Genomic DNA, 144,179 nt, shown 5'->3' with positions numbered 1-144,179 from the left:
AACAGTTTTGGGTTTTTGTATTAGAAACAGACAACATGTCCTACAGATGACAGAGCTCTGTTTATTTCCCCTCTCATCTCCCTCTAGGGAACAGAGAAAGAATGAAACGCTAACCTGTCCTAAAGAGACTGATCCACCTGGAGCAATCCTGCAGCGTCTGCCATTTAAAGTTAAAGCCAGCTCCTGTGTCACTTCTCCCTGGGGGAGTCAGGTCGGCGGCCTAATTGTGTTTACCCGACCTTCGTGCAACCTTGCTGCCTCCTAACGACACCATCGCCAGCAGACATCAAGAGACTACTGGAGCTTCATTTGACAAGGAAAAGAGGGATGGGCTGGAGGATAGAGTCATTCACTGAGCACTCCGGTGGCAGATAAGAAAAAGCCATTTTATTTTGTCTTCCCACATCCCACTGACTTGCTCAGACTATATTCACATTCAAGTATGGAGTGACCTTTATGAGAGAATATGGGGAAAAGAAAAGAATGACACCCCTGGACCTAAAGTGACTCCTGCAGAAAAGATCTTTAGTCGGACACCCAGTGTTGTGTGACCTACAGTTTTATACTGAACCCCATGCATAAGGAGGAAACCTTCAGTAGTTTTCTTTGTCACACAAGTCTTCACAGAGAACCCTGGAAATGTTGGAAATGTCACATACTGTTAAGAGCTGCTGTGGTTAAAGCTCAGAAGGAGCCTTGTAGTGAAATGGCACTGAGCCCCTGACAGTGATGTAAGTGATAATGGAGAATTGCAAGGTCATTAAAATCTCTTTTCTCTGAAATGACTTCCTCATTAATCTACTTAAAAAGCAGTTTCCCCAACATCAACAAGATACAGAGGAGTCCAACTCTAGTCTATGGTATGATGCCACTGGTCTGATTTTAATGAAACTGCTCAGTATGTAGGAACTTCATGGCGGAATAATTTGATTAGAAAGACAAAGTGATTGTTACTGCTTGGTTTTTAATGGCAAAGACCAAGCTAGTTTTGGTTGCCGTTGTGAAACCTAACACTGCATTGGCATAATTTACAGCTTATTAACAGAAGGCACCATAAGTGACTGGTCAAGAATACAAATGCCCATTGAGACACTCTGCTTTTTTCAATGAGACCAGAGTATAGAGGAAGTATTATGTTAAAAACATGTTATCAGCTATAACAATCTTTTCACCAAGTGAATAACATTAATCAAAATTCATTAAAACTATAATTATCATAAGCCTTCATGAGGTAAGCGTAAACTCATTGAGGTTGATTTTCTCACCCTGGCAGGAAAACCGTCCTTGGATTAAACCGTGAACTTTTTTCGATTTTGTACAATCGATTGCGTGCCTGTTCTTCACACTGCAAAGTGGATTTGGGGTCGAAGATGAGGAAGGGTAGTCAGTGAAGAGAAAGCTCTGTTCGTTTCTACACTTGTAAATGAGGCGTGTTCAGCTGCTCACACACAGAGGCGGTGAGAAGGTGCCAAGAGCCAGCATCAATCCATCTGCTGAGTTCAGCCCTTTGCAGTACAGCCAAATCATACAGTTACAGATAATGCTCTGCACACACTGTAGAATCCAATTATATGCATTTGCTAATCTAAATTTTGACGCTATGGCCTGGCAAGTAATTTGTTTTTAATGGCAGAAATATTCATACATTTCAAACATGGTGCAGCTGGACATCAGCTCATCCTACAGGGTCATTGGATTTAAATGCAGAATAATGTGGTGCAGCCACGGGCACACAGCTACAGACATTTTATGAGCTCTGCACTTTTCAACAAGTCCTAATACTCTGTTAAATATACTGTGTCTTTAAATCAGACACTTCTCTCACTGCCAGTGTCTTATGTTAATTTTGGAAATGTGTTACGTGGTATTAGGTATCTGACTGCATCCTGACAGTAACACAAACTAATAACATAATAATGATGATACATAATGTGTGGATGTTGTTGCTGTGCAATGTTTGAATGGAAAGTAGAGGAGAGGATTTTGTACAAGCTTGACACAAAGGGAGGCTACAAGTATGTTACAGACATAAATCTTATATTTTCACAAGGTAAACAAAGGTTTGTAAAATAACAACACAAACCCCCAAACTTATAATGAACAAAGAAACCTGGCAGACCTCGGAAGCTGTTAGAAAAGTGTCAAATCTTGGGAGATCAGCTGGTCGTCTACCACAAAAACATATTACTGTAAATCTCAAGACTACACAGCGTTGACAAGAAATCACCCTGGCAATAGTGAAATGAGACTGAGATGTGTACAATACTTGTACATACAGTTAAGTCTTTATGATTGTTCTGCATGAAAAAAATGGTGTGGTGGTAAAAAATATTAATAATGTTGAAGAAAAAAATCTTATCTAAGCAACTTGATTTGACATCCAGGAGAAGATGATGGCTCTCTTCCCTCCGAACAAAATTGCATCCTCTTGCACTTTGGGTGCAAGTTTCAGCTGTCAATTTAACAATCTCAACATTTCCTTTAGACTGTGCACAGACCTTGCTTGCACCATCATCCAGCTGGGAATGAGGAAAAATAAAACAGTGATATGTGTGTATATATATATATATATATATATATATATATATATATATATATATATATATATATATATCATAGACTCAGTTCAATCTACCTATTGAATACTTGTACATGAACTTAAAGGATAGGTTCTACCCATTGACACAGGCAGTCCAATGAAAGTTAACAAGTTAAGATTTTGACAGCCAAGCCAGTAAGCACTGACCTCATTAGTTGTTGTATGTGAGAGAGGTTGTAAAGTAAAGACTCGTCATTACTCGATTCCATCTAGCAATCTCTAAGCAATCACTTTTCACAACATCCCTCCTGCAACCCTCTCTACTTCTTACTGGCTGGTAAAATTTACTGCCAGGACATTTATTATTTACAAAGCAGTTTACACACACTCCTGCATTATTCACAATGCAGTGTCTGAATCTGATGTTTTCCCATAATGACACTTCCCACTCTCAAGTATATACATGTTGTCCATGTCTTACATCTTAGCTTGTTTTAGTGCAACTTTGTAGCCTTAATGTATCCCACACAACTCTTTTTGAATGCAAATATTTGCTGTTTTTTCCGTTTTTTTTTTTTTAAACTCACCTATCATCATAAACCAAATAATTTTGGTTCAGATTTTTGGTCAAACAGTGAAGCAATTTGAATCCTGGGCTTTGTGAAAGTGTGACAAGAATTAAAATTTTATGCAAGACAACAAAAATCTGTCAGTTGATTGATAAGATAATTAGCAGATTAAACAATAATGAAAATGACAATATTGTTAAAGCAACATAATGTAACTTTCCTGAGCACCAGCGCCCTTAACAATGAAATCCGTCGACTACGATGGTTTTGAATTTTTTATATTTTGAAAGTTTTCTCACTGGATATGTATTTTATCTGTAAATTAACTCAGTATATTAACCAAAAATATTAACAAGGATTTCAGCAACCAAACATCCAGTGACCGCACATTACCCACTGTTACTGTATGATGTAACTGTACTTCTAAAGGATTTTCATACAACATGCCACAGTTAATAAGGACACACTAAGCTTAGTATAATCATTACATCATCCTCTATTCATGCTTAATGCCCAGGACCAACATACATAGATTTTTTTCCTTGTTCAAATGAATGCTCAGCATCTTTATCGATCTCTGCTTTTAAATAGCCTACCCAACTCTCCTGAAAGGCCCTGAGCCTTCAACAGAAATTTATATCTCTATTACCACTGCGTCACCCAGCCGTCAAAGGGCAGAAGATTAATTGAGAAAAAGAGAAAACATAACGTGCGCCATGAGAGTGTCAACAGGCAGGAAAATTAATAGGAGCTCATATCTCCAACGAGTCACTAGAATGGAGTTGACAGAAACATAGGCCACATAGGGCATTGACGAAAATGACTTACTTCCATTCTTTACACATTTAGGCCCTGAAGAAACTAGTAAGGTTTGTAACCTCTGTGCTCCAGTAAACACTTCAATGTAGTTAAAACTTTGTGATCAATCCGGGGTGGGGAGGGGGGGGACAAAAAATATATTTTTGCAACAGAAACTTCTGATCAAAGAAGCAAGATAAATGCTCGCGTGAAGTATTTAACGGTCAGTGAATTCTTCAGGGAAATCTGTTTGAACCTCAGTGCAGAATGCAATACTCTGCCTACAAGAGGTTCACTCACTTTACATTCACTTTTCATTTGCTGCAAGCGCAATGACATAATGCCTTTGCCAGCAGCAAATCAAAAGGACACCAGACTTTAGATGGCTTAACTTGGAGACAATCTGGTGAAAGTATGGAAAGAAGGGGATCTGCCTAAAGCCACTGAGCAAGCTATCAATAGCCAATTACTGTTAGTATGATTAATCAAGGAGAAATTACTCCCATTAACCCCTGGAGTGGAGCAGACTAGAGGAGCTGCTTGAGGGTCAGCGGCTCTCATTAGCAGAATTCAGGGGATCTATATGTCCTGCCTCATGTAATTCATTGCCTTTACTGAAGAAGAAGGAGGAACAGAAGAGACAGAGGGCAAGAGAGATGGTGAGTAGTCTGGGACAGCAGGAGACACAGAGGGCTGACGAGGCAGAGGGGGAATGAGGGAGACCAAATTAATTCTAAGCGTGATTTTACTTGGAGGTTTAACATTCGATTGCAGCTCAATGCAAACCTGAAAACATTCAGCACAAGATTTAATTAAACCCAAAGGGTAGCAGCAGCTTCTGTCAACAGGAACCATATTAAAGCCTGGACCAGACGATAAACCGTATTTCCCATCTTAAGATGGTTGAAACTGTTTACACTTTGACCAAAACCTAATGAAAGCCCAATCCCACGCAAGACTTGGGCATCAAACACTGAGCCCTAAAAGTGAGCTTATTTCACTTTCGCACTTTCAAAGACACAACACTGGAGCAAATAGATGTGCCATTTTCTTTTCTCTCTAAGCAAAAGCACAAAAAAACAACATCTAACATGTGATGCACGGGTAAGCAGAGAGATGCGTCGCCCCACCCGCTGACTCTCATATCCGAAATTAAAATCATCGATACAGAAATGTCACATTAGGTGATCTGTTTTAGGCGAGAACTGAATAACCAGGGACTCAAAGCGTACACTTAAAAGTCAAGGGGAAAATGTTAATTCATGCAGTATTATGAGTTCAGTCCAACCATGTCAGGAAATGCTTACAAACTAAAGCATTATATGATGAATGACGAGCAAAAGGCCTAAATCTTTTGAAGTCACGCATCCATATTCACCATTCATCTTTGCTGTCTGCAGCTCTGATGGGACTTTGAAGTACAGCTTGGAGAAAGAAAGGTTAAACTACATCTCAGCCGATGTTAGCACGCAGATCTACGCTGTGAAATGATGAACAATCACAAGTGGGTCTATGTCTTTTGAATTGCATTTAGCTGACAAATGATTTTGTCCATTCATCTAAAAAGGAGTCTACATTGTGATTACTTACAAGATAAAAATGAAGAAGATCCCCCGTAGGAAATCCAGCGTGTCAGGATAATGTAGTCAGAGACATTTATTTTGATTGACAGGTACATCATTAAAATTCTGGGCACTCAAGAACACAGATGATCCTCCAGTGTGTATGTACGTGCAACTATGTGTGTTTTAAGTTAAGTGACTGTGCAGAGAATGCAGTAATGTGTTGCTGACACTTCTCAGAGCTGCGGTCTGCATGAGAAAGAGCTGTGATGAAGTGAATCACTGAGGTAGCCAAGCTGACTCACATGTAATTAAAGCTACATGGAACATAAGGAGGAGGGGTTGGGATGAGGAAAAGGGAACAAAAATGTCACATACTGGATCTGAAAAAAGGCTTCTTCTAAATCATGCAGAGAAGCTTCATATGATACAGAGAGCAGGCAAAAAGGAAGAGACCAAGTTAGATGAGCTTTCACTTCTCCGGAGGCCTGAGGGTGTGAGCTGCTGCTGCTGCTGCTTCTCCACAAGCAGAAGAACTTCAAACAACACCGCCCATGTTTTCTCAGCGCTGGGGGAAGGAGAGTTATCAGCCTGACTCAACGCACAAGACTGATTGGTACAGTAACTCTGTACAGCTCAGCACTCAGACTCACCGCATTTACATCCACACAATATTCTGAATGATAGCTCAAATGGTTAAGGTTTTAATCTGGATAAGCTACTTATTTTGCACTGTATATTGTCTGATTTATTTGTGTCCAATTATTCACAAATACAGAGGTCCTCCTGCAGCCACAGGTGATGTTCCTGCAGAAATCTGACAGTTTCCAATCAACACCAATCGTCACCACATAATGAAGCCTGTGAACAGTATCAGTGTGTCCAGCAGATAGGTGCTATTATCAAATACACTGCATATATTTGCATACTATATGTTAACATACAGGATTATATAGTATCCCACTTACACAACTATTGTATATTAACAGTAGCTTCAGTGGCGTGCGCTGTTAAAAAAACATCATGGTATGTGTACAGCAGTCAAAGCAAGAAAGCATCAGCCAGTTATTAAGGCTACAATATATATTCTGTACAGTTTATACATGTGTGTTATAATTATAATTGTAATGAAAATGAGCATGTACTGATTTTGGTACTGATTAAAAAAACAAACCAAAAAACAAACAACAACAAAAAAAAAAAAATAAACTATTACTTTAAACTATGTACAAAACAGACCAAACCTCTGGAGGTTTGTACTGTATAATGTTTCGGTTCAAGCAGTCAAGTGATTTACACAGGTGTGGTGAAACGTACGAGGAAATCTGACAACCAGTCTGTGGGAAATTCATTACAGTGATGTACCATTACTACTATTACTACCTACTCAACAAAAAACAGTAAAATACAGTACTAACACCTGCTGCCAGAAATGCTTATAATGCAAATAAAAATGTAGCTGAACCTGAAGTAAAATAAAAAAATGAGCCTATAAAAGTAACAAAAACCAGAGTTTAAATCTTTCATCAAAGAAACTAAACTTAAAATAGCAATGAAAACATTTAAAACCACAGTGTATACACTGTGGTCTAGCCTGAAAGGTAGCGTTGTAAAACTCATCTGGAAGTCATCATGAAAATGCCGTTCTGTGTCATAGTGAGAGTGAAGGCCTCAGAGCAGAAGACTTTGGCCAGGATTTAAAACGATGCTCTTTTCTGGTATAATAGCACTGTGAGGCTCGGCGCAATTGAGACAAATGGAGTCATTCTCACTTTGATAATCCTCCATAATTCACCTCCCAACCTCTGTGCTGGAATCTGAGGATGAGCACATTAGAGGGTTGGTATTCAAAGTATATCAAACTTTGAGGGAGGGTGATTGGGTATAAGGAGGAGGAGAAGGGAGGACGTGTGCATGTGTGCGCGTGTGCGTGGGTGCTGATTAGCTGTCTGTCACGTCATGTCTCTGGGCCACCTTCATTGCTATTCAAGGCCATGCCTGGCATAGGGAATATGATTTTTTCTCCCTTCTCTGCCTTCCCAGCAGGCATGTGAACGCCCTTACAGTGTGTTTACATCCTGCCTTGAATCCATCAGGCAGCAGCTGCTTGTCAGAGAAGTACTTGCTCTCCTCATATTACCTGCCTGGAGCAGAACTACTGACAGTCAGCAGTTCTTCAGGGGACATCATCATTTGAATTTCAGCAATTTAGCATGCAAGTTTGGTAAACTTGGAATTATGCCTACATTTTTGTAATGAGTGAGTGTAAAAAAGGTCATAATTGTGGACACTTAATCAAAAGTATCATTGGGTAAATAGGCATATCCAATTTCTGCCACATCTTTTACTCCCCCTGAGAAAGAAAAGTTCCTCAGTGTAACCTTGCTTGCTACTAAAAGATGGAAATTATGTTGGAAAGGCTGCATGGATAATAGATAATGTGGAGCTAGATAATAAAATCACATCTCTACTGAAAATCAGACATGAAATCTACACCTATCAGCCACAACATTAAAACTAGCTATTAGGTGTGTAATGATTCTGAAACTGAGACCAAAACCATGACACAAGCATCCACAACTTTGTATTGCACTACAGGAAAACAGAATCAGGTTGTGATGTCTAAACAAGCAGGAAGACAAACTATGGTTCAGCCTTATCTAAATCACTCACACTGGCATTTACTCATTTGCCAGACACTTTTATCCAATGTGGCTTAGTAGTGAGGCAACTTGGGGTTCAGTGTCAAAAACAAAACAAGACGATGAATAATTATATGTTTTTTAGCATTATTGATAATGTCATGAATGTTGCTATCTAGCAGAGCAATAGATGCTTGAGTATATCACAAAATCCCTAATTTAACTGTTATAAAGGCTTGTCAAGTTTTAATGTCAGCTGCCGATTGTGACTCTTCCCCCCTTTATCCTGTATTAGGTAGATACAAAAATACATAACAAAAATAGAACAAGAAATATAACAGAAGAGAATCTAATAGGACATTATTGACCACCAAGGTGGAAGGTTGTCTTGCTCACCAAGAAGCAAATTCATATCCAACATATTAGTACAAAATAAGGAATTGACAGCCTTTATAAATGACTTGTCGTTTCCTAGACATTACAATTTATTTCTGGGAATGAGGTCATTAAATGATATTGCATGCTGTATATTTGATCTGTGTGCTCTATACACAGCTATGACACAGAAACAATTACAGAGCACATGACTTAACTCTCATTTTCCACAGGAAAAGTATCAGGCTAACACTGCAGGGGCCAACATAAATATTAACCTTCCCTCACTTCTCTCTAGAAAAATCATTGTGGCACATGTATAATTCATCATGATGAGTTGTTTCAAAGTCATTGTGAATCAAACATTGTGCCCTGACACAAAGAACAGAAAAAGGAAGATTAATGGCTCTGATTTATGACAAACGTGTGGATTTATAAAAGCCTGAAGGAGGCAGAGGCTTCATATTCATAACAGCCATGTGTGTAAATGTTGGGAGCTGGGATCAAAAAGACCTGAAAGTCTTAAATCAGATCTGTTCACACTACAACTGCAACTGCTTACTAGCAGTAGCATTTTGTATTTTGAATAATGAATGACTCTGTTGACATGTCTAAGACTGATGCTAAAAGCAATAGTTTTCCACCTCAACAGCTTGGTTGTTAAGTTAATCACATTTAGAAAATCAGTCAATGACAAGAATGAGTGTTGTAAGGCCAAAGAACAGCTCTAAGAACTAACTACTGAAATACATTTCTTTTTCATTTCAAAAATGGCATCTGACTTTCTGGACAGCTTGCTTTATTTCTTTGTTATTGTCATGTCATTTCCCAAAAGAAACTATTTCAGTAGTCCACAGAAAGGGTGTGTTTGATGACAGTTTTGAGACTTTAGGGATTGAAAAAATGTCTGAACTCACAAAGGACGTATTCCAACACGCTGTCTGAGACAAACAAAGCAATGTTCTGCTTCTGTGGAAGAGTCACTGTGAGTCGAGAGAAGTGAATATTTGCTCATTAGACTCAGTGCTCCTCACACCTCTCTGCTGTGTACCACTTCCTCCTGACATCTGCCTTCTGACACACACTCCACCTCAGAGAAACCAACTCCAAAATCTATGCTCCCTGTTTTCTAATTAGTATTTTTTGGAGGAACATTCACTGACACTATTGCAGTAGGAATTATTTTAATTACACACCTAGAAACCTTGCGATGCATCTTGATTAAAATTTCCAGGCTGCTGTCCAGTATCTTTACAAATCAAGACACTATAATTACTGTATGAAACTAGACTATGCACTAATATACAATGAACCAGCTCATTGGTCTACTGTATATTCAGAGAACAAAGGTGTACAAAAGTGCACAAATTAAAAAATAAAAAAAGGTCATTTTATAGCTTATGTTGGACTAAATCAAATGTAACAGGACTATGATTATGTATGGTAAAGTATTGACTGACCAGCTATTTTTCTATAAGGTTTTCATATACACCTTATTCTGCCCTTAGAAGATACACCTTGCATTCATGGAAAATTCATGTAACTTCAAATTTTGTTTTGTTTGTGTTCCGCTTTGCCACTGAGTTGAAAATAATGATAAACACCTCTGCACTACACTATCAGTTAGAGTCTCAATCAGATGTCAGTGTCCCTTTACCCTTTTAGCAGATAAGCATGTTGGAGGATCTTAACATATACTATCTGAAAAATGGAAATACGGTGCATGATCACTAAGCTAGAATTATTGTCTATGGTTGTATGTCTCCACCAACCAGTGCAGTTAATGAGACTAAGAATTCTTGAATTACATTTTGTGTGGTCACAATGATCCTTGACTTTCAACCACCAAATTCTAATCAGTTCATCCTTGAGTCCATGCTAATGTTTGTGTGAGATCTAATGGGGACTTCTTTACATATGAAGTTGACAAGAACATGAGGTCTCTGTGACTTTGACCTTTGCCCTTTGACCACCGAAACCTAATTTGTTCATCACTGAGTCCATGTCAATGTTTGTATCAAATACGAAATAATTCCCTCAAGGTGTAACTGAGATATCATGTCCATGAGAGAGTCTATGGACAATCACAAAAGCTACGGCTGGTGCTTGGTCCACCAGAGAGTCAGACAACATTAACAGGAAATTCATTTTCCATTAATATCAGGAGTGTAATAACACCTCTTATCAAAGTGGGCGTTCAGTAAAAAAAAGCACACGATGATTACAGTGCAAACAGCTCTAAAATAATCTCACTCGTGCTGTTTTGTCAAAAAGGTGTATGACCCCTCATCACTCATTTCTGCCTACAGTCATGTCTCCTACAGGTAAACTAACAAACTCAGCAACAAGCTCATTAGTCTTTGCTCAGTTTGCCTTGCTTTACAAAGTTTCATCCATATCAAAGTCAGACACGTTAATCCACTGTGGATCTGCTGAACCAACTTTGGATTGACCACTTATAAAGAGCAATGACAGGGATGCAAAAGGAAATTCTGATTCAGCCAATAGTTTCCATTAAAAAGCCTATAGGTATGAGAAATGTCTGACCATCTCCATGCAGTTAGTGCTGCTCATCCTCTAGCTGCCACAAACACTGATTGTAGAGATCATTTCCATGCATTTATTGTTCTTTATTGGAACATTAACTTGAACAGTATGAGGAAAACATAAACAGCTGAGGCTGTGCAGAGACTCTGGACTATGAGTCAGGGGGTTGATAGATCATAGTTTTTATTTCCAGTATGTTTGGCAAATTGTCGTATCTTAAAAAAAAAAAAAAAAAAAAAAGAATTATTTTTTGGAGCCACATTCATTGTGGTTTTGTGATGTTGTTGTAGGAGAGGATTTAGCTAAGCAAAAATGAAGGGAGGGAGCCAAAAAGGTGGCATAAACCAATGACGACACTTCACAGGTTGTGAAAATCTAGGAATGTCTATGTCTGAGCCCAGTTATTCAAAAAGCAAAACTGCTGCTGCACTGGATTGTGTTCGAGTGAAGCTACTATCAGCACTTCTGCAGTGCCTCGTCTGTGATGGATTCCTCCCAGTGTGAGTGTAAAATGATGGGCTTTGGTTGTCATGGACTCATACCAAAATATAATGTGCTGTACATATTTACACAGAGGTATAGATTTCTGAAGAAACTCTGCCATCAAGTACCTCTGTACATGAAATATCTTGACATTCTGTCTTATCTTCTACATTAATTTTTAGAGTTTTGGAAACAACCACAAACCCGTCGCACTCCTCTTCTGCATCTGACAACCCTTTTCAATCCTCCTCCCTCGAGTGCTACATCCTCCTCATGAGCACAGACATAAACTAATAATCCAAATCTTCTAACCTCCAGTCAGTAATCAACAAGATACTGCTGAGAGGGTACTAACTACTGCGGTGGTGAACCTCACACACAGAAACACAGGTCCACACAGAACAAACCAGACCTGCAGTGCTCAAACAAACTGCACGTGTGTGCTTTTAAAAATGCAATTTAATGTCTAGTTTAAGCAGTAAACAGGGTTTAATACATCAGGATTTGTCAACACTGGATAAACTTTGAGCTTCATGTGTAAGTTATGAGCATCGATTTGCATTTCATGCTTACTGAGGAGGAACATATGAGCCTGTATTCAGGAGATTATTCTTTAAACTGCTAAGTGCTAAGACGAATACTGAAGAGGTTCAGGTAGTGTTAATTCAGCCACAGAAAGTTCAGAGTCTTGTAGTTTTGATATGATGGAATAATTGGCATGAATAACTGAACAACTGAACACTGTACAAGCTGAGTCAGGCCAAAGGACGAAGGTGGTCATGAATTATACAGTAGCATAAAAAAGCAGGTTTCAATTAATTTTTGTCACAGAATTTAAGCAACAGCACAAGATTACACAATCAGGTCTTATATAATTTTGTACTGTATAATCATTAAGGGGTCCACATGACACTGAGGAACCTTACAGTCCTCACATTGCCTTTGTCCTCACAATTATTTTACAGCCACAATTTGCACAGGTACTGATATTTTTGACATTTTTCATGATGCAGACATTTCAGTTTGTTTGCCTCAGGAGGTTCTGCTGCCAAGTCTGCTACTGCTGCTACTCCAAGAGTATTCTTCAAGTATTGTGTTTAATGCTGTGTCAATGGCAAGCTTTCTCCAAAGGCATCATTAAAGTCTAATCTAATCTAATCTAATCAAATGTTAAGCGCCATACCCATAGGATGTAGAAATGTAGCCTGAAATTTTTAGATCGTTTACCTTGAATATGGCATCAGTGGAAAGTAGTACTACTGTAAAGTTAGCTGGGCCTTAAGCTTTACATGTTAAAACTTTAGTTAACATTCTCTATTAAACCATGATAACACAACAACAACTTCACTGACTGTCACTGACAACATTTAGCTGTATATGCCAGTAGAATGCCAAATTGTTTTTTATTTCATCAAGATGGAGATAACTCATTTGTTTTTAAGATGCTCTTCAGAACTGAACTGTTAGATGAGCTGAAACTGAATATTTTGTTAGTGTCAGGTCTGGGAACCATGAAGGTCTGTAACAAATTTTATATCGATATTTCTCACCAAAAACTACTTACATGGCTCATAACAAATTCTGAAAAATAAGCATTAGTTTATCTGGCTTGATTACTAAAAAAATAAATAAATAAACAAAACTGTTGTAGCGCAGTGTTTCATAGCATAGTGATGTTCTCTGAGTAAGTATCCGGTATTGATTTGGAACAGTGTGTTCTAGACAACCTCCCCAAAATATCTTCGTTTTGGACACAATCTCTGCCATACAAATGATCAACTTTACAGAAACTCTAAAACACACAGGAGAGAAAACAGTAGTATGATGATGTTGTATTTTAGTGCCTGAAAGAGAGAATAACAAAGCCCAAATGTTGGCTCTGTGTATCCTGAATAATATAAAAATAACAGAAGTACCAACATCACCATCAACCCATTTCAGCTCACTCTGAACTCAAGTTCAATCATGTGATGAATGACAGAGATGGAACACAGTGTGTTTTGCAAGTTATGACTTATGACTTCTGACAAGTAATGGTTTATGAGTTTTCACGAGTTCCCGAATTATGACTGAGCACTTGTATGATCTGCATGTCCTCCAGTCACATTTGGAGCTGCTGTGTACCTCGCTGTGCTCGGGTCACTTGGCATAAATTACCATTTCAGTGACGAGACACAATACGGCTCGGGATTAATTAGCACAACGTTAGGGACATTGACCTGTAATTAAGAGCACAGAGGAGCCTTGATAGTTCAAAATATATATTCCACACACCTTCAGTATTTTTCATGTGATGTGTGTAAAACCTAAGCAATGTTAAGCCATCCTGAGAAAATGTCCAAAACGAGGGAAATAAAAAAAAATTGAATAATTAAATGTTCTCTAATGTAATTATAAAATAAGTAATTTATTCTATATAATAGATGTGTATTGAAGAAATTAAAATAAATATTATAAATGTCTTTATCAAAGACCAGTAGCGTGTTTATTATTTATGAAGCTGTCTTTCTGCTAATTATGTTGCTGATGATTAGCAAAACACAGAAAAATAAAAATGTTTGCAGTTATGAGCTCATAATTATCCAGACGGGATAATTAGATACATTAACAAACTGTTCAAAAGCAGATATGAGTGAGTAGGAAGGTGAGTGTGTGACAGCGGGTGAATCATTATCCCATCACTCCAGCTGGTGAGGATGTGACACTTTGCCTGACATTAGTGGAATGAGAAAATCTCTCAGCCAGGACAGGAACTGAGCTGCTCTCGTGGTTAAAAAAGTCAGACGCAGAACATAATATGAGGGTCATGACGAGTTAGCCGGGCTGTGCTTGTGTCACGCTCATGCAGAGTGAAGCTATGACGGAGACAAATTCTGACAACCTTGGCCGGGGAAAATAAATTCTTAATTGTGAAATCCTGCACAATGCCAGATGGAGGAAATGCTGTCAAATGCTACGATAACTGGATTTTAATAAGGGTAGCACAAAACCCCTCCAGCTACATGCTTTCAGCGTTGCACAGTTGTTGTGTGCTTGTCATGATTCATGTTTACAGGAAAGGTTGGGTATTCAAACTGACTCAGATTTTGCTGTAAAGGGGATTGATCAGCCATAAAGCTGCAGAGGTTCGTGGTTTTCAAAAATGCCCGCAAGCATTTGTTCTTACTCCTTAGTGTCTGTTTGGCTTTCTTTGATGAATGCACATGTTACTACAGTTCTGAAATGAAAGACAAATAACAGTTTCTGTTTTCTGTGAATATTCTAATAACTCTACAATGCTCTGCAGCCAGCTGAGTCAATCACGATGAGTTTAATGGGGTTTTTATTCTTTAAAGACAGACCATTAAAATGAGGCGTGTTGAATGAATGTACTGTAGTAAAGCTGAAAAAAGATTTAAAGATGAAGTTAAACTGATATTGACTCTACCTTTATAAAAAAGTTCTGCATTTTCAGTATTATTGAGCACAGTGCAGTACAGTGCAGCGGAGTCTCCTTAGTTCAAGATGTTATTTACATACTGTATATGCTAACTGAATACATCTTTAAAAAAAACATTTATTTTTCCTGCAGTGGAAAATATACAATGCTGCTATAAAAGCCCAATGATGCCCAAAGCATCCAGATGAAAAATACTTACTTACTTAAATGTTGCTTGAACAAACTTGACAATCATAAAATAAAAATACAGATATTATACTTGATGATGATGACATCTGAACAGTAACAGTAGTTTCATTATTGTGAATCTTATGTTATTGTGTGATTTAAAATGTGTTGTTGAGATAACTTTTGAAATGAGTGGCTTTGATCAAAGATTCCAAAGAACCACAATTGTTGGTTAAGTTGCATTAATAAAACAAACAAACCAAAAAATCTAGTTGATAGACACACAACCTGACTTATATTCTATTATCACCTGGTTGTTATGGCTAACAGCAATTCATTTAGCAAATATTTGCCTATTTGCACATCCAGCAGACATAGAAATCACAGATGCAGATGCTTTACTTTCTTCATCAGCTTTTTTGCTAAAAAAAAAGTTAATTCTGCTGTTACAGATGTTAGACTAAGTTAGACCACACAGCGAATGTGCCATCAGACCAAAACCAAAATGAGCTAAAGGAGGTTAAAACACTCAGGTGATTACTTACTATGAATTTATCTCTATAACCTCTTTCATATTAGACACAGTCAGGACATTTTGTGTCTGAATAGACAGAAAGGAAAAGTCATTTTATAAGCATGAAAGATTTGTTAACTGACAATCCAGTGTAGTTCCTGAATTTTGATGAGTGGGACATAATGAGCCATCGGTATGAGTTGTCCTACTTGATGGTTTATTCAGTGTTTGCTGAACTGTTGGGTGAGCTTCGGAGCAGACAGTGGTATTCTTCCTCGTGTGTACTTGCATCGGCAAGTAAGTAATTTCCATTCCTTTATTGTTAACAAAAGTTAAGATACATTTATTATTAGTAACTTTGCATAAACTGGTTTATGACACTTTTATGAAAATGACTGCTGAGCCAGTTTTAATATGTGGACAGGAGAATTGTGTAGGGCCCCCCCTACCAGGATATAAAGCCAAAATGCTGTACCAATTCCACCACACACTTAAAAACACTTGAAAACTTTCACTTCACAACACAGATTCAAGCAGGATGACTGAGCACAAAATGAATACATTGAAACAGTCTGAGTCATACGCCACAGTCCATTAACAACCTAAACTGAGCACAAAACCGTAATACCTCAAGCAACTAATCATCTATGAGGCGTGTGGAGAAATAATCATGATAAATCAAGGTTCGCAGCACATTTTTTTTTTCCCTCTGAATATGCTCCACACATCTGATGAGGTGTTTGCTGCCGATTCCTGCTTCTAGGCATTAATTCATCAGGCAAGAAATGTGGCTTTCTAAGTGTAGAAGTAACAAACCTCAACCCAGCCAACCTACAACTATCAGCCTTACTCTTCTGCACAAGCCAAGGTCAGTGCAGCAGCCAAATGGGGCTGGCAGCACGTTTTCCCAGCCTCCACTCATACCTCCAAAGAGTCATGTCCTCACGGTGTAAACCACAAGCTCCTGCCCCCGAGAAAAAGCTCAGGTCAGGCCGATGATTACATCAAAAGGACGGGCTTGCCAAGTGTTACTATCAGTGCCAAATGTTCCGTTCTTTCCCTCACACCTGCTCGATTTCTCATCATTCCCGTTCATGCTCTCTCACTCTTTCTATTGTCCGCACATTCATCACTCTCTTGTCTCACTCGTTCAAAGTCAGTCCATTTCACTCGCACGCTGACATTTTCTCACTTGTATATTTCTTATGCTACCGATTCCTCTGTCACTCTGAGGGTCCTCAGATTCTCAAGCCGGCACGGCTGTCCAAAGGCACATCTGTCAGGGTCATGTCTTACCATCATCAGTCATAGTATCACTCAGGGGACATCAGATGCTGTATATTAAGCCTTTGTTATAGACTGTCCTTCAAAAAGGGCACGGAAACTGTGTGAGTACGGAAACTGAGTTAAATAAAGTAGAAAGTATTTCCTTTGACATGATGTATGGACTACATTAGTGCGGAGAAGTAGAGAAGACTCTCTTGGCTTGTCAAACTTTGACTGAACACTTTAGTCCAAACCCTAGATGATTTCAACTTTTGAGAACATATATTCTTATTTTCTTCTAGACATAAAATCCTCTAATCACCTAAAATGATTGTACAAGACCATAGCTCATCAATGACACAAGCAACTTTTAATGAAGAAAGTGGAGAAAATGAAGCACATCGTTCTCAAAATATAATTAAATTATTCACCCATTTGTGTTTTGATATTTTCTTTATTCTAGGTTTTAAATAGACATTCCTTCTCAGCTAAAAGCATCTTTTTCCTGGTCACCATATAATCATAATAATGAATAATGCCATTTAACCAATCAATCACACATTGTTTTTGGTGTGTGTGTGTGTATGTGGTCCCTACGCTTGTCACATCTGATGCAGACCACAGTATTTAAGTACAGCAGACCAAGGACCGGGCCTTGATTTCCAGGGAAAAAAAAAACAAAAAAAAACAACTGAAGGCTAAAGGATGAAAACGATTATCATGACTCTTTTCTGGCTCTACTTTGCAGTAATTATCTTTCAGCTGAGACATACTGCATCCGTTTCTACACGTCAAGTTCAATTCATGACTCATGACTCGGCAAAGTTATGAAACAGATGTGTTGAAGAGAATAAAAGCTTTTACCTGCCAGAAGATAGTATCTATTGTGCTGCCCAGGAAGCCTTCCCTCGTTTCAGATGACAGGAGTTTGGGTCCGAGGATCGTCATGAACTCGTCAAAGTCAACCTGTCCATCACCTGAGACAATAAAGGACAGATTATTGATAGCTGATGATGGACTGACACTAATACAGACCAAACCCACCCTAAACATCGGCAGTAGTGATATTATATTGATTATAGATATAGATTATATTGATATAAAACCTCCTGAAAGACAACCATTTTTTTTTTGTTTCTGGATCTGAGTGTTAGTTCAGCTCTCTTCTCTTGCTGTTAATCTCAATCTAACTATCTAATATGGTGAAAATCATTCAGACAGCAAAAACACAATCTCAGTGGCATCCCTTCACTGGTTTGGAATGAGAAGCAAGGCAGAGTGAATGACAAATGATGTTCCTGTCCTGAACAACTACAGCTGATGTGCCCCTGAGCAGAGCACTCAGCAGCTAAACGCCTGCAGCTGAATGTGAGTGTCTTGCGTGAAAGTGAAGCCGGGTGTCAAGGCAAAACAAGGACACAGCAGTGAACTTTTCCCGGGTTAAACAAGTGTAAAGCACAGATATAACTGGAGCCTTTGGCGCTGCAAAAGATTTCTGCACTTTTCTACAATCTGTTTGGAGAAGTTCAGTTATTACATTCAGTGTTTGGGCTTAAAGGGAAATATGGATGCTGTTTATGTCTCTGTTGTTATAATTTAAGGCCAGCATGCTTCAAACCACACAGCTCAATACACCATTTACTGCTGAGACAAGAGATAGTCAAAAACAGTGAGCTCTGACTAGCTCCACAGTAGTGGATGTGGAGCAGATCAAAGTTTACAGGTTACTGTATCACTCACAACACAGAGTTCCTGCAGCGCACATTGATTCCAACAGCACTGATCTGGGAGCCTGCTGGTAGTTGTTGAAGCTACTACCAAAACAAAACATCAAAACTCTGCAGACAGCAACAATTCAAGCTGACAGATCATGGATTCATATTATTGTGGGCTGAATATCCTTGAATCATGTTCTCTTTTACTCTTTGGGTGAAAAGCTGACTGACAGACAACTCAGTCACTTTGATATACCTGAATTCAGAGTTATGATAACTAAAACCTAAAAGCAAGAGGAAGTCAATAATTGCCTTTGTTGTTGTTGCCTTTCAATGTTTCAAAACCTACTTTGTTCACTCTTTTCTTTCTGTCGACTCGTGTTGTCCCTGTTGTAAACTCACCCCCCCACCGTTCATCTTCCCCACCTGCTCCTCCTGTATCTGCAGATGAGGCTGGGACCTTGTCAGCGGAAAGCTACCGATGCAGGACGACTCAATCTGCCCCCTACCTACAGTACCTCTGCTCCTGCTCTGACTGTGGCAGCCGCTCGCTGGCATTGTAACATTTGATGCCACTGATTCCAGTGTTAAGACACAGGGATGTGAGGACGGGACGAAGGACAGAGAGCAGAGATAAAGGTGGACCTGGGTGAGCAGGTTCAAGGTAAGACAGGGTGAATTACAGTGGCTGAGTATATAATGAGACGTGGCTACAAACAAAATCACAATCACAAAAAAACAAACCTATTGCAACTTCTTATTCTTATAATGAAAAATTTGTTATCGTTATTAGTCCCTACGTGTGGACAATTATAAAATCACAATGACATAAAATATGACTTGTCTTGTTTCATAATTCTCTGTATGAAATATTATATTCTGTATTTTTCATGCAATGCACAGTATTGGTGGCAGTGACTACAGCTTCCTGGCATTTTTTGAGTGGAAATAAATAGAAGATAAATGAATGAATGCATGATTAAAATACCTGTCTGTGCCAATCCTACCATATTTCCTGCTTTATAGATAATTGAAAGAACCTCCACACACAACATGATAATGACTTCAAAATACATGACAGCTTCAATTTACAAGATTTTATGTCAAACTCTCACTATAAAGCCTGACTGCATTAATAGTCCACTTGCTAAAAAAAAACAAAAAAAAACTGCTATCTACATATTTTTGACTTCCAATCAAAATTGTGTGGTGTATAAATTATTACATGAATACCACGTGTTTACAATTTTATGCTGTATTGCTTCATATCATAGATGTCAAATGTGTGAAATGCATCATTTCAAACTTCTGTGCATTAATGCTCCCAAGACGGGACAAATACTAACACCTGTGGAACTGTGTTGTTGTTTGTTTGGCTGTTTTAATGGCACCTGAAACTGTTCACAGTAACTACTGTAACATTATACCTAGTGTGCTGACTGGTTTGACAACATAGTATTCAGAACACACCTACTGACATTGTTTACACTTTATTTACTATTGATGTTCCAAAAATAAAACTTCTTAATTTTCCATTGTTGCTTCAAGCTGCACCAGAAGTACATGCCTAAAAGTTCTAGCAATGAAAACCCGTTTCCTTTGCTTAATACATAATAGTTGCATACCAGCTCTTATTTTGATGTATCTACAGTTTATGACAGCTCAACATTATGTACAAAGTCATTGAGTGACTTTCTGTGCCTGTCATAGACCAAGCTTCCTGTGTTATGTCACAACCGAGCGTCCTGTTTCAGCTGGAAGCAGAACAATTAATTATTGAGGAAAGATGCAAAATCATGCCTTTTTAAGAAAAAAAAACAAGTCAGATTAAAGACAACAGGGAGTAAAAACTAAATGCTGGTCTCAGTTGGTATTTACTGAATAAATGCCTACACAGATCCAAATTTAAGAGATGAGAGTGAAAGTTAGAGAGAGACGTGGCATCAAGGTCATTAACACCAGATGAAAAAGTAGAGCATGTGTGATCTATGCTGAAAAACAAAGGCTGAGGCAGTGCTGTGATCTGGAACAAAGACGAGCATTCACACCTCTCCACGAAGGGCATACAGCGCTCAATAACAATCACATGGATTGGCCTGACAGCAGAGACGGGCGGGGCAGATAACCCATCAGTATCTTCTGGAGATCAGCTAGACTTGGCCGCTGGGCTCAGAATCGATGGCCGTGAACGAGGATCCAGTCCTCACAGCTGCCCACTTGGCCGAGATACAATCACTGTCGCCCATTCTCATTCATCCGCTAATGCCCCCGCCCACCCCCGCCACCAATGCGGTGTCCCTTTGATCACTGGCTCTTTATCATTGTGTCCACACACATGCATATGAGGAGATAATTTCACAAACTGCTTTGTGAATAACAAAAAAGGCCAGATTTTGAACACTACATATTTATACTGTAATTAACTGTCACATTGTTCTCTAACAAATTTCTTCAAACCAGTGTGTGTTGGAACTGGTTATAGCTCCCTGCCTTGTTATGTGGACATAAGTGAATAAACAGAATGAGCGTATGAAGGAATGAATGAATGAATTAGGGCTACATCTAACACTTATCCCCAATTTACTTGATTTAACTGATTAATCACCTGATCTATTGTGAGAAAATGGTGAAAGTTAGCATAAATTCTTATTGTGCTACAGTCCAGTTATGTATTTAAGCATCACTGTATTCAATTAGACTTATATTTGATTATAGCATCTTTCAAGCGATTCTACAGGCATGATTTTTCATTTTATTTTTGAGTCTATGCAGCTTCAGCCTGATCTTCACGGTGTCTCCCAGGTCAGACCTGGGTTTAGGAGGGTTACAGAGCGCATCATTGGTGGGTGCCAAAGTCATACATATGAGCTTTAAGGATTCCAGGGTTATACTGTAGCTTATAGCAGCCAAAGCCTGTATGTGTGAGCGAGAGAACACTTTCTTTGCCTCCTGCTTGGCAACTGCAGCTGTTTATATCCAACAGTTAACTGATATACACCATGTTAGTTTTGTTACTGTTTATTCCCAGTCATGTAAATCAGACGGATTCTTGAAAACATCTCTACACATGAAGTCAGTGTATGGGCCTTTCTCTTCATTTGTTTTTTTTCTAAACCTGTTAGATCATATCTGAGTGAGCTGTCTTTACTGAAAAGAAATTTGGCAAATTAACAAACACAAACAAACAGCCCCTGCTCGGCAGCCAGCCGGTGCTCAGATTTAATAACTCCTAAATAAACAAAACCTCCAGTATTTTGTTAATGACATCAATCAACACAAACAAATTGACGCGGGTCCTTTAATGGAAAAGAGGTTTTCCAAACAACTCTGACAAACTCAGATTCAATACACAGAAAGAATGACAAGAGGCGAGCGAATAAATAAATAAACAGCATTACACTTCACAGACTTCCTGAAACAAAAGCTGCCATGACCTTCACCAGCTCCGAAAACAGCCTCGTCTGCGTCTTCAAGCTGCAGCAGACAATGCAACAAGACCCGGCCCTGAGGCACAAAAGCAGCTACGGGCCTCCTGAGATTCTGAAGCGGATGAGTCAGAAGAGGAATAAAGACAGTAACTTCTTAAACTTTAATATTCAGCCTTGAACATTTACAGTATTTCTCTCCACAGTGAAACTGAAAAGCACTTATCAAAGGGCTGTGATAGCAGCATGAAGAATTTGAATATTTTCCCAGTGATCTGACATTTGCATATTGCATTTTCCCCATCCCCGCCTTATACAATCTTAAGAGTCTAGCTTTTATAAAATGTCAATCACAGTTAGTGCAGACAGCTTGGCTGTCGGCAGGAAGAGGGATTTCTGGGATTGCTTGTGTTTGTGTTTTCTTGCTGCAGAGAGTATTCTCTCTGAGGACAAAAGGTTAAAAGGTCACGGGTGAAGATGGTGCTGCACAAACAAAGCTCAGCTGATTCAGATCTCACTGCTTTGATAACAGGAACCATAGGCACTCGATGTACTGTTATACTACAGTATTGTGATACATCCCCTCACAGATTCAGCTGCTGCAGCACATACAATGACAATGTTTAATATAGTTCTAGCTGGACAACCAATATAAAAATAGGTTGTTCATGAGTTTCACTTTGGTGTTTTGTACTCAAACTCAAAGCACTGCAACTTAAGAAAGCATCTTCATCAATTTGACCCATACGCAACCAAATAGACAGACGCGCTGACAGATGGATGTGTTTCCAAGGGACTCAGAAAAGTGATGAACAAATACCTGACTTCAGTAACCGGGTTCATCAGTTTTTCTACTGTGCTGCTACTTGCAGCACAGTCCTGTATTTCGTTGTGTGTCCTTGAAGGATCTTTGCCAATTTGGTTGTGTTGTGTTGTCAAATTACTAAAGATAGCTAGCAAGTGGTTGAGACTGGAATCAGCACACGCTCAAGCATACATGAATAAATGTTTTATGCATGATACAGAGGAATATGAGATCTGTGCATCTGAATAGGCGGGGGTGCGTAGAAAAACACTGGTGTTTACTGTAAATCTTTGCAAATCTGCCTGTTGATGAGACCACATACCTCTAAGTATTTCCATTTTAATAGTAAATAAAGTGGGTTTTTTATGCCTTTACACATGAAGGGAGGAACCCAATCTGCGTCACTCAGTACAGTTTTATATCTGCGTGTGTGTGTGTGTGTGTGTGACTCACCATCCATGTCTAGTCTCTGCATGATGATGGCTAGCTCCACCTCACTGGGCATGTAACCCAGAGAGCGCATGGCCATGCCCAGCTCCTGTTTGGAAATGAACCCGTTTCCGTCACGATCCAGCACCTTAAACGCCTCCCGGATCTCTGCCAAGACAAACAGGAAATCGACTCAGCATGTATAAACAATAACCGCCCCCTCCTGCTTCCAAGTTGCACAAACATAAACACTCATCCCTGCTCATTTACAGCGCCATGTGTATTAGTCTGCCAAACGACCTCGTTATTATTTCTTCATGCTACCCTCTGTATTTTTTGGGATTTCGCTCTTTGGCAGTGATACACTCCTCACAACTTTGAATTCATTTAGCATTTAATGAGGTCTGTTGGCTTTTCACCCCTACCCCATGGTCCATCATTATTTACACACTTCTCTCTACCTCCCCTCTCTCTCTCTCTCTCTCTCTTCCTTTTTGACCCAGCTTTGGGCTGAGCGTTATGCAATTGGTCTCGCACCACTGCCTCAAGTTAACAAGATCAATTCCACCCATCGATTCATTTTCTCCACCTGCTGTCACGGCCGCTGTCACCTCTAATCTTTTTAATGCTTTCACATTCTCCACTATAACCTTTCAAATGGGTTCCTTTATTCTGTTTGTCTTTCATATTTTACAGAACATTTTAATTCTGTCAGTTAGAGCATCATCCAAAGAAACATTTACAGAGTTGACAAATAAGAGGTTGGGTGTCGTTAAACTTGTGACCGTACTTGGGAGGATACTGGACTTTTGCTTCAATCGCTAAAGGTATTAACAGTGAACAAAATCACTCCCATTGATGCTGCTCCATATATAACCTTTCCTGCCCAGCACAGTTAGCAGGCATCAAGAAATCGTGTTGCATCATGACTGTATACTTGCTTTAGTCATCACAGGGGAAAATCATAAGAGGTTCTGGTAGAGGGATAATACATCTCATAAAACAGATCTGTTTTATCTAAAGGGAAAAGTGGCAGGTCCCACTCAAAATCTTCTTTGGTTGGTCACTATATTACTATTATCACAGGCAATGAAGAAGCCAAAAAAAATAACAAAACAAGTCAAGACAATCATATTTATAGAGCCCATAGTCAAAATTTGAAAAAAGTAAGGATTGGAAAATAAATCTGAAACACCATTTTGAGACAGAAACATATTTTTTCATGAACCCTCAGATTTATCTTGGGATCTCTGAGTCTAATCCACACTGCCGTTATACCTCTACTTGATGAAATTACTCTGTCTTTGGCAGCAGTGTGGGCTGAATTGGACAGAACCCCTCTGTGGTCTTCCATATTTTCACTTTTCTAGTGACCAATACGCATGCGAAATAATGTAAATGCATAAAAGCTAAACTACACAGACATAAAAAAAAAACACTTTAGAGCCCCACAAAAAATACCAATTTGCTGACCGACAGAAACTAATGTTCAGTTTCTGTCGCAACTCATGGCAATGTTGATTCAACTCAGTGGTCATTTTTGAGGATGTACAGTAGTCTATAGTGCTACTAATAAACAACCCTAGAAACACATAGTTGCAAACAGAGGTTGTTGGGTTTTTTTTTTTTTTGTTTTTTTGCAGTTTTCCAGTGTTTGTCATGATGGTTTTTGAGCCTATGCACTGCTCACAACATCACACAGTTTGACAATATTGATGACCCATGCAGCAGCTATTTGTGAACAGAAAAGTATGAATGAGAATTATAAAAGGCAGAAACTTCTACAATATTAATTTAGATATTAGTTCCTAAAAGGTTTAAGTGGGTTTTTCAGGCAGGATAAGTCAGTGAGAGAAAAATCTAAAAATCTAAAATCACGATGCCAACAAATGAAAACTGAGGAAAAAGTGGTCACAGATAAAGACTTAAAAATATATATATACGACATTTACTTGACACTATAGGGCCTTAAAATGACCCTCAGGTTATATTAATGTTACATTCTCAGCAAAATATTTACTATATTATGACAATTTTATGGCACTAACCATGTAAATTAACTTTTGTGCTGAGAAAAGCCTAATTATTTGATTAGCACATTAGCAGTGATCTAAATCAATGTCTTGGGTTTGTTGTTTTAAGTGTATGGTGCGTACATGTTGAGCCGCTGAAGCTACATGTTACTCAACTGACTCACTCTCACAGCAGAGACAAGAATGCCTCACTTGTACACAGTTGAGTCAGCAGCTGGTTCACTAGCTGCTCAATGTGTGATCGAGTCGCCGGTAAGAGGAGTCAGCAGGCATCAGTGTGCTCTAATAAATGCATATTTCATAAGTGTGCCTACAGACAGGAGAGAGGGTGTGTGGCAAGAGAAAGGAGAGACTGACAGGCATCTGGTGTTTTTAAATAGAGGTGGAATGTCACTTCTCTGAAGAACACTATGACTGCATGACATGCATGAGCACACAGTTGAGCACTGAATAATTCGAGACAGGAATTTGGAAGAGATGGTTTAACTCTATCCTTCCCCTAGAACCACCGAGGGATATACAGTATTGAGGAGACATCTCTCTGCATGCTTTAAATCCAAGAGCAACAAAAAATGCCACATCCTGATTCAAAATTCTGTACTTAAATGCAACATTTTCTTTGACATTTGCTGTGAATATTTTGCAGTCCTCTCATAAGAATACTAAAACAATACACAATAAGACAAGACAGCACAAACAGCAGCATTAAGGTATAAAGAACAAAAATATCCATCTTTCATGAGTGGAAATATATTGCTATAGTGTGTTTTTTTTAAATGTTTTTATAGGGAACAAACAAGCTCTAACAGAATTTTCTGACTGCCTGAACCAAGACATTGCCGAACTGAACCGCAAACCAGTCATTAAGAAATGAGCCCATCAATCATCTTATTATCTGCTACACTGCTGCAATTCTGAACCAGTCTGCTGGCAAATGGCAAATGATTTAGAACAACAAAGTATAAATGGAGCGTAAATTATGAATTGTCTCATAAAATTGGGAACAGCGTTTTGACTGTGTTAAGTACCTACAGCAGATAATAAGAGGTCACAGTTTCCGACCTGCATCAAAAACAGCATGTCACTGCTTCTGCAAACAGCTGGTCCTGTGCAAATAAAGTGCCATCATCATTTGTAATAGTACAAAGCCTTGTTATTGAGATAACACTTTCCAGGATGCATGCACGGAAATGATAACAAACACATATCAAAGGCATACAGATTCTTTTCCTTGCATTGAAATGAGTGGTTCATGAATAAATCTACCAGTGATTCAAGCCTTCGTTGAATACTTTCCTGGCTCCTGAGCGTGTCAGAACAGAATAACAACACAGAGACTAGGTTTATATATTCAAATGACTCAGTCCATTTCATGCACAAACGCTCCTATCCATCAAGACTCACGGCACATGGGGAATTTTGAGCTGCTTTCTAACCCAAAATCTGACATTTGTTAGAGCAATATTTCTACCAAAGAGACAGAAGTAACAAAAGACGTCAGGGCAAACTCTAAGTCAGATTGAAGCAGAATCCTAAAGCGGTGGAGTTTGTTAATTTTGTATGCAAATTATGCCTTGCCGTGTTAAATGTTAATGAGGGCATGTGTTTATTGTGATTGTGTCAGTGACTGTGTATGCTTGAATGACTGGTGCCTGTTTACTTCCATTATGTAATCTGCTCCCTCTCACATTCTGCTTGACCTTTCAGATACAGCAGTGATGCTTGGCATCAGCGGCAACACAACTGGCACATGTGCTAGAGTTGTCACCACAACTCTGACTTTAGTAACACAACTAACAGAACTGCAAGGAAAACCTGATCACATCATAGCTGTCAGTACAGCCAAATGTGCCAAATATAATCGTCTGTGAATGTGCCCAACAATCTGCAATCTGGAAGTGTAACAGTGACATTTTCCTTTAGATAGTGGTCTGGGTACTATATATTGTTCTTTCATGCTTAATATTAATGCACCTTATATCCAGATACATTATACATATCTGTGATCAAATCTTTTGAGCAAGTATGTCTGTAAGTATTCCTCATTCTACCATTTTACAGTAATGTAGACAACTGGACGATTGCATTCACTGAAAAACTCTTCAACAATCATGTCAATGCAAAGTCCTGGCTTTGAAAGCGGCCATCTTGCATCTAACTAACAACGCAGTGTTTCACAGCAGCACTTGTGAAATTGGTTAGATATTGGGCAGCAAATTATTTTCAGCAACCTATAAGATGTGAGAAAATGTAAGAAAAGAAAATCATCATTTCCCAAATCCAAAGGCGGCACCTTAAATTTTCTAATAATAATAACGATAATAATAACAAAAAATCTTCAAAAGTGAGAGGCCAGCCCTGAAAAAATATTTGCCTGAAAAATGACTGAAACAATTTGTTGGTACTAAAAATAGCTGCTGATTAATTCTCTGCTGAGTGACTAGTTAATTAATCAATTAATCATTTCCTTTCTGGTTAGACTGATTAATAAGAACTTTATTCACACTAAGGCTATCAAAAAGAACTAGGAAAAAAGTAATGATAAAAGATTACTGAATACATTCATGTTACACTTGCAACAAACAAAACTTTTTTGTTTCTTGGATTCTGGGGATGTATGTATACACAGCATGATGGAGGGATTTTGATCTCAGGTTGATACTCTGTCAGAGCTGACAAAAAAAAAAAAGCCATATTTGGCTGCTGACACCAGTAATATCAATGACTAGAGGTGTTGTGGTGTCCCAGTGGGACTGAAGAGAGGGAGAAAACAGTCAGCACCCTGGACAGCTCCCCAAGTTCCTGCTAAGACAAGTTGTCTGTTGGGAGTGTGATTCTGTCTGTGTGCTGCAGCCAGTCAGCACTTTCAGTACACCTGGTTTCAGTTCCACAACCAGTAGCTTCACTGCCAATACCAGCCCTGCAGACGGAGAGTCTACAGCCCGAGCACAGAAACTGCCAAGTGGGAACTGCTGTTTATATGCCTATGGAGTTGGAAACAAGCTGCTTAATGCTGGTTCCCATCAGCCTCACTGTTCCTCCTCCCTATTTCCTTCAAGGAAAGCTCTGCGCTGGCGGGCTGAACAGACACAAACCTCCCTGCAGGCCTCCTGCTGTCTGGTCTAGCTCAGCATGCTTAGTGAAAGAAGAGCCTGCATGACGACTAGAAAGAATTTCTTCTGCTGCCCTTTCACTAAACCTTTAATAAAATGCCTTTTTTAGTTTTTGTTATAAAGCCTGTCTCCAGGACTTCTATATTGTGAAAGCTGCCTGAAATTCACCCTGGACTTCCACTGTGGATACAGACTAAGATCAGCATGTGGTGAAGTGTCTAGATGCTACTTGGCTTTAAACATTATGACTGCTGCAGTCTGCTGTTAGAGCCAGACTGGAACTCTCACTATTACAGTATATAACCACTACTCCTCTAACCATCCCAGTATACACTGTCTGACTATACAACACATTTACTGAAAATAGTGGAGTGGAGTTAGTCATAAAACTCCCTAAAAATGCCCTGCTGTTCCCAATGTTGAATTAATTTAAATTCTGGCTAATGTCTACTCATGCTGGCCTGAGGTCATAGAAAATGTAGTTAGAATTAGATTTGCATAAAACTGACAAAAAATACACATTTCCCTAAATGATATAATGTAACTTAAGGTCAATGGCCTCATGCAGCTCTTGGCCTGGTGTACCAACCTCACTCAGCAACACCATGACTAAGAAACCACAATCTACACAAGGAAGTGCATGTGCTACAGCACATCACAGAAATGAACAAACAACAATCTGTTATTCACTAATCTCTTCATGTCCACCATTGTCATACATATTATGTAAACCACATTTCAATCTCTTTTTTCAATTGCTTTCAAGTATATTCAGTTTAATGAGACTTCACATCCCCAGTATAAAGGTGATTCTTTAGACCTATGCTTTGCCCTTGCATTTGGGTCAGGAGCAGTACAGGGCTACTCTCCTGCACTATTCTCTTTTATATGCCTTTGCCTGCAGCAAACTGTATCCCAATTTGCATAAATTTGTTAATGAATAAAACAAAAAACTGTCTGCTCTTAAATTAACAATGGAGTTGCAAGAAATGTACAAATTGCTCTCAGAGGACACAAAGGATGCATGTGTCAAGTCATGAGGCAAGGGCAGTGCATCCCTGGAACAGAGTATCTAGCATGTCATTAACCATGTTATACGTTCAGATGAATAAATGACAGCTGTGACGATAACGATGTGAGCGGTGGCCATCATTATAAATTTGGTTCATTACTTTTAGAGGGATGTTGTGGCTGAGTGTTAATGAAGACACACTAGATTAACTCTAATTGGCATTTGGATGTAAAAGCTCAAGTGAAATCTATACAGCCAGTCTTCATCTGAGTGATAGAAGAGCTCCTGGTTTTAGCTTTTTGACCGGACCACAGATCAGAGGACTCGGCTATAAAGCCCAGTTTGACATGACGTGTGTGCTTGTTCACACATTTTTACTGAAATCTCTAAGATCAATGCAGCATCTTGCAAATTCTGTTTTTATGTATTAATTAACACTGCATCCTACAAATCCAACAAGATCATACATAGCACATTTAACTCTTGCTGTTACAATGACAGTCAACTCTACAAGCTTCTCCTGGGAGACACTACCAAAAAACATGTCAGCTGACTGACTCCACACAGCCAGCCATGTGACAGCTCAGCCTCTGCTGCAAGCTTTTTAATGGCCCTGGACAAATACAGTAAATCGCCTCTTTAAATATTGTGAAGCAGAAGTGTTGAATGTGCAGAATGTGGAGGGCTGTGTAAGCTGCACCGGGAGAGAAGGAATCGGTGGGAGACACAGAGGTGTTGCTAATGATGGCTGAAAAAGACGCAGGACAGGTAAGACTGTTTCTCCTGGTGTCTGATGAAAACCTTGTATGTCCAGATTCCCTGTTTCAGATCAATTATTTCCATCACAAATGTACTAAATGCTGTCACTGTAGCACAATTTTGTTACTCCTGTTTGCATGTTGTTGTTTTTCTTTTGTCTGACTCTAATTCTAATTTGAGATGAATGTCTCCAGTTTTGGCACTACAGTTTCTGCCCTTACTTGTGGGACCTGTGTTAGATTTTGGCCAATCTGCAGTCTCTGCATTAGTTAATACCAATCCCTATTTTTATTATAATCATAGTTGTACAGACACAATTGAATGGATTACTTTTAAAGGAAAATTTACAACTGAGATTTTGTGGTAGGATCTAATGTCAAAAGGAAATTCTTATTATATGATTTCTTGGTGGGTTTATGGAAAAGTTCCCCTGAAATCACAGATATCCATGAAAAGAGTAATTTGTGTGGATCCCAGTGGTATCGTTATTCTAATTTGTCTACCCCTTTGATTTCACCACTCAACATGTAGTGTGTAGTACATGCTAATAAAAGTATTACAGTGCTGATAGGCTCACAGTGTTTAGTTGACCTCAGGGGGACCCTCTAACCACAAACCATTTCTTATTCACCAAACAGCACGAACCGACAAAACTGGAATGAGAAATTCATACGTTGCAAATATCTCCATGCATATTAAAACTCGACCCTGACACAGTATCTGGCTATTACTGTGCGCCGTGCAGCCAATTTTCCAGGCGGCAGCTTAATGTTGCATCAATGGATTAATATTTTGGAGGTCTGGTGGAGTTTAGTTTGTTTGCTGCCTGTGAGGCTGCCATTGCTGACTCCAGCAGACTGTTATTGATCAGGTTTGTGTTCTACAGCCCCGGGTGATTACTCTCAGACAGACTCCAAAACAAAGGGTTCATAAACACAGGCTCGGCTACAGCACTGACGTGAAGTCGGACAGAGAAGCCAGCGGACCACAAATGCTCCAGGTGAGATAAGCTACGCAGAGAATAATGCATCACTGTGCTTTGCTGGCTCAGTTGAAGAGGATGCTGCCGGTTTTGCAGCACTGTATTGTTTTTCAAAGCATTACTGACTATAAAACTGACTGAGGCCACTTGGATCAGCATCTGTCCTTAGAAATAAACCTGTCACGAGTCGATATGTCACAGCCACCCTCTGGTATACTACATCAACAGCAGGTCTGTTAAGTAACTAGAAATGTTTTCTGAAAAACGAAGCTCCATATGGGTTTAGGACTCAGCAGCTTGAACAGGCTTGTTGCCTAAAATAGTCATTTTTACGCAGTGGCTCCCACTGTGTGACCGTCTGATGCGCCTTAAAATCGCATGACTCTAAGTGCCTTTCCTTTATTTTTTCACCACACACAGTCAAAGATCTTCTCAACATTCTCCATGATCCTCAACATCTTTGTTGCTTTTACACTGCTGTCAATGCTGTTCTTTAACTTTTGGTTTAACTGTTTACTACATCCCCCTCAAGCTGGCATGAAGTATAACTAAACGTAAAGCTGCAATGAGTTCATATTACTTCGTATAAAGCCCCATATTCCAGAAGCAAGTATTTTAGTCTAACTTTGCTGCTGTCTTTTTTTTACAGTGGGGCAGACCTTAGGGTTACCGCTTGAAAATAAATAAAATGGAAAGTAGTAAAAACAGACTAAAGCTTGGCTGTTGAAAAAACAGGGCACATCCTCTATACAATATATACTTTTTCCCAGAAGAGACACTGAGTTGAATTAATAACTGAAATTACTGAAATGCAATTAAATAAAAGCATTATCTTGAAACAAATTCTTCAAGGATGCGTTTCAGGTTATAGTAACAACACACAGTAGACAATATCACCTTCTCGTCTTCATTTGTAGTAGTAATTACGGGGGTAGAGAGGCAGGAAGCAGCAGCCAAATCACTTTTAATAGACATTAAGAAAAAAGCAGGACAGCAGCCAGACAGTTTGCCTTACCATCAAGCTCCTCCACAGAGATGCTGGCCAGCACGTCGCTGTCGCTGTCTGACAGCGAGCGGCTCAGGTAGTTCCCCTTGTAGAGCAGGCCTGCCGTCACATGGTGGAACGGCATCTTCTCCCTGAGAGACAACAGAAGGAAATGTTTAGACAGCAGCGAAGGGAAGGAAAGAGGAGCTGAAGGGGAGATGTCTCTCTTGGGTTTTTTGGAAGATTAATTCTGAACACAAACAGCAATTAAAAGCCACACACATAACATGTCTCTGAAGAAGCCTTTACCAGCAGGGGGTGGGGCGTGGGGAGCGGGGTGGGGGGGGGCATCTCATCTGCGATATTTCATGGTCGTTGCAACATCACTGTACATTAGACTTGTTATTAGCCACTTATCTAAAATAAAGTTATGAGAAATGACCTGCAAGGTTTTTTCAACATGAAATGTGAACCCATAATCAGCTACAGAGATCTCGTTTGCCCATTTGTGATACTGGTGAAGCAAAAAACAAATTAAGGTCCGAGGGGCACGGCATAAACGAGATCTATAAATGAAGCAGAACTCATTCACCAAATGAGAAGTCGCACAGTGAGGGAGACTCATATAACAAGAAGTAAATGTAGTGAATGTGTGTGTATGTGAAGGGTGCGTGAGAACTCGCGCGTGTATATCGTATGTGCAAATGTGACTGAGGCAATTAATTATTCAATAAATCGAAGCCCAAGGGCACAGGAGGAAAATAAGAGCACATAGACCAGAGAGATTTGGGGGACTACTTCCTCCTCTCTAATTAGATTTCATCTCAATGAGCACTTTGAGGAGATGCTTCTGAGACAGAATGAGGAGTTCAAAATGGGCTGAGATATTACACAATGCAGAGCACTGAACTTCTCTGGAGCACTGGGCTTCTCAGTGTGTTTGTCTCGTTCATCAGAGCCACACAATTATAAAAGCTTGGTAACAAAACACCTGCAACATTTGAAATGAACTTAGAAGTGAAATGTGCTTTTGGAACTTAAGACCACAAACAGATGTGCAGCAGTTCTGGTTTTGGATTTTAAGCAGAAACCACAGGACTGACTGAAATCTATCCTTAGCATCACACATGCATGCTGCTGTTCCAGTTTCTGAGCAAACTTATCAAATATATTATGCTGAGGTGAATGAGTCTAATTCCTCAGCTCGTTACATTGCTAGTTTCGTCCAATTCATCTCTTTTACTACACATTTGCTAGGTGAATGATCACTGCACTACACATACTGCTCTGTAAAAAGGTATACATAATGTAACAATGGGTTGTAACCAGTGTTTTATTAATTATTAAGGCTTTATCAGTGAGAAACAATTTTAAGAACAACCTTCGAGTTGCAAACAAATCTCTCAGCCTGTGTCTTTTCATGTAACAAAACCTTTAGCTTGCTCTTAAATTCACCCTGATTATTAGAGGTAGGTTTACTGCGTGGTTCTTGCACAAAATCTAGTTTTGCAATAAAAGAAAAGCAACAAAGGTAGCATACTAACACAGAAAGACCTCTTCAATGGACACAAAGCAGTGCTCACATTTCTTACTGCAGACCTGAAGGCATTTTATAACCCGAGTAACTCATGACCTTTTATAAATTACCTCTGATTAGCCATTAAGTCTTCACTTACAGATGTTTGTGAGTCATTAAGTCTGGTTGCTGATTATATTAAAGGCGTATTACTAATATACAAAGCATTAGTAAAAGATTCATTAACCACTAATAAAGCCATTAAGTCGTGCCTAAGACAGTGGTATTTTTTGTTTTGGCAAAATGACAAACTCTGTTGTTTACTATTTCCCCAGCAGCAAAAGTAAATTATGTTGGCATATCTGTCCAATAATTAAATATATCTTTACATTTTTTGCTATCATCCTGCCCTGTCCAGCACCTGCCAGGCTCAATGCTTCAATGGTTGGAGCTGCCAGCCAATCCGTTGCCTCACAAATTGAAAACTGGTCCCTGCATCTTTCTTGTTTGTCAGTTTAATAAGCATGCATATCAAGACATCTGCAACTATGCCCAAAGCTCTTTTTACGGACGTCTTTCTTTGCACGTAATGTCAGGATTTTTCACTTCCTAATTCATCAATTATTCAGTCATCTCTCAGCTGTCATTATGAGTATTACAATCATCCTTCTTGTCCGCTCTTTCCGTATTATTGTTACAAGGCAGCCCATATATTGTCAGCTGTTTGGCACAGGTGTATACTATCCTTGGTATGTATTGCTGCAGCCAACATGGAGAAATATTGATCAGAATGATTTACCATGCAGGGACAGAATTTACATGCAGTTCATTACAATGAATTCATCAGGACCAGACTCTGCAGTCAGGGGTGGAATAAATGAGAATGGTTTTGAAAATGTTTTTAGAGCAGAGAGACAAAAACTGGGGGGATTAAATTAAATGCAGTAATGTTATGCAGCTCATACTTTTGGCTTTACAATGGCAAAAAGTCAGCCGTGTGTGTCGTTTATGTCTCGTGTGTGTGTGCTCTTTGAGCATGGAGAGTGATTATGGCTTCCATTGTGAGTTTTCTCACATTTCTGACACCTTCCACCTCCACTCTGCATTCTTCAATAATCTGTTTATCTGGCTAAAAGCTCATACAAAGCAGCACTGACCAGAGGGGCTGACATGCCTTTTAGCAACAAGGAACGTGATTTTGTTGATGTTGTTGATCACCATACTGAGATGAGTCTGAGATGTACTGGAGGAAACAAAATCCAGAGATTGGTACTTCTTATTTTTCAGTGAGAAATGTTCAGTTTCTACTGAACTACATTTATCAGATGGCTGTAGTTACTAGCTCCTTTACAATTAGTGGGGCTTTACAAGCAAAATGGGCTTTATAGAATGTGACGGCTTATTGGAGTTCAAACACCTATGTAGTTGAGAAGACAATCTCGCCACAAGGTCCATTTACGAGCTGTTCTGTTCTAAATGGACCATGTGATAGCACTGTTTTCTCAACTGTTGTTTTTACTGCTTTTATCTGTTTAAGATCATGGTAATTTAAATATCTATGGGTTTTTGACCATTTGTTGGAGAAAAGGCAAGCAATTTCAATATGTAATTGACATGTTAAAGCATAGAATTAGTTCAGACAGAGCACTGAAGTCACATTTGTATTTATATTGTACAAGTTCATATAAGCTTCACAATCACTGATTCATTCACAGCTGTGTGGCAAGTAAATCCAGCCATATTCATGCAGGTGTACAGGGTGGACATAACCTGATACTTATCATTATCACTTCAACATCATTTTCTACCACAGCTCCTCCCTGTGTACTATCTTTGGTAGTGTTTGATGAAACTAACTTTTAATGTTCAGCACAATCTTCATTGCTGGTCAGACTGTTTGAGAATGCCCTCGAAGAGCACAGATTTTTTCCAACAAATACTGTATATCTGTAGAACCATTTGCTTTGCTTTGAAGCTTTAATAGCCATGCTTTGCTATGATGACCTGACTTCTTAGAGTGCATTAAAAACACACTCAGCATCACTGAACTGCACCAATTAAATGTATTGACATATTTCTTCTTTTCAAATAACTTAAAAAGAGTGAGTGCACCAAGGAGCACGAAATCTGACATCACTGGCAAACAAACAAAGATTTAGACAAGTCTAACCGTATGTCGAGAGCATGGCTCATTAACAGGAGATAAGATTTTTACTGCAATATTTTACTATAATGTCTCACAAGGACATAGTGTTTATTAATGCAGAAGATGGAGTGTGAGATTATGTGGTGAAACAGTAAAACACCTGATCTTCAACCCCTTAGGTAGACAGTGTAAAACAGAGCTGTTCACAGCCATCACCATCATTACATTTGATTAAACTGATCAAGGTCTAAGCTGAACAAGCTAATTTGCCCTTCAGCAGCAGAGCAACATACAGTAATCACTTAAATCAGGAAGTGATCACCACAGCCTCAACCAAGAACACATCTATTTTTTTCTCTCTTTTTTCCCCCTCATCAAATAGCCATTTCCTGCATAGTGTGATATATCAGTTCAATAGAAAAAGAGGCGAGGATTCTCAGATTTAATACTCAGATTGAGTGGCTGATAAAAGTGAGCCATAGAAATGACTTAGAGATAAAATCACTGGATGGTACCTCAGTATTTTACTGAGCAGGCTGCTTTGACAAATTCTCAATCTCCAACTCTTTGAGGATACACACAGATGCTTTTTTCCCCCTTACACTTAGGGCTGCAGAGCACTGGAGCTGCTGGAATACTGCTGCCTCCATCCGCTAGTTTGTTTGTATTATTGCATGACATTGGGTGTTGGAAAAATGATTCAGATCCTTAACAAAAAAGTAAACGTACCATAGGAACAAAATACAAACACAAACAAACTTACTGACTGAGGCAGCGGTATTCCAGCAGCTCCTGTGTTCTGCTCTGTAAAATTTGCCATCAAATGAGTCTGGTAGTGATATAAAACTATGTTTCTGGTTAAATGAAAAGGACCTTTAATAAATTATCTGTCTCTGTAGAAATCCTATCCATAATGTCCAAATGTCTGATACTTACAATAACAATCAAGCAAATCCATGTCAACAACAAGTACATTAATGGAAAATTGCCCATTAGATTACACTGCAGCAGCTGTTAAGCAGTTCGGATACACTGCTCCTGCTCATTACTGCACTGATTTCAAATCATTCACACCTGAAAACATGTATAAAAAAATAAGGCCCAGGTTCAAAAACACAGCAGTTATCCTTTAAGAATGTTTAAAATCACACATGAACGTGGCAGTAAAAGGAGATGAAACCTGCCCTCGTTTTATGGGATAGTAACTCAAATTTTACATCACGATGAGGCCATTAGCTGATGCTGTTACCCAAAGTGACTTTCAGTGTGTGAGTGAGTCCAAAGTCTGTGTCTGGCTCAAGGACATGTTGAGCAGACAAGACACATGGCCGCTGATGGCTCCGCTAGCTGTGATTGGACCTGTGGCATTTAATCACAGGGACAACCTGTCACTCTGCTGTTTCTCGAGCTCCAAATTTAAGCCTAAATATGTTTCCACACTTTGATCGACCCATCACCAGGCAATTCACTTCTTAGAGCTGAGGTATTAGAGGTGACAGTTAAGTTTGGCGGCTGAGAATAACTTGGCGGCAGATAAAGGTCAGAGCGCCGTAATTTAATTTCAGCAAAAACTACAGTGCACCTGACGTACAGAAAATAAGAAGACTTTGATTACAGAATTTGAAAATCTCACGATATTCCTGCATTTGCCCGCCAAATTCTACATAATCTGATCCACCTGAGTGAGAAGGTAGAAACGGTTTCACACACTATCAACCAAGCTTTGCAGCTACAGCATCTTTAACCTGAGCAGTACTTTTATAAAGAGATGATCTATGCACTTTAAAAGCTCCTGAAAAAAGTCTCTGAGTTGAGTGCAGAAGCTCATTTTTCTTTTTTATTTGATGGATCGCAGTGATTAAAGTCCCAAAAATGATGCATACATTGTTGGATTTAATGATTATGAATAAACTCTAATGATGATGTACAATCACTCAGAACTTGAGGGGAAAAAGGCATTTAGAGTGTACATATTCTTGATTTTTGAAGTGTATTTCCAGTCACTCACAATACAACTATTCCAAGTCGGTCTGACAGTAGACAAACTATTACTGCATTACTACTATTAGTCCTTTTAAGTATTTCCACTGTTGTTAAGACCGGGTCAAAGTAGAACTGAACCCAATTACAGCGGAGACATAAATAAAACCACCTCCACTAAACTTGTGTGCATGCCTTGCAGGGGAAAGCACTACTTGTACTGACACTTCAAGGATAAGACAAAGATGACATGACTAATCAAAACACTTTGACCCTGAAGGAGGGAGCAGTAAGCCGCAATTACGCTGTTACCATTAAAATGCTGCATGTCCTCAAAGAACTGGCGGGAAGGGAAGATGAACTCATTCCTCTCTGCAAACTTGTGTCCAGCAACTGGACATCAAGGATCAGTGTGACACATTAACATATAATATGGAGGTGTGGTTAGGAGGTCAGGATCAGGATAAAAATCAATTCTAAATTAATCCATGATATTTTTTTTTCTTACATCTTTTCATAAAAATGTCAAAGCTTAAGAAATACAGAAAAATGCACATCAATCATCAATGGCTTTGACAATCCAAAATAACATCTTCAAATTGCTTGTTTATCCAAAGGCAAAATAGCATCAGAAAAAAGGCAGTTAATTATTGTTTGTGTTTGAAACCCTGAGAACAGCAAATGATTGTTGTTTTGACTTGATTAAAGACTTAAACAATTAATTTATATCAAAATTGTTGTTTGTAAAATTCTCTATCAATGAAATGACTGATAAATTGTCTTCAAACATACTGCACTTCTCTATAAGGAGGTATTCATGTCATGAGCATCTGTAAATTGTCCAGAAAAATCTATATTTCTCTAATAATTCAAATGATTCTTCAGAGGATTGAACCTTGTCCTTTTAAAATACTGAACAATGATCAGTAGATGATTTTTGTCCTCAGTGAACACTGAGCAACCTGACAACAAGAGAATATTTCAACACACTGATCTTCTCATCTGTCCTGAAGCTTTGTAATACATGTCAGTCAACCCTTCGAGTACCAGACCTCTCTCTCTCTCTCTCTCTCTCTCTCTACAAGAAATGACTACTCAATCCACGACACACACCTAAATACCAAGTCCTCAGTTCTGAGTCTCAACTCTTTCAAGAGACAGCAACCTGATGAAAAGAGAGCAGCTTTATTCAAAGCTTTCTGCATGACAAGGAGGCCAGATGGCAATTTCTCACATCAGACCCAGTGGCACAACAGCCAATAGCAATGGGCCGATACTGAGGGGGACACCAGAAGAACATTATGTACCAGCAGCAGACCCTCCGGCCACAAAATCAACTTTGTAAAGAGTACTGTGGCACAGTGACATGTTATCATTATGTCTAAAAATCTATATACACCTCCTAGTTCAAATACATCAAGTCATCAGCAGGATGTAATTCTCCTTTCAAGATGATGCTATTTCCATAACACTGATGAGCTGGCATTCCTTCCCATCACACAGGGGCAGTTAACACCCCCCTGCACCACTCCAGTTCGGTTAAAATGTCTTTGTAGCTCACACCCTTATCAGAGATAAACAAAAGATAAGCATATAACATCTGTTGTGACATCACAGATTGAGGCGTGGTCGCAGAGTATGAAGCAGCGTAGAATCAGAATACTTTCAAAGTTTCCACACCAAGTGGCAGATGCAGCAGCAAGTTTTCAGTCTAGTGTTACCAGTTTTATCATTTCCCATCATTGCCAGAGAACATACACACAACCAGTTGGTGATGAAAACACTCACTTGAGGAAATTGACAGCACAGCCAAGTAGATGATTTTTGAAGTCATAAACTTTAGATCAAGTCAAAAGTGAGGTGTTCAGGTCACACATCAATTTTATTGACAATCTCCCATTCTGTCTCCATGCAGTGTGGCAGCTTGGTGTCAACTGATGACTCAATCCACTCATATGAATTTGTGTAAACACAATGAACCTTTGATGATACTGCACACTGCTGCAGCAAAACACACAAAGATGATGCTAAAAACAGAGCACTTCATCTCTCAAGACATTATCAGGATGCATTCATTACCAACTGCTTTTAATCACCCAGCTGAATCAATTTCTAAGGTGTGTGAAATGACACCAAAACAAATATGTGTGTCAGAATCTGTCCTTGTAATGCAAATAATGAGGTGAAAAAGATTAGTATGGATCAATGAGACATGCCTGAACCTTCTCTAAGAGTAATTAATGGTTAAATGACTTTCCAGTGCAACAGAGGCACAGTCTTTATCGCACATTTGAAAACGCAGTCAACTGGTTGCAAAAGCAATTCATCGAACAATCACCGCAGACCAGGAGTCAAACGTTCTCCAAACTAGGAGAAGAAACGGGAGCGTCCCATAGAAGAACTACCTCTCTGGACACATTACCAGCTGCTTCCTGCAGCAACAGACACTCTTTCTCTCTGTCTCTCCCATGCTGATTCTTACCCATACTGGTGGCTGTGATTGTACTCAGCAGGATACTGCAGCACAACAGGCTCCCTCACAGGACTCTCCATCACGTCCACCGTCCCGTCCCTCAGGTATGGGGTCCCCGGCAAGTCTCCGTTTACCTCCGAGTGCCTCCCTGGCGGTGGCAGCGGTGGCATGCCAGAGGGCTCCGCCGTCTGAGGATCGGGCTCTGTGACCTCCTCCTCCATCAGACTCTTAGATGCAGCGGTGCCTCCAGCAGCAGCAGCGGCAGACTGCCTGTCCACAAACCACTGAGCCTGGCTGCCTCCACAGTTTGGGCTTGTCCCAGAGCAGCAGCATCGGTTCCCAGAAACCCCTTGTTTAATATTTGAGCAGTGAGAGCAGCAGGTACGACAGCTCCTCTCACGCTCCACTCCTTGGCTCCTCACTCACTCCCTCCCTCCCTCCCTCCCTCTCTCTGACTCCCTCTCTCCCCCTTTGCTCCCCCTCTCTCTCGCTCTCTTTCTCACTCACTCTCCAGTGCAAACATTCCTCCACATGGGGAGACAGAGTGGAGGGCTCATTAGTGAGTCCCAATGACAGACTCAGCCCTGCCTGCCTGCCTGCAGCTGTGCTCACAAAACACACAGGGAGAGGCTGGAGAGAGGGAGAGGCAAAAAGAAAGAGAGAGAGGCAGAGACTCCGAGTCAGAGCAGAGCCAGGGTGTAGACAGACAAAAAAGGGATGACAGCCCAACAGAGGCTGACAAAGAAGAACACAGGGACAAAGCAGGAAGCCAGACTGACAGATAAGGTGAAAGAACAAGAGGGACTGTTTGTGAGTGTGTGTGCAAGAACACACTCACACTTACACAGCCTTTTGTACCCCAGTGGATTATGCTTACAGTGCGCTCTGCAGGTCAGCACTGGGATGGTCTAAAGGCATACAGATCCGGGAAAGCGCGCGCGCCTGTACATAACAGTGAGCGCCACCGTGTGGACCAAGAGCGCGCGCGCGCTTGGACGCTGCGCAACGTCAGGATGGTGATGGTGGGTGGGTGGCTGGCCGGCATCCCGGCGGGGGGTCCACACAGCGAGAGCTCTGCTGAACCCGTCACAGCTCCAGTACATCACATCAAGCCCTGACACGCACGCGCGCGCACACTTCCTGCGGGCTGCTTGTCATCGGTATGAGAGAAACCACATTCATGCAACAGCTACCATCATCACTGACAGGCGGTGATGCCCGTATTCTAATTAACAGGCGATCTGCTCAGTTCTTATGTTGTCTTGTGACTGAGTGATGAATACCAGCTTATTTGACTGTTTGATGTTTGATGCTGAAAACGCGATTTATCAAAAGGTCAACAGTCAATAATCAATTTTTAAACTTTACGGATTAGAGGATGTTCCCACTGCTGTCTTTGGCGAATCTCATCACACAAAAAGGAAAAGTTAAATATTCATTGGACTTATTTTCAAGCCCAACACATTTCTCCACAGCATCCACCATCTACCGAGACACAGACAATAATGCAAACTGCAGCGGATATAAACACAGACTCATATGAGTGGACATCCGCAGGGTCCTGAACGATCCAAACAACAGGTGTGGGCCTGCGGGCAGCACTTGTGTGATTTAATGCGAACAGAAGGAGGAAAAAAAGAAACACCAATAAGCTGCAATAATAAGCTCCAACCTCTTCATTTCCCACTGACGGTAATTGATTGCCCAGTTTCCCCAACTTTACCTTTGAGGGTGTGCTGAGTGTGTAAAGGTGATCAGTCAAATCCGTTAATCGATGCCCGCAGTAGGATCCAGTTTAGGGACTTGAGGTGGACTCCTCAATCAGCCTCGTTGATCGATCCGGGTTGCCTGCTGTTTTATTAGTGAATTATTCCTTTATTTTGGGGATGCAGTGCAGCTGTTTCTTCCCATTGTAAAAAAAAAAAAAAAAGATGAGAGGTCACACTGGTTGGTTGGTTGGTTGGTTGGTTATTTTTTTCCCCTCTATGAAGTCCAGCAGCGGCAGCAGCGCACCGCGCGTCTAAAACCGAGTTGCACTTTTTCGCCAAACTCTCATCAATTTTTTAGTTTCTCCTCTCGTTCCGCGTCGTATCCGGTTATGTTCACGGACGGGGAGAGAACATTTCACTGCACGGGTCCTTTGGCTCAAAGTAAAAAAAATAAATAAATCCGTGGACTGAAGATCCGCGCGCACAGGTGCCGAGCGTCGGTAAGATTGATGAGGAGCCCGGTGGCCAAAAGAGACGCTCCAACCCAAATCAATACGCAATCGAGTAGGAGAACGGCGATTGGCTGCTCTTACACTTGTTTGCCTTCGTAGATTTATTGTGTCAGTTTCAACCGGGCAAAGTATACCTGCATCGGTCAGGAATATTTAACCGGGTAAATCTGTTTTATGACAGTCATTACGCTTCTTCGTCAACGCTGAATTTAAAAGAAGAACCTGTGTCAAGCGAGCGAAAATACCTTTGTGCTCTGCGGTAATAACTTTCAAAATAATGCCTGAAGTGGCGACCACAAAAGCACAACATTTTATTATTGTTTTAACAATTACGGGTTCTCTTTATAGTTAGTCTAAAAAGCCATTCTTAAACGTTTTTCTCTAGTTTATCTGCTGTTCATTCTCAGACAGCTTGGTTTTAGGATTTTATTTCCAAAGTTGAATCTTTCAGTTTCCGGTGCTCTAGTCATATCTGCCTGGCTTGACGAAAATATCAAGTACTTTTTTGCAATGGGGCCACTTGATATTTAATGTTTTTGAATTGCAATAACTTGTTTTCTGATGTAAATCATAGTGAAAACTTGAAATGAATGTTGGTCAGTGTCAGATTGGTTTAAATCTAGTACTGTCAAAACCATGTGGATGTAAGTTGTGGGGGACACAAAGAAAACAGATCTGCATAGAGTAACTTAACTGTAGTTCTTCCTCATAGGGAAAATAAAGCCTTAATGTTTCCCTGATTTTAAGGTGAACATTATTTCAGCTGGACACTGTCTTATTCCCATGACCCATGTCCCAGATCAGACTACTGAGCACTGACTGCCAGAAACAAGACCGATGGTTTGGACCAGCCACCAACCCTATGATGAATCAGAAAGGTTTGTTCTGACTGTCTACAGGCAAGTGATTCTCTTAGGGACTAAAGGGACTGTCTTGATGATTTATATTTCAAACAGAGCAGAACTGAGACACGGCGCCTGTTCCCGCATGATGAAAAGTTGTTCTGGTACATTTTAGTGAAGAATACATATTTTTATAGTTGAGAAAATGATAACTGCTTTGTCTTCGTGGAATAGTGAATAAAACCTGCAATCTATTTTATAGGTAGCAGCGTCCCCAGTCTTTGTTGTGACTGAGTAGTAAGAATTCAGTTTGTATTTTGGAGGTGAAAATACATCTAAATGTCTGGACTGGAGAACCTTGGTTGAAAAGTGACAGATTTTTACACATAATCATTGTCTTGACAGAATTTCAGTGACTGTATTCCAATCTGTAGCATAGGCCAGCTTCACTGAAATACAGTCAGTGAAATACTGTTTAAACAATGGTTATATGCAAAAATTATACTGTTTTAACTAGTTTTCACTTACACATTTGACCTGCAAATCAACTCTCACTGAGTATTTGGGCCAGCTCTGACACATACAAAGGCATGAATGCAATCACAGGTGTAGCCAAAGATGAACAGTGTTAAATGTAAGGAAAGAACAATCACTGGGAGAGATATGCGGGCTAAATGCCTGTTAGAAGTCAGCAGTTGATTTCTCCTGAAGGCTACAAGGTTGATGGCAGAGCACTTTCTGCACACCCACTCTCTTTCTTTATTCCTATTCCTGTCAGTTTAATCGAAATGAATGCCTATGTCTAACAGGGTATTGTAAGTTTAACAGAGGTGATCCAGATTCAGGGTAATGTGCCCACTAAGAATGCCAGAGGACAAAAAAGACCCTGCCAAAATGTCGCCCACATTTTTACTGTCATGGTTACAACAATTATTTTTCACATTTTAAGGCATTTAGAGGGTTCTCAACCAGCGTGACTTAGTGTGAGTCAGTGGGTAGGAGTCAGACGTCTCAGGCGTGGATAAATACGTGGTTGTGACCTTTTGGTTATTGTATAGTGTCAGACTTGCTGGACATACTGAATGTCCAATAAATACCTTTGATCACTGAGACGACACATAGTTCACTCCATTGTAAAACAGTGGCTCACAGGTGTCAAAGACAAAGTAAAACAACTCCAGTACAACAGACTGTACTGCACAATCAGACCCCTTCACTTTGGTCGCATTTTTTGTTGCAGCTTTACACTTAAATTTCTTTTTTCCTCACATCAATGTGGCATTTTGTTTTTACTTTTTAAGAAATTTAAATTCTGTTTTCACTTTGTCATTTTGTGGGTATTAACTGAAGATTGATAAGGGAAAAAAGAATTTGAATTATTTTAGCACGAGGCTGCAACATAACAAAATGGAAAACAGAGTGAAGGAGTCTCAATGCACTGTTGTTTATTATTATTTAGTATGTAAAAACAAAACAACAACAACAGACAACAAATACACAATAAAATAGGAATTAATTAAACGTATTTACATAGTTTTTTGTTGTTGTTTGTTTGGTTGGTTGGTTGGTTGTTTGGTTGTTGTTTTCTAGGGGGTAAATCACCGAAATATAGATTCGGCAAAAACAAACACAGAAGAGCATTATAAATACAACTCACCATGACGCAGCAGCAGGAAGCATCGGCTCTTCACAAACATTTAAAGGCTTTTTAGCCTTAGCCAGAGCAACGAAGTACAGCGTTCTCAGTGCAGCTACACATGTGGTGGCCTTCGAGACTCGCTTCTGTCCTTCCTGTTCATGTTTTTGTCCTGAGAGAATTTGGGTTCAGGCTTGTCTTTTAATGCAAGGTGCTTTGACGAAGCAGTTTTGAAGGTTCCTCATTTGATAGCCTGTTGCTGCAAAGAAACTATCCACAGATATTTGTTTTTTCATTTATTTTCTTCTTCTTCTTTTTTGTTGTTTATTGGCGGTTGGCAAACAACGAATTGGTGCATTACCGCCACCAACTGGTATCAGTCATTTTAGCTAGTTAGCTAGCTATTTTAATTTGTCGGTCATCACAGCCATGACAGACAGGTGTGTGTCAAGTGGTATCAGGAGGCACAGACGGATGTGATGGGTAGAGAGTCCGGTAATTTTTCAAAATAAAACACCCAGCATGCTCCAATAGTCCATCAGATGAAATAATATAAATTATTTATTCTTTCTGTACCAAATGATCCATGGCCCAGTACAGGCCCGCGGCCCGGTGGTTGGGGACTGCTGCTGTGAAAGAATCATCTGCAACATTTTGCCTTACCATCTGTATACCAGTTATATTTTTACAGTGTACTGAGCATTATAATAAGAGCTTACAATAGGGAAAAAAATACTCACCTGATTGTAGGTTCCAATCACCCAGGCCTATTATTTACATGCAAACTGATTTGGTCATGTGACCCTTTTGCTATTAGGAGTACATGCATATTCTTGGTAAGAGCAACCTGTAACTTTGAAGTCCTATTCCTGTTCAACAAATCAGTTTGCAGTCAGCATGCCAAACCAACATTAGAAAGAGCTACTGTTTAGATTTGTGGTTGTGTGGTAAACAAACAGTATTTCAGTCATTTATAGGAACCTACAGAACAGGAGTTATTTGATGATATCTGGACACAACACTCTATCTGTTCATGAGCTTTAAGGACAGTTTTGCATCAGAGTATAATTAAAATTTACATAACCATAGTTAGTTAAGGAGAAAGTACTGCAGAGAAACCCCGCAAGAAGTAAACAAGTGAACTTGGTAAATAATTACTTGAAGAGAACTTTGAAATAAATTGCAGTCTTAGCAGTTTTGTCAGTTTTAGGTTTATTATGTGCCTCATGTAGGGAACAGTGAGCTATTCTGATCTCTTCCTTTTACACAGAGTTCTGCACATATACAGTACACACCATGTAACACATATCCAATCTGTGCTCAGTTCCTAGACCAGTTCAGCCTCAGAATGCTCATCACCATGAGGTGCATGTACGTGCATGTGCTAGTGTGACTGCGTGTGTGAGTGTCTCTGTATATGTGAGTGTGTGTGTATGCGTATGTGTGTTCTTGATGGAATGAGTCACAGTGTCTCTGTTCCTGCTGTGGCTTCATCTAACTTTTTCAAAGGGAAATCTAATGAGTCAATAAGTCTGTTCTAGATTTGCTGCAATGAAATTAAAGTCCTCACTGATACCGCCTAACAGCTGCTGAGGACCACAGAGCTGCTGGCTGCTGAATATCTTTGTGGGGGACAAAGAGAGGGAGCTTCTTTTTTTAAAACTGAGCCAACAACACTGTGATGTGTACTCACACACTGAACATTAAATCTTTATTGTCAAAGTTGTGGCCTTAGATGCCACATAAAGCAGAAATTTACTCTGAAACAAAATGAAGCCTTAAAATGAAATAAAAAAAAAAAACAAGTATCTGTTGACATGTTTTTAAAAATCCTCTCTGATTGTGTATTTATCCTCAGTTGGCAGGGTTTACAGCAGTGGTATGATAAAAATGCAGAAATAAATGAGAGAAAATCAAAGTAACACAACATTTGTAGGGGTTCAATCAATCAATTTCGGGTTTTTAAAACACTGGTAATGGTTATAAGAAAAAAAAAAAAACATTTTCCCATGTGCTGTTCAAAAGGCAGGGAACACCCAGGACACATCACCGGTCACACATCACACACTGCTCAAAATACATTCACACTTATGAGCAGTTCAATGTGTTCAGTGTCAGTTTCCTCCCACAGTGAATGAATTTAGACCTCTTAGCTGTGAGGAGACTATATAGATAAATATATAAGTAAATATAAGCCAATTACAAAAGCACCTGTTTTTACAGACATTTAGGAAGTGAATTGTTTTCTGCAAGAGGACCTTCATTTTCAAGTCAGTCGAGAAAAACCCCTAAACCACATTTTCTAAAGCAAACATTACAGTGTTACGTAACTTGTACATTACATTTAGGGACTCTGTCTTTGTTTGATCTATGAAGGCTTGCAGGAATATTCTGTTGCATCTCTTGTTGAGATAATGTCAAATCTGCATTTGCATTCTCTAAAAAACAATTTTAGCAAGTGTACTTCCAGAAGACTTATCATCACTAGTTTGACTGAAGTACCCCTGGTGTAATCAGCATGAACTTTAAGCATTTCTGTACTGTGCATAATGTTTTAATTATAGTGACATCATTGTATATGGAGACAACAGACTAAAACAAAATCACAGTGAAGCATGGGGAGAACAGTGCTGCCACTACTATGCTGGACTGAGTAAACATCCATCCATTATCTATACTGCTGATCCTTAAGGGTCGCGATGAGGGCTAGAGCCTATCCCAGTCAAGATTGGGCGAGAGGCGGGGTACACCCTGGAGATATCGCCAGTCTATCACAGGGCTGACATATATAGACAAATAACCATTCACACAGAGAGTCATCAATCAACCTGTGTGTCTTTGGGTGGTGGGAGGAAGCCTGAGTACACAGAGAGAGCCCACGCAGGCACAGGGAGAACACACAAACTCCCAGGCGAACCGGGGCTTGAACCCAGAGCCTTCATGCTGTGAGCTAGCCACTGCACCACCGTGCCGCCCTTACACTATGAAATCCAGTATTTAAAACAAAATGGAATATGGAAGTAAGCTGTCATAAACAACATCTTCTATACTTCATTGATTGATGATGAGATTCAGATGATTGTTTTTTTTATTTTTTATTTTTATTACAGATTATGGAAACACAGTCCTCACACATTGCCTTCTAGCTACAAAACACCATGCCCTCTCTGTCAAAGTAAATCTAGAGGCCAGTGGATGAGATGGATCAGTCCGACTGCTCCTGCTGGCTCAGTAGCTAACGGCAATGACATAAAAAAGAATATTCTTCTTAACTTTGGTCCAAAAACTGCAGTTTTTCTCATGCAGTCTTGTGTTATTCTCTTTTCTCCTGTCATTTATCCGCAGAGAAAGACCAAAAATAGGTCCAGAAATGCAAAGGGACTGAAAGTCTTTTTCAGGTATGTCTTCTTTTATTATGACAAAATTCTTTTTATAATCTCCCAAAAATGAAGAGCAGTAGGACAAACCCTGGGGCTCAGCTGTGCAGACAGAGAGGCACAAGCATGTTCTGACCAAAATGACACAGATATGGTAAAATGACAAAAGACTCCTGGTTGGGAGCATTTAAAGCATTGTAGTGGCAGAAACATACACCTATAGGGTGTATGTTATTATATATATGTACGTATATGTTATTATATTATTGGTAATTGCCTTTTCCCCATTTTTTCTTCCCTTTTTCACTTACAGGCACAATTTATTCACCCAGTTAAGACTTAACTGACTGAGGAATCAATTGATTAATGACTTAATTAATTAACTTAAGTTTAGTAGAAAAACACTGGATGCATTGTGCATTTTTACAAAACAAAAACATCCCATTGCTTCAGTTTTGACAAAGCCCCAGAGGTCTCTCACTAAGCAGTCAAAAATACACAAACAGCTGGAATAAATATGTTGCTTACTCTTGCAATCAATTCAGTCATTTCTCACAAGGGCTGTGTATTTTATTCTGTACGGTGACCTTCATCCTATGTTGAATTGCAGTACCTACAGAAGTGGCATTTCTCTGGATTGACTGCAGCCTTTCAACCTGTTACAAAAGCTCAGAATAAGTTTGGCAGAAAATGTCAGTGACTTCATCTGTATGCTACAGCAATCATGATAAGAGCTGAAATATTTCAGAGGCTACTGGGATTGTATCGTAGATAGCGTTGCCTAGAGGAGCCTTTACTACGCTATCATCTCCTTTACTTTCATCACACCTAGTGAACTGCGCTCATAGTCACACAGTCCTCCTGCTCCTATATTTGGTCCATCATGTTTCAGCCAAGCTTGCTCTTCACAATCGTAGCACATACAGTACGCACAGTTTCTCCAGACAGTGACCAAATGCAAGGCATCTGTGCTCTGTGACTGGTCATGTGTTTAACACTGTGCCCATGTGCATAGACAAAAGCTGCAGTGTTAGAGACACAGACTCCACACACACACTCACACATAAAAGCTCCCATGATCACTCTGGCATTAGTGGAATTACTCAAGCTGTCCATTATTATTTTATTACAACAATAAATCATAGCATGTAACATGACATGTTGTTGCCCCAGTGGAAAATAAACCCCTAAATCTACTCTGTAGCAGAGTCAGTGCCACATATTTTGGAAACAAAATGATGACATGTATCTTACTGATCCCAGAGGAAGCTTCATCACAGCAGGAACAAAGACAGGGATGCAGGTAAATTAGCGGCAGAGCTCACAGAAGATTAAAGACTTGTCAGGTTCATTATGCTAACACTCTGCTCCTGCTAGATTGAAATAAATGTCCTAATGCTGACTAATGATTGTTTGCAGATTAGCAAATGTTCTCTGTTTACAGATTAGCATGGTAATGAAACAGTATTTACATATAATACATATACATTCCTCCCTGGCTGGCTACATTATAAAACAGTGCAAACTTGCTGATCAAAGCACATAGAAGTCTGACCATACACACAGTTAGCTTCATATATAAATCTATGCTTTTTTAAAACACACATACAGTATCTGACCTGGACCAGGTTTTGGACCACAAGAAAGATCTTTTGGATGCTGTGCCATGTTTTCTTTCTCAGTTTCCCCCCTTTTCCTCAAGTCAAGTCAAGTCAAATTTTATTTATATAGTGCCAATTCACAACAGAAGTTATCTCAAGGCACTGTACATATAGAGCAGGTCTAGACCGTACTCTTTATCTTATAAAATATACAGAGAGAAAACCAACAGATCCCACCATGAGCAAGCACTAGGCGACTGTGGCAAGGAAAAAGTCCCTTTTAAGAAGCAGAAACCTCGAGCAGAACCGGACTCAAGGTGGGCGGCCATCTTCCTCACAAATAGACCTGTTTAGACCGGGAGTGAGAGCTGTGAGGATTTTTTTTTCTTACACTTTGAATAAAACCCTCTGGGCTGTTGCCAATCTATACAGCAAAGCAAACACAGAGCTCAGCATGTTTTAGATGAGTTCACGAAAAGGTTAGCGAGAACTACAGGTAATTCCCACATGTAGCCCTCTCTCATCAGCTTCCCATCAGTAGCATAATGTGCACAAACATGTATACTGCAGTAACTAATATATTGCATAACAGTTGTACTTCTAATGCAGCAAGGCATAACATAACTTATCGCAACGTTGCACACCCGACCTGATTTTCAACTTCAGTCAAAATTCAGTAAATTATGTAAAGTTGGCATTCATATCTAACAACCACTGCCAAACCAGCTGTGACAGGGAATGCGTCTTTATTTTGTTATTTTTACAGAATTGATCGGTGGAGTGTGATTCAGCTCTGAGGCCTGGCTTTTTGCTTGGCCACCTGCCTGAAATCCATACATTCAATCATGTAGCACAGACTCTGTGCCAAACAACAGACAGCAGGGGAAATAAATGTTAGGGGTAAATAAGCTTCAGCCCAAATGTCCATGACTTTTTAAAGATGGAGTTGGCGGGGGGGGGTATTTTCAGTGTGTTCAGATGCAGAACCCACTGGAGGAACTACATATCCCATCTGGCTTGAATTAGTGCCTGCTCATCTGGCAGTTGTCCGTTCATGCCTCCAGCAGACACAGAGAAACATTAGCATTCATTTGAAGTTATGTTTGTGTCCATCAGATGGATCTAAGTCCAGTATTCATTCTCCCTCAGCTCTAATTTAGTCTCCATCAACTCCAGGGAAAAACATCTGGATTTAGCTGCTAAATAAATCCACAGCTAACCACTTGTTTTTGTCCGTCTGCTATTCAGTGCTGGACACAAAATATACAGTGGATTTATAAGAGAACCCACTACTATTGCTGCAAGGGGGGGTGGAAACTGTGGGACTGAACCATATAGTAACTGTCCTGTAGAGCTAAAACAATGAACTAAATGTGGCTACAAGTGATTATGATCAGTAGGGTCATCACTACACATTACTCCTTTCATTTGATTCATGATTAACAGAGCTTTAAACTAATCAAATTATACTTTCCCCAACACTGGAGCCAGACCCAACTGGGTCTAAATTGTGTAATTTAGGTGTGTTTCATTTTAAGTCTCTGTGACTGACCAACACCAGGAAACTAATTTGGTCACTGGTGTGTGGCAGAAAATGTGCAGAACAAACAGTTCCTGTTGCAGCAAGCTTCTGTCAGTGGCAGCATGGGTCACACATGCATACTAAATCTGTAACAAGAGGTTAAGAGCAGCACAAAAGACATGCACCTGCGTATTAATACATAAGTGGCATAAACAGCTTTCAGTTTCAGGGTCAATAAGAAAATCTCTCAATTCGAGCTGATTCAAGTGTCATGGGTCTTTCAGTCCGTCTGTGTGATGGATAATAATCAGCTCAGTGTGATTCAGCTCACAGATTGACCTGGCTTCTCGCCCACTAACCTGCCCGCGGTTCATTCATCAATCAAACTCTCTTGGCCTCGACAGCACACAGCAGACCACAGGACATAAAGGTTACAGGAAAATATGCTTCACCTGATACCCACCAATGATCTCTCTCACACATGCGTACACATGCAGTCTCTCTGTAGGGACAGTAACAACGTCAGATTTATTGTAAGAAATGAGGAAACAGGTTCATATTTATTTCACGGTCTCCCTCTTTCTAAAGGTTTTATCTTATGACTGAATGTGAGAATGAAGTCTGAATTGAATCCTCTGATGTTACTGTAGACCTCAGTTACACTAGAACTAAGTACAGCATTTCTCATTTGAGTGTTTACTACACTTAAATTTAGTAACTCAATCATAATCAAGACAGGAAACAAAATTATATGCACATCACTTACAGCTCTAGGGCTACTAAAAAAACAATATTTATGTTGTAACCATTTTCAGACATGCGCAGGGGTTTTATCTTTATTTATTTATTTCTAACCAATGCTACCATGACGTGTCACTCCCATTCAACATATTGATATGAACTGTGGTTAATTCTATCATTATGCAAATGAAGCAAAAGCACATATACACAAAAATCTTAATTGCCTCTTTCATGTTTGTTCCCAGTGGACATCTCCTTAATACCCATAATGCAAGATGTGCTGTAAATACAGAGCAAATCCTCAAAGGCAAACCAACGCTTAGCAAATGAAATCAGGATAGAGTCCTGTCAGTCATTCTCACATGAAGTGATGGACACACAACCTGACAGACTCCAACAAATAACCTTGTTTTACTACCTGCAGATCTGGTGATTTTTTTTAAGCTGTAGTTTGAAAATAAAAAATAAAATAACCTTTCAAGTGATCTTTTAATTGCTTTTGACGGTGCAGAACTTCTGTGTGGACTGTTCCCCTTTTATTCGATGAGCTGTGAAACAGACCATATGACAGCTGAGCCTGAGGAAAGAAAGAATGATCCAGGACACATAGCAGGCAATTAGCACATATCTCTCCTAATCGCTCTGCACCCCACATGCATTTCAGTACTCATTATTGAGACAGATTTTCTCTGATTCATCACACTGTTGTGTGATTTACCACCACTCAGTTGTCAGGCGAGAATTCATTACACCATTAGAATGCAAATCCTCCTTCAAAAATAAAGCATCAATATGCGAGGCGATGCCTTCGTTAGACGGTCATTTAGTTAATTGAGTCACTTTGTTTAAAGAGGGGATTAGCACATGAGCTAATCAAGGTCATTCCCCTCAGCACCTTGCTCACACAGAGGCAGCGTTCACAGGCAGAAAACGATGCTGCAGCCAAACACTTCCTGGGGCAAATGTCAGTTTAGAAGCCGGATGCATTTTTGACTAATGTACTACAACGACACCAGATGAGAAGTGGCAGGAGTGAGTGAACACAATTAATTTAGTGTACTCCCACAATGTGGGAGGTCAGATGCATTTGTCTGTTGACAGAACATTTACGTTGTTGGCTTGTAATCACAGCTGGGCTTCACTGATGCTTCAAATGAGGTGAAAAATGAATTGTGGTCCAGGACAAAGACGCATCAATGCAGCTGGAGCAGAAACATCCACATCACTAACACATTCTCAGCACGTGGACTGTGCTTTCCCGCTACAGTCCCTCAGATGTGATTTTATTACAAAACACATCAATTATTTACCACATTATTGCATCATTGTATAGGGAAAATATCATTAACAATGAAGGAAAACAGAATTTATGTCAAATGATAAATGCTTCAGTTGTGATATAAAAATCAATAATAATATAATATAATATAATATAATATAATAATATAATATAATATAATATAATATAATATTACACTGTGATATAAGCATTTTTCATTTGCTTGTTGAGGAGATGGAGTGTAAAGCAACACCAGAGTGCAACACCCACAACTTCCATATTTTTAAACAACTTGAATGTATAATCTTGTAGATGAGTCCAGTGAAACAATGACCAATAAATCTCCTCAGCATAGCAGTAGACAAGGGTGTCCGTCGTGTTCTAATTTGTTTGGGGCTGTTGGATGTCATTTTCAGCAATTTCCTCCTTGGCACACGGCAGCTTCACATTTGGCTCCTGCTCCCCAAAAATCTGTTGGTTTGACAGAGTGCCAACAAACTCATCCCTGCATGTCTGAGTGAATTCATGTACGGACAGAGAGGCAAAGCCTCACACACTGGCACAGGCATCTGAATGTACAGGCACAGACATAAGCACAGGTGGATGCAGGCTGTTCGTCCAGTTTACAGACACTTTAGACCACAGATACAAATTCACAAAGGCACCTGAGCAGATGAGCAAGCGCTGATCCACGTAAGTACAGATCAAACCGCATGGGCACACACACACACACACACACACACACACACACACACACACACAAACACACATACACTGCATTCAGATGTACACACTGCAGACAGGTTTCTTGTGAGAAGCCCAAATGTTTTCATTTATTCAAAAGATTATTTTATTTAGAAGATGCCTCTGTTCCTTTAGGTCTCATGTGAAGTCTCTTTAAGCAGAAGTCACAATACCCCCAAAAATTCCTAAATGATTGAATCATATAATATCAAATCATATGGTAAATATAGAACAGTAAAAGATAAATCAAAATGTCATATAAAATAATCCAACTGATGTAAGGAAATTCTTCACACAGGCAGAATCCAAATTTCAAAAACTATGATAATAATACTCATTTCGTTATAATAATGATATAATATCAATATTTGTAATAATGTTGTAATATGATAGAACTATATCATTATCATATCATATTGTCCCAGAATGATCCCATAGATAGTCAGTGATCAACAACACTGAATTAGTGCCTGGACATTTGTTGACAGTGATCAGAAGCTGGACTTATTATGTCCAGGAGATGGTTATGGAGACAACCCACATCAGCCAGGAGGGATCCTGGGTTACAGATGGACACAGACAGGATGAGCTAAGGAACGGTGGACTGCTTGGAGCCCAGATTTTCTGGACATCTGGCCCAAACAGGACACACATACACACACACAGATGCACATGAACTCACAGTTATAAACAGTACATACGCATACACACAGAAGCTGAGGGGAAGAAGGGACATTAAGTAACGGTTGGAGCTGGTGGTGCTGCAGAACAGTCTGTGAACACTAGCCACCGAAGTGAACAGACTCCCTCACCCATCCCTCTCTATCTGACAAACACAAAATCACACAGATAACATCCTAGAACACATTAACAGCCATCTGCAAGAACCGTTATCACTTTCACATATCCTTCAGCTTTCGGCACACTACCATGAGGGAGGCCGCACACTTGAAGACATCATGTTTATAAATATAAAGATTATCCCTGTTTGAGTGGAAGCTGACAGGCAGAATAAGACACAGACTTATACACTGTTTACAGCTTCGCCATCACAGGCTGCCTCTGATCCTGTACACACCACCAGCAGCTTAAAAGTGGACGAGAAAGCCTCCGGGACAAAAGCAGGGGGAAAAACATCACCACCTACAGCTATTTTTCAACCGGCTCTATAGGGGCAGTGACCGTTTCTGGGTTCAGTGGACACCCTGCTGTTCTAATGACAACCGGCCAAGCTGCCCTCTGCTCAGCAAATATATCAACCTGTGAGAATATGAGGCTTGCTTCGCAGGCACATGTTCAACCTTTAATGGTTATCCTGTCAACAGAAAAAAAAGGAATCTTCTTATTTTTGTAAACCTCCAGAGAGGTATCCTGGACTCCAAGCCTGCCTGGAAATACACTTCAAAATAAACAGATTCAGTGTTCTAAATGCCAAAACAATTTCCTTTGTATTGGGTCCTTGCTTTCAAATGACACTCAACAGTGCACCACATTCAGTGAAGGAACTATAGCACAAAGCATTTGGATGAATTTAACTCTCCATCTGTTATAGTTTGGGTACAGCCAAGTGTGTGTGTGTTTTTTAGCTTCACATATGTTTTATCTAAATGCTTATTAAGACGGTTTGGGATTCAGTTCTTGTAGTGTGGGATTTTATTCTGGAAAAAAGCAATGTGTGTGTGATATATACCTGTATGAATGGAATTACTTAAAATACAGAGGACACCAAAATCTGACATTATCCTCCTCCCGTTCCTCTCTCAGCCATCCTCCAACAAAGCACACACACTCTTTCTGTTACAAACTATTTCCTGTTACTATCTTTTTTTATTTCAGTTGGTCTCAATTATTAATAATTTGTCTCTCTGGTGTTAAGAGAGGGCCGCTGCAGGCTGATAAAAACACATTTCTCATTCAAAAATTATCTCTGCATGCATTCACATTATGAAAAATTCATCTTACACTTCTGTGGACTGTAGTTTGCAGAAAATATTTACATGACAAAGCTCTATTCTGTAACAGTGTAGTGCACTGCAAAGCACATGTGATGCCATGATACACTGTTCTACCATTTATCTTGTATTTCTCCCTCTTCCTCTGTGCTTTACTTGATTTTTCTGTTCTTTTCCTTGAGGTTTTATTCTTGTTTCAGATACATTTTTTTTGTGTGTAAAGTTGTATGTATGTTTGTATATAGACTATGTTTGGCAAGATTAAAGAAACATATTTACTGAATGTAAATATTAATAAATATGATATTAGACATTTATAATGGTGCTGCTGCAACAACAAGAAAACATGCTCCACAGCAATATTGGATAAACATCTCATACATATACTTCTAACTTCTATTGGTATGTAGAGCTCAATTGATCAATGCATTAAAAAGCTCCACTGAATCCATTCATCATTTACTCTAAATGACCATTAACAGTCCATTTACAATCCATTCATCAATTACAGTGAATGAATGAACTGGTAATGGTCATTTACAGTAAACAATGAATGGATTCACTGGAGCTTTGTTGCAGTGTGCCAGTTAAATAAGTCTACACTGCAAGAGCACCAAACCTTGCTGCAAGAAGAGTGCATGAGACAATGATCATTTTGAATCCTACACTTATTTTCATTATCCACTGTAGGATATGTGCTCCTCGTGCCATTAAGGCTTCTCTACCATAATCTGAGCTTAAATCGTTGTTTGACAGACATAAATAGACTTGCATATTTTATTATTTATTAGAAGACCGACAAAATTAGGCAGGAAATAAATATCAAATGCTTCTAAACGCTTTTAAGTGTTTCCACTTCTATGGAAGTGTAGGCTATCTCTCTCCAGTACTGTAGATGATGTATCTGACCAGCAGAACCACAGGACTCAGACCCCACACTGAAGGGGATGATACACCTGTGAGGATGAGTAAAAACCCTGAAAATCCAATAATCTTCAGTGAGCAAGTAGGTAGAGAACGTCAAAGGAGCAACGTGTCAAGATCAAAACAGCCATGATGGGAAACCCAATACTTGAATGGAATACTAGAACTTAAAAATAATATTTTGAATCCCAGTGTCCTACTGTATATTAACATTATATGTTATAACAGTACATATATATATATATATATATATATATATATTATATATATATATATATATATATATATATATACACACACTGTTATAATATATAATGTTATATATATTATACACTGTTATAAGATGCACGTGTACTTCTGTACTGAAACTTGTTACCCAGTGTTCCCTGGGGCACTGCAGCTATTACCCATCATCCCCTGGGGCCCTGTCACCATCTCCAGGCAGGTTTTCTCTCCTGGGACGTGTGATCCGCTCCTGTCATTTGTCTCACTATGCGAGCTGGCACGTGTACTGTGAAACAAATAACAGCTGGAGATAGTGTACCTGAGTGTGAACCAGCAGCATCAATTGAAAGTGACCTCTTTTTAACCTCTATTTATTCAAGGAAAGTTTGTATGCTTGTTGTTTTGTTTTTTCTGTTTTGTCAGCACAGCAGTTGGTGGATGAGAGTGTTATACTCCACAACTTCTCCAGCCTTGTTTACACGTAATAAAAGCAGTGCCCTTGCTGCCACATATTTATAGTTACACAAATTCACACCCGGCAGCCTCAATCATCTACAGTTTACCCACTGAGGAGTGTGTTCTCTCTTGTGCTTTGTGTAATCTCACTAAAAACTCAAGTGTCTCAATGTAAGATAACTCAGCGAGGGACAGTTTCTGTCTGTATCTCTGCTGAGGTTTGGCAGATGACTAGAGCCATTGAGAGGTTACTACTTTTAGGAAAGAAACAAGCATTTTGTGTGATGGAAGTGGGAGTAGAAGGTTTTATTAGTTGCAAAATTCCCTTTTTTTTTTGCAGCACAGACATCCATCAACTCTCCCATCAGAGAAGCTAATTAGGCAATCTTGTTTTTTGTTTGTCTATTGAAGTGAAGATCAAGAGACTCTTCAAGAGTCCCTTAGTTCCGACCAAACTAAATTAAATCTCTAACAGAAATGGATAATTTGTCTGTGTGAATTTTCAAGGCACATATTTAATGTCATCAACCCATCACTGAAACACAAGGGCTAAACAAAAACACTAAAGAGAGAAAGACATGATAAAACTATTTCTTAACAGTTTATATGCCTTATTCTGTTATGGCCTTGTTGTTAAATTGTTGCTCACTTCTTACCATATATTACAGACACTGCAAGTCTTCTTTACAATGTGTCTAATTCTATTCTATGGGATTTCTAATTGTGCATTCACATATACTACAATACATGAACTACTAACTTACTGTAGTTTTGCATTTTTGAACTAGTACAGCAGGAACAAATTATATCTGAGTAAAATTAGTGAAGCAACAATGTGAGCTGCTGTGCTGTTGTGTCACACCTCTGCTCTGTCCCTGTTCAATTAGACTGCCTCTGTTGGCCTTAAAGTGCAGCCCAAGAAGCTTTCACCACAACTATTATGTCTTAAAATGTCAACTTCCCACTTTGTTCCCAGTAAAAAAAAGAGTGACAATATGATGTTGACCAGAAGTATAGTATGATGTGTGCCTTAATGCACCTGTGTGTGTGTGTGTGTGTGTGTGTGTGTGTGTGTGTGTGTGTGTGTGTGTGTGTGTGTGTGTGGGCTGCATGCAAAATTCACAGGTGACAAAGCAGATTACTCAAAACACATTTATTACAGTGATGTATCCACACACCTGCTGTTTGCCAACAGGGAGGCACTGAAACATTAGAGACCTGACAAAACAAATCAAAATTAAATGTTTACATCTGGATTTACATTCAAATACCACAAATTAAAATGGACTCAGTTTTTACAACTGGATTTCTGAAAGTATCAGTACAGGCTTTTTTTTTTCCCTCTGACATGCTGGACCTGAGGAGAGTTAGACCAAAGCTATATCACCCTTATCCTGGATGGTTGTTGAATGGAGATCAGACAGAACAAGCTTACATGTTGGATGAACATTTCAAATGCTACGTATATTTAGTGTATCTTTGTGCCTAGTGTCATGTCTATTTAATTAAGAGCCCAGAGATGTACTGAAATATGATATCAGACATGACATTGTCTGAGGATATGGTGATCACAACTCAGTGTTAAAGCTGCCATTACCTATTTTATTGTATGAGACCTACTAATGGTGTTTTTTCTGAGACTATATCATCCATCCCTAGTTTAGATCATGCCCAAAACGTTGTCATATTTTCAGGATCGAGGTACTTAAATTAGTCAAATATATAAATCATGTTTAATTTGAAAAATACCCACTTTTTACAGAATAGAAGAACTGTCTGTCAAAAGCTGAAACAATGTATTCTTCTATCCAGACTCAGAACACTCAAACTAAGCAAAGCTGACACTGGTGTGAATGTGCAATAGAGTACTGAGAAAAAAAAACAAACAAAAACACACACACACACACACACACACACACACACACAAAGAGAGCAATGAAAAGCCTGTGCTGCAAAGAGACTCTCCCAGTGGAGATGCAGCCTTGATGTTCTTCTCTCACTGCTCTAATCTCTCACTGCCAAGTAAATACAGCCACTGTCCTAATGAGTGGGTGGAAGAGCAAAAGGTGTCTGGGAAAGACGTGTAACTCCCACGGATGACATGAGGAGAAGTAGACGAGCTGTACCATACATGCTAATCATGTCTTGTGTTGCACAACTGTCTCTCTAGAACCTGGATTATAAAACCATATTAGAAATGAGGCCGATGATGAAGCCACTGCCAGGTTCAGCTTTTAAAAGTCTAAAATCTTCCCAAGTGCTGCCAGGTGATTGTAAAGATCAAAGCCACTGACATTTATAATAATGACCCTTTCAAAAAAACAACAAAAAAAAAGATCTATGTACATATAAGAAGCAAAAGAAGCACTTAAAGTAAATGTGAAGGGGAATGTCTAGAAAATAAGTGTGAAAGAATTGATTCTGGCAGTTTTTGGCTGATCTTGGGGGGTCGAGCCAATAAAATTAAACATCCTAATGTGAACAATAAAAAACTGTCCACTCAAAGAGAATAAAAACATTGAAGCCTATTTTCTTCATTATTTTTAGCTCTAAATATCAGTACTCTCTCTGTTAATCCTCTCTCTCTCTTATCTGTCAGCAGCCTGAGATGTCTTTGGTTTTGTTGCGTCGTTGGAAGCGTGTGTCAGCGGGGTCGAAACCTTGCTCGGAGGCTCCGAATAGAGCCCAGCTGGGAGTCTTAGCTATGTAGTCCAAGGCTGAGAAGCTCTGCTGTCCACCGCTCTCCTCGTGGGCCTGGACCAACTCCTGGAAACGTTCGTAGTCGATCCACGTCCACCACTCACCTTCCACCTTGAACTGAAAGCACACGAAAAAGGGAGAATGAGAGAGGCAGGGAGAGAGGTTAAATGTAGATATTTGCTGGCTTCTGAAATCTTTTTAAGGCATTTGCAGTGATACCTGGAATTCAGACCTGTTTCATGACCAAAATAAAGAAAAATGTTATTTATACTGTTCATTTGATATAAATCATGTGTGGATACAGACAAGTGTTGCATATTCAGATTCTAAACAACAAAAAATTTACAGATGTGATCAAAAAGATCAAGAGACAACAGAGGATGTTGCTCCACATCTACCACTTGCTGTTAGTTTGGCCTTCTTTTTAAACGGTTGTAGATTCACCAACTCCAATTCCTCACATCTCTTCCTTTATCAATCACTGCTTCTCACTCCTTCACCCAATTTGCCATCCATCTTAGTGAAGAGAAAAAGAGAGGGAGATAAATGGACAGAAGGAGAGGAAGGAGCTGAGAAGAGTGTGTGCACTTGTGTGTTTATTTGTTTGACAGTGAGGGAAAAGCCTCTAACATCACTCTGCCTCTCTAATCCTGCTTGTTTTCCCAAACCAGCGCAGGAGGTGAAGAGCGTGACCTCTACTTTCCCAGCCCACCACAGTGTTCTTCAGCTGATACAGTACCATGCTTCTGTTGTTGTCGGATAGTTGCAAAGGTGGGAAAGACTGAGAGCAAACAGAAAGTAAGCAAATCAGCAACAACACAACCTTTCCTTTTAAGTTTAGTGCTGTTCATGGCAGTGTGCAGCCAAGTTAGATCTTTAAAGAGGTCCTTGTTGACTTGAGCTCACTCGTGGGTATTGTTTTGAGTTTTTTGATAAGCTGTAACTGGATGCAAAATGGCAAAAGTTGTCACCAGGGATGACTGTTGTGCTTTTAGCTCTCAGCATTTAGCATTTAAAAGCTCTTTCGGGTTCATGGCTGCTTTGGACAGACCCCCTCATGTGCACTAGGGGCTTGCTTTTTTTAAATTCTCAGCCTTATATGAAACTGCTTCTTCTGCTGTAATTCACACAACAGGAGGGAAAAAGCGAGCATTACATCACTGACGTTTAAAAAAAAAAAAAAAGACAGCGGCTCAAAATGACAAAATGTACTCATGAAGCACTAACATTTATTTGCCCAGTTAAAGACTTTCCTGCTGGAGATGATGGCCCACTGAGGGAGTAACGGCACTAAGCGTTTGAGTGTTAGCCTTTAGATGCCTTGTGCCTGCCTCAGCCATTAGAGAAAAGCTACCCACTGCATTGCTAATGAGGCCTGAGAAAGGGGGGGATGAAAGCAGTATCTATTGGGAGTTAATGTTTCTGGTAATGAGAAGGGATGATATTTGTTCAGCCGGCATCTCGGCAAACAATTTCAGTCTCTAAGCAACAAAGCAAAACTGTGCTGTATAGGAAGAGAACAAGGACAGCCTGTTGTTTTTACAAACAGCGTCTTTGCTGAGGATCACTGAAGATGCTGAGGACAGCTTCTTCACTAAGCACCACAGGAGGTGCCCTCATGTATGAGCACATGCCAAAAAACGGTACAGTACTTTCACACTGATGTCTCGTGCCTCTCTTCAGAGAAAAGAAAAGTCAGTGCCGGAAGAAAAGAAATGTCTAAATATATGTTCTTTTACTGGCTTAGCGATGCATGCCCTGCCAGACTTGGAACTGCAACCCAAATAATTTTTCAAGTCAGTGTTATCTTCTTACTTGTAAGCAGGGTGCCATACTTTGTGAATGTTCTGCGGGGAAACCTTGGGTTCTAGGATTCATCCGGATGTTACTTTGACACATACCACCCACCTCAGCATTGTTCCAGACCAAGAAGACCAAGCAACAGATGCTGGATCAGTTTGGGATCTCTGGAGTTTGGAGGGCTGTTTGCCATGATCTTTGAGACATTTCTGAACAGTGTTTGTGGTGAGATGGGAGCACTGGGGGAGGCTCCTACCACTGGGGAGTGCTTTTGCTATGGGGGAGGGTCTTGGTCTACAACAATGTTTAGGTGGGTGGTACGTGTAACACTGAGATGAACATGAATGCCCAAGGTTTACCAGCAGAAGATCAATGATATTCACTTCACCTGTCACTGGTTTTAATGTTGTGGCTGATAATAGTGTAAATATATGCATTCCTATGTATGTAGGAAGCTGTTCCAACTGTTGCACCTGATACTAAGCATCAGTGATGTTTGGGTACAATCAAGACCCTCTGCCTCTGTGTCTCTCTCTCTAACTGGAGATTATCTGTAGAAGAGGAGATGGCATACAGCTATTAAGGAATATTCATCCATCAGTTCACCTAAACTTACACAAATATTAGAAAAAGGTTTCATACTGTAGCTTTAACTTCCACGTCTGCAAAGAGGCTTCACTTAAAAACAGGTCTGCTGATAGCACTGATCTGTAGCTCAACAGGTCTTTCAGGGAGGTTTGTGTCTTTCATGTGTCATATCTGTATTTTTCCTCACAATGTACTTTGAGAGAAAGGGAACTGAGATGGATGGAAGAGGGTGGAAAAAGAGGAGGAAAAAGATGAGGGTGGAGGGGATGGAGAGAAGAAAGACGAGAGATGAAAGAGAGAAAAGGCTGGTCGAGAAAGTAGAGCAAGGGGTGAGAGAGGCAAAGATGCAGAGAAAGAGAGAAATGCCCATCCATGGGAGGATCCCAGGGAATGAAAAAGAGCTAATGATGATGATGTGTCAGTGCTGGGAGAATATGCACACATGCACGCGCGCACACACACACACACACACACGCATAGCTCCCGATGTCTTTTAAAGGACTACATCAAACAGTGATATCATCCAACTGGAACTCAAAGATCTGAGGACTGTGAAGTAAGCAAGCATGCACACACGCACGCTCGACTGATGTGCTTTCTGTGATGCGTTTCAAACTGTTATGCGAGTTAACATTAAAACCTGGAGGACCTTTATTCTGGATTCTCTTCCTGCTGAGACTGTGCCGCACAAAGACATCCAGGATGCTGAAGACACTTAGCAGAATAACATCAGACTTTCCGTTAACAGGAGGAACCTCGAGTAAGAATGCCTCCAGTCCCCAAACTCTGCTGGATAATTGATGTCCGCCCAAAGACAGCAGTGTGCCGGAACACACGCATCTGTAAACATTTACACGGGGAGGCACTCATCATGTTGAAGTTTCTAGTTTTTGATTAAGCTTTTTCTACTTGAACATATCTGTGTCCTCCTTTACATTTTAATAGTGATGCACCAATTCCACATTTTTTTCTCCAGATACTAATTTTGATACTATGTGCTCATTTGAAACCTGTACTCTTGTACATTTAGGGTAAATTCGACCAAAACAAAAAGAGGACAGTGCTTTAGTTTTCACTGTTAGCTGGTAGCTTCTCCCAGGTAGTGGAAAAGGCAGTCAATGGAACAACTGGAGAAACTGTGGAAACTCTATCCAGTAAAAGAAACAGAGCCACATTGTTGGAAGAGACAAAGAAAGTAAAGGAGGGAGACTGATAGAAAGTGTTGTAAAATAAGAGTGGATTTCAGACTGGCACTTGATGGAGAGAGCCATGGTTGCACTGGGACAGAGAGACAGCTCTGGGACTGACAGTAGGATTTGTCCTGGTTGTTCCCACACTGACTCAGGAGAGAGCTTGAGAGGGGTCAGCACCTGTCGATGTTATTTCTTCTAGACCAGTAGAAATAACCAGCCAACTTAAGAATACACGATGTTTACTGCTTTATAGCACTGAGATCTGTTCTAGTCAAATCTAACAAGTGTGTGTACTCTGAAAACATTAACATTAAAATGTGTTCATGCTCTGACAACACATGTATGAGAATCTCCATATGGAAATTATAGAGAAGCAGACATACAGTACAGTACAGTGTGTGTGACCCTTCTGCACTCAGTTTTTTCTTGAAAAAGCCTGTGTAGAGGCTTAAAATACCTCAAAAGACGCAGTGAGTGCAAAACACTGTTCATTCTTCTCACGGTGGCTCAGCCTTAGCTATTAGTTAACAGGCAGATAGATCCTGCTTCAGAGCATCAAGCACTAATACTGCAATCTGCGGGGCTGAGTGCAGGAAGTGGAAAGACACGGAAGGGATGTGTGTGTGAGTGTGTATATTAGGAAATACTGACAGTTGTAGGCGAAGGTGCAAATAAATTAAGGTGTCTAAAGCAGTCGCACAAATGACCACTGTTATATTTGTGTTTGTGAGACAATGATAGGGAGCAAAAAAGAGAGAGAGGAGGGCGGAAATCAATTCAGTGAAATATTAACAGAGTCCTGGAGAGGAAATAGAAAGGAATTAAGTGAACAAGTGGCCTTTTTACTCCTTTTATATCTCAGATGCATGTATGTCATCACCAAAGTTAACGATAGTGATGATGATGATGGTCTTCATTTGAGTTTATAAGTCTGTTTATCTGTATAAAGCCAGAACTTCATTTCTAAATTGCATCTTGGAGGGAACACTGTACAAAACATGTGCACATCATTTTTGAACAAGACTAAGTGTCTACAGTCATATTACAGCTGTGCACTTCCTAAGATTTGTGCTGCCACCCTCGTGTTTGAACTAAATCTTGATCTTGACTTACAGGAAAAAGATGCTACTGTGGTTACTTGTGATTTTAAAACCAGTGATTTGTCAGAAAAGTAATGTGTGCAGCATTTTACATGAATGTATGAAAGAAACATTTCACTGTGTAGTAGAAAACTTGTCTCATAAACATCTGATAAACATCATTTTCCTTCTCTTTCTCCTGTTATCCCTCCCAGCACTGAGGGCCTGTAAGCAGTCCCATTAAAACAAACATCCAGTAAATAAAAACAAAGGACAATTAAGAGTTTGAGTGCTTAAATAAACTGTGATAACGCCATTTATGCCGGTCTGTATTTGTGTGTGTGTGTATGTGCTAAGGAGGTGTGGGTGCCTGGCTGATTGGCTTGAATTTCTGTTCTGTCAGAGAGAGCCAAGACAGCAATTAATCATCATTCATTAATTATTGACGGACAGTTGCCTTGGCAGAACCCACCACTAGCTGATATTTTCTGGGGTGGTGAGCCTCCGCAAGAGTAAACCACTCGGATGGTTGCATATTTTGAAAAGAGGGCAGACAGGAGGGTAAATTATATATATACGAAATCAAAACACCATTTTTAAAAACTGCAGTGAGTTTATAATCTGTCTGGAGAGCTACTTTGAGAGAAATGGAGATAAAGGATGTGTCTGGGTGTGAAAAGAACTGCTACAGAATCACAACAAATGGAAAGAGGATCACCAGGTACACATTATTCATTATTATGTGTGAAGGGATGCTAATGCAGTATCCACTGTCTGGGTCCACTGATAACAGTGATAACTTAGAAATGCTAATGTGCAGAAAGAGCAGTAACCAGTAAGCTGCACCTCATAAATATCCAGCAGACGGTGGCTCCTAATGAGCATGCATGTGTCTATACTAAATTACAGACTGGAACTAGTGTGACACAAACTATTTTTGATTAAGTTATGCTGATCAAGTAAACAGCAAAGAAACCACTAACCTATATATTAGCCCAGAAAGTGACAACTTATCCTTCTATGGCCAACAACTATCTTGAAAATCTATTTCTTGTGTCCACATTAATGATCTAGCCCAACATGATTCAGCAAACTTAACTGATAGCAAGTGCAGAAACAGAATAAACACAACTAATCACCAAACAGATAAAGCTACTATTACTCTCTCTGAGTAATGGTGTTGAGTAATGGAAAAGTATTTTTGCAGAACATTTTGATGTCACAGTGAAGCTTGATTGGGTATAAAATGTTGTTAATTCATAGTTTTATTATATTAGACATTTATGTTAAATTTAATTATTGGATGAATTATTGAGTTATGGCCAAAAAAAAGTGTTCTGTGAGGTCACAGTGACCTTTGACCTTTGACAACCAAATTCTAATCAATCTCCAATCAAGAAATTCCCTTAAGATGTTCCTGGGATACTGCATTGTTGAGGTGGTAAGACAAGTGAAAAACCACAGCTGTCACTGGTGTGGAGGCATAAAAACACAGAGCAAGAAGTATTATGAGTATTACTGACAAAAATCACAGCAACTGTATTACTTAGAATTAAATCTTTTCAAAACAAGGGCTGTAACAAACCATTATTTTCATTATCCATAAATCATTTGGTCAATAAGATGTGTGAAAATAGGGAAGATTGCCATCAATGGTTCTAAAACAGCATGAAATTGCCTATAGCTCAAAGTTATTAAACTTACTATCACAGAAGACCAAGAAAATCCAAAATATATTTCCATTGGTTCCAGTGAACACTCAATAAGTGGCCCATTCTGTTAATCACCTAATTGTTTGAGCTCTAATACACAGCAGCCCGTTACAATCCCAAGTCTGAAAAAAAAAAAACATCATCAACCTCCCATCTAAGCTAGGTAAAATGTTAGATTGACTTAACACCCAATAGAGGAATATTTAATTTCTACCTTGTGACTTGCCCTTATGCTTGAACTATGTTTAATGTTATGTGCTGTAGATATGGTATGTTCGGTGTATGTATGACCCTCTGGAGTTGAGTTCTTACCTTGGTGTGGGCGATGAGCAAACAGTTGGAGTGCTCGTGCTCGCAGGCGATCTCATACTGAGGCAACATGTCAGCCAGCTGCTGGACAAAGGCAACCACTTCCTGGTGCCAGGGGACATTAGCCATGGTCAGACTGCTGGCAGAGCTTTCCCCACAGTATGTCACACCCTGGACACAAAAAAAACACAGGATCAGAAACAAAGCACAGACAAGACAGAGCTCCACAAGGGAAAGAACAAGATGAAAATCTCCTACTATAGAACTGTTTGCAGAACAAGTCTTTATCTTCAGAAACCTGTACAGGATTTTTGGGGGCAATAATAAAATATATATACAAAGCAGGTGGGAATTGAGTTATTGAAAATAACCATGGATAAAAACACAAATACAACAACAACAACAATCAATCTTATATCTTATATCAATCTTGACTCAAGAAAAATATGTGTCAAATATAAAAATACAGACTGTTTAACTTTTTTGAAGAGCTGCCGACTTATACATCTGTGACAATCAAGTAACCGCCAACAATATCAGCATTTAAATGTTTTTAAGTATTCAGATAAAGGGCAGAATTTACAAGTCCCAGTCTGTATCACACATAATAGCTGGACACCATCTGATCCTGAGCTGTGATTTAAGGGAACAAATTGTGCTGTTTTAACAGAGTCCTGTTGTTTTCACTTTTAATTGGACTACACAATTTTAAGGAAAAGCTGGGCCCTGAAGTCAGACAACTGGCTTATGACATATACGTTGCTGATTGCTGTCTCACAAAATCTTCCCAGGGAAAGAAAACGAGCCAGTCTCCTCCTGTATTTCCTTCTTTTAGCAGCATCAGGAAAATGATTGACATCTGGTGAATGACATTTTCATTTATTAAATCTTATGACTCAGACTTTAAATTTGATAACATCACAACTTGCATAGGTGCAGATGCATTGTGTCACTTGTGTTTTAAATTGCTGTGTTTGTTGTTAATGGACATAGGTCAGTGATGATGATGATGAGGTGCCAGAGCAACAGAAGTTAATTCAAAACCTAAAAGTCTCATGCTATTCTTTATTTGATACCATGAACGTAAAAGCACTTTTATCCTGAAGCTTTTCTTCAAAAGCAGCTCACACTTACATAGTTAAGCACTGTGATTGGCTGGGCAGCATGGACTCTGACATAGACTGCCATAAGTAATTATGGAAGGCTAGAAGCAGGGCAGAAATGAGGCGTATTGTTTGGCAGTATGATTGAGGTGAATGGGGAACAAATCAGCAGATGAAATGTAGAAATGTGTTAATCACAAAATCACAAAAACAATTAAACAGATTTATTAAATTGGCTGCCTCTACTTCTTCAGAAAGTATTTTTGAGTCTGTAGTGCCTTGTTAAATGAAAAGGCTTCATACACCTCAACAACTGCTGATTATCACCAGTAAACTTGGGAGCTGACATATAATTTCCCCTTCGACTGTTTAGAGAAATAGAGTAGGAAGTGAAAAACCATCTGGTCTTGGCCACAAGAATCAATCAAAATAGCAGACTGAGCACTGGGTGTTTTCTGATCAATAGCAGCAAATCTGTGCTGTGGTTACAAGTGATGAGGAGGGAGAGGCACTAAGAGAACAATGGCTCTCTTTGGCAGAGAAACTATTGATGAGCTGGGCTGAGAACAGTGTGAGGGAGCCATGATGTGAGTGCGCCTTTGATGCCCATTTTGTACGATCTGAGGGAATCTGCAGCAGGCTCCAAACCAGTACCCTCCAATACAAGACCTGTATTAACAATCAGCTTTATCATTATTTTCTTTAAAAATGGACTTTAATATAGATTCAAGAGTATTTGGACTTTCAGGTTTCAGTCCCTAAATAATCATATGGGTCACTGACACTAACTGACAGACTGATCTCTTGAGATAATAAATTGCTATCATTGGTGGAGCTCCTGAATTACACACCAAAAACACTGTAGAGGTGGCAGATACAACCATTTAGAATCTGCAGAAGTTGTATGCATTACACATTTCAGTATTTCTGTGAGCACCAACATTAAATCTGCCTCTCAGAGTCTCCTAAACCTGGTCTTAATGGAACGTGAAACAAGGAAAAGAGAAAGACTGGGTGATAAAATGGATGGCATGCAGTAAACATGTACCTTCCATGTATCTGCAAGATGATCCCTGAAACTTTTAACCAACAAGGACTCTGTATGACATCTTGTAAAATCAACAACATACAGTGTACCAATCTTGTGCTGAAGAAATCTCTCCACGTACCAAAGTGTTACATGGTCATACTTTGCTATAGAGAACTCATTCATGAAATCTACAGCACCAATCTAGCAGTGGTAAGATGTTAAAGTTTTAAAGAATATGCGTGTCCTTGTGAGTTTGTTCATTCATTTATAAATCTTTCTGCTCTTTTTGAATGGTATGCATTCTTTAGGATGCACAAAGCTGCCCAACATAACAATGACAAGGTTTGTAATCAAGGCAGCATTGCAGTTGTTTTTTAACTGCTGTGCTAAAGTCACACGAAAGTGTAACATTTTGTTTGGGATTCAAAGTTACTGTGCACTACCATTCTTTTTGGTGCAAACATGCTGAATTTAAATCAGCCAAGGTTGATTTACTCACTTCAAAAATTCTTACAAAGTTTCAATCTTTACATACACACAGCCCACCTGTGTAGCAGTGTGCTGTAATAGAGCCAAGGCAGCAGCTGTGCTACCTTAATTCTGTTGGCCAGGAACACTGTCTGATTCTCACCCAGGTATCTCAAAAACAAAGAGTACAAGACTAACTATTTTGTTTCTGTTTGTGTATGCTTGTTTCTGTGATTTAAGCATCTAGCCACTGTCCCCTCTGTCTTCCTGGGAACTGTATATGCTCCAAAAACAGCACTGAACAAAGAGTTCTGTACTATAAAAGTACAGATACCTACATAAGCCCATTGTTCCAGCCAGCCAGCAATCCATAATGAGTCCCTGCTGTATAACTTAATACCTCACACGCTGTATAATATTCCTGTGATGACTAGCTATTCTCAAAGACTTTGTGTTTGCTTAAAAAGCTACCTCAACAGTCAATTTCCCCTGAGGTTTGGTAAAACATTGTACATTAGGATATGAGCCCCATTGGTCACAGTTATTTGAGTAAATTGGCTGAAATATTCTGCTCGTCGTCCACTTCACAGAGAAAATCATAACTGGACAGGATTGTGCAAGTTGGTAAAACCAACTAAGAATATTTAATATGCAGTATAAATGCATTTTCTGTTTTCAGTAACATTAACTGGTGCTAAATCATGAAAATCTCCCTTGGTTAAAACCATACATGTTTAAAGAGAAGTTTGATTCTGCTTCATTATTCAGTTGTCATTGCATCTCTCATTTACCTCATTATTGATATGGTTAAAACTGTTTTATGTTGCCAGATTTAACGCAAGAGCTCCTCAGAACCACTCAGAGAACTATTTGGACTAGTGCAAACGATCTCTATGACTCTGGTCAGTTAAACAATTGTGACCACTGAAAAAAATTACACACCCAGGGAAGATGAAATACCAGATGTTTCACCACTTCACAGGAGCCATTTCCTAAATCCAATGTGCAGAACTCATACCCATGGCATAGTGGTTTGTCTCGGGAAAGAGAAAACTCACTCCTCCTTTTGAGGTATTTACTTGGTTTCCTATGTGGCAGACTACACAAGACATTCTTACATCTGATCTCTTTCTCTGATTGGCCCGGCTATTTTGAGACAGCCATTCACATCTATTCAAGTCTGTCCACTCAACAGCCATAGGGGATCTCTGACTCCGGTTGTGAACTGCAGTCATTTCTTCAGTAATTTAACCACATACGTCTTGGAGGGCTACTTGCGAATTCACCTCACAAAGAAATCCAACACAACACTTTACTCTTTAGGTGCTGAGTTTGGAGAGAGAGAGAGAAAGGGTGCAGCTGGGGGTGAGACAGGGCAGGGAGGCTGGACAGAATTTATGAGGGACCTTGGTGTTATCAGCCTTGCCTGGAGGCCCGCTGAATAAAGATCAACTATCCAGGACTCAGTATAAATCACCAGGAATGGGCAAGGCAGGAGGAGGGAGCATTAGGAGGAGATGGGAAAAGATCTTTGCGATACACAGAGGGAATGAATGTACTGTATCACTGAGGAAGTTATGAGAGTGCGGGAAAGATGGAGGCAAAGAGTGAGAGCCGTTCACCTGTTCACAAATAATCTATGTCTTTTGCCTTTAATGGAAAGCATAAATGCTGATCCTCAAGGCCCTCCTCTGTGTGGGCGACATACATCTGTGTGTGTGTTTGACTAAATTTATCTCTACATTCATGCCCCTGCCCAATCCCCTCTTCGCCTCTCTCTCTCTTTCAGTAATCCATTTCCTTCCTGGACGAGTGAGGGAGCGCTGGCAGGTAAGTGGTATTGATGCTGCACTGAGATGATATATCACAAATTGGACAACAATTGGACAGCAGATGGTAAATTGCGCAGGCAGAATGTGTTGCGCCACATAAGATGATGGACTAATAATTAATGGGTCAATAACAAAGTCTTGCTGCTAGTGACGGTGGACACGCACATACCCATGCAATACATCATTTTTACAGATCCACACTTCATCTTGATCAAATGCATGGACAACACTCATGTCTGTATATGATGAAGGGTGAAAAATGAAAGCAAAAAGCTGAATAAATGAGGTGAATAAAATGCAGAAGCTCCTATGTAAATAAGAAACATTTTCTTGACATGGTATGGATCCACTTGTCCCCATAGAGGGCAGGGTCACTGCAAATTAATGGAAGCTATTCTGAGTGATGTCCTTTATACCCTCATTAAATATTTCAAGAAATGTTATACCAAAAACCAAAGATGAGTCTGTTTGGAGTTCCTGACCCAAACATCTGTAATAATCTCAGCTTCAGTTACTACCTACCTAGATTAACTTTTAAGACTGTACCTTTTCCTAAGTGTTGTTTAACAGGTCTGATCATAGTTTTCATTCTTTGCTTCTTGGAAACGCTTTGTTATGGTGTACTCTATATAAAGCTATGCAGAAAAGAAAGTAAAGTTAGTGTTACAGCCAATCCACAGACCTGCTGCTAATGCCTAGGTCCCCCATCAGTCAGCAGTGAGGGCTAATTTGAGAGCCGTTGATGTGAAAGAGCAACTCGCTCTGTCATACTGTCACCAGTCCATCCTGGGACGCACTAATTACTGGGCTCGTGATGCTGAAGTCGATAGCTTGTCCAAAGCTCAGCAGCCAGAGGGTTTCATCTGTTCCGTAAGGGACAATATACTGCTCATAGGCAGGAGGAAGTGGAGTGGGGGCAGAGAGATAAAAGAGAGACAGAGGGGACAATTTAGAGATGAGAGACATGAAAGGGATGAGAAAGTAACAGAGAGTTCACCCTGACAGTGACCATTTACCTGTGCCGGAGAGACAGGTTAAATAATTCAAATAGACTGTTTTAATGTGATTTTCACTGAAGATCAAACTTCCTGAAGATCAACCTCTAAGGAAACTGGGATAACTCCGGTATTTGTGAACCTGGGACCTTTCTTTCTCACATTTTTGGGTGTAAATGATTGTATGGTACTTTTAAAGGATGTAAAGGATCTGAAAAACTCACACAAAAGTCACACAATAACATTATTTTTGAGACCACGGTATTCCAGCAACACCCGTGTTCTGCTCCATAGCATGACTATTTTCAACAATTGAGTCTGATGGTGATATATAGTGATGTTTCTGGTTAAACAAAACAGATCTTACTTTTCAATAAAGAGGTCGGTCTCTGTAGGACTCCTTTCCATAAGGTTATCAAACACTTACAATCTGAGTGTGTCAGTGGCAAAAACAAGCAATTTAGCAGATGTAATCTGTCATGAACAATTGGCCATTGGATTACATTGTAGCAGCTGTTTGCATTTATTGTTTGGTATCCATCTGGTATCCAACTTCATCTCCTCCAGAAAATAAGAAAAATGTCAGGAGTTTATGTGTTTTGGTTTTGCTCTCGTCTTCTCTGTTTGTCTGATAAAAGCAACCTCTGCATGAACAAAGTGGAAATTGTGTAGCTTAATTATATTAACATTCCAGTTACTGTGTCAAGCACAGAGCCTCATTTGATGGGTATTTCTGATTACCTGTCCATTCCAATGCTTCCTGCTGTCTTGTTAGTGTTAGGCTTTCTCTGATATAATGAAATGCCATGTAGTGGTGGATCAATACACACTCCTACGTGAAATCTTTAATAGAAAAGCCAGCCAAGTCTCAGGGGACAACTTAGATTTAGAAGTGTGTGTTTTTCACCCATTAACAGCGCATCAAAAACTCCATCATGAAGCCAAGGCTCGCTTGAAGCAAGTTGATTACTTAACTAGCAATAAAACACAACATGTAAGTGGGTAAAATTAGGTTTATGTAGAGGAACGACAGAGTGGAGACAGAGATGGGGATCCTTTAACTGTCGCGCAGCTGGTCCAAGACATTTTTGCACAGATGGCAAAAATTGCTTTGACATTTATAGCACATGACAAACTTGAGTGCAAGAGCAGATTTGAACACAAAGAACAGAATGAAAAGAGAGACAGAGAGAAAAAGACAGAGGGAAGTAAAAGGAGCCAAGTTGAGCACGGCTGCATCAACAGTGTATAGTCATAAGAGACAGGGACAGGGTCATACATTTAAAACATGAAAGATAAAGCAAATGATATGCTGAGAGAATTAGTAACAAACTCTTTGGGAGAGTGAACTGGATGTACTTGAATGCTGACAATATTTCATCTATCTGCTGGCAATGTGAATCTATATCTGCACAATCCTTGGTGTGTTTCTGAGCCTACATATTGCATGACTTCTACTGTTTGTATGCTCTATGCTCTATCCAGACTAATCACTCAATGAACTGCTGACTAGCAGTACTGAAAAAGTGGCAAAGACATAATCAGTAACACCAGTCTTTCTCTGTTATGCTGATTAATTTTTAGTTCCACCTTAGTGCTCTCAAAAAGGCCAAAATTAATGTGTTTAACCAACCTGTGTCACCCAAGCTCCTACATGAGCCTAATGATAATGGATAAATTCACTTCTACGTAGGTTTGCAAAGATATTAACCTCTGTCTTCCTGAAAAACAAGTGCAGCTTGAACTGTCACATACAGCATCCTTGTTTTTTGCAAATGGTGGACCATGACTGGGTGCAAAGACTCTTCAGATGATGGACAATGGATGGAAAGTGACGTGACAAAGACAGTACATCTCCACATACATATGAGGAACTAGGGGTATGACTGCTAATTGCTAATGTGAGCTTGTTAGTAGGTTTAGTTAGTTTTAATAAGGGAGCATACTGCCAGGCCAGCAAGACTGCTGAAAACACTTCATTAGGGGGAAAATGAAAAACACCTTCCCACAAACACACCCCAAACACACACTTTTGCTGCCTGTTGGCCCCTTAGAAAGTTTTGTTTGCCCCCTCCCCATATGCTTCGACCCCCCTAACTGCAGGAACCCCTCATTACAGCACCAGCTCCCTCACCTCATTATTTTGAATAGAAAACTTGTATACTGCTGCAGTTTTCTGACAGTGCTGAAAGTTTAATATTGTTTTTATAGTAGAAATTATGTAAATGTTAGTATAAATGTGGCTGTCAGTCTCTGTTTGCTCTGCAATGAACTGGTTTGGTGTTTGTGCCCACTGGCCAAAGTTTTGTTATGAAATCAGTCAAATGAAGGAGGCATTTTCATTTTTCATACAAACCCAGGCTGCACAATCCACAATCCTCCAAATGTGTTATTTGAATTCCAAAAATATGTCTAAGTTTGTCACCTGCACAAAAGAGCTAAATTGCTAATACATAGTGACAAGCAATCAACATTAATGAGACCGGTATTATTATTATTGAAGTAAGTTGAGATTCTGATAAAAAAAAAAAAAAAGAAAATTAGAAAATGCCTCTCTGGTTCTTTAAACATTTTTTTTATCAGTGTGAACTATGAACTCAAATAAATGGTGAATAAATGCTAAATGGTCTGCATTTACATAGTGCTTTTCTAGACCTATCGACAAAATAAAGCCATTTTACACCATTTTCAACAAAATAAGTTGAGCCTAACTAATTCTAGGTGTGTGTGGTGACTCTTATTTCCTGCACTATCAGCATCATGATGCAGCACCAGAGGAAAAGAGCATATAAAGGGACATGAACAACTTGCTGCTAGTTGCTGATTAACATGACATTTTTTTCTCTCTCTCTCTCTCTCTCAGAGATAATGGCACTTCACCCAATGCAGATTTCGGTGATGTGCATTGACACAGTAAAACACACACATTTCACTGTCTTTATTAGACTATCTACAGCCCTGCCTGAGCTCTTGCTTAAATGTGTTATCTAGAGCTACAGTATATCAGTACTGCCTGTACCTTGTCAGGTACAAAGAGAGTTGAACAAGGCATAGTCTTGAGCTATCCTATCTCTAGAGCCTGACTGGTGCACAATGTTCTTTTGGCTTACATCGATACTTTAAAGTTAAAAAAAACTTTTAAAACATAAACAGATTAACATGACCAACATTTTTGATTAGGATCCCTTAAATTTGGTTATGCAAATATGTCCTGAGGCAGGAAATTTAACTGTTAAAAAAAAATAAACTTGTCAGTGCTCAGTGCTCATCTTTACATACGAACTATGTAAAGACAATGCTGTGGCTTCTTGTTAAATACTGCAAGGGCAAACATACAACCTTATACTAGTATACAGATGGGTGATCCTGAAAATGCAAATGAGTGGAGGCAGCTCTCAAATCAACTGAACCCCTGTGGGGCTTACAACTATCAACACCAAATGAAGAATGTCTCTTGTGGTGCATGTTGATGTTGTCTTTTCCTTACATTTGTCATCTGAGACAGGCTAGTGGTGGCTGATAATACCTGCCTAACCCATGTATCATTTACTGCTCTCACTGATTACCCACTGTTACGGTGTCCTTGAATAAGGAACTTAACCGCCAAATGCTCCTATCTGCTGCTGGCCGACAGATAAGATTGTGCTTGTACTGGGCAGCTCCCAGGTGTGATTCTGTGTAACTGAGAGCAGGCTCCTGCTGAAAAAGACCACACAGCTCAGTAAACATAGCCTGGAAAAATGAAGGTTAAAGAAAGTAATAGCTGCAATAGCTGGGAGCAGTGGGCTCCCAGTGGAGACTGGCCAGTGGTGGACCTGTGTTGCCAAGTAGTGCAGGATATGAGATGTGCTCTGGATTATGAATGAGAGGATGTGGGGAGGGATTCCCAGGTGAGGGCTCCATGTGGTAAGAGGTGCGTCATGTATGCTAACTTTGTCTGTGGGAAGCTTTTCACTTGTTCTTTTGCCCTTATAAGCAGGACGTTTAGGATGAAGGATGCGAGTAATGGGACACACAAGGAGATGGGTGAAGTGTGTCTCAGTGTGTATATTCATGTGTAAGGGGGGGAAGGCAAGATGAGGTCTGACAAATGAGCAGCTCACCTGCTCAGACCTATTATCTTGCACCACTGCAGTGGACTGAAATAGAATACAACTGAATCTAAACTTTGGTTGACTTCCAAGCTCAGGGCTTTCTCTTATCTCTGCAATCTGAGGTGGAGACAATTAATTATGCTGTCCTAATTTTTACAGAGGCTAGCCACTGTTTAAAATGCACTAGACAGCAAATTTGAATACAGTTTTTACTGTAAGGAGGCAGAATACATAATCAAAACCAAAAAAACAAAAGTTCCCAATGAGTACATTTTATGCTCAAAGGCAACATAAACTAAAAAGGGGGGCTTTAAAGGTGAACTATATGCAGTAATAAAGAGCAGAACCCTAAACAAAAGGCTACAAGGTGCTTTAATTTATGTATCACCAGACACAACCAACTATATAGGAAGAAATGCAATGCCAAGTTCTTTAATGCCCACAGCTCATTTAGACAAGCTCACCATAATTGAAAAACCATGTTAGACCCACCACAAACAAATTAATAATCATGCTACAGCATGATGAGAGCTGTGACATAGAATACACTGAAACAATGAAATCATAATGCACCAGTCACATCAGGCAGAGAAGCAAACATTGCCCATTATTTTCAATATGAAACCACTGCGCAGTACAGGTGCTTAAATGAGATTCAGTGTTTTTAGAGAATCTATTTCATGCAACACATGAACTGAGGCTGAAGAAATGCGCATGTGAAAATAAAAATGAATATAACATGTACAAAATAAAGGGCCACAACAGTGTGGTGACGAAACAACAGCCAATTATATATTGCATATAGGTTATATAGTCATTATCCACTTGCACCATTAATTCTTTTTTTCTGCTGTCAATTCTGTATAGATAAATGCAAAAGAAACAGTTACAGTAACTTAAACTGTGTTGAAAATGGCTGTAGATTACCAGTTGAGTCATGGTCTTTTGTTGTATTGGTGCTGCCACTGATGAGTTCTATTTTGCATTTGATTCCCTGTTGATTCCTTATTTTTCATGTGTCCTGTTGGGCATGACAATGACTTGCACAACTATCAAGCGAAACACTTTTTAAAGAGAAAATATCAGGTTTGAATCCTCTAGTTCAACTACAACCGAAACAGTGTGCTCCAAAACCTTTGCAGAGGTGCAGGCCCCCCAAAAGACTATAACATGATATAAAGGAAAGGTGCAATATACTCACATTGCCAAAATAATTAGAAATTATAAGAATAGACAAATAAGTAAAGGCCTTTAAATTCAACTTTATAATTCTTAGTGAATAAGGCGTTATTAAATTCTTCTGGTTCCACCATGTACAAGCAGCAAGAGCTGTTAGCAGCTGTTACTACTACAACTACTTCTGCTGCTATTATTACTGGGATCATACCTCGATCGCAGTAACTCAGGCAAGTTTGTCACTATGACAACCATAGCTCAGGCTGCCACCAGGTGCTCCCTCCCATGCTATTAATACCTTCTCCGTCAAATGACCGGGATAAGGTCGATGTGGCACTCAGCCCACCTTTCCAGTAAATTACCCCACTTATCTGAAATCTGTTGGAAAAAATGTTGGAATAACAGCAGTGTTGGTGTTTGACAGAATAACTATAGATGTCATTACGTGTTTGCATAGGTGGCCCTGTCCTAGGGAAGGGCTAAAAACAATTAAGTCAAATACACTCTGTCACTCAAAATCCAACTCCCTCACCAATGAAGCCCCACAGACACATAAATTCATTTGCACATAAAATCATAAAAGATTTAACTGACTAAAAAGGTCTTTTGGCTCGTAGTAAGAGTAATCAGGATATCTGATATGATTTGTTGTGGCTTTTAAATTTTAAATAAAACTGAAATTAGAAATGATACACACCTTGACATAAGTGAAGCTTTGAGAGTAAATATGAGGTTGTTTGTTTAGTCTGTTCCCTTGATGTATAAACTGGTGGAGTGCCAAGAAGACAAGCGAGGAAGATGCTGATGATTTGCTTTCATTTGGAATATCTGAGGTTGTCTGGAGCTGCCAAACTAATTCAGTACAAATGTTTCTCATTAAACTGCCATTTAACACAACCTCTTTCTTTTCAGCTGGGAATGCAGCAAGGCGATGTTTCTGAGACATTACCACACTTATAATGCCATAACTTGGTAGACTTAAGGAACTGCAGATGATGTGTGTGGTAGGTAATATCATGTACTAAGATGATCATTTAAAGAAAATACTGCTGTTAAAAATCAGCCTGGTAGCCAATGTTACTGGCTCATTTGCTTTTAGAAAACTCATTAATTAGGAGCAAATGTGACAGGCTTTGCTATTAGGCGGGTTTACAAATAATGGAAAAAGCAGGAGTAATCTGGTATGATGAAGAGAATTATCACACTGATTACTAAAAAATAAGACATTAACCCAGAGGGAGAGGAGAAAACATTAGCAGATATAATGTATATGCTGCTGAACCCTACCTTGACCTCAATGAAGTCTGGCTGGCCCAAAGCAATGAGCTCCGAGTAGGCCTGCATCTCCTCCACGTTCCAGGCCTTCACCAGTGTCAGTCTGTACACTGTCCTCTGTCTCTGGATGGACAAACAGGAGTTGGAGATTGATGGACAAGGTCAAAACGTGAGGTCATAAATATAATATTGCTGTAGTAACTTTTTCTATATTCCTTCTCTTAAAACAACCACATACAATATATATGTATATATAAACTATAAAATCTATTGAGAGTAGTGTTCAACAGCTTGATAATGCTCAACAGATTCTGAGACACTTTTGGGTTAGATTTTATGAGAAAATGTAAACCTCTACATAAGTAAAGAGCTTCATCTTTATAACTGAATTTACACAGTTTCTTGGCCACTGTTTTAAACCAAAATTAGATGAGGTGTTATAACACTGAGTGCTGCCATAAGCTAGATGTTTGCTGCTTTGGATGAGGTTGTCTAATCATTATCTAAACTGTAAAAGCTCAACAAAAGGAGAAATGACAAAACCTTCTAACACATCTGATTAAAGCTCAGGCTGTAGTTCTGTTAGGAAATAAAAATAAGGTCAGTTTGACCTCTTTGACATGGACATGTGCTGTTGCTATCACAGATGTGTCATAAAGTCCAAACTCTCAAATTCATGTACTTATCCCTTTGTCTTTTTTTTAAAAATCAGTGGCCATGCTGGTTTGTTGTTCCAAACATCTGCCCTCCACTGGCAACACAGCAGTGCACAGTTGTCCTGTCAACCACCCACTTTCTGTGTGAATAATAATGGAGCAGTTAGGGGAAGGTTTGTGTGTCTGACAACTGCTGTGTTACAATAGACCTGCACATGTAATAATTTCAAAGGCTTGTGTGAAGTGTGAGGATCAGGGCCAATCCAGGCACTGTCTAACACCTTTTCTAATTTAATTTCCAATACTTTGTTTATTCCAGGTATGCTAGCTGTCAATTATGTTTCTCCACAGCACTGTAAGCTTGTGAAAGAGAGGGAGAGAACTGAGGAAAATAAATAAAGAGAAACCATCAAGTTTCAAGTAAGAAAGCATAAGCAAGTTGTGTGAGCGGGATTGCATCAAATAAAAAAAAAAAAGAAAAGCTACAATTTGCAAATGCACCAACCCTCTGAAGTGCTGTTTTTAGAGTTCAAAACTGCATTTGAACATTTAAAATGTTCTTGCTTTTGGGGTTGAAGAGAGGCCATTCAAAATAGTCTATCCCCGCTGCCACAATAAATCCTTACAAACATGAAAGGACCCTAGGCTATATACAGTGTGTATATATGTTTGGATCGAGATCAAGGCCAAGAAATCCTGTTCTGGACATTCCTCTTATATGTGCTCAGTTCACCTTCCTTGAGTAAAAAAAAAGTACTGAAGAAAGCCCTGCTCACTGTTCAGTGGTGTAGATTCAGCCTATTGTTGTTGCTGTAAAGCAGGAGAAAGAGGATTATTGAGAATGTGATGGAAAGGAAGAGAGGCAAGAAAAGAAAAGTGGGAGGAGATGAAAGAAGTCGAATGGTGAGGACAGAGGACATGAGAAATGGATAATATAAAGAAACCAGTAAATGACACCAGGAGAAAAGAGCATACTCCTTCCCTCATTTGCTCTCTCTCTCTCTCACACACACAGGAAGGTTATCTATAACAGTAAGTCCTTTCAGCCCAGTAGGGTGGGGGATAATTGGCCAGTAGAATCAGGGAGGTGAGGTATTTCAAGCTGCCTCTATTCCAAATCTGACACTGAGGCACAACTCTATCAATTCCACAGTGCACTGTGCAGGGAGGCCAGGTGGAGGAGAGCTATCAAAAGGAGAACAGAGAGGGATAAGCACTTAGGAAGGATGGAGACAGGGCCCACCATGAAATGGAGACTTAGGACTATGGAGCTGTGAAAGGGAGATGGGGGCTGATGGGAACAGGGAGAGTTTATTTTTGGAAATTGGGAAGTTGCACACAGACAAACCATATTGTCACAGTGAGGTGTACACATGCATACACACCAGTGCATGTACAACCCTCTGGGACAAGTATAATCACATTAATGCATAAATAACCATGTATGCACAAATGCCTCTGATTTGGTGTTGAGTTTTAAAGTTTCAATACAAAACTTTAGTGACTCCAGAGTTAGTTATGCAAAAGTTGCTTTTAAGATACAAAATTCAAAGTATTTATAAAATATGCACAAACCCATCCTGTACTCTCCGTTTCATTTTATCCATGCTTCAATATACTAAGGGCTAAACCATGTTCAACCATGGATATGACCACACCTCCAAAATCATCATGACGGCTTCAGATTTATCGCAATTCAAAAATCATACCACACGATGCAAATCCAACACAAGTGTACATCACAGTTACATTTATCAGTAAGAACACACATTGCACTGGCTGCAACAACAGGCAACTGTACCACTTACAGATCAAAGGGAAACTGCTATTTAAATTATCACTCTTCAAACACAACACACTTACACATTGAGAAATTGAGTCAATAGAGAGAAGAGGCTGCATAACGTGTCCATATACTATGTGACTGAGATTTGCACATATGATTGTGGTTACTGACACTGTCACAATAATTAATTTGTACACTGGGTGTCATCCTCAGTATGATCCTTGATATCATTAGACATTTTCTGACACAGGGTTCGAAAGTAATTCTTCAGATTGACGGCTCCTCTGACTGTCAAGACTTTGAAACAGTATTCAGAATAATGAGATTCCAGGTAATAGTAAATGTGCTGGCGGGCAAAAGTGTCACTCTCTGGTCCCGCAGGACTTTGCTGTCACCCATGTGGCCAATACTGAATTAACCTTTAGTCACTTAGAGAACCATACTAAAATGCCCATAATTACCAGCATTCTACATTAGATACTTTTGATATTGCTGTTGTTTAAATGTAGGTTTTTTGTTTTGGCTCTTCAGTATATATCACATACAGCAATTTGAGTCTAGATTGAGAAGCCTGTGTGAACACAGTTAAGGATTTAATGTGGTGATAACTGGATCACTTGCTGTAATGACCTTAACAATGACCACAGACAGCACTGACAGAAATTGAATATCTAAACTTCAGTGGTTCATGTTTATTTTAAGGCCATTAATTAATTAAATTCTAAGATGTTCCTGTTATTTTGCCCATCCCTGCAGTTACCTCACACTGGTATTTGTTTGTTTGCTTGTGGTGAAAATGGTGATCTAGAAGCAATCGAGCTGTGCAGTCACCAACACCTCAAGCTGAGTGGTAATGAATTTGTCTGTTGTTTGCTGAAGCATTAAACAAGAGGAAGCTGGCCCATTACAGATAGGTGTAACAGAGTCTCCCTCTGAGAGACTTTACAGCCCACATCTTTCTCAAGGTTGTTTGGCGGTGTACCCAAGCACCATTTTTACCTCACTTTGTCTTATTAGGAAACACACTAACAGAAAGAATCGATTTACATGAGCAACGCAGTGGCTAGATGCAGGCTGTGATAATGGACTTTCCCTCTAGTCACAAATGATGGAGAGGCCTGCAAGGTTATTGAATGCACTTTTTTAACTGCTACAGGAGCACAGATCACACACTTCATAGAAATGCACACATTCTTGTGATTGTGGCAGTGGCATTATCAATTCTGATACAGCAAAAATGTTAGAAGTCTCAGGAATCAATAAAAAGCCTTCCCCACTTGAGTAAAGTCTTAAAGGCTAGAACTGGTCTCTGTCACTTATCGGTATCTTGCTGTCACTGCATAGGAATTTGGTAAATACAGAGGACATCTCATCTTTGGTTTCTGAGGGGACTTAATCAGTGTTACAGCTTTCATCAGCTACTCTGATTCACTCAAAACAAAACAGATGAGTCTGCACAGTAGGTAAGAATTGGGCACATCCAACAATCTGCCAGAGATGGAGATAAGAGATTACTTTTGTTAAAAATCACCACAACAGCATATTTTTATTCATAGTTTTACAAGAAATGAACTTGTGTTGTCAAGATCTTAGCTCAGTGCAGAACAGATTAAAAGTGGATAGTAATTTAAGTAGTCAAAGGTTCTGTAGTCAATAACACTCCCCCAAACCTAGGGATGCAACCTGTAAATATCTATCTATCTATCTATCTATCTATCTATCTATCTATCTATCTATCTATATATACACACAAAAATATTCTTTTTGATCAGAATTAAAAGTACTTGATACAATCTCTTAAATAAGATACTGCGGTTGGGAGCAGCATCCCTCGTCTTCTTATCAACAAGAATATACAATGCAATCTCTCAAGAAAAGCCAGTGCCTAGCATAGACCTGAGCATTTTTCTCAGAGCTGATAGAACACACAACCATGACAAAAACATTATTAAGTGCAGATAACCAACCATAAAAATATCAAGATGATGCTTCCTATTTACAGCTAACGCATACAGGCATCATATCATGGTGTAGCAAGATCAACAACATGCGCTGCACGCGAGTATGAATGTTGATATACTTGCAGTATATGCATTCCTCTCCGTTTGAGGCAAGGTGAATGACACATCTCAAAGAAATCTGTGAGAGCTGGCAATCCTGCACCACCTTTGACTGGTAGAAAAATGTACTGATAAAACAGATGTGCTGTCAGAAGCTGCCTAGTCTGCAGAGCTGCTCTCACTAAGTCATCTGGTTCAGCTTATCTACACAAAAAATATTGAAATTTTTAATTTTTAATCTTTTAGATTGACATTTTTCACAGCAATCATGCATATTTACTGGATTGTAAAATCTTTGGATAAACATATAGTAAGTAGCTTTACAGATTTACAAGCATGAAGATAACTCGGCACAAACAGTGAGATGATGGTAACAGGAAAATACCCAGTTATAAAATGAGTGCAACTAATGAAGAGGGTCAACATTTCCAAGGGTGAATTAGTTATATTCTTAATTACAGACTCAGAAAATATTACAAGTATCATCATTTCTGCAATTTGTGTAACTGTGATGCAGAATTACTAAGGAGAGATAATTAAACTGACTTCATCAAGCTTGAGGTAGAAAGAAGCTAGTCTTACCAGGCACTAAAACAACCACAGAATTCTTATCTTAAGATCTTAATTTAATTGCACTGACTGTAAAACATGGCAAAACCTCCATTTATGAAAACTGTTATTGTTGGCTGACGCAGTGCAAAACTGCCAGTTATCATCATAAGTGTGTTTAACAGTGAGATACAAAACAAAAAGCACTTATTTTGCTGTAAAGATCAAGTCCTGGTTTTTGCATGTTTAGTAAATTGTCAATGCCCAGCTACCGAACACAGGCAGAGAGTGAAACAAATGCTAATGGGGCCTCAATTTAGACACATAAAGAGAAACACTGTACCAGTTGCTTTTTTTCCATTTTGCAATGGTACAGCAACTGTTACCATAATTTATCCTGCTAAATTTGACTGAACAGACATATTCTTTTTGAGTAGGACCATACTCCACAGTTACAGTTACAGTTATAGTTCAGCCTCTTGTTCACAAGCTCAACTCTCTAACCTCTTGGCAGGAAACCAAACTTGCTCAGTGGACAGCTTACCTTCTCTCCAAGGGCCTTGAGGCTGTCCAGGAAGCGTGGCCAGAAGTCCTTGAAAAGTGGCCGGTCAATCTTCTTCAGACTGTCTTTAGTGCTCGCATCCACACTCACATACAGCTGTGTAACTGGCTCCAGGCTCCTGAGGAGAAAGGAGGATAAGAGTGATCCACTTTCAGAGAGAAAGAAAGTCTGACAAGAAAGGTGGTAAAAAACCTAGGGAGAAAAAAAATACATCTCTCTTTATAGTTTTTCTTAAGTCTTAGTCTCCCTCAGTATCATCAAACCTTTACATAGTAATAAGAAAACATGAGTGCATTTCTGGAAGCTCTCTGGAACAAGACAGAAAACATTTGGGCTGAATACAGATCTGTCGTTCAGCTCCACTCAAGATACTTTTCTCTTCCCACCATGATTCAATAACACACATGTAACGACATGAAGTCAAACACTCTGTGTACTTGTGCTAAAAGCAACAGATTCATTGCATAGGCAGATGAAGGCAAACATGGGAGGGGGTGTGGAGAAAAATGAAACTGTAAAAAACCAACCAGTGCTTCTCATCAATATTAAATAAAGACAGACATTAACTTATTTGCGTGTAGCTGCACTCAGCGGAATCTGTAAAAGCGGGAGGACACACCAGAAAACTGTAAAAGATTCACATGACTAAAACAAGTCATGTGTCTTTAGCTGGTAGATAAACATGACAGGAGAGGTAATTATGAAAAGATGCAAACAATTAGCCAAATGAGCAATGAGACAGTAAGTAAGGAGATTAAGCTCTTTTTGCTTCTCCATACACAAAACCTGTTCCCTTTATGAAGGCAGTGCTGAAATAGAGACTCAATAAACTGAAACAGCTCATCTCCAACCAGGTGGCTCTGGCAGACAGGAAAAAAATGACTGATGTCTGCTGTCCTTGCCTTCAACCTGCTAGATGAGTATACGGTAAATCAGCCTGTGACAGGCTAGTTAGCTGACATATCGGATATGTCACTGTATGTCTTGATGACAACTTGCAAAGCCTCAAGACAGAGTGGCATCTCTACATGTGAGGTTAAAGGGCAACAAGGGTAAACATGTGGACATGAAAACTTAATGTATATGTCATACAGGTGAAGAGGCATATACTATCTTCAGTGTAGGTTGATGAGAAACTGGCAGCTGCATTACTGTAATTTCTGCCCAAACATCAAAAGTCACTGGTAATTTCCTGGTCTATATGGAAGTGAACAGCTGGTGCAATAATATGTAACTGTTAATCTGTTGAAAATACAAAAGTCACTAGAATTATTCTGCACACCATTGGAAATCCTTGTGTGACTTAACATCATAAATAATACAGTAGATATCTGCTTTAACATGCTGCCCAACACTTTACATTATATACTGTACATCTAATGGAAGAAAGGCTTTGTTTTGTTGTTTCACACAAAGGGATGTCAGTGAGGCACTATACTACAGTGTAGCGTTGACAGAGTGTGCTGTGTAGAGGCTGTAGAGCTGGGGATAATGACAGTCTGAGGTCACCTCAGTGTGTTTCCTCCTCAGACATTTCATGTGGAAACTCACAAACCCTGCTGCATCCAAAGCACAAAGCAAGGGAAGTCATGGATGTGTTTGTGAATTGTTCATGTGCTGCATCTAAAGCCAACTGAGGTTGTATCATCTTTTATGAATTTTTCATACAGTCACTGGAGGTACACAAGGTATGTGTCTCTTGGAACTGTGGAAATATGGATGTAGAAAGTTCAGACCTGGGTTACAATTTGCAATGCAGTATTTCAAATAACTAATACTGGGCATTTGTAAACTTACAGACCAAAAATGGTTGTATGTAGCATCTGTATGTAGCTCTTGAGTCTCTAACATCTTGTGGAAAAAGTTTTCTATCATTTGAAAGAAGCTGGGAAAATTCCTAATCACTTCAATACAGTGGGTGCTTCTGTGGAACGCATGTTTCAGCACTCTGGCACAGGCTTCAATATTCAGCAGTGGTGGTTCAAAGGGACTATTCATCCAAATTACATCTCACTTATCCTTAATGTCAACAAGTTTTTTTTAATCATAATGTGCACCATAAACACCACACAACACCATTGTATTGTACTCTCCTTGTTAGGACACAAAACATTTATAATTGTTGAGACTGAACCTTTGATCCTTCCAGCTAGGGAACAATGTAACTGGTAAGACATACTCATGCTCCCTACTTTACAATTCATCCTCCACACTTGTAAAGGCAGGAATACAAATAAACTAGATTGACTGTAATTTATATTTTGGGCGTAAGAGAGAAATAGTAATCCTACAGAAAGAAGGTAAGTGTGTCTGTTTTGCCCTTACCTGATTTCCTGGGGAAACTGTGCATTGGTGACCAGGAAACTGGAGATGTGGTGGGAGTGGAGGAGGCGGATGAAGGTGTTGATTTCGGGGTACATGATTGGCTCACCCACCAGGGAGAGGGCACAGTGCTTGACTGCCAAACCCTCTTCGTACCGCTCGGGCTTCACTCCAGGAACACCTGAGGGGAGAGAGGTCAGTGGTTGAATAGATGATAGTATTGGGGTCAATTCCACCTTTGACTTAATCCCAACAATAAAATCAGGGGCCTCACATGTGGAAGCATAAATCAAAGAACTGTGGGAAATAACAGCATGAGCTGAAGCTTTAAAGTGAGGTCAAACTGAGTAATTACATACAAGCCTACAGGCACGAGAGAGACATGTGCTGCTGATGACAAATGAAGAGGGGAGAGGATGGGAGGGAAGGGGAGGAGAGAAGTGTAGAGAAGAGAAGAGCCGGTGTATTAAGTTCAAGCATTGGGAGTTCGGCCCAGAGCCCATTCCATCTCTCTTCCACTCCCTCTCTTCTTCTTTCCAATGGGTGGTCTTGGCTTCTCGCACTGTTCAGTGGATCAAACCAGCACAAACTACAGGGTGCTGTAAGAATATGCTCAGCATTAGTTCTAATGGGAAGGGTAAGTAGAAGGACAAAGGTTCCTGAGTATGAGGGTTTAATCGACTATTGTTATTAAACTTTAAGATGACTAAATAAAAAAGAAAACAACTTATTCATCACAGTAGTTAGATTGCCCTAAAAGAAAAGACAACAAAGAAGCACAAACCTCAGCCTTAGGCATTAAATGTAGTTGTAAATTAGACTGATTTCCTGGCATTACAAAATTACTTTAAGAGTGAGGAATCACGTCCTGATTTCCATTAGTTATAGTCATGCTTGAATCAAGGAAAATCCTTACTTGGACCACAACGATAGGCCACTGAATTTACATAAAATTCTAAATAAATACATTTGACAGGCCAAATGAAACTGAAAATAATAGGAGAGATGATGCCTTTATTTCTGTATGTATATATGTAGGATCTGTTATTTCATCATGTCTGCTTTTGGGATTTGGAGGGGTGGGGGGGAAGTAAAGTAACATAAATGCAGCAGCATCATTTAAGTCTGCTTTCCGTTGGCAGTATTAAGTATTAAATGCTGTATGACAAGGCAGGAATTTGATTGAGACTGCAAATAAACAAATAGTAAAAGCTTAAGGACAACAAGTTTCATACACTGTCACAGGGATTTAATGTTATCTTGCTGTAGCTACAGCAGATGCTATTTCATTTTAGAGTACATGCAGTGAATCTTAATTAAATAAAACTTTGGACTGTTGCCTTCATATGCTTTATAAAACGGTCCATGAATTATTGATCAGTTTGTAACATTCTGTATGGTTGATCCACAGAAAGCAACTGTTACTGTGCTGCCTCTCAAGGACAAATTACATCTCACAACAGATGCAAAGACATCAAAAAGCAAGCTATCCCCCTAGAGAAATCCCATTTACCTCTGTTCATAAGAGCCAGCTGAGAAGAGAGTGTGTGTGTGTGTGTGTGTGTGTGAGAGAGAGGACAAGTGTCTGAAATCTCATTAAATGTATGTATCGTATGGTATTAGTAATGTGAAATTCCATTAAATTCTCACATAGTTCATTCTCTTGAGTGGAGAGTGGAATCAAGTCGATCTCTCAGATAAAATTAAGTCTATCAGCAGGGATATGGGACTCTATTACATATTGTATAATGATGGTTACTAAATTAGACGGCATAGAATTGATTCAAGAGATGACAGCTATTATCAAAGCCCTTCGATTTCCTCTGGATTTGACCTGCACTCTCTTTAGTGTGACATCAACACTCATGGAAGATGGTTAAAAAATCATTATCCTCTGGTTTGCTGTCTTTCTCTGCCTGCATAATTGCTTATTCTGTGTGATGGAAATATACTCAACACTTCCCGGTGGTACTGTTTGGTGTCTACACATTGAACTCCATCCATAAAATTCTATTTTTAAACTTTTAAATTATAGTACATAGGTGCTTGGATGGAAGGGTGCAGTGTAGAAGTACAGAGAGCAAGACTTGAGAAAGTAATTTTAAAAATTAAAAGGGCTGTGTTGTTGTAGCTAAGAGAACAAAATATTTAATTCATGCCTTGACTTAGCTGTGAAAGTTAGAACATCATCAAGTTTCTTCTTGATAAAAATGTATTGCACAGTAACATGAAGTAGGCTTGCACGAAATGTATCATATTGCCTAGAGCAAACATTCATGCAGGGAAGTTAGGGCTAAGGGCTAAATGCAAAATGCATGATAAAATGGGGAAAAAAAAAAACCCAACAAAAAACAAATAAAAGCTCAAGAAACCAACAACGTTTCTATAAAAAGGTGCAAACATGCACCCCACAACCACATTTAGAGACCCACTGAAGCAGACACTTAAAAACAGAGTTCTATTTGTTTATAGTTCAAAATGATTCCTAACAGTGTTCTATCCTGCCACGACACTCATGTCAGAACAGAGATGAAATCACACCAAGGAGAACACCATTTCTGGGGATTTAAAATGTGTAAATCAACACAGACAAGAATAACAGTGAACACAGCAGTCCACTGAATGACCAGAAATAAGCAGTGGGATCTGGGCTGTATTCCTACAGTCAGGTAGTGGGACTCAGACATTTATTCCTATTTTTGGTCATCAAAACCACAATAAACTCTTTACAAGGAGAAGAGCCTGGCAAACGAAACTTAAGTGACAACTGGCAGGGCAATAAACTGCATATTTCAACATTTAAACAATGACTAATAACTTTTCATTATAAACAGCTGTATGACATTTAAAACTGCAATTTGATAACACCTTTAGGCAGTAGATTATCAGGTAGTCAGACCAGAAAAAACCTGTTTAATCACAAGGAGGGTTTTTCAGAGGCATTGTCTGGATAGTTCATTGTGCTAGACCTTGTAAAATGTATCATTGTCACTGGTAAATGGAGTTGAAGGCTGCCTAATGTCATTTTATAGTGTAACTGGAAAGAAACTTATGGATGATAATAACAATATGGGATTGCACTTTGCTCTAGTATCCTTCTAATTAGAATTGCAAAGCTTTGCTTTGTGAAAGCATCTGAAAATATACTTTTCTTTATTTTCTGCACAAAACATCATAACTGTAATCCCTCCTGTGATATTTTTTTTTACTCTAAGTGAACTAAAAAGCAGCTCACTGTCAACATAAGCTTATGTGCACTATTGTTCCATTGTAATCACATAAGGCAATTACATTTTCAATGATGACATGCATTATAACACATTATGAATGACTGCTCTGAGAATGATATTAGCTATAAAGTAGACCTTTGAAGAAGATATGTCTCTGAAGCTTTTAGCATTTGGCATCTATATCATTTCCTGAGTACAATGGCTTTGCTATTTCATAATGGGATCAGCAGTTGCTTTGAGGTTAGAGGCTGCCATCTGACTGTAAGGTCATAGGATCACACCAGGCTTTAATACTTTAATACTTTGGCTGGAGGTACAGTCACACATGTCAATCTTTGACGTCACTGAACAGATTTAATATATTTTGTACAATTTAGGGATATGTATTAACCCTGACGTTTTTTTAGAGTGGGCCAGTGAACCGGCCAGTGTGGACTATGGATGCCAAAGAAAAGTGCTGGTTCAGGCTTTTGTACGAGTTACACCAAAAACAGAAAAGAAAGCAATAGTGAGCTGAGTTAGACAGCTTGGCAAACTGAGTTTGGGATTGATGAGAATGGTCTTTGGGTCTTTGTATGTGAGTGTGTGCAGCTGTGCTGACAGGGGTCTGCAGAGTAAATTACCCCTGCGTCTCTACAGGCCACACACCAAGAGTCATGTCACAAAAGCTAAGAGTTAACATTGCAACATACCTGTGAAATAATGAACAGAATGCAGTTTGGACTGAGGAGAGGCAAGAGCTTACTGCTTTTCTGTTTTAGATCATTGTAAATTGAATGGCTTTTGGTCTATTGGTCAGACAAAACAAGCAATTTTAAGACATCACTTGGGATTTTGGAAAACTGTGTTAGGTATTTCATTATTTTTGACATGCTACAGATTAAATGATAAATTGTTTAATTGAAATGCTTACCAACAGATCTACATTAATAAGTATAGTTAAGGCTACAACTAGTGCTAGTACTAATTCCTAAGCTGCAAAAGATTTTGCTTTAAACCTTTAAATATGCGTGGAATACAAATAATGTTCCAATCAGTATTTGTTTGCTTTAATAAATGTTTGATAAATGTGTCATCACCTTGTTTTGACAATATTTCTAAAACCTCTCAAAAGAAAATCTGCTCAGGGAATACTCACAGGATGATCATTAAATTCTGTTTTGACTGAGCTTTGGGCGTCCAACCAGCCGTCCTCAGCCAATACTGGTAGCAGCCAGAGAAACAAGTCCCACATGCCAGCAGTGTTAATGTAAGTAGTACAAATGCAGCCCAAAAATGTGGGTACAGAAGGGGTTAATTCTTCTATTACAAACCATCACATAGTGTAATACCAGTTTCGCTGGAATTCTGTAGAACCTTCAGTAAGGTTACGGCACAAATGTTGATAGGTTTTGAGAAAACAATGAGAGTGACGTGACAAATAAGACGCAGTGAGGGTGCCAGATGGGGAAATTAGATTGTGTGTGAAGGTTGAGAAGTGATTGATGAGGTACTACAGCAAGGGTGTGACAAAACAGCAGACAAACCATCAGCGTTTTGATCTTTACTGTGCGTCATTACACATGGGGTTACAAGAGGTCATGAGCAGTAAGTTGAAGATTGTAAGTGGGCAAAGTGTGCATGACGTTGTATTGTGTGTGCTATTGTGTAAATGTTTATTTCTACAAGAGGGATTGGCATGCAACAGAGAGATTAAACAGGAGAGACCACTCATGTTTGCATGTGTCACCTGCTCAAGTACCAACCTCTGAACTGTCGAATCATGTTCTGATGCTTCTCCACGGCATCTTGCAGGATTTTCTCAGCAGGGTCCATCTTCCAGCGCCACTCCGTGCCCACAGGGTTGGTGTGATGTCTGTTAGTGATGTAGGCAGAAAAGCAGAAGATAAAGAGTAATAGCAGACATACTGTAACCACTCAGTTAGCAATGCTACTATACCACTTCTTCACCTGCAGCCTGCTGCAGCACTAAGTATCAACTGACAGCCAGTATCACTCCAAAGCATCACTCTTATTAAGACACATTTAAGCCATTAGAATGGGGTCAGTTAACACAAATAACACAGTTAAAAACATATTTCACTAGATCCTGAGGAACATCCCTCTAACAAGGTGATAAATATTAAGACCATGTAAGTTTATTCACAAACTCAAAGTGAATTATGTGGACCATGTGTATTCTCACCCTATGAAAAATATAAAGTGAAACAATGCATCCCACTGTAAAAATTGCACCTCCTTTAGGTGTTAATAACGCCTTCTTGCTGTCTAAGTGTGATGTCTGGGTGCAACAACAAATCCTCAGGCATCACAAATTTCAGACAGTCTGTTGCGTGCATATGCACACACTCACACCACACATACTGGCCTTGCCCATCAAATCTAATTCCACCTGTTGCTACAGAGAAGTGGACGGCGAGGGCAGCTACAACAATACATCTGTGCCCTGAAATTGCTTACTTCCTGTCATCCCACATAGCTGCCTTAAGAGAGACTGGCATATCTGTAGTGACAGGGAAGCAGTTCGCCACAGCACATTCTGACAGCGACCTTTCAGTGCTCAACACAGTCGCCTTTCCAAATGGAACTTGAGGGGAGGAGAAGGCCCAGTCTCTCGCCAATGTCATGATAAATCAGTGTCCACCTTTAGGCCTCACAGATATGCTGGCCATTAGTCTTCTGTGCATAAATCATTAACTTGTTTGCCACAGAAAAATCATTGCTCAATGACGGGGGTGGTCTTGACTAATGAGGTACACAAGTTAGATTTAGACAAGGAGAAAACTAAACATAGCAGGCAATAATGCTTAAATTCTATAAAAATAGATACCCTGCTGACCTGTGGTAAATCCCAGAGTTTTCTAGCAAGGTACTTAAGACCCTAACTTATCCCCTTGTAGTGGATTTATTCATTGGGTACGTACCTCCAGCAGAAGACACACTTGTTAGCACAGGCGAGGCTGGGGGTGGTTTCCATGCACCGGTGGGACTCAATACCATAGAAAGTGTGCTTGTAACAGCCTCCTCTCCCTCGCAACATAGACTAACCAACAGAAACAACACCTTTAATGTGATTCATGCATTCAGTCTGTCAAAAAATCTAATGCTCTATTGGAAAGGGTAAATTCCATTACCTTGGTCCATCGACAAAGCTTCACTCCTGAGTGACTTCCAATTAGTTTGTACCCTGCAGGGAAAGATAAAGAACAACATGTGAGAAGAATGAGGCTCTCACTTAGTAAACACCTCTTCACCCAGAACCACACAGGCCGAATTCAGCATACACTTGATACATTAAAAAGTGGAGATTCTGTTTTCTTTGAGTGGTACATCAATAAAGCCATGCTCAGCATTTACAAAGTCATATTCATTCACAGTCCCCTGCTAAAGGCTGCTGAACATCAATAAAGCAACTAGCAACTGCACAAGGACACGTCAACCAGTAGGAAGGAGGGGACAGCGTTTCCAATTTCCTTTCTGCAAAAAAAGGAGGATAAAGAGTTTCAAATTCACTTCTCTTCACAAATTTGCTTCTCTATCACAGCCTCATAGCCCTGGAAATAAATGACCACACTGGGTGAGTCCTTGCAGGCGTCTGTTTTTTTGTTTTTTTTTTGGGTTGTTTTTTTTTTTTTAAAACCCATCTTGCTATGATTTCTGTCAAATTTTCTTTTATCTGTATCTCTTCATCTGCTTAAGAAATACCAGAAGATGATATTGGGTTACTTCTGGGGGAATCAAGAATGGCTTACTTTTTAAGTCTCAACATTTAAAGACTCCATACTTTAGCCTTGCAGCAAGAGCCTGATGTGGAATTCAGATACTAACTTTTTTATTTTGAAACCTTTCATGTGTCGTGGCTCCTATGAAACCTTTGCACATGAAATATCTAATTAAAACACAGCAGGAGATTTGTGTCAGGGTGAATTTGAGCTCTCACTGCTACAACAGATCTCAGGTTTGATGCTAGATGAGTCAAACACAAATCTTATTCATCAGGGACATATATTTGTCAAAAAGACTGAGTGGTGAAAATACTCATTTTTGATTTACCACCTGAATGAAACAGCTTGCCACTGGATCAAGGATGTTCGTTTAATAAGTGTAAAAAAAAAAGATTTACTTACAAACACACAAACAGTTCACACACAGAATTCAATTCCTTTTTTCTCATGGTGGTTTTCTCGTTGGAGCAAAAACATGCTGACCAGCATCAAACTGTTTTTCCACCTGAAAATACCTTCGGAGCATACATCCTCCTCTAACCTCACTCTTAGCAACTGCAAGACACATAAAAATATCTAAGACTGGAAAGCTCAGTAAGGACTTGGACCTGCAGGTACTTCATGTAACTATTAATAATCTTAATGTGGGCAAAGTTTCCCCTCTTATGTTTGTTAGGGAAATCGATTTTCAATGACTTCACCTTTAATGTGTCAGTGGAGAACATCAAGACACAGTGAGGGGGAGGAAGATGAAAAAATTTATATTTCTCTCTTCTCTGTTAGCCCTAAGAAATGGTATCTGCTAAAAAGTACAATATGCACCATGAATTATCATACTTAGATGTGAAAAGCATCTGTACTTCAGACAGAAAAAGGCCCAAAGCTTTGCCAAGAGGCTTTATAACAACAACAACAATAAAGCCTGAAAGTTCTGGAGTTCATGACCACGTTCACAGATATTAATCAAAACGCATGTGTGTGTTAAAATGAAAAACAAAGAGATTTTAACCAACCTTTAAAGAGGACTTAAATTTGTCACCAGAGCTAATCAAGCTTAGAGACAGCCTGCTGCTGCAAATAGCTGCTGGATAGAAACAGGCCGTTACCCAGAGGGCTTTTAATCTGTATTACAACAAAATCAGTGGTGGTCTCTCCAGTAGGCCAATTGTGGACTCACATAATTTCAAATAAATGCTATGTTGGTACATTTTCTACAAATTCTGCAAACAATTCACACTTTGATCTGTGATACTCTGTCCTTCACTCTGAGCTACTTTAGAGAAATAAAATGAGCAGGGAGGGAACTAGTTTAGTCAAAGAGCTGGAAAACCAGCCTAATCTGTTTGCAAGTGTTTGCAGCTTCTTTTTTAGGATCTTGCAGGTATTAGTTATCATGATATAATCAAAAAGACACTGGGAAGTCTTTCTATATTTCAACTGCACCTGTATGTATTAGATTGAATATTATACTGTGAAAACATATTACCTTAGATATGACCTCACTTAAAACTCTGAAAACTGCGTCAAAGATAACTTTTTGTGTAATTCTGCTACAAGACAACTCCGACTCTTAACCCAATATTTTTGTTCATCTGTTGCTGCAGACAAACATGTTACCTGCAGCTACAATGGAACAACAAATTAATGACACACTGCAAATGTGCAAGTTCTTCATGAGAAACAAAAACACTTTTTGCTATTCATTACAACTGATGAGATACATGTAGCCTACCACATTACAAAGACAATTTCAAATGGATGCCTGCCCACTATGTGTACTCTTTACACTTGCAAGTACAAATTTAAAAGGAACAGATTTTAGGTAAAGGTTTTCACGTTTGAGTCCATTTGAAAGTTCTAGTCTCTTGAGCCTTGTTGATGGCACATGATTTGCTTAAATATGGAGCACTATGTTAAAACTTTCTTGGACATTATGCAAGAATTTCAATAGTGTGACTTTTGTATCTATGTCATGCCAGAAAAGGGCTATTCAGGATACACAGCCATCCAAGACCCAGTATCATCAAAACAAAGCCAAAACTTTCATCCTTCAGTCTTTTATTCCTAACAAAACAAACTGTCCACCAGGACTGACTGTTGCCAACGTACGCACCATGAAATAGGTCAACATTTGGTCAGTTGAAGTCTTGCTCACAAAGTCCTATTTATAGAGTGTTGTGTAAGCGAACAGTGGGGTGGGTCATTGCCTGAAAATGACTGGCCTGTGTTATACTACTGAATGAACTAAATAGTAGAAGAGTAGAATAGTAAAATGTTCCAGACAGAGCTAATGAGTGCATAACTAGGACTGTGGCTCTCTGAGGGACAAACACCAATTTACCAAAGCACAGGATGCAATATCATCTGAAAATACTGAGCTACACTCAATTTTAAGCATTCAGACAGAGCGGTAGTTCAGATTTGACTTCAGACAACAGCAACATAAATACAGATCTTTCAACGCAGGCAGGCCTATTCTTAGAATATATTTCCACTCAATACTTTCACATAATCTTAATCCAATTCAAATCTAATATATAAAATACTGAATTGAAAGTGATATTATCTGTTAGGTGTACATGTATAATCAGAGATGTTTCACTGAGTTAATGTCAAGCCCTAACATTTAGACAAGCACAAGTTTTCCTAATTAATTAAGCAGAAAACATTTATATTATATTTGGTTCAGTGCAATAAGATGTTGTAAAGTTGAGCTACATTGGTCTGAACACTGCCACCAGCTTGAGGTAGTTTTGTTTCAATGTGGGAGGAGAGAGGACTTGGGACTGCACCCTGAGGACAGGAGGAGGAAGAGAGGGTGATTGGACTGCACTGCATTTTAAGTGCCATTAGACAACTCGCATTCTCCAGCTCCACACTTCTCCTCATGTAGCACCTATGGCCAACTTTAACCAAATAATTTCTGAGACAAGATGTTGATAAAAAGGCTGAAACAGAATCCAACCAGAGGTTCCAATATATTGCTTTGTTCTGCTTGTTATGCCAAAATAATTAGCATTTGAGGCCAGATGATTGATGCTTGATGATTTACAAAAAAACATCATTAAGTATCTGAGACAAATTTGAGTTTGAGAACATTGACACCTCTGTCAGTGACTTTTAAGCAAAAAAAAAAAAAAAAATCACATTTGACTTCTCTGCTGGCAATTTGTGTATGTTTCTTAGATTTACTGCTGAAATCTAGAAAATGGCATGACTCATAATTTATGGTTTAAAGTGAATTACAACTTTGCTGCCCTTGTGGAATCAGCAAGGTTAAGGATATGCTGACAAGCAGCTGGTGTGCTAGGTCTGTAAAGTGATTTTTTTATTGCAAAGCAATGCAGCTAGATAATATGAATATATTATCTGCAGTCACCAGTGACACCCCGCAGATGTTCTTTTGGAACTGGCTGTACATTTTTCACATATAAGTCAGGGATTCCTTAAATTTCTACCAGCAACTGAAGCAGTGTCAGTTTTAGACCAAACTGAAGTTCTCCTCATCTTTGTTTCTAATTTAGTTCTAGCTCATGCAAGCTCTCCAATTCATAAGTTGCTTTTTTTACTAAATGCAAATGTCTTTTTTTCCTTACCTTGCTTTGTGAGTGCTTCTCTAAGGGCAGGGGTGATCATCTCTCTTCTTTCCCCTTCATCCTCAATCTTCTTCACACCATTCAACTTGGATAGCTTCACCATCTGGCCGTCTCCTCGCCCCTCCTCTTTGCTCTGTGGCAGACAAAGAACCCAGAGTCAGTTATTGTTTATAACCATGATCTGTGGTATCTTGAAATATCAGGCTCTGTTTCTGTGTTGTGACTGACATCTGTCACAACTATAAATCAATATAATATAATCTTTCATGCTGAAGAAAAAAAACATTGTGAAAAAAACAAATGCTAACTTGGTTAAGAAACATTCAGGTTGGCAGTAAGTCATTGGCTGACAATGACTCAGGGGATTTCATGTTCCCTACAGGAAGAATGCTGACAAATGGAGAGACGTGTTAGGACATTGCTTTGCAACCTGCTCATTAATCACACGGTCACTGCAATAAACGCGGAGTCCTGAATTGCCGATACAAATTAAATCTGAGAAGGATCTAAGAAGTTCTGAAATGTTATAAGCTCGACAAAAACAGAGAAGGTTAATTGGAACAAAGAGAGTTCAACAGAAACTGCACTGTGCAATAACGTATTTGTTTCCTTTTGCTTTTTAAACCTCTGGCTCAGAACCAGAGCTTATAAAGTTATTATTCTGAATATGTAGTGGCTGCTTGCCACAAGATTTGATGCTTACCACTTTAAGGAACTAAGTAAAAGCAAAAAAAAAAAAAAAAAAAAATCTTAAGAGCTCCTCTAAAGTGTTTGATGTTGGACAGGGCTGAAGATCAAGGGTTGTGAGTCTGCAGTCCTGGCATAACTTTGTGTGTGATATAACCATTTAGCAATGACATGATCATTTTTGAACAAAGGGGCATCATCCTGTCCAGACAGTACAGTTGGTTTAAGGCCCTTGAGGGGACAACAAAAAAGGGCTACCGCTTAATAAGACAATTGTTGGACTTAAAACCACAGCAGAAGTCTTTTTTTTATGCTGAAGCAGCTGCTGCCTATTTGTTTCAAAGATTAACAACTTCCTTCAGGCTAGGATTACATTATTGTAGTGTACAGCAATTGTATGTAAATCTAAATATCTTAGAGATATGCTGTTTACTGATTCAACAGTAGACTGATTACGTCCTGCTAGAAAAGTTGCCCAGGGCATGAGATCAGGTATTACTTTTCAGAAAGGCGTGATGGACGAGCTGCCTGTGAGATTAACCATATTAAGTGACAGCACCACCCAATTACTGCGCTGCTGCCACTGCTTTGGCTTGTCTATAGGGATCTATATATGTCACCTTCTCAGCACAGCAGCACTCATAAGGGGGCTGATTCACTGTCAGCAAATACTGACGAATGTTCGTATATGTATGTTCCTGAAGAACTGAGACACTTCAGTGGTTCCTGTGCAGCTCGCTGTAGGGTGCCAATCCTTGTTCATTGGTGGCACAGCTCTAAATGCTATTGCAATGTGCCACTAAGTCTTAATAGTAGCTCTGAGAGCAGTGGGCACTGCAAATCCATGGCTTGTCTCTTAGTTGCAATTCTCATCCTTTTCTAATAATTCCATGCAAATCTGTGTTTGGAGTCAGTCATCTCTCGAGCATAGTGAGCTTCTATTATTTAGAAAGTTATTTAGAAAAATCTTGAAACCTGCAATAACTGTCACATGATTTATCACTAGTTTTTGAGAAGTCAGTAGGAGCCAGGTTGGAAACACTGTGTAAATACACAGCCCATGTACTGTGCATCTGAGCATGACCTCAGGTGTTCAGAGCCCATCTGTTTCTGCTGAAAAAACTGACAATGGTGTACGCTTACCTTTCACCTGGAAAAATCTAAGCTCATGTAGCCATCTAGCAGCTCTATCTGCTCTGTGCAGCTGAGGCCATGTTTCCCCATCATTTGCAAACCACAGCCCCAAGTACAATAAAGGTTCCATGGTTCTAACAGCAACAGCAGCCCCTTCAGACCTTTGTTGACAGGAGATGCTGTGAATTATGTGGGGTGCTGTTTTACTTTGAGTGGTTGCTATAAGCTATGGTCTATTACCAGTTATTAGTGCATGTGTTTGGTAACCCACACAGTCAATCAGGGATAGCATCAGTCACCCCAATGTACAATCATCAGGTGGATGTGGATCAAACAGCTGTTTACATTCACCAGGTCTCTAAACCAGAGATGTAAATTCTATAACCTGCAATTTACACCCAAGAATGGGATAAGACCGTCACTCTCAGCCAGCACAAATGTCCACCTTCACACACTGCATCCTTGCCATGCAAAATTCTGAAAGCATACGCAACATGTAGCCAACAGTGCAACAATCTGTCCCTGTGGTGTTTGCGTGCAGCCCTAGCACTTCATCTGGCCTCAGTCTCTGGTTCCCACTGCTCAGCTTTCACCCTCACTTGAGAGCTCATAGACGTCCAGTCATGACCGGGCCCTGTCTGGAGTAACAGAACTGGGACATCTCACAGCATCGTGTTGTGCTCTGGAACCATGACACAACATGGGGCTGATGCAGACGGACACTGCAGCAATAACACACAGAGCAAGCAGGTGATCGGGGGGAAAAATATGAAGATACATGAGGGAGCTGAGAAGAAGAGGGAGATCAAGTAGAAAAAGAGAAAAAAGACTTGGTAATAATATAAATACAAATTCCAAAATCCAAGATAGTAAACTCAAGTTCTATATTTGGCCTTAACCCTAGGATCTAAATTTGTAGAATACTTTATAAAGAAAATAAGTTGTCCTTGTCCCAGTGCAGCATATTTTTCATAATACTAAAGAAAGTAAGGTAAAAAAACTACACATGCACATTCACAATTCAGTGGACACAAACAATAACAAATTAATCATGTATGTTTATAAATGCAAAAGCACTGAATTGGTCGCAACACAGCCATCACACGCACTAAAAGGATTACAAGCACTTGTACATTTTAACAGTCCTGTGATAAATCCTACCTTTGTCAATATTTTTAGTACCTGTTCACGTGTTGTCATGGAAGTGTTATTGCATATTTGAGTTGTTTTCAATATAAAGCAAACTAACACATACTGAATACAGTCTCAACACGCACCAGCATCTCAAGAGAAACATTTCACATTTTAAGTTTATATTATATTTATATTATAGATTATATTTGTTATTGGTTGTTGTATTACATTGTTGTGTAGAGAACATGTTTCAGTATGTAACCTGCCTGGCAGACTCCTTTAACTGACATATACTTACAGAAAGACTGGCTCGGCCACTAAAGATTTTAACATACTCAAATTAATTTAAACTATGCTAACATCATGTTTGTGAGTTAATGCAACAGCCCTTTAAGTCATAGTAGTATCTTTACTTCTGCTTCTTTCCTCTGGCCCAGAAAGCCATGCAGCGCTCAGATTAATGATCTATTCCACACTAACTCCTATCTGGCAACAGTCCCACGTCATGAAATGGACCACTCTGGCAGAGACAGAAGCCTCCTAGGACAAAGTTTAGATGCCAATGCAAAGGTGCAAAATCAATTAAAGCAACAATGGAAATGAAGCTTCCTGGCACTTGGCAGAAAACAAACACAACTACAGCCAAAGACGAATATAGACTAAAATTGGGCAATATGAGCTCTGCAATCTGGCGGCCAATCACAGCCAGTCTATCATAGGGTACATTTGAAGAAAAACAGTTGTGGGCAAGATATACTCATCATCAAGTTCAGCAGCGATCTAGTCATCCTCAATACTGCCTAGCTACAGGCACCACTCACATCAATACAGACCATCCATCTGTGCCATATTTAGCTCTACAGTGTTCTGCTTGATATGGGTTGACCTCCACCAACCAACAGGCATGATGGCACAAAAGCATTAAGGGCTGAATGAGGTAACTTGCTTATCCAAGTGAGAGATGATTCGTGAAGAAAGCAGACAGCTACCGACACTTTAATTCAGTAACCGTGAGGCAAAAATTAACTAGAGACAGACATTTATTTGAGTGTAATGGGTGTGAGACCATGAAATGTCACAACCATTGAAACTCATTACTGAGTGAAAACATCCCTCATCTCTGGAGAGCCCAGTTAAGAAAAAGAGCTGAGTGGTGTGTGTTTAGGACATTCCTATATTTAATAATTTAATGGCATTTCAACAATTAATGCTACATGCTCCCTTGGACACCTTTTGGACTGAATTTCAAAGAGAAAATGTTTTACAACCAGTTTCAGAAAAAGAGGATCAGGCCTCGCCACTGGACTGAAGGATAAGAACTTGGTAATACTAAACATATTAACCAGAATGACAGTGTTTTAGAGAATTTAAATAAACATGATATTGGTATGATAGTTTCTTTACAGAAGCCATAATTCTTTTTTGACCAGGCTATATATATATTTTGAGCACAACATTTTACAGTCAAAAAATAAAGCTGCTACTTCAGTTGGGTTACAAAAAGCCTGGAATGAATAAATAACAGCATGATGTTAAATATCAGATGTTGCAGCTCTGCCAAGGACCAATGGTTAAACCAGAGATTTGAGTTGCCTACAACTGAGAGTCTCTGCCATCACCTAGTGGTCAAACACAGCCAAAGTGAGCTTCCATCTACAGGTATAATGAGAAGTATCTCAAGCAAATAAAACCAGGCTGATCTCCAGCTCCTTTTTTACAGCAACAGCTACACTGGAACTTCTGCAAACACAACATATTCCAACATATTCAGCAGCCTTGTTTATTAATAGGGAGTCATAAAAAAAAAAACAGATATTAAATTCAGATTTTCAGCTGTCTCTACATGGTAAATTAGCTACCTAACATATTACAGTTTGGGGAATTTCCCTGTTCACACTTAATTTGTAGCGTGGCTAAATACTTGCTGTCTCTTGGCAATAGCAAATGTTTAATGTAGAAAAACTAATTACATCTTGCACTGCTTGCTCTGTGGGACCAAATTATGCAAAAACAGCACTAATTTGTTGCTACAGACACATAGCAAAATTGTCATCCTGACACATGAGTCATTGCAGCAAATAATTATAATTATACTCAAATGTTAGGACAGAATTTAGACTAAATAAAATTCAAATATATTTGTAGCAGGTGAAATGGAAGTCAGTGGGATTGTTTGTGTTTGTCCATAACAAATAAATCTGCTGGATTATATCCTAATCAAAAATAATATCCACAGCTTCCTCATAAAAAATGAACGAAAGCACCAAATTACATTTTTAAAATGACTGCGACCAACTGTGGCAACCATACAGTAACTGAAAAGTACTGAGCTCTCCCAGCCTCCTTATGTCATCAACTGATATATTTTGCATTCCCAGCTGTGACATATAAACACATTCATGTAGAGCTTACTAAGGGGTCTGTCCAAACCTCCCAGAGTTTACACACAATACATTGTAATATTAATGTTACAAAAGAAGGGCCTGGGAGAGTCTGTTGTTCAAGTCATGTTCCTTGTCTGTGTGAGATATGGACACTTCTGCTGCTATCCAGCACTGTTGGCTCGACATTAACTTTGTCATGAAGCATTATGGATTCATGAGAACAAAATTTAGGAAGCATAACGGCTCTTGTCAACTGCAGTCAAATTAAATCTATTCTCTTACGTGTTCCCTTAAGTCATTGAAAAACAGACCAAAATAATTTCACACCTGTCCAAACAGAACAGAAAATATTCACTGACTTGTTTCTTTAGAGAAAAAAAAGTCACCCCACCCCACCCCCCAAAAAAAGTTTGATTTCATTTGTCAAAAGCTGTGTTTGTGTTACAGCCACAATAAAACATTACTTTGTGAGCATCTTATTGTTATGCCCTAACATTTCCAGCTGAGACAATTGTTTGCAATTGGACAAAATGGAGGGAAAGATTACTTGAAAGTGGTAAACAGTGTAAGGTAATGGGACATTTAAGTTCATTTAAATCCATCAGGGACACACAAATGTGGACAGGCAAGGCTTTTTGCTCAATGTGATTGTTTTTGATTCAGCTACTAAAAATAAGAAAAAATACCAATCATGATTATGTTTTTTTTCCACTGCTATGCCAGTTAGCAAGCCTTCAGCAAAAAGCAGACTACAGCAAAGATGACAGGTTATCTCTGAAAGGTCAGGGCCTTGGATGTTTTCTTTGATTTGTTTATGTCTGAGTTCTACCTTTGTTAATGCATGAAACTAGGGAGCAGGATTATAATTCTGTTTAAAGTTTTCATTCTGATTTAAAGAACAAGAGGAATTTTCTCCAATGATCCAATGATCTGCCATGCAAAAGAACAGGTACACTACGGGTTGGATACCTACTGTATATTTCCTTTTGCTCCCTTTTCTGAAAGGGGACTAATAAAGCCTCTTCCTTCTCATTTTTTCTGCTTTTCTTGAGTCACTCGTTCCTCACAAGTCTGTGAAGTGGGCGTCCTCGCTATTACGCAAGCCTCCGCTTCTCGCCTGCCGGGGTCTGGTGTCTATCAACCCATCTGCCACTTCTCCTTCAGTGACACCACTTTTTCTCTTAAACCAACACACTTAGATTGGACCAAGGTGCCGGAAGCTTAAAGCCACAATTATGCCCCGCTTGTAGACCTTAATGCGGAAATGCTGAAAATAACCCTGATGGATGATGTCTAGATCTCCAGATTCAACAGCTACCTAACTGTAATCCTGTGAAGCAGGCAGCTACATACAGTGTATCTGCTTCATATTTACAAGTATAAACACACAGTGCAACTCTGAATGCTCACTTGTATAAGGGCTCCTGTCACTCCTTGAGTAGTAGTGGTTTTCTGAGGCTAGGGAAAGGTAGTATGAAGTAAGTGAAGTCATTGTAAGCCCCTTTTCAACATGATCATCAGATAACTTACCTGCAAAGGGACATGGTGTCTTAGGTAATGTGTTATGAGAAAGACACATATGCATTATTAAACGTGTCATCAGTGTGCTAGTGGGTGGAGTCTGACCATGGCTTTCTTTGCGCTGTTCATGATGTTGCCCAGATCCTCCATGTCGACCACTGAACCAGATTTTTTCTCATCTTGCAGGCCAGACTCGTCTTCATCACTGCTGGATTCTATCAGCTCCTCCTAAAACAAAAAAGAGGAGGGTAAAAACCACAAAAGATGTTTACCAAAGTTTTTCAGAAAATAGGTCAGGGATGTGGCGAGACAGGCAACTGAATGGAAAATGTAAATGATCCTCTAAAGTAAAGAGATTCACATATGTTCCAACACATAACCAATTAAAAACTTGTCCATCGTTGAGCATGAGAACCCATATGGAAAGCATTTATTGCACATCATTATCTCTTCTTGGGCTGCCTGATTAAATAAGAAAATCATATGCATGTTAATGGAATTTCAGAGAGATTTATCATAATGTATGCCCGGTGTCAAAGCTTCTGCCAACATGTGCGGCAGCAGGTTAAAATGCATGAGCTTTACAATGGGTAGATAAATCACTCAATGATGGTCCCCTCGCCACAGTTCTCAGCTGCGCTTGGTTCCGGTTGAATGTCACCTCTGCTGAGTGCACTGAGTGTTGCAGACAGAGGGGAAGAAGTCTCAGTTAGAGTTGGCTCTGAGGTGCCTGCTACCATGACAACTGGTCATCTGTGTGCGCTGTTATGAGCGTGAAAGCTGTTAGTGTGTGCGCGTGTATATATTTTATGTCTGTGTTTGTACTTGGAAATCTGTCATTTCAGTGATTGGTGAGAAAAAAATGGGTTATTTTCATGTTTTGACATGACTGACAGTGCTGACACAGATGACAAATTGCATGGAAGCCATGCAGAACATTTTCCTAATACCCTGCTATCCTTGAAAATGGACATCATGCCGCTAATTAGGACTTAATAAACTGAAAGTAACACTCCTCTTCCTGAGACATTTAGGGTCCTTATCTGATTTTAATCACATTGCTGGGAGCATAACATGAGGCTGTTAGCCCAGGCAGTCCACATCAGACTGCTGTGATAAGAGCTGCAAAGATATCTAAAGTGACTTTCTTTAAGAGGCAATAGCTACACACTTTCTCTGCCTCTTCTTGTATTCACACGGGGGGCATGTCTATCCAACAGTGCACTGGGCAGAATCAAAGTTGCAACTATGTGTGGTGCATGGTGCATAATTTAAACAATTGATTTTGTTCAAATCCTAACATTTTGTTTTGTGTTTTATTGCTGCTGAGAAGCCACTGTCTATGAAAACAGAGGTTTACAGGTTATATTATCTAATGGTAATACAAAACATTCTGGGAGACACTTTTTATTGAATAGGCAGAGGTCAGTAGCATTTATGTCCAAGAATAACTGAAACAGACAACTAAGTGATGTCCTCACATTTACAAAGTTGTTGACGGTGTGACATCTATGGACAGTACAAACTATATTGACCTCTGACCTTGTATCATCCATTTTTCTGTGTAGTACATGGAAACACATAGTGGACTACATGTAGAATCACTCAGTGAAAAAACATAACTAATATAAATTTAACCAGATCTATGGTGTAGCAATCATGAATGTTCCAATTCAAAATTTTGATATTCAATCATTGCTTCCCCATTAAGGGGATCAGGTACACTAAGTGAAAAACTGTGTCCAATTTCAGTTAAACTAGTTAAGCAATATTTACAAGCTGAGGTATGATGTATGATGAGAAATGGACAATTGGTCAGACCAATAGCCCCCCATCATTAAGAAATGATCATCATCAAAAGCCAGAAAACTGATGTAGGCAGGCATTCAAGTTTCTGCTCAAGGACACTTCAGCAGGACAAATAGTTCCTGACAAAAGGGGGATGAATGCTAGTTATTCAACTTGAAGGAGTTTTCTTAATAACCACTACGTCAACCTGCTGCCCAAAGAGTAAGGATATTTACAGTGTTCCATGTAAAAAAACACTGCTACTTAACTCACTTACCTCAGAGCTGACATTCTGCAGAGCTGCCTTTTCTTCCTCCATCACCTGTCTGTCTTTCCTCTTATTCTTACAGGTGCCTCCAGTTTTACAGTTTCCACTGCAGCTCTTCTTCTCACCCTTGGCCAGGGCCTGTAGACGGTTCAAGAACTTGACCTTCCAGGCCAGGAAGTCTGCCTGGATGCTGCCATTGCGGCTCTTCACCACATTACAGTCGCCCTCTCCCCTGGTCATGATTCGCATGCCACTCAACATCCAAAGCCACTTATCCACATTTTTACCCACCTGGAGAGGGAGAGAGGACAAGATGGTTACAACAGATAAAATGTGAAATCAAGTTTGGACACATATCATGTTTCCTATACAGTCAGGTCCATATATATTTGGCTAGACTTCAGGCAGTCGTTGCCTGCAAAGGATTATCAACAAGGTAGTAATGCAGTAATGTTAATTTGTTCTATTACTTTTGAGCTCCTGAAATGAGGAGACTTTATATTAAATGGTTGCAATTTCTAAATGTTTCACAGGATATTTTTGTTCATCCCCTTGAATTAAGGACTGAAAGTCTACACTTCAATTGCATCTCAGTTGTTTAATTTCAAATCCAATGTGGTGGCATACAGAGCCCAAATCATGAAGATTGTGTCACTGTCCAAATATTTCTGGACCTAACTGTAGCTACAGCTGTCATCCTTTGTAACTGTGGATATTCTTCTACTGACTAAAGCATATAACCAAGCAGTATTGTTATTCTGACAGAACCATTTCTCACCGTGTTGAAGTGGCCAACATAGACAGAGTTGCCAAGACCAAACACTGCATATCTGAGGCCTTTGAGGTAGGTCTTCCCATATCTGAAGTCAGTGGATGCCTCTTCCAGCCACTTGCAGAACCACTCAGCGTTCTCTGTGGGCTGTCCGTCAGTGTACGTGGCCACAATAAACACGCAGATTGACTTACTGGTGCACTGATTGGAGAAATGAAAACAAAGGGAAGACATCATAACAGTAAAGTAAGAACATCTCAGTAAACACAAAGAGAGAATATATTTGTAAATATAGGGTTTCTTGGTCCAAGACTTTTTCTTGCAAATTCGTGTGAATTTGGATTTGAGAGACAAAATTATGGAATAATTGACTTCTGACCACTAATGAGCAGAACAGAGATGAACTTGGGAAAAAAAACGTCCATGCTTACAGTAAGTCATAGCCAAAAAAAGGACAAATGTTGTGATGCACTTGAGCCCCATTAACAAGTTGCTCCAGAAAAAATGACGTGTCATGGTTTCAGAAATTATTAATTATGTAAGCTACATGATGAACAATTGAAGGACAGCAGAAAATTCATCTTGATTTAATCTAAAGTGGATACAGCCCTGTGTAAAGAAAGAGAAATCTTCAGGAGCGAGGCAGCTGCCTTGTCTCATGTCTAACAGGGTCTAAGCTGCCAAACAAACAGCATCTTCTTGACTGATGGCTAGCCAGTGACAAGTTCAGTGCACTGAGGATCAGCTGCATCTAGGGAGCGACTGGTGTCTGTGGTCATTTCTCTTGTGGAGGTTTTCCATCACTGAAAACTGTATCACTGTCCTATTGAATAAATAGCTATTTTCTCTCCTGCTGTGCACCAGCCAACCAATCTCATATTCATCTTTCAATGCACTACACAGTGCCTGTGCCCACAAAATAAAAAGGGAACACTGATGAAAATAATCCATCTTTCTTCAGCTGAGCAGGATTAGTGTAAGATATTTGTCCTCTGTGCCAGCCGTTTGAAGAATCGAATCAGTGAAAAAAAACGCAGGAAAAGCTGAGCTGCGACATTACAGAACTGGAGGATTACTGTAGTCTTTGTTGTCACACTTTTAATAAATAACAGCTATGATTTACTATCTTTTGATTAATTCTGTTATAATTAAGCCTTGTACTTAATTAAGCCTTAAGGCTTAAGGTCTGCCAGGTCTAATGTGCTTGAAGATACATTTTAGAGATTTAATTGACCCAAACAACTTTTGAGTGCAGTACATATAGTATGCTTATCATCTTAACAGTGCTGCTACAATTACCTGATGCATTAATTAGTCATTTAATTTATGCAGTATCAAAGTTAAGGATTAAGTACTGAGGAGCAGCTCTTAACTTTGCACTGGTTTAGGTTCTTGTTCGAGGAGAAGTTTAGGGTCATATGTCTCTACACACAGCTGTATTTTTGCCCCATAATCAAAAGAAAATGTACGTTCCCTTTGGACGTGGCTCACCTCATCAGCAAGCTGATCATCTGGATCATAGTCTTTCATGTCAGTCACTTCAGCTGGAATCCCCAAAGTCTTCACCTCTTCTGACAGCTCTACTGCAAAGCCCTGAACAAATAAAGAGTCTCAGTTAATGCATATCATGACATCTAAGGATGGTCAATGTACTATGTGTGAGCTGCCAATCTTTGCTAATCAATTATGACTGGAATTTCATTTTTGTGTGTGAAATTATTACACATGGTTATGATTTGTGAGATTCACCTGTATAGCCCTGAATTAAATCGGAGTTGTTTTGTTGTTTTTTTGTTCTTGACACTGTGTCATAAACTGACTATATTCTGTCATTCAGGAGGCCACATTTAGTGATATGCACTTAACTATATTAGTTTGAACAATGTTTCTAACATTTTGCCCCCTGTTTACAGTAAGTGGTAGAAAACACATACACTGTTAGTCTGTATCCCTGGATTTACCATCGAACTGTGCCATCATCGTGTCCATATATTAACATTGTGGGTCAGTGAGGATGTTTGAGTTTTCAGTAAACATTATTTGTACCTTTGCTGTCCCAGTTTGTGAGCCATAGAAGATTTTAACTCCGGACACATGAACCACAGTGTCTTTGTCAGAGCAGTTGTTGTTCTTCTTCATAGTTTTGTAGACCCAGGGGCCAATGTCCTTGGAGAAGCTCTTCTAAAAGCATCCAGAGGAAAACATACAAGATCTTAAAGTTTGGAAACACAAGCAGTGCCTTAACACTTCAACTGAAAAGCATCAACTCCTGATTAAACAGATTCACAGAAAGGTCCACTTTTATAAAGACTAAAAATACAATATGTCTAAAAGAGCACGCCTAAGTGAAGGGGGGATATCAGCAAGAGACAACTCACCTTCTTGAGTGCCATCTTCACTGCGAACCAGCTCCCAAAGACAAGTGCAGCAGCTGAATACAAGTACAGCCTGTTGTGCCATATCGACATGAAATAGCTCTCACCGGGACTGGGTTCATGCCGAGGGACTGGGGGGAGGAAGTTAATCAAATTGAGTCCTCTGTTTTCAAAGGAGTTGTGAACTATAAAGGATGGCTAACATCGCTGTGTGTACAAAGGCAAAGCAGCAATAGTTTTACCAATACGGCGGCTAATCTTAAAGCAGCGACAAGCGACAAAAGAACAGGGTTAAACCCTAATCTTAGGTCACCTGCAGCAAGCAAATTGCGGGTAACTGGCTAGCAATTGATGCTAGCTAGCAATGTTGCCAACGTTAGCAAAAACACAACGTAAAGTTAGTTTCATGCTACCTTTAAAAAAAACAAATAAGCTCACCTTTACTATCGGAGGCAGACACATGTATAATGAAAAGCAAAAGAATTAGGAAGAAATTCAACATCTCTGCAGATGGTATATACACAACCCTTAGCACCTGATGTTGTGTGCAACCATGTTGTTTGGTCACTAAGCATGCTGGGAAGTGGAGTTCTTTGTGTAGAAATATATAGTATGACGTACCAGCATAGGCAGTATATAAATATATATTTTATGTACTTATAGTATCATTAAATATAACATTATTAATTATATATTAATTTATATATACAGTGTATGAGTAGCAGCCGACGTATCACGGCAAAAATAGATCGAGGCTTTGCCAAAAATCACGTGCCTAGCAGTTTGGTTTTTTTTTCTTTGTAAAAATTTCACGAGTCACACCAAAGATTCACACTTAATTCAAAGTTGAATTTTCAATTTTTATTTTTTTTTATCGGAAGTATTGCTATTATTGTTTCTGCTTTTAAAATAAAACCTTCAAAAATTGTAGTTACGCACTGCGACCGTACAAACATAATTATCCATTCAGTACAACATTTATTTCTAAAATCTGACATCTTATTTCAGTCATTTTTGTTTTCAACGAAAATATGAATAATAATGAATAATTTCGATTTTAACTGTCTCTGGTTACCAGCGGAACTGTTGTTATGCGTTGATGTTTCAAAGAGGACAGGCAGCGAGAGCGCACTCGGATATTTCCTGATAGCTCAAGCTAGGGCAGAGTTTTCTGTCTCCTTTAACATAAAAATGTCTATATTTACGCCAACAAATCAAATACGGCTGACCAATGTGGCAGTGGTCAGGATGAAAAAAGGAGGGAAGCGGTTTGAAATCGCCTGCTACAAGAATAAAGTTATGAGCTGGAGATCAGGCGCGTGAGTAACGTTATACGTTAAGACCCGTAATGTTCAGAGGATCTTACTTAACAGTTACCAAAAATATCTTGTTTATTATGTGTTAAACTCAACTGACATTTACTGTTTTGTTTAATAAATGTGCAATTAAATCCACTATCTGTCAGTTTAAACCCTCTCAATGCTGCGTTCAGGTACACAAGCTGAACAAACATGTCTAAATATCCAAACACTGTTCTCTTCCAGAGAGAAAGACCTGGATGAGGTTTTGCAGACACACTCTGTTTTCGTGAATGTGTCCAAGGGTCAGGTGGCAAAGAAGGATGACTTGACCAAAGCTTTTGGGACAGATGATCTGACAGAAATCTGTAAACAGGTAAGAAACTGTTCCTAAATGTTTCCATGGCTACTTCCTACCATCAAAGTCCTGTACAATATTCATTGTCACTCTCTGACATTTTACCTGGTGTCTCCTTCTTCAACTTATTAATTTATTTATTTACTGGACAGATCCTGGCCAAAGGGGAGCTCCAAGTGTCAGACAGGGAGAGGCAGACTCAGCTGGAGACAATGTTCAGGGACATTGCAACTATTGTGGCAGAGAAGTGTGTCAACCCTGAGACCAAGAGGCCATATACAGTCAATCTCATTGAGCGGGCAATGAAGGACATCCACTACTCTGTCAAGGCCAATAAGAGCACTAAACAGCAGGTGAGGAGACACACAAGACTTTTGTCTGCTCTCTTATGAATATGTACAAAACAAAGCTCTGAAGAATTATTTTTATTATGTTTTTATATCTATTACGTTGTTTTAAAGGTATGTCTGCACTCAAACTGGTCGACATGTCTACTAAAATTGTGCATTTATGTGCAGTTGTGTAGCATGAAGCAATGACTTCTTACTTGTTCTGACTTAGTCTGACCAGCACAGATACAATTTCAATCTGTTTGAGACATTGCAGACAATTAATGCATACTGACAGCTATCTCTATAAATGTCCAAATTACAGTCAAACTTGATTTGTGAGGCTCAAAGCACAAAAATTGTACAGTTGTTGTAATCACAGTTGGCAGTGATGCCTTTAAGACCCTTGAAATAGTTTTTTTTATTGTTGACATGGTGAGATTTTGGCAGCTCCCTGCAACTTTTTTATGCAGGAGAAATCAAGCTGCGAGGAGCTGTGAAGTGCATGCCTTTGCTTTATTCAGGCCATCATTACAATCAGTGATGATCCTTTTGTATTTTTGTCCTGTTCCCCAGGCTCTGGAAGTGATCCGGCAGCTGAAGGAGACCATGGAGATCCAGAGAGCCCACATGAGGCTGCGGTTGGTGTTGCCTGCCAAAGAGGCCAAGAGACTGAAGGAGAAGCTGAAGCCGCTCCTGCAGGTTGTGGAGAGTGAAGACTTCGATGAGGCGCTGGAAATGGTGAGGAACAGGAAGGTTTTTTTTTTTGGTTTTTTTTTAAATCCCAGTGTGTGTTTGTGGGTGTGACTGAGTAATCTCTACAGTCACTGCAGTGGGGAGGTACAATCTGGTACCATCAGACACCACCAAAATTCCCCTAAATTTAAAACTTTTGACTTTTGTGTGCAACCATGATTCTTCTTTTACTTTCTCTGCCTCATGTTTTGTAAAATTTCTATTCTCTCTCCATTCCTCACCCTCAGGTGTGTCTGGTGGATCCTGGCTGCTACAGAGAGATCGATGAGCTGATCCGCTGTGAGACAAAAGGCAGAGGCTCTCTGGAGGTTCTCAGTCTGAGGGATGTGGAGGAGGGAGATGAGAAACTATAGTAACCCAGCCAGTCAGCACTCTGCACCTTATCCACACTAACATGCTTCACTGCAGCACACAAACTGCAAACTCATTTAAGAGACTATATCTATGATCAGATTCATATTAATTTCAGTCATTCCTATTCACCAGCTCTATTTTTAAAGGATTTATTTGACTGAAAAAAAGAAAGAAAAAAAAGTATTGTTCCATTTGCATTTGACATGGAATTTACATCTAAACTTGGCCGTCAGTAAATAGATCTGATGGTGTGCATTGACTTATTTATTAGTTACATTTATGCTAACACCTCAGGACAGCTTGCAGTACTCCTGGATGAGGTTGTTTCTGCCTTCCATCAGACTTTGTGTGCCATGTAGTTTTGCTCAGTATTCCTGTTTTATGGATAATTTCTTTAACACAGTAATTTATATTTTGTCATAATGAGTGAGTTTGCTTTGTAGCAAATAAATATTTAACAAAATATTTCCCTTTTTGTATATATGCATGATTTTCCCTAATATGCACACAGCTGTTTTGAAAACAAACAAAATCACAGTTTTGCAGACCACTGAAATATGTAGCACCTTTAAGAACAGAAATTATTTCTATCTATGAAAAAGTGCTGAACTGGACCACAATATGGATTATCGTACCGTAATTTGCATTCACAAAATTCAGAAAAAGTGTCAAATATAACCTGAAGAATTACATATTGCATTTCTTTTTTCTTTTTCTTCGCAAACTGAGCAATAGAGATATATAGCATGTGATGTACTGCAGCTGGAAGAGTATGATACATAAAAAATAATTTAAAATGTTTTTATTTGCAAATCTGTAGTGTGAAACACATACCCACACACAGGTCCAAGAGGTCTGACTTTTTATTAAATTTTTTATCACATTTTAAAGTTCAGGAGAATCAAGTTTCAGTCAGAAATGTGTGGAATTTACCTCCTCTGAGTTAAAAGAAAACTGAAATAAATCTCTCAGTCAAAAGTGCAACATGTCAGGTTTTAACTGGCAACAGTAAATGTTTCAGAATTACTGATCAGCTTTTTGCCTCTTTGAGTGCCCTGTGGCATAATGAGCTAAAACACTATAAATCATGACTTAAGTCAAATAGCTTTTCTAAGCAAATATTCATTGAATAATTTTCACTGCTTTATTCTACAGTGTTTTGTTGTGCAGAGGAACTCATCTCAGATGTAAACATTTTTTTCACTCTCTACAAACCAAAGAAATATTAAACTGCATTACTCTAATATAGTGCAATACAAGTACAGTATTTAGTTTTAGGACCAGTATGAACTCATTCACATGTATGGCAAAGTATTAAAAGTATCAGGGGATGATAATGTCTTCAGTCTCAGACAGAATTATGGGAATCAGAACAGTATCAATAGTAAGTATGTTACAGTGATATTGAATAGGGGAAATGAGAATTGAATGTAAAACAATTTAATGTAAACTACACAGTGTGTTAGCTTCAATAGAAATGAAAGAAACACAGTTCAAATTCAAACGCCTACCCACACCTCTATCAATAAAGCTAAGTAAATGACACATTGCTGTGTTTGTGCTTTGTAATGTTAAGTTCACGCTTAGTTATGCCAGTGGATCATTACTCAACATGTGCAGTCAGAATTTTTCCTTTGCTGTTAAATCTACTCACAGCCATCTCACATATTAATGATATTCCAGTTGAATCACTCACACTCAGATAAATATTACAACACAGTCCCCTCAGATAGGCTCTGATCTGCGGTCATACTGGCTTTGTGTGAACGTAGTCCTGTTGATCCTGCTCAGTGGATGATTAGCCTCCTCCTCTAGATTGGGATACCCACTCCCTTCAGGCTGCTGTCCCTGCCTTTCCCCAGTGGGACATCTGGTGATGAGGAACACCCCTCCGGCCAGCATCAAAGCAAAGGAGATCCATCCAATGTACAGCGCAGGTCCCCAGTCTCTTCTGAGCAGGGCAGCACCCTCCAGTGGCTGACTGCTGTGATGACACGTCCAAGCTGTGGGAACCAGCAGCAGGATCCCAGACAAAACAAAGAGAGTACCAGAAAACACTTTGATCTGACCGCGTCTAGGGAACCACACCGCCCCAACAGTGCCGATCACCACAGCAAACCCCCCAGCTCCGATGGACGCCATGATGAGGGCTCTCCACGTCCGAAAGCTCCCAGAAAGAGACATGAGAGACTGGTAGAAGGAGCAGTGCAGGCTGCCATCGTGGTTCAGGTCCCAGTGATCCCATTCCAGCCACACCCCGTCCCAGTAGGCAGGCAGAGTCGCTGTGGCGTTGTCCAGGGTGCCGCTCACCTTCCACAGGGCCAGGCAGCGAGTCAGAATGGCACAAAGCCACCCTGTGAAAGCCAGACCAAGGGCAGCAAGCTCCAGCTGCCGCTCCATGACTCTGCCGGCCTGCCTGCTCCTCCTCGTCACTACAGGCCCAACTGCCTAACCAGAAACAGCTGGCAGCTGAGCGCACTGGGGTGGGGTGTTATTTTATCGTGTGTGTGCATGAGTGAGACAGAGACAATTTGCGTGCGTAGGAGTGTGTGTGTGTGTGTGTGTGTGTGTGTGTGTGTGTGTGTGTGTGTGTGTGTGTGTGTGTGTGTGTGTGTGTGTGTGTGTGTGTGTGTGTCTGTCTGTTTTGCATGCCTGCTCAGGAAGGAGAAACCAGTTCTTTGGTATTCATGAAAAACAGAAGGCACGGCACTGCTGTAGCTGGGTGGAGGAGGGAAATCCCTCTGTTTGCTCTGCCATGGTTTCAAAACAATCCCTTTCTCCCACTTTTTGCGGAGAGGGAAAAACAAAGGTTCCACTGTGCTCAGAGTTCTCAGCCATTGGGTCGCGTTTCTGAGTGAAAAATTTGATTTAAAGAGACACAAGTTCTTAGTGATATTAAGATTTATGTTCTCACAGTAGGACCCTCTCTGTGGAACCACTGGATTTAGAATAGTGATTCAGCTGACACACGTTTACTCTCCAGTGTTTATTTTGAATTCTAAGAGGCAAATCATGAGCACACAAGCTTTTAGAGTGGCAAGTGTTGACAGTTAGTAATTTTACTAAAAACTGAAACATGATTCATATAGTATTCTACTGAATAGAAATGCATGCACATTAAGCTATGGGGTTAAAATTCTGTTCTCTAGTTCTATAAACAGATTGCAGCAGTTTTAAAGGTTGAAACGCCAGTTAGTCATAGCTGTATCAGACATACAGTTGAAGACACCGATCAGCCATAACATTATAACATCGATCATCTTGTTATAACACAATGTTCTGCTGAGGAACCTTTGGTCCTGACATTCAGTTACTTTGTCACGTACCACCCACCTACATATTGTCACAAACCAAGTTAGGGGCCTCCCTCAGCAATGTTCCCACCACACCACAAAACTGCTCAGAAATGTCTGAGGGAGTGTGCTTGGTCTAAAACAATGTTTAGGTGGGTGGTATGTGTCAAAGTAACATCCAGATGAATGAAGGACCCATGGTTCCTCATCAGAACATTGTATTGTAACAAGATAATGAATGCCATTCACTTTAGCTGTCGTGGTTTTAATGTTATGGCTGATGTGTATATTGCCTCCATACAGGGATCTAACAATTCAGCTGCACATTTCATGACAAAACTTTGAAAGTCCATAGAAAATCTACAAACATACAAAGTCCACAAACATCTACAAACAACTGGCATTGACACCACTGTGGACAAAATAAAGAAACTGTACAGTCTTCAAATCCATCACCTTGTCTCACCTTGCAGAAAAATGACAGCATATTGGAATGTAATACAAGGCATACCTTTACAGTCCCTCCATATATTTCAAAGTGTTAACATATTGCTTTATGTATATCATATATGTTTCTATATATGGCCAGTTGCATTGCTTCATGCAGTTCAAGATGTGTGTGCTCAACCCTTGATCCTCATTTCACACATAGTTCTTAATGGCATAGCTGCTGTGTGTGGGGTTCCTGGCCCGTGTGTAACCACTGGAGGGGAACCTGGCCCTCTGTGGTGGGCAGCTTGTGCACAGGATGGCCCCCCCACAGAACAGCAGCCCAGAGATCACAAAGCCTATATATATGGCTGCTCCGAGCTCTCTCTTAAGCACCTCAGGGACACGCGGGTTGTGGAAGTCGCTGATGATGGAGTTGGCCGTCCAGGAAACAGCAACTACGGTGGTGAGGGACGCCAGGCAGAAGATGGCACCAGAGCTCATCACCACCCGAGCCTTTATGCCTGGGTGGCTTAGGCAGTTGGTGCAGCGTGCTCCCAGCAGGAAGATGAGGAATCCCAGACATCCCAGAAACAGGCTGATGCAGATGAGGCCGCGAGCTGCCTGAAGGTCTGGTGACAGGTCCAGCAGGGCGTCATAAAGCTTGCACTGTAGCTGACCTGTGTACTCACTGACGCAGGTCATCCACAGACCTTCCCAGAACACCTGCATGACCACCAGATGGGTGCCGATGAATGCTGTCACCTTCCACATGGGCAGAGCGCAGATCAGGATGGTCCCAGCAACACCTATCATGGATAGGCTGATGCCCAGCTCCTGCAGAGCCATGGGACAGTCAACTCGCTTACACCCTAGAAAAAAACAAAAAACAAACAAAAAAACATATGGAGTTTTTATTCAGAATGGACCAATTTAATCTCCCTTTCATCATATCCTGACTCTTTGCTGGTGGAAGTGATCAGGGAACAGTATTTTGCTCTGTGATATGTTTCATTCCTCAATATAAAACTGAAATTTGTTCTTCTGCATCAGGTCAACATGATGTTCATGCATCAGTCAGCAATGAGGGTTATGTAATCTAAAGAAATGGAGGGTGTGGTAAGAAAAAAAATGGAAAAGATTAGATATTTTCTGTAATGCCAAGGTTGTTTCCTGTAACTGATGTCATTAGATAAAAATGTAGGGGTTTTCTTGCCATGGAGGCAAAGGGCCACTAGGTAGCAGTATGTCACAAAGGATAAAAAAAAGGTGAAAATTGCTCTGTTACAAAAAAAAGAACATAAAAAATCAGGTTGTAAACTGCTGTTAACTGTGACTAAGGTGAAGAATCTGAGAAAAAGAAATGAAGTGAATTTGTTAGTGAAGTGAAAATTACCGGTACAATATGTCATTGAAGTTTGTGGACATCTGTAGACATTCACTCACAAATAAATTGCTCACCTTTTTTTTTTTTTTTTACATGGCTTTGCAGAATTGTGTGTTATTTTTTTTCTGGATAATGACTCTTGTATTACATTTTTTCATGGTGTACTTCATGTGATAGTAATGAGTTATTAAATTATTAAGGTGGGACTGATGACTGGCTTCTACAACCCAAGCCAGACAGAACTGAAACACTGCACACATTAATTTAACATTAATATTAATTAGCTCTTGTCATAAATCATATTTCACTTCTCTTATTGGTTTGAAGAAGTCCAGACTGTAGAAATAGTCATCAACATCCATTTTATTCCTTTGTTGTGGTCACAATACAAGAAGTCACTGTGGTGAAAAGTAAAGCAGTGAGAAAGCAGAAATACAGAGTGTTTGCTGTTTTGGACATTTGAGGCTCTTCAGATTCTTCCTGTGACATCTGAGTAATCTGACCCCCTCTCTTGTTTTGAACCTGTAGCCTGACAACATGAGAAAACACAGTACTCTCATGGGGGTTGGTGGAGTTGACATATTTCCAGTGCAAGACAATTCAAAGCCAAATCTTAAATTTGAGATTCAAGGGTACAAAGGAACATTAATTTGTTTTAAACTTTTTTGACATGTATGGCCTCTGTAGGAAATCCCCTTTTAATCAATGAATGCATTTACTTCCCACAAGGCAGAATATTTACGCAGCAGTGATGGACGAAACTTTCAAAAGTATGTCATGCTTTACGAAACACATTAGCCAACAGGAGTGTAAGTCCCTGAGTCACCGTGTTTGTGCCCTGGATAGTGATCTCTGGTAAGTACCTGACAAACAGGTTCTCTCAGTGTTTGGATTAAATGACCACAGATGCATTTCTGAAATGTATATAAACAAGAAGCATGGGGAAAAAGAACCTACTATAGAGGGTCATTTATTGTGAAAAAATAGAATCTAAAATATCAAAGAACAAAAAAGGTATAGTGCAATCACAATTTTTTTTTCCCAGCTGAAACCAATAATTTCCCAAACATATAAAACACAGTTTCTATCATTTAAACAATCCGCATATAGATGTTCATTAGCAATAGTTTCATTCAGATTAAAGCAATCTCAGACAGAGAGCATCTTCATATATCTGGAGTTTGATTCCTTCATAAGGACAATGCATATTTCCTTCATTGTGAGTTGTCCGTGTATATGTTCTTTTTTTTTGTTTGTTTTTTTGATGTTTCATAACAGCTGACAAAACTCCAAGCTTCTATAGCTTCAAAAACAGGCAGTCATCATCAAGACTTACTTCTTTACAGAACTCAAATATATGTCTTTGTTGGTGTTTCATAAGACCGGAATGAATCCTCTTTGCCAGGCTTGTTGATGAGGTACTTCACAGAGGGGGCCTCATCTTCCTTGCGGGGACAGCTGGCACACAGAAGCCCTCCTCCCAAGACCAGCAGTGCCCCGGCTCCCCAGCCGATGTAAAGGGAGGCCCCAAGCTCTCTTTTCTGGGCATCTACTAACACAGGATTGTAGAAGTCCCTTATGATCACGCTGGCAGTCCAGGAAACTGGGATGAGGCAGAGCAATCCACTGATGGCCAGTATCACACCTGCTGCCACTGAAGCCCTCGCCTTGGCCCTCTCCTCTGGAATGAAATTGGTGCACTTTCCACCAGCGAAAGCTGCGATGATCCCTGCAATGCCTGTGATGATGGAAACCACCACCAGAGCACGGGCCGCCTGGAGGTCAGTGCTCAGAGCCAACATGGAGTCGTACACCTTACACTGCATCTGGCCTGTACTCTGGACCACACAGTTCATCCAGATGCCCTCCCATATGATCTGCGATGTCACTATGTTGTTGCCGATGAAGGCAGAGACCCGCCACATGGGTGCAGCGCAGACAATGATTACCCCAATCCAGCCTAAAAGGGCCAGAGCGCAACCTCCCATCTGCATTCCCATGGAAGCCATCGTCGTCTCTCTCTGAGTGTCTCTGAGAGAATACTAAGAGCTGATCAGGTGTTTATGCGCATCTGAAGCAGAGTGAGAATGAAGAATGGGAGGTGTGAAAGCCAAGCTATTAAGGAGTCATTACAGGCACTGCCAAAAAATACCAGCCATGTAGGATTCTTTGTGTGTAAGGACAATAAAGGCTGGAGTTTCAATTATTCTTCTGGAGGGATATGAGGATTGTGTTACATTCGGTTTTGTCAGTACTCTCAACAAGGAAATGGATGAATGTGACAGAAAAGGCACCAGCTTGAAAATATAGGCAGTTTGAATGCAGAGCACAGGGAGTGTTTGACAGACAGCACATACAGTATCACTGACCTACAGATTAAACAAAAGACAAGACCACAAGTGTGCAAACTGTGAGAATTAAACTAAACCATCCTGACATTCACTGCACAGTCTCAAGGCAAACAGTGCTTAGTCTCTATATGTACACACATATGTATGTGCACAATGATGAGAGAGATGAAAAATGAATTTGAAATAGATCACTTCTGGTTGTAAATCATAGTGTAGGTATTTTGGGAGGAAGTCTTTCAAAGTCACTGAAGTATTTTTTTTACGGACAAAAATGTAAAGAAAAAGGAAATGAACTTTCCAACACACTCCCTTAGGGAAATTAAGTTTCCAGCAACTTATACAGACAGAAGCAGCACACAGGACAGTTTGCAAACAACAACAGCAACTGCTTGCAAACAGGTATAGAGAATAGAATAAAAAAAAATACAATAAACAGTAAACTCTTAATAGGATTTTAAAAAATGCACCAGTAAACTCTTAACTAAATATACAAACTGTAAATAGAATAAAATAAGAATGAGATAGGATAAATAAGGATCCTATTAGAATTACTTTGTTTATTATTATTATTATTATTATTATTATTATTATTTGTTGTTGTTGTTTCCATTACTATTACTATTATTAAACTACATTTGTTAATATGCATACAAGTGTAAAAGCTTTAAATTAAAGCTGAAAATAAAGTGTTATTGATCAAACATTTTATGATCAGGTCCAACCCACTTAGAAATGGCTTTTAATACACAGTGAAAGTAGAAAATAATTACTGAAACCAAAATTGTGTGATGAAGTTGTTCCATTGCCTGTTCTTACTTAGAACTGGTTCAAGTAGATTTTCTCTTTAATTGCAGAGAGCAGCTTAGGAATGTGATACCAGGTAGAAACAGAACAGGGTGTGTTCACAGCAGTGACACCCTGTATAATATTTGGCTGATAACATATCATTGATTCAGAACATCGTGGAAAGCCATTTCCTAGATGTCATACAGTCTGGATGTAAATGTTTGTAAACTTGTCTATATAAGATGATGAAATAAACTGATTTGTAACTACCCTTTTTTGAACAATAAAATCCTTTTTTTTTCTGAAGCACTAATCAGCAGGACAAAATAATTTGTCAACTTCCAAAACCATTACAAATCACTGTTGAAGTATAAATTCATTTTATGGTATTAAGGTTTGGTTAGGTTTAGGTATAAACACAACATAGGTTTAGGGAAAAAAAATAACTGATTTGTTAAGTTTAGCAGACCTGTCATGGTCATTATAATAACTACTTGGATAAGTTTTGTTAAAGTCGCCTTCTTTGATCCTAGTGCATAAGCATCATAATCACGACAGCCACTAAAGAGGGCTTTGTTGCTTGGGGCATTCACAAATTATTACGTTGTTTTCCTGGGAGCAGAGTCTCAATTTGACACTTTTCTTTGCAATTCTTTTCTTGGGCACATTAGAATTGGCATGAAACAGTGACTATGAGGTTAACATTGAGAGTATTCACATCCATATGGATGGGTCCATAACCCTTTGTAAACAGTGCAAAGTAAAACTTTTGTAATTAGTCAGTTAGGTCAGTATTAGGTCAGTCTGTAGAGGTTTGTTTTCACTTTGTCTTTCTTCAGTGTCAAAAAAGACATCCTGATTACATGCAGTGGGTCTTGCTGAGATAAAACAAACAAGCAAAGAAAGGAACAGAAGGATTTTCTGTTCCATTTTTCTTGAATCCAATGAAAAGAGCAAAACTAAAACTCTATTACAGACACAGCAAAGCAGCCCCGAAAAATGACTGAGACCCCTCCATGTTCCAGATTAAGTATGGTGGTCTTTTCTTTTAAAGCTTCCTTTTTTGGTCTGTGAACAAAAGCTGATCTGATCTGCCAAAAACCTCCAGTTTTGTTTCATCTGTCCAAAGGACATTCTCGGAGAAGCTTGTCAACATGCATTTTAGCAAATTCTAGTCTCGCTTTTTTTTTTTTCCATGGAGCCCATTGTTGTCTAAAAGGCGATGGATGGTGCAATCAGATATCAATGAATCTTGACCTTGAAGTTCAGCTTGAATGGATTTAGATCCTTTACCTCTCTCTTTGTCTACCATCTGCACTATCCCTCTGATCAACCTGGGGTTGCATTTCTTCTTGCAGTCATGTCCTGGGAGGCTGAATACAGTCCCATGGACCTTATACAACCCAGAGATGATCCTATAGCCTTTACCTTTAAGATGGTTATCTACAATTTTCTTTCTGAGCTCCTTAGACAACTCTGTCCTTCCTCTGGTCCATGGTCAGTATGGTGCAAACAATGATACCAAACTTCACAGTGGCGCAATTTCTCTCTTTAAATTATTGGCTGATAAAAAGATTGAACCTGTGACACTAACTAAGGTTAAACAATTAGTTTGAAACATGATTAGAATGCAATGATTTAGAATGTTTTTTAATTAAAATAAACAGTTATTTTTTTCTTTTCATAATTTTATCAGCAGAAATATATGAGGCTATTGCTTTTAATTCAATCACTTGTTTCAAAACGCTGTAGCGTTTCAAAACGCTGTACCTTTTTTTAAACAATGCTGTATATCTGATTTCTCTGTGCCATAGAACTCCAGTGTTGTCCAAAAACTGTTGAAACACATCAGTGAGCCACACTGTCACCCTGGATGACAGATTTCATTATTTCATCACATTATGATGAATGCGGGTTGAGTTAATCCCACTTACACTGTACTGCTGAATTCATCACTAAAACATCAAATACTGTATCTATTAATCCAGCAAATAGTCCTAAAGAAATGCACAGTTTATTCATGTATGAGTAAAATTTACTAAAAACTACAGTGCCCAGCTAGGCAAAGAGAATAAGACAGCTGCCTGCCCTGAGTCTGGCTCTGTCTGAGGTTTCAGTTTTTCCTCTCCCAGTGTTTTGTTGCTGTGGGAGAAGCAAATATTTTACAATGGTACCTGTCTGAAAAGATGTTTATTATCAGCCAATGATAACCTTTCAAAAAGTTCCACAGTGTTGCCCTGTATCATTAATTTAGTCTTTTCTTTACTCAAATAAATAAATAGTAAATACTCTTTCATTTAGATTGTCTAAATGCTGGTGGTGTATGGGTATATCTCCTCTTGGTGCTATTGAAACTGACACCCTATACCCAGTTCAGTAAAAAAGCTTTGATTGGCACCCTACACTACACGACTGGCTGAACTGGTTGCACTAGTTGAACGTCTGCATGAAGAACTCAAACAGACTAGATGTTTTTGAATACACTTTGTACACTGTAACTTTGTTTTCACAAGTGTTTCTTCAATGAATGTAATCAGCCCGAAAGACACACCTTAGTTTGCCCTTCTGACAGCGAGCATGAGAGGCTGGGTCATCACTGCATTCCTCAACCCCCAGATATGAAGTATCATGTCACATTTTTAAAATCTATTTTATTTTAAGTTGCTCTGCCTGCCAACTTTAAACTAAATATGTGACTGTAGATAATAAAAAAGAACAGATCAACACCCTTTGAACATAACTGTTCCACTCTAGGTGAAGTAAAAAGACACTTGAACATAACTTAAGTATATGTTTTATTAAAAATCAGTAATTTCAATGAACAAAAGCAGTATTTTGATATATTGATAAGATATTTGTAAAATAATTATAATAATAAAATACATTTGCAATACATTAGTGGTACTGTGCAAATTTTCTTTCATCATTGCTCATGCTGACCATTGGTTTGATACAAGCTTAATATACAATCATACACATCACTCTCATTCAGTTCTCTCAGTTTAGCTGTTGGAAGATTTTCTTGCCAGTACTGCAGTTTCACACCACAACTTTGTCATGTGTTGCTCACTCTTTAAGAAACACTCTCTCTTGCCTCCAGTGGTGCTTTCAGGAGCTCACAATGAAGGAGGGGAAAATAAAATAGTTTGCAGTCTTTCTCAGAAGATTGGAGCTCTCAGACATAGGCTCGGCTGGTGGCTGTGGACCTGGCACCGGAGTACTTGACTGGATACTCTGGGCTGTCATTTTTGGGCGGGCAGGAGCTGCAGAGGAGCGCACCACCCAGGATCAAAAGTGCGGCTGTGCCCCACCCAATGTAGAGCGCAGCCCCCAGCTCTCTTCTCTGTGCGTTGGTCATCAGTGGGTTGTAGAAATCCATGATGATGGTGTGGGCAGACCAGCAGACAGGGATGAGCATGAGAACACCAGCACAAATGAAGACAACTCCAGAGGCGATGGCCACCTTGGCTTTGGCTCTTTCTTCCTCCACGAAGTTGGTGCACTTGCCCCCAGCGATGCCCAGGATGAGCCCAAAGGCTGAGACAATGATGGCGATGACCACGAGAGCTCTGGCGGCCTGAAGGTCCTGAGGTAGAGCCAGAAGAGAATCGTAGATCTTGCACTGCATCTGGCCTGTGCTCTGCATCACACAGTTCATCCATAAGCCTTCCCAGATGATCTGCGCTGTCACAATGTTGGCTCCAATGAAGGCTGTGACCTTCCACATCGGCAGGGCACACACAATGATGGTCCCCAGGAAGCCGATGACGGCCAGGACAAAGCCCAGCATCTGTCGTCCCAAAGACACCATGATGAAGTCTTGTTGAGTCAGTTGAAGCTGAAGAGAATCAGAAGAATGGAAGGTTTCAGGAGCAGGTCAGCTTAGCTCAGGATGTAAAGTTGAATGACGGCAGTGGCACATTATCTTCAGTTATAAGGATGTCCTTTCTTGAAGGTGGAGTCAAAATGTCCATCCCTCTGACCTGAAACCAGTGTGTTGAACGACTTACTCGTCCAACTAGATTCTTCACAGTATCTGTATGTCAACAGGGAGCAGTTTCGACGAGATGAACATCAGTCTTAAACGACTCTGTGTAAATGAGGCCTGTGAAGACGCCCCACATTCCTCATTCAAACAATGCTCTGCCAGTGGCCAACATTTGATTGGGTAAATTACTGAAAGATCAGATCCAGTCACTGGTTTCAGGGTTTAAAAAAAAAAACAGCAACATGGGTAAGAGTATCACGAGATGTCTGACGTTAACAGAAGGGGCCATTTCCCTGTTTCATTCATCACTTCTCTTTCATCATTACCACATATTTACCCAACTATTATCGAAAAGGATTTATGGGTTTTTTTCCAATCAGTACTCATGCTGATCATTTCAAAATCCTCTTTTCGAAATTTTATTAAGTTCCTCACTGTTTGCAGTTGACAGTTGAGACCATAATTAAGATTAGGAATTATGATTAGAAAATCCCTGTAACCGTAAACTCTTATAATTATGGGTCTTATGAAAGAAATGTTATATTACCTTTTTCCTGCTTCTCATCCATCAATACACAAATATGTTCCTGTTTGCCTGAACTCATCTTCACAGATAATATTTAATGATGTTGCATAAAAAGTGTGGTAACAATGACTGCACAAACAGATACGTGAATCTGCTACAAACATTTTATTGAAACAATGTTGAATAATCTCAAAAATAAAGTGTCATTTACAGAAAACAAACATATCACAAATCATCATTATTTACAAAGTATGCTCTGTATGAAAAGGAAATAAATATATGAACAGAGACGGCCTTATGAAAAGCAATGCAACCTTCAGTACACAGAGCCATGTCGACACAATACTTCTCTTACATCAAGATAAAGATGTCTACTTTACAGCACAATCAATCAGAAGAGAAAACATTTTATGAAAGATTTATGATAATCAAAGATCACAATTATTGAGTGAATTAATTTTACATTCCAACAAATTACTGGAATACATACCATCCTCTAGACATACAATGTGGATTTTGGTGCAACTGTGCTTCTTAGTGGTATAACAAGTTCCAGAAGCCATCATGGCAGAAATCACAGTTTTTTTTCCTCTGTTTGTCCACTCAGTCTCTATATGTACGGTCCAGTAGAGTATGCAGTTGGTGCTGCATATGGTTTGGTGGGTACATATGTCCCTGTGTATGGTTGGCTGGATGGGGGAGCATACACAGGGCCGTATGTTGCTGGGGCTGCATAAGGGTACATTGGTGCTGGTGGGTAGCCTGGGTATCCATACATGGGTTTTTGAGGAGGACATGAAGTGGTTAGGATGATCCCACCGATCAGAAGTACCGCAGCAGAGCCCCAGCCAATGTAGATGGCAGGCTCCGATTTCCCTCTTCTGTGTCTCAAGCGTCAAGGGGCTCTGGAAGTCTGTGATGGTGATGGCTGCAGACCAGCAGACAGGGATCAGGATCAGGATGGCACTAGCTATAATGAGACAACCACCTATGATCACCACCTTGGCCTTTGATGAATCTTTCTTCAGGCAGCCAGTGCACTTAGCTCCAATGAAGGAGATTAAGAAGCCAATGAAGCCAAAGATGAGGGAGATGATGACCAGAGCTCGGGCAGCTTGAAGATCCGGGGACAGTCTCATCACAGACTCATTCAGCTTACACTGCATCTGTCCTGTGCTCTGCATCACACAGTTCATCCACAGACCATCCCACACTATCTGGCCTGTCACGATGTTGGCTCCGATGTAGGAGGTCACTCTCCACATGGGGACCCCACAGGCCACCGCCACCCCAATCAGGCCTATGAAGCTTATGATCTGACCTGCCACTTCCTTGCCAATCCTCCCCATGGTGAAGAGGCTTCGTCTGCGGTAGGACGGAGAAGTGTTTAAATGCAGAGGTCTGTCTCTCTTTCCGAGTGACAGAGCTCACTGACTAGTTGTTTGTCAGAGAATGTACAGGAGGAGGGCCAGCCCATCGTCAGGTGAGTTCTTCTGGACAAACAAGATTCCACTTCCTGGAGCTGGAGGAGTGGCACCCATTTTTAAACAATGCTTTACTTTTGCTCTTGAAAAACAAGCTTATGCTCATATGCATGTAACAACAACTTGAAAACTTCAAAGGATGGTGAAAGATGGCAAATGATCAAATTACGTAGCTATTGTTTTCACACCAGAGGCTCTTTGCTGTGTTAATCTGAAATGAGAGTATTGGTGGGGTCCTTGAGGAAAACACTGAACCCCCCACACACAACTGACATGCAAGTGCTGCAAAAAGCTAATGGGATTATTTCACTGTGGAAGTTAATGCTATTATTTTAGAGTCTAAAAGTCTAAATAGACTTCTCTTTGCTTCTTTTTAGGTTATATGTGCTTCTGATCGTTCGTTGCTTTCCCCTCGTGTGAACTTAAAACATGTCTAATTTTATCTCACAACAGTGATTCTACTAAATTTTAACCTCAAGAAAAAAGATTTTGCTGGTAATATTTTCTGGGAGTTTTAAATGTGGCCCCTTTTTTGTAAGTAAGAAGACAATATTAGGTCAGATGCTGAAGTGGTTACACTGATCTTGGGTGCCCACTTTAAAAGTGTGGAGATTGTATAAATCTGTGCTGCTCAGTTGAAGATGTGTGCGCAACATCAACAGTTTAGAATTTGTAGTAACATCCATATCTGAAGCATTCATGGATACAACTTTTGAATCAATTTTATTGGCCAAGCATTTGAACACATACAAGGAGTTTGAATTTTGTTTCTCTCAATGAATGCACACAATAATACAACATACAGTAAAATAAGAATAGCAAGACTTAATTCAGTTTTAAGTCTTCACTAAATATATTATGTGAGTCTGGACGGACGTGTTGTAAAATGCCAGTTGATTGGTTTGCAGAGGTGTACAACTGCAAGGGTGTAATTCTAGTTCTGCATGTTTTCTGTTGTGTACTGCAGTAACACTGACTGAAAATACTACACTGCTGATGTCAGGTGAAAATCACTTGTGTGTGTGAATGTCAGCTTTTGAGGAACTATAAAGAACCTGTTGGTTTAAAGATGGTTACTTTACATATTATACAAATTAATCCAAGTAGTCTTCATTGTACTTCTGACTAAAATTAAAGACTGTTCCCTTTTGTAGCATGGCTGGCTGTGGGAGCAGTGAGGAAGGTATTATCTGAGGAGCAGCTGGGGCTCACAAGGCGCAAGTAAATCTATGATGTTAGAAGGTGCAGGGTCATGTAGGGCTTTAAAAGTAACTAGTAAAAGTTTAAAAACAATTGTATATCTAACAGATAGCCAGATGGGATATGGCTGAGATTGAAACAAAGGTAGAACAAACATGCTTTTGGGTTGCAGATGCCCAATTTTACACACTGAAAGTTGTAAAAATGAAAACAAGTACAAAGTGTACAGTATATATCAATCCAAATGTGTTTATAACAGAATAAAAATATTGTTCTCTTCCTCATTTCACTCTTTTTTTAGTGCTGGAACTTATTGCCTTGGGCGGGCAGGAGCTGCAGAGGAGCGCACCACCCAGGATTAGAAGTGCAGCTGTGCCCCACCCAATGTAGAGTGCAGCCCCCAGCTTTCTCCTCTGACTTTTGATTATTATTGGGTCGTAGGAATCCCTGACGATATTGTAGGCAGGCCAGGAGACAGCAATGAGGATGATAACACCAGCACTAATGAAAACAATTCCAGCAGCAATGGCTACCCTGGCTTTGGCTCTTGGTTCCTCCGCAAGGGTGACGCACTTGCCTGCAGCAAAGCCCAGGATGACCCCAAAGGCTGTGACAATGATGGCGATGACCACGAGAGCTCTGGCACCCCTGAATGTCCAGAGATAGAGTCAGAGAAGAATCATAGATCTTGCACTGCATCTGGCCTGTGCTCTGTGTTACACAGTTCATCCATAAGCCTTCCCAGATGACCTGCTGGGTCAAAATGTAGGCTCCACTGAAAGGTTGTAACCCTCCACATAGGCAGGGCACACACAATGATGGTGCCCAGGAAGCCGATGATGGCCAGGACAAAGCCCAGCATCTGTCGTCTCTTACAAACCATGATGAGGTTTTGGAGCTGAACAGAATCAGAAGAGTGGAAGGTTTCAGCGAGTAGGTCAGCTTTTGTAAAGTTGAATGTAAGAATGTAAGGTTGTAAAGCTGAATGAGGACAGCGGCACATTTTCCAGTAATAAGGATGTCTTTCCTGAAGGTGGAGTCTTTACCTCTGGAACGACCCATCCAACCAGATTACTTACATTATCTGAAGTTGAAATACTTTTAAAGGGCCAATACATACATATTTATATACATATATATATGTATGAAAACTAAATTGAAATGTACTTGGATGGTTGTAACAAGTCATTGGTATCATCCATGTTTTCACTTTGTGTCAACTAAACTCACTGCTGGTTTGAGACATTTGAACATGTCTAATTTAGCTCACACTGATTTTACTTGTTTGGATTCCCAGATGTCTGATCTCAGGACAGTATCCAAAACAAATAAAAGTTAATTTTTTACCTCAAGAAAACATTTTTGCTGGTAATCATTTTCTCTGAGTTTTAAATGTGGCTCCTTTCTTGTAAGCAAGACAAACAGCCTGTGCAGAGGGAATGAAACCACGCTATGACACTGGAATCCAAGTAAGGAGAGCTTGTTTTGTGAAAGCTGGTGATGGCAGGGACAAAATTCATGATGGATACTTGTGGTGTAATCGTGGTTCTACATTTTTTCTGCTGTGACTAAAAACACTATATTGCTGATGTCAGCAAGATCATATGAGACTTTAAAAGTGATCAGTAAAGATTAAAATCAATTGTATACTAACAGGTAGCCAGTGGAGTGTAGCAAGGATGGAATCTTGTCTCTTAGAATTTGTTAATACTTCTGGTAGTTGAGTTTCTGAACAAGCTGAAGATGAGATGGCTGAGATTGGAAAAAAAAACAGATGCCCAGTTTTACACACGTTATACACACAAAGTGGTACAGGTGAAAAGTGTACAGCAAATAGCAATCCATAAATCACTATTGTCTTCCTTATTTCACCTTCTTAGTGCTGGACCTTAGTCCTTTTGGTGGGCAGGAGCTGCAGAGGAGCGCACCTCCCAGGATCAGAGGCACAGTTGTGCCCCAGCCAAGGAGAAGCGCAATCCCCAGATCTGTCGCAGCATTCATCATCTGTAAGGTGGTTGTGACCTGTGCTGATGGTGTAGGCAGACCAGGAGACAGTGATGAGGATGAGAATACCAGCACAAATGAACACAATTCCAGCAGCTATGGCCACCCTGGCTTTGGCTCTTGGTTCCTTCACAAAGTTGATGCACTTTCCTGCAGAAATACCCAGGACGATCCCAACAACTGCAGCAATGATGGCTATGACCATGAGAGCTCTGGCAACCTGAAGGTCCTGAGGTAGAACATAGTTAAAATCATACCCCTTGCACTGCATTTCGCCCGTGCTCTTCACCACACAGTACATCCATAAGCCTTCCCAGATGAGCGGCTCTGTCACAGTTTTTCCAAAAAACACCTTGAACTTCCACATAGGCAGAGCGCATACAGTGATGGCCCCCAAGAAGCCGATGATGGTCATGGCAAAGCCCACTATCTGTCGTCTCTCACAAACCATGATGAAGTCTTGCTTGAGTCACTTGGAGCTGAACAGAAGCAGAAGACTGTAAGGTTTCAGGAGCGGATCAGCTTTGCTCGGGTTGTTTAGGTGGATAAGGACAGTGGCACATTTTCCAGTAGCAAGGATGTCTGTCTTTCCTGAAGGTGGAGTCAGAATGTCCTTACCTCTGACCTGAAAGCAGTGAGTGGAACGACTTACCCATCCAGCCAGATTCCTCACATTATCTGTACTGTGTCCAGTCTCCTTCAGGTCTTTACAAAGCAGTTAACAGTGCCACAGTAGTGAATACACAAACACTGACATAAGAAAGAAATGTATTTCATTTATATGCGCATGCATCCTGTTTCCTATGGGAATTATTGCAGTGATGGCTTATTTAACCTGCTCCTTGTATAATTATAGATCACTATGTTCACTACATTACTGCGCAATCATCTCTTTACCTAACCTCATGATGTTGACTAGAATGACATGAAGCAAACAATAACCATCCATTAAGAATATGCTTTATTTACAGTGATAGAAAATTGTAATCTTCACAAGCAGGAATATTAAGCTTTCAGACATTCATAGACCTGAATGTGGATTTTTCAGGCAACAGAGATGAAAAGGACCATACATAAAAATGCACATATTATGCAAAACACAGTGTTTTGCAAGAGAGAGCATTTATTTATACATGAGGGAGGCTGTATTTATTCTGCCTTTATTTTTTGAGATGCTGTGATGTAAATGACAATCAACATACACTTTGGAATCCTTATAACAATCGGACAAAATATTTACACAGATTAATTATAATCATGATACAAATCCTAGCTATTCATCAACCAGATATACAATGTGAATTCAAAATATCAAAGGATATTTCAGTTTTACATTTTAGACATTTAAAATAAAACATAATCATTGGTCAAGTTAATGCTTTAGTGTTTAAGTAGACAGCAGAAATAGCACAGTGGTAACTTCGATAATGATATTCCATCTAGGTGTGACAACCAGCATGCACAGTCCCAAGGCCTGTGGGCACAACTAAATGGAGTGCAATCATTGTTTATAACTAAAATCCCAATTGTTTGAAGAGACAAAATGTCCACTGCGAGAAAGGTCAACTTAACAAATACAGTGCAATAAAACCTCACGAGGCAAGCTGTAATTTCATGCCATATTTATATTGCCTTTGAATACATGTTTAAATTATACAGCAAACTATTATTTCCCTCTGCAATTCCTGTGACCTACAGGATCCGCGAACGAAGCGAAAACCATCTTATACATATTCCCTTGATGTGGAGGCTGACTTCACAGGTGTGAATTTGGGTACATAGTGGGGGTGTTGTTTGGGTGGGCAGTTCCAACAAAGTAGTCCCCCTCCCATCAACAGCAGTGCAGCAGCCGCCCAGCCAATATACAGTGCCGCCCCTAACTCATACCTCTGGGCATTAAGCAGCAGTGGGTTGTAGAAGTTGTCGATGATGGTGTTGGCAGACCAGGACACCGGAATGAGACAGAGCACCCCTGAGACGATGAACAAAACTCCAGCCAGGATGCAAGTCTTTGCCTTGGATCGCTCGTCCTCAATGCAGTTAGTGCATTTCCCACCGGCGATTGACAAGACTACTCCAAAGATTCCAGTCAGGATGGAGATGATGATCATGGCACGAGCGGCCTGCAGGTCATGGGGCAGAGCCAGCATGGAGTCGTACACCTTGCACTGCATCTGGCCTGTACTCTGCACCACGCAGTTCATCCACATGCCCTGCCAGATGGTCTGAGCCGTGATGATGTTGGCTCCAATGAAAGCAGTGACCTTCCACATGGGCAAGGCGCACACCACGATGACCATGAACCAGCCAATCATAGACATCGATATACCGATGATCTGAATCCCCTGAGAAACCATCTCGTCGGCTTTGCTCCTCACACGTTTAAAATCCAAAAACAAGAACAAGTGGAATGCTGTGAGCTTGTATTTATAGGTTGTTGTGTGAGAAGAGGGTACAGAGACATGAGGGTATGTGATACCACAATCCTCAGCTCCCATTGGCTAGAGGGAGTTTACCCACAAACAGAGACCCAGTGACCTTTAGTAGTGCTGACCTGCCAGAAATCCAAAGCTTCAAGGTCAGATACAAACAACAACTCTACCTGTCAATTAATCTTTCAGTCTCTAGTTTATTCAGTGATATGATGGATGAGTAACTAACCCAACTTTTCAAAAAGAAAAAACAACAACAAATAAACAAAATTAATAACTTACTTAAGACTGAACAGTAAATGTGGTGAATGTTCAACTTATCCAATGGGAAAACTGGATAAAACTATTGTACTATTAAACTGTAATGTTTAATTCTAGCTTAATTCTAATTATAGGATAATTAAACTGGAAACTTGATTTCAAAAATTACTGTTACCTACAATACATGAGCATGGGTGTGAGAGAAAATACAGGATGTCTTTTTTTTTTTTTCCTTTACAGCAGGTGGCAGTGTCGGACAGGTAATAGCTTAGACAGCAAGTACTTCACTAAATGACTCAGAGCACACAGCTTTCAAAGTTTTCGTTTTAGAGCTAATAGGAACTATTTTTTCTGTGAAGATGGAACTTGGTGTTGGTTATACAGGGAAATTATGATCATTCATTGTAGTAGAAAATATGCATGCATATCATAATTCATAAGGATTATACAGAGAGCCAGAGTGAATCCACAAAAACAATAATAATAATAATGTAATATTATATTGTGTTGTATTGAGTGTATTTTGATACTTTTTAAATTATTATATTGTATTATAAAATAACTTCACTTTTTAGTCTTACACCAGAAAAAAAGAGGAGTATTTTAACAATATAATGAGGATTTAATGTAAGACAAGTAGATATGCAGAACTTTTTCACTTGTGGAAAATATGAATCATTGTATTTAGATATCTATCACCTAGAATCTGTGGGTTGTGTACGTCAGAACCCCACCCTTATGTCTTCATCTAGAAGACTTCATTTTACCTTAGGATTAAACTGTTTTATAATCTATAAGAACACACAAAACATAAGTTCATGTTGATAAAAAACATTTATTTACATTTTCAGACAGTCACACATAAAGCATATTTTAAAATGAAATGATATGTCAAAGCACACAAAAACAATGACATTTAAAGAAAATAAAATGTATCAGTGTAACAAGTTGAAGTTGTTTCAATATTTATGCCATCTTTTCTTTTTCTTTTTTTTTTCTCAGTCCACAGAAATAGCTGTCTGGGTGTGGTACACATTTCTTTGTCTTGGCACTGATGAACGAAATCCAGAGGTGCTGTAACTCGACATGAAAGTATCAAACCAAACTGTGAGCACTATAAAACCAATTTGAAATTCAAATCATACTTACATACAATGTGGCATTATGAATCAATCTCATGGACCACAAAGTATGTGATTCAAGTCTTTTTCTCAGTCTCTTGGGTTTCTCATTTTGCTTTTTTCTCCTCAGACGTAGTCCTTGGGTGCAGATGAACGGGGAGCAGAGTACTTGGCAGAGTAGTTATCCTTGGGAGGGCAGTTGGCACAGAGGAGTGCACCACCTAGGATGAGGAGGGCGGAGGCTCCCCATCCGATGAAGAGTGCAGCTCCCAGCTCTCTCTTCTGAGAACCCAACATTAGAGGGTTATAGAAATCCTGTATGATGGTGTTTGCTGTCCAGGACACCGGGATGAGACACAAAACACCACAAATAATGAAGATCACACCAGCTGCCACGCCAATTTTGGCTTTGGAGCTCTCATCCTCTACACAGTTGGTGCACTTGCCGCCTGTGATGGCCAAGAGGATGCCAATGATGCCAATCAAAAGAGAGATGATGATGAGGGCGCGGGCAGCCTGAAGGTCCTGGGAAAGAGCCAGCATCGAGTCATAAACCTTGCACTGCATCTGGCCCGTGCTCTGGACCACGCAGCTCATCCAGATCCCCTCCCAGGTCGTTTGAGCCGTGACAATGTTCTGGCCAATAAATGCTGTCACTTTCCACTGGGGTAGAGCACAGGTAACGATGACCCCAATCCATCCAATAATGCAAAGGGCAATGCCCAACATCTGAAAGCCGGCTGACACCATGTCTCCTCAGAAAGCTTCTTGCACAGATGCTCAAGAAAAGGTCCAAAAGTTGTGTCTCTGGTAGTCAGTTAACTCTTGCTTGAGAGAACCCCAAGAGTAAATATTTAGGCAAGGTTGGAGTGGATCTTTTATACACTTAACTCGGGAGGGGCTTGACACACACTGTCACACAACTGTGACGTGATGACTACCCTCACCCCCCCAACACCCAGCCCTGGGCATGTGTCATCATGTCAGTGTTTGTCTCGGTTAGGTAATCGTCAGGTTGAACAGCCATGCTGTGACTAAGAGGTACAAGGAGCAGTTTAACAGACATTCAGAAATAAATTTGGCCACACCCTCAAAATTATGGATTTGGCAATTAGGTAGGTAGGTTTTTTGTTTTTCTACCTGTTCTCTGTTATGTACTGTGGAAACAGTGATTGAATACACAACAATGCTGATGTCAAGTGATAAACACGCCGGTATAAAATGTCACTCTTTGAGGAACCATAAAGAACCCTTTGGTTTAAACAGTTTTACATGCATTTTGCATTTTCAAGCTCCTATAAGTGGTCTTATTTCGTAAACCTACAGATTTTACTTCTACTTAAAATGAAAGAGAGAGAGTTTCAGGTCAAGTTATCTGTTATTTCCAGTACCTCCACATTCGTGATGTGAAAAAAAAACAAAACAAAAGTTTAGATTTTTTTTCTGCAACAAAAAAAAAAAAGAAAAAGTTGTTGGGATTTTGCTCCTGATGTCGTCTGTTAACATCTGAGCCTCTCTGAGCTTCACAGCTGAGGGAATTTCAGGTTGAAACACATATGCTTTTGTATGTGTATGAGTGAAAAGTGTAAAGTATACATCCACCTGAACATGCTTACAAGTTACAGTTACAAGTGCACAAAAATACTGTTCTCATTCTTTCGTCACTATTGCTATGTCTCAGTTTTAGAATTAAATACAGAGTAAACAGAATTTAATCAGCCTTGTTACTATGAAAATGACAATATTGGTTGAGCCCAAATTCTTGGCCACTACTTCAAATATTTAACAGTAAATGTCAGCTCACACAAACACAAAATATTGTTAAAGTTTCCATAATGTCCTTGATAAATAAGTGATTTTAATAAGCTATAAACTAAAAAAAAATGCAGCTGCTTGGGTAAATGCGCAGACTATCGTGGTAGTAATCAGTCCCAGTACCCTCGGATATTTATTGCACAAATCTAACTTATGAAGTACACTTGCACAAATGTAAAACAGACCTACCCACACAGCAGTGTAATAGAATAGCATCATTGGCACAGCCAAAGGACATGCCCATGAAGAAGAGAACAAAAACAAACAGATTTTTTTTTTTATTTGATGCTATTAAAAAGGAAAACAACAATAACATGAGTTGCTTTCATTTATCTATCAATATCAAGCACTAAAAATACACCTAACATTTTATATGAGCATGCTTGAAAAGAAAAGACGTAGTGCAGGTGAAAATAAGGAGAGAACAAAACTGACCTTTAGTGTTGTCAGTCCTTAAAGGTTGAAGGGTTGCAGCCTGCTCTTATGGGTTGTCTTTGGAGAAAAATATATGCTCTCCAGCCCAGGTCCCAATTGAATTATTAATAGTTTTCCACAGCAGAAGACATCAGGAGAAATGTTGAAGAAATGGCAAACACCATGCCAAGTGATCCCAGTTGACAAACTGTTGCAAAAGAGGGGATGGTGAGAGGGGGCAAAGAGAGGTAGAGGGAGAATCAGATTGTTTCAGAAATGAATAGAGGCAGTGTTTAAGGGCCAAAACTGCCGTTAGGACTATAATGCCTCTATTTTATCCAAGGTAAGATCATTAAAGCTACTTCGGCCTGGCTATGGAGATTGGGTTCCACACACAAGGAGGCAGGGAGGAATTTCCACAATTAAGACCCTGAGGAGAGATGGTTTCAGGGTGAGATTAGTCCTGATGTGGGTGTCTTGATAGGCCTCACTCAGGCACAAAATTTACACACAGGAAACAAGGCACTCATACACATGCAACAACTTCTGTATGCTCACAAGGCATACAGAATTGAATAATCTTATATGTGGGTAATCTTTTTTTTTTTTTTTTTTAAATCAGACTGATAAAGTAAAATGAAGTCATGCTACTGGTGGTGTGAAACTGCTTGCATTTTTGAAAGTAAACACCACTGTGTCAAAATGTCTGAGTGTTCACCTGCATACATTCCTCATTGAGGCAACTTTTCGAAGGGTAACAGTACAAATTTAACAGGAGAAATACTTGACTCCAGCAGCCGTGAGAAACTGCCAGAGGGAGCCGAAATGACAAGTGTCAGCAGGTAGACTGAGGCAAGCCCAGGCTTCACAGTAACGGCTGGGTTTGGCTTTCACTCAGGCGTCCAACCCTTCTGTTAAACTGGCTGGGTGCATATACTGCAAAGTTAAAAATGCATTATCAACCTGCAGAGCAAACAAGGGCTTATGTGTCTTAATTTGGCTATTAAGCTTTTCCTCTCTAGCCAGTTTAACATGTACAACATGCTAACACTAATGTAGTCTATTACAACAGTCATATAGTATAATCTTCATGAAGGTACCATAAACTACAGCCTCCAAAATGATCATGAAATTAAATCAACAGTCTCAACAAAAACTGAGGATTTATTGTAATTGCAGTTGGGAACTTTTTTGTGAGGAACATAAACAGATTTGTTTCTAATCAAAAAACACATTTGTTTCTAATGTATTTTTGTTGCTAATGTGTTGGACATGAATGTTGTGCATCTTGGTAGAAAATACTAGAACATGTTAGTCTGTACTTTTGAAGTCGTACTATTGTCATTGTAACAGAAACAATAATCTTGGTTGAAAAAACCATGGTAGAGAAATTTTAATAGCCAGGGAAATATCCCTATTTAGCTTAGAATAATGACAGTAACCATGCAAAGTGATATTTTATTGATTTGTGCATGAAAGTTATGACACCCTGTGAGACATGAAGGACATATGCCTTCAGTCCTGTATGAAAAAAAAGTAATGTAATGAGAATTGTCTTTAGTTACGTTGTTTGGGTTTTTCAAGAAAAAAAAAAACAGAAGTTTCATGTACCAGAGTGGGAAGTATGTGTGCCTATGTGATGTCATCATAGCGAGCCCTGAGGCCATTGTCCAGGTACAGTCACAGTTTCAGTGGGTAATTTAGGCACGGTAAGTATCTTAGTGGGAGCTTCAGTGAGTCATGCGTGTTCGGACATGACACATTATCACATGACCCAAACAGTAACCTGACGTCTTCAGGAGACTGAAGCAGTGATAAAAGAGATTTTTACAGATCTTTCACAGGCGATCTGGTGAAGTATAGCATCAAAAGTATATCTCACAAGTATGATCTCCACATATGAGACATTTCTTTATCTGTTTTGTTATTTTCTTTTCTCAGAATGCAGTGGCTCAGATACTTCTCTGAACACCCACATTTTGTTAATGAGTTGCAACACGAGTCAGAATTTAAGTCATTTTTTGTTGTGAAATAGGGAGTGACTGGGGATTTGTTTTTTGGCCTGTGGAAACTTTCAGTTTCATTGGCATATAATAGGGACTGGGACTTTACTGACTTTGATGCAGAAGTAACTATTGCGTCCTTATTTTTTTTTATCAGTTATCATCAATTATTTTACTTCCTAGTACATGTTGTTTGTCCTTGGTTTGTCACATTTGTCGTGCGTCACTGGAATGCAGTCTATGGGCTTTAATAATTTGTCCCTGTGCTTTTTTATAATCATACATCAGTGGTGAAACAAACACAACAATAAACAAAATCAAAAGAAAGAAAGGTTTGAATTAAATGTAGACACAAGTGGTCACAAGGAACATTCTAATAGTAGTCAGAATTGAAGAATGCTTACTGTGAAGAAACAACAACCTACAGCAGACACCAGTGCCTCATGGAAACCGGTCAGGCTGGCTCCCGCTCCCATAACAGGTGAATGTTTAGCAATGTGCTCTGCAAGTGGCTACATGAAGATTTTCAGGAAAAGGTCTGATCAGGTAGGTGCACCTGCTGTAAGTGTGGTGAACTCCCTAAATAATGGCCATGTTTGGTGTAGATAAAAACATCACAGCATGCGATTTCTGGAGAATTACTGTAGAGTAATGAGGGTGTGCATGACTCAGTAAATATAGTATGACATTCAGTGAACTGAATCTAACTGTAGTTTATTTGAATTTTAAATACATGCATAAATGTCAGTCTCACATGTGACTTCATTTTAATAAAAGCCCCTGCTTCACAAAAAATCACGAGAAATGTTTTAAATTAAATTACATTAAGGAAGATTTATATAAGCGTTCAACATGCTTTTCCTGAAACTTGGTGCAAAAAAACAAAACAAAACAAAACAAAAACAAAAACAAAACAAAACAAACAAACAAACAAACAAACAAAAACAGAGGCAGTGTCCCTATACATTTTACTGCAGATAAATCTAGTGTGTCATACACAGTTAGCTGTATAAAGGTGCAAATCAAGACCCCGAAAGACAATAATAAAGTTTAGAAGTCAAATCTTACAGCCACAGAGAACCAAATGATGGTAATACTAATTCATTTTCATTAAAAGTCTGTGTGTTGTAATAGTGGAGTGCGTATGGAAAGATTTATTGGAGAGTCAAGTGGACAGAGCATTGCAAAAGTTAAGACGTGAATAAGTTTTTTGCGTCAAATTGAGCAAGATATTGTTTAATCAGATATATCACATGTTTCATAATGACTTATAACAGGTAATTGCATATTTGATCATGCATTCTTATGTTTTTAGATACATTGTGGAAAACCTGTTATCATGGTCATTGACTGATTGATGCATAAAGGTTAAAAAAAAAACACAGCAAAGCAGATGTAGGTGGTTTTCAGATGCAGTATCCAATCATGTTTGGTTATTCAAGCTGTATCTGATTTTATCTGACTTTTTCTGGTGCTCCGCCACTTCAAGGCACAAAAATGTCTTTTCTTGGAAATACTCCTTAACACCACTCCTTACACTCCTTGGACTGGGACTGCTGCCAGTTGCAAATAATAAGCATCTGTATTTATGGAGTACCTTTAAAACTCAAGTTATGTAATTCTTTCACACAAGGCAACAAATTAAACCAAATTATAAAATCATTAAATTGAACTGACAATGAAAATTTTTCCAGTGCTGTAAGACAAAAGAAATACAAGTTGCTGTTACTGACTCAGCAAACCTGATTTTTGTGTGTTAACAGTGACATAATGAACAAATAAATAAACCAATAACCAGTAATGCAAACATGTTACTTCACACTAACTAAGCAGATACAACCAGAATCCTAATACAGGGTGTTTTCTGCAAATCCAGGCAAACAAGATCAACACAACAAATATATCGTATAATGCAATAGTGGCTCCCTCTGCCTGTAAAAACACACAGTACATTTACAAAGTGAGGCACATAGACAGTTACTCTCATTCTCAGGAAATGACTGTGTCAAGTCTACCCCAGTGCTTATATGCATTGTTTCTGAGCAGATGTTTTAATCTTTTCTTACTACTTCCTCACCTTAGCTTTTTATAATAAACAGTATTTCTCAAAGGTAGTTTGTAAATGTATCTCTCAATAGGCCAATAACACTTGTAGGAATGTGTTTAATGTCAGATTACTAGAAGTGTAATAGTCACTAAAGCTTAAGTTTAAAAAGTCACATTTTCTGAACTAAAGTAAAATATTCAAGCTAATGGAAGAATTTTGTCCATGTTTTTGATATTATTCATCTTACTGTACAATAATGCAAATTACAGTAATATCATTCACAGCTAAAATGAAAAGCTAAACTTCCTGTCAGGTGTGTGCCTGTGTTTGTGTGGGAGGGATGTATGCGTGTGTGTTTGTGGAGGAGGTTAACCGCAAGATAACAGAGATGCTCATTCTGACTGCTGACCCCAGGTGACCCCTGTTAATTAGAGAAAAGCCTGTAATGACAGAGAGCTCACCTGTCAGCCCACCTCAGTGGTCCTGTTGTCTAACAAAGAAGCTCTTCTAGATATTTTAGGAGATCCTCCCACCTGCTAAGGAATTTTTTTGATTCATCAAGTGGTCAGCATGATAAAAGGCTGATATGGATTCAGATAAAGACAGAACAGCTGTGATACACTAATATATATATGAAAAGAGACTATGCTCAATCATTTTTGAGAGAGCTGAGATTTTATTCATCTATTTATTTTTACTTTTTTTGGTTTGACTAGTGTATTTTAATTGACTTATTAAACTTGCTAAATAACAGTTTTAGCCCAAAGCTAAATGTGCTCTCTGTCCTTAAAGGTTCCCAATAAATGATCATACACAAAGGGGATATTTACTTAGGGGATTAGTTCCACAGACGACCCACCATTAAGTCCCAGGTATGCATTTATGGCTTAAAGTTTGCCTTAGTGTGTCCCACGTAGATTCAAAAGAATATTATCCACCAGGTCATACAGGGCTGATGTTCTGGTTGCATTTTGTTTATTTGAATAAATAACCATATACCCTTAGTTTTAAGAAAAACATGTCAATCATGCAGACTGATAATCAGCCCTGTTAACTTATACCCTGTGTGTTTTTTTCTTCTCTGAGGTGGAATTATGTGGCTGACCAACAAAAACAAGGCCTGTCATTGTTGCTTTTTTTTTTTTCCTGGCACGGAGATCTCATTCAGATGGTGATTCAGCATTTTTCTTCAAGGTTGTCACATGTCACAGGCGCACAGATACATACTCGTTCTCAAATTCACAAGATTTAAAAACAACTAGCATATTAGTTTAATCAGAACTGTGCACATTAATCATTGTTTTGAGCTTTTCCCCCCTGTAAATGTGGTGGATTTAAGACACACTGTCCTCCACAAACCATATTTATTACTATTGACTAAGATTCTATGGATAGTTGACAAAATGTTTTCAGCAAGAATACTGATTTTCAGGATTTTTTTCCATGAGACACAGTTGATTGTGACATAATTTTATATATTTTTTTAAAATATCCCCATATCCATGCATAGTTTGAGGGTAAACATGATGCCACCTTACGCTGACTCCACCTTCAGCCGTCTAAGCTGTATAAAGAAGGTAGAATCTGTTTCTCCCTCTCTCTTTCTCTCTCACTAAAAGTCTTACGCAGGACTTTGAGTCAACGAGATCCAATATCGCCCCCATCTCAAGAGGGTTGAGCCTGCGGACACAGAGGGCCTTCTATCCACAGAGCCCTGGGAGAGAGTCTTGTTCAGCTCCTTCTTCATCCCCAGCTTCCACTATGTACTCTGCAGGGGTGGAGATCCTTGGGATGATCCTGGCCGTGGCCGGTTGGCTTGGGGTCATGGTGGCCTGCGGCCTGCCCATGTGGCGGGTGGCTGCCTTCATTGGTCAGAACATTGTCATCTCCCAGGTGATCTGGGAAGGATTGTGGATGAACTGTTCGGTGCAGAGCACAGGCCAGATGCACTGCAAGGTGCATGACTCCATGCTGGGGCTACCAGTAGACCTGCAGGCGGCTCGTGCCCTGGTCATCGTCTCCATGGTGCTGTGCATCGTGGGCATTGGTCTGTCAGTAGCTGGTGCGAAGTGCACCAACTGTAGTCGGGACGTGAGCAGTAAACCACGGTTTGTGGTGGCTGCTGGAGTAACCTTCGTGGTGGCCGGACTGCTGCTGCTGGTGGCCGTGTCCTGGACGGCCCACGCCATCGTCCTGGGCTTCTACGACCCGCTGCTGGAGGAGACCGGGAAGAGAGAGTTTGGTAATGCTCTGTACTTTGGCTGGGCTGCCTCCTGCCTGCTGATTCTGGGGGGGGCCTTGCTCTGTTGCTCCTGCCCCCCCAAATCAGCTACAGCGCCGAGTGGTGGCAGCTCTGTGCCTCCCCGGATGGACTACTCAGCTGTCAAAACCATGTCAGTCAATGGATACACCAGAAGAGACTATGTATGAACATGTGGCATGTGAGTGCAGATGAAGATACAATAACCAGCGTTAATAAATTTGTGATCAGTAGATGGATGCTTGATGGCATGCATTTCAATGCAGCATAATGCCGCATAATGCTTCATAACGTGTTTTTATTATGGCAATTTTTTTTGTAGTGGCAGGCATCTGTTGTTGCTTTTGATATTTAATTTCAAATATTAATACATTTCACCTGTAGATTTTGGCTTTTTTTTTTATAAGTAAGATGTGTTTGATCTTTAGAAATTCACACAATGTCTATGCAGATCATTCCAGATTCCAGTTTTTTAAAAGATTATAAATAAAAGAACAACTTGTTTAAGAATTTATTCATTTTCATGCTTTCTTCATACTGGCAATTCAGTTTGTAACTCAGCACTTAAATACCACAGAGTCAGAAACGGATGCTTAAATGAAGTGTAACACAACCACCAAGTTGCTTGGTATGCAGAATCAGGGGCATGCGCCAGCTTCAGCGCTCAGAAGAGTCTGACCAATAAGAGCTGTACTGTTGCACACCGAAAGTAGGTATTTTATTTCAATGCAAATGGAGGAGAGGAACAATGACGGACTTGTTCTAGAGGAACACCTTATGCTCCCCTTCCATTGTAGCCTGTCCTCCATTTGTGAGAGTGAAACTGAGTCAGAGATAAAAGTCTCCATCTGCAAGGGGATGTAACCCACACTGTAACTGAGTCCAAACTGAGCCACAAAGACCGTGTTGATCAGCTGGTTTGCAACTGTTTACTTTGCATCCAAATTGGGATTCACCGGAATAGATTTGTATCTAAATGCTCAAAGAGTTACTCAAGGGAATAACATGTCATGTCAACAAAGCCATCTGATTGAAAAAACGATGTCAGTTAGCTGTGTTTTTTTTTTTTTTTTTTTTTTTTTGTAGAGGACTGTGCTATTCCTCAACCTCTGATTTAATGTCATACTGTACAACATCAATCTGCTGGATTTTTTTAGCCATTCCACAGAAGATATACAGACTTGCATGACAACTCAGTACTCCTGGTTTACAAGAAATCCTAAAAAAAATAGTAATAGTAGTGAACAAAGACACAGGTTGAAAACATTCTTGCTTTCTTAACTTTCTTTGACTTGAGCAATGAGATTAATGATCTAAAGAACAGGCCTCTGAATATAGTGAAAACTCCCTTTGAGTGACCACAGACTCTGCTTGCAGCCCTGCATGACTGAGCCCAGTTGTACAGTCGTGTGTTAATGACTGCCCAAGTGAGAAATGATTTGATGTGTTTTTTATGGCTTCAATTAAAACACTTTTTGCAGGTAGTGTTTGAAAGCAGAGTATAGTTTTTACAACAGTCATTAGATGATGTTGGTAAAGCAGCCGCTTCCTTTTCATTGCATTTTTTTGTGTTAGCTGATTTAGA

At 39.6% G+C, this 144,179-nt stretch overlaps 9 protein-coding genes and 2 pseudogenes across 12 annotated transcripts in view; 2 read left to right on the top strand and 9 right to left on the bottom strand.

Moving 5' to 3' along the window:
• The window catches only part of caln1 (calneuron 1), a 55,076-nt gene extending 9,814 nt beyond the window's left edge, over positions 1–45,262 (bottom strand). The window contains exons 1-4 of one of the 3 annotated variants that reach the window (XM_018665594.2): positions 44,996–45,262; positions 32,191–32,312; positions 23,301–23,444; positions 17,767–17,879 (exon numbers count right to left, since the gene is read on the bottom strand). In XM_018665594.2, the coding sequence (XP_018521110.1) occupies positions 17,767–17,879; positions 23,301–23,444; positions 32,191–32,312; positions 44,996–45,018 (402 nt within the window). In that variant the 5' untranslated portion in view covers positions 45,019–45,262. Of the gene's footprint in view, positions 1–17,766; positions 17,880–23,300; positions 23,445–32,190; positions 32,313–40,284; positions 40,720–41,998; positions 42,516–44,995 lie in introns of those variants that run through there. The other 2 variants (XM_018665595.2, XM_018665593.2) reach the window with 2 other exon arrangements.
• Positions 45,263–58,933: 13,671 nt separating this feature from the next.
• On the bottom strand, positions 58,934–110,268 carry tyw1 (tRNA-yW synthesizing protein 1 homolog (S. cerevisiae)). 2 transcript variants are annotated; one of them, XM_018665570.2, is made up of 16 exons: positions 110,137–110,268; positions 109,702–109,829; positions 109,370–109,504; positions 108,815–108,916; positions 107,330–107,524; positions 106,561–106,842; positions 104,601–104,723; positions 97,636–97,768; positions 93,449–93,501; positions 93,239–93,357; positions 92,060–92,169; positions 87,088–87,265; positions 84,745–84,880; positions 79,162–79,272; positions 67,180–67,347; positions 58,934–60,612 (listed from the first exon to the last, which is right to left on the bottom strand). In XM_018665570.2, exons 1-16 carry the CDS (start codon positions 110,198–110,200, stop codon positions 60,391–60,393), a joined length of 2,259 nt encoding a protein of 752 aa, XP_018521086.1. In that variant the 5' UTR covers positions 110,201–110,268; the 3' UTR covers positions 58,934–60,390. The 2 variants fall into 2 exon arrangements, with proteins under 2 accessions (XP_018521086.1, XP_050921338.1); XM_051065381.1 differs by lacking the exons at positions 58,934–60,612; positions 67,180–67,347; positions 79,162–79,272 and adding an exon at positions 81,078–83,763.
• Positions 110,269–110,799: 531 nt separating this feature from the next.
• On the top strand, positions 110,800–114,338 carry sbds (SBDS ribosome maturation factor). The gene is made up of 5 exons (XM_018665600.2): positions 110,800–111,017; positions 111,243–111,372; positions 111,507–111,707; positions 112,260–112,424; positions 112,667–114,338. Exons 1-5 carry the CDS (start codon positions 110,890–110,892, stop codon positions 112,790–112,792), a joined length of 750 nt encoding a protein of 249 aa, XP_018521116.1. The 5' UTR covers positions 110,800–110,889; the 3' UTR covers positions 112,793–114,338.
• On the bottom strand, positions 112,903–115,333 carry LOC108876233 (claudin-3). Its single transcript, XM_018665601.2, has one exon. The coding sequence runs from the start codon at positions 115,191–115,193 to the stop codon at positions 114,519–114,521; it is 675 nt and encodes a 224-aa protein (XP_018521117.1). The 5' UTR covers positions 115,194–115,333; the 3' UTR covers positions 112,903–114,518.
• Positions 115,334–115,534: 201 nt separating this feature from the next.
• On the bottom strand, positions 115,535–118,030 carry cldnj (claudin j). The gene has a single exon (XM_051065628.1). The coding sequence runs from the start codon at positions 117,362–117,364 to the stop codon at positions 116,729–116,731; it is 636 nt and encodes a 211-aa protein (XP_050921585.1). The 5' UTR covers positions 117,365–118,030; the 3' UTR covers positions 115,535–116,728.
• Positions 118,031–118,247: 217 nt separating this feature from the next.
• LOC108876175 (claudin-4-like) lies at positions 118,248–120,000 on the bottom strand. Its single transcript, XM_018665518.2, has one exon. It carries the CDS (start codon positions 119,909–119,911, stop codon positions 119,252–119,254), a length of 660 nt encoding a protein of 219 aa, XP_018521034.1. The 5' UTR covers positions 119,912–120,000; the 3' UTR covers positions 118,248–119,251.
• Positions 120,001–123,817: 3,817 nt separating this feature from the next.
• LOC108876177 (uncharacterized) lies at positions 123,818–126,987 on the bottom strand. Its single transcript, XM_018665521.2, is given in 3 exon segments — positions 123,818–124,916; positions 126,167–126,415; positions 126,417–126,987. Coding segments are annotated over 3 exon segments (1,437 nt in total). The 5' UTR covers positions 126,903–126,987; the 3' UTR covers positions 123,818–124,214.
• A 398-nt stretch (positions 126,988–127,385) lies between these two features.
• Positions 127,386–129,120, bottom strand: LOC108876181 (claudin-4-like; annotated as a pseudogene).
• A 391-nt stretch (positions 129,121–129,511) lies between these two features.
• LOC108876179 (claudin-4-like) lies at positions 129,512–131,000 on the bottom strand (annotated as a pseudogene).
• A 185-nt stretch (positions 131,001–131,185) lies between these two features.
• On the bottom strand, positions 131,186–134,926 carry LOC108876178 (claudin-4). Its single transcript, XM_018665522.2, has 2 exons — positions 134,320–134,926; positions 131,186–132,598 (listed from the first exon to the last, which is right to left on the bottom strand). Exons 1-2 carry the CDS (start codon positions 134,803–134,805, stop codon positions 131,966–131,968), a joined length of 1,119 nt encoding a protein of 372 aa, XP_018521038.2. The 5' UTR covers positions 134,806–134,926; the 3' UTR covers positions 131,186–131,965.
• A 7,009-nt stretch (positions 134,927–141,935) lies between these two features.
• Positions 141,936–143,140, top strand: LOC108876174 (claudin-4). Its single transcript, XM_018665517.2, has one exon. It carries the CDS (start codon positions 142,096–142,098, stop codon positions 142,762–142,764), a length of 669 nt encoding a protein of 222 aa, XP_018521033.1. The 5' UTR covers positions 141,936–142,095; the 3' UTR covers positions 142,765–143,140.
• Positions 143,141–144,179: the final 1,039 nt, after the last annotated feature.

This window comes from Lates calcarifer, linkage group LG21 (assembly GCF_001640805.2).
Source record: "Lates calcarifer isolate ASB-BC8 linkage group LG21, TLL_Latcal_v3, whole genome shotgun sequence".
NCBI lineage: Eukaryota > Metazoa > Chordata > Actinopteri > Centropomidae > Lates > Lates calcarifer.
Note: the sequence above shows the minus strand (reverse complement) of the source record. Positions and strands in the feature narration are given on the sequence as shown.

Coding starts and splice junctions, on each gene's coding strand:
- cldnj (XM_051065628.1), bottom strand. CDS start 117,364: ATGGCTCTGCAGGAGCTGGGCATCAGCCTATCCATGATAGGTGTTGCT.
- tyw1 (XM_018665570.2), bottom strand. CDS start 110,200: ATGTTGAATTTCTTCCTAATTCTTTTGCTTTTCATTATACATGTGTCT. Junction 104,724..106,560: donor TGCAGAATGTCAGCTCTGAG/GTAAGTGAGTTA, acceptor TTTTTGTTTTAG/GAGGAGCTGATAGAATCCAG. Junction 93,502..97,635: donor AGAAGCACTCACAAAGCAAG/GTAAGGAAAAAA, acceptor CTTTCCCTGCAG/GGTACAAACTAATTGGAAGT.
- LOC108876175 (XM_018665518.2), bottom strand. CDS start 119,911: ATGGCTTCCATGGGAATGCAGATGGGAGGTTGCGCTCTGGCCCTTTTA.
- LOC108876178 (XM_018665522.2), bottom strand. CDS start 134,805: ATGGTGTCAGCCGGCTTTCAGATGTTGGGCATTGCCCTTTGCATTATT. Junction 132,599..134,319: donor AGAAGAGAGAGCTGGGAGCT/GCACTCTTCATC, acceptor AAAGCCGACGAG/ATGGTTTCTCAGGGGATTCA.
- sbds (XM_018665600.2), top strand. CDS start 110,890: ATGTCTATATTTACGCCAACAAATCAAATACGGCTGACCAATGTGGCA. Junction 111,373..111,506: donor TGACAGAAATCTGTAAACAG/GTAAGAAACTGT, acceptor TTTACTGGACAG/ATCCTGGCCAAAGGGGAGCT. Junction 112,425..112,666: donor TCGATGAGGCGCTGGAAATG/GTGAGGAACAGG, acceptor CCTCACCCTCAG/GTGTGTCTGGTGGATCCTGG.
- LOC108876233 (XM_018665601.2), bottom strand. CDS start 115,193: ATGGAGCGGCAGCTGGAGCTTGCTGCCCTTGGTCTGGCTTTCACAGGG.
- LOC108876174 (XM_018665517.2), top strand. CDS start 142,096: ATGTACTCTGCAGGGGTGGAGATCCTTGGGATGATCCTGGCCGTGGCC.